Here is a 144179-nt window from a genome sequence, read left to right as displayed (position 1 = left end):
TCTTAAGATTGCCATAAACACTCTACAGTGTATACCTCTAAATTCTAGGGAAGATCTGGAATGCTGTAGGTGCTTTCATTCATAGATGGTGGTCATGTAAAACGGTACAGGCACTTTTGGAAGGCTGCTTGTCAATTTCTTACTGAACTAAGCATACCCAAGTACAGCACATATTTCAAAAAATTATGCTCCTTGGTATTTACCCAAAACAGTTGAAAAGTTACACCCCCATAAAACCTGCACTCAGATATTTATAGTAGTTTTAGTCATCATTGCCAAAACTTGGATACAAACAAGATGCCTTTCAGTGAATGAATAAACTTGTTCATCCACACAACGGAATATTATCCAGAACTAAAAAGAAATGCATTGTTAAGCTTGGAAAGACATGGAGAAAGATTAGATGTATATTACTAAGTGAGAGAAGCCAATCTGAAAATACTACATACTGGATGATGCATGTCCAATTGTATGGAAAAGGCAAAGCTCCAGACTCAGTAAAAGGATCAGTGGGTTGCCAGGGTTTACTGGAAAGGGACGAGTGAATAGCCAGAGCACAGAGGATTTTTAGAGCCGTGAAACTTCTCAGTAGATATTAAAATGGTGGGTAAAGATTACCATGCATTTGTCTAAATTTACTAAATGCTAACTCCAAAGTAGACCACTAATGGAAATCATGGTCTTTGGATACAGATATATCAATGGAATTCCATTAAGTTTGACACCAACAACAACAACACAACAAAACTATTTTTGGTTGGGAATGGAAGAGCATATGTATCTGTGGGGGGAGGGGTGGCAGAGGATTAATGGATAAAACTGCTCTAAGAAATAATCTACTAAAAATAATAAAATTTCTAGGCATGGTGGCACATGCCTGCAATCTCAACCCTCGGAAGGCTAAGGCAGGAGGATCTGATACCAGTCCCAGGCTCTGTAGAATTGTTCCAGAGTAGCCTGAACGATCTACCAAGATCTTGTCTCAAAAAATAGTAATAATTACATTAAATTTTAATATAATGATAATATCAGCCATAATAAATACTAAAATGAAACCCTGGGAAGTAGTTGATGGTCACATTAGTTACAAATACATGACACAACTAGATGCTATTTGAAAATGACATGCTTTATTTTTTAATTCGTTTTTGGCAACACTGGGGTTGGAACTCAGGTCCTGGCACATGTTAAGCACTACTACAGAGCCACTTTTCTAGCCCCTTTTTACCCTGCTCATTTTTTTGTGATAGGTTCTGACTTCCTGCCTTGGCACCTACCTGCGTTTCTATCCTTTGATATTAGGTTTTGTATCATAGCTAGATGACAGGTGCATGTTACCACACTCAGCTTCTTCTGTTGAGACCAACTCTTGCAGAAATTTTTTCCTCCTGATGTTATCCGCACATATAGCCAGGATGACAGGTTTGTACAACTGAACCCTATTGAGAAAGAGCTTCACAAACTTTTCTGTCCATGTGGCCTTGAATTATGAACTTCCCATTTCCATACTCCCAAGTAGTTGGGGTTATATTGTATTTAAAATGCATCTCTTACAAACAAGGCCATACTAAAGCTAGTACAACTATGTTTATCGTAGCATTATTCACCATAGCTAAGATATGGAACCAACTCTGATACCCCCTCCATAGATGAATGGATCAAAAAAATGTGGTATACATACACAATGGAGTTCTATGCTTCCATCAGATAGAATGACACTGCCCCATTTGTAAGGAAATGGAAAGACTTAGAAAAAAAAACATATTAAATGAAGTCAGCCAGATCCAAAGAAACATAGGTCTCATGTTTTCCTTATTTACAATAATTAGTATATGTTTAGGATAATCTTAGCAGATGAGCAGAATAACTCAATAGCTATGCACATATGACCATATAAGATGATGCTAAGCAAAATGAACTCCAAGACATGGACACAAGAGGGTTTTGTTTGTTTGTTTGTTTTTAACGTACTATGTGATTTCTTGTTTCATCTGTATGTTTTTCCCCCTATGGTATATCCCCTGTTGTTCCTACATTTGATTTTGGTACCTTGGTATTGTATATATATTTATTTGAATTAGGGAAGAGAAGGGGAATAACAGAATGGTGAGACAAAAGACAAGGGGGGAAACCAATGCAACAGCGATATACACAGGACAACATGTTGGAAATGGTCTGTACAACTTGGGGGTTGGTGGCGGGAGGGAAAGTAGGAGAAAATGAGGGAAAGGGTAACAAGTTTGACAAGAAATGTACTTATTAACTTACTTCTGTAACTGTAATCCTTCTGTACATCACCTTGACAATAAAAAAATGAATAAATAAAATAAAATGCATCTCCTGCTGGGCACTGCAGAAACAATTAAAAAAATAAAAGGGTCAAAAATAAGCATACCATTGGTGGTCTGTAGGGGAATGAGTGGGGGCATCTGCATCCGTCTCTGCGTGTGTACAGCGGTGTGTTCATTAGCCTGATGTTCAGGTGCTGTGATGAGGCATCACCAGTGGTGGCTTATACAATAGAAATGTATATTTTGTGTTACAATTCTGGACACCAGAAGCTCAAAAATAGAGAGTCAACAAGGGAATTGATGGAGAATCCATCCTATGCCTTGCTCCTCGCTTCAAATAAAATAGCTTTTTGTACAAAAATGACAGTACCTATCATCATTTCAATAATCACCTCAGTTCAGAAAATGTTAAAGTCTTTAGGGACAAAATACTTAATTTCTCATGTGAAAATGCCTTAGACTAAATTATTGATACCTGAACATCCAAATATACTCGTAAGTCTGCTTGACTTACAAAATCCAGTCCCAAGATCACACTGTTTTAAGCCAGGAAAAGATAAGCTTTTGCTTAGGAGCCTCTAACATCATTAAAGAAGAGAATACCACCAAACCAATGGGTTATGATATTCAGATGAAGATATAGATGTTCATCAGGAAAAATAATTCTAACTAATTTTTTAAGTATCAAAATAGATTCCCACTTTGGAAGGCAAGTTGGCTTTTTGCTCTAGAGAGGGAAAGTTCAAGAAGCAAAGTTGAGATGTGATAAAACATTAAAAATCTAAAGTAAAGGATGGTTAGCTCAGTTTTCAGAAATAAAATAAAAATTTTGGAAGAAACATAGGAATTCAAGCATATCCTGTCCCAATAACTTGTCTATTCTGGAGCTAGGATCTATAAGTCAACTGGTGATTCCCAAGATTTGGGGTTGTCTATTCTCTGAAAAAAAGAGTAAAACAAAATATAGATTTGCTGGGATTAGTAAGCTTCATGACAAAGCAAATATCATGTATTGATCAAGGTACAGAATAACAGAAAGGAAGAACTACTTAAAAGTCAGGAAGATGGCTTAGTGCAGGAAACGCTTGATACAAACACATTATTACTTGTTCTATCGAATACTTTTGTGTGATGCCAAATGGCAATCCTATGCTCTTTCCTTGCCATAGAGCATCCAGGAAGAGTGAAAAGAAAAATCCTACAACTCTAGATAATATAAGCTAAAATCTGTGAGAGTAAATGGGAATGTTTGGAATTAGAAAAATCCTTGCCTACCAAAGCAATTATAGGGTGATTAAGAACCAGGTAGACAAGTAGACTGGAAATGGCCCACCTTCTCTGTATTTCCTATTAATTGCTAGGAGAAGATGAGCTATAGGCCCTCTTGTGGTAGGGTGAAAAGAGAAGAATACAATGTCAGGAGTTTGAAGTTGGCATTGAGACTTGTAGATATTCTTTTGGCAAAATTGTTATTCTGTATTAATAACAGAAACAACGCTAAGTAAATAATGACCTCTACAAACATTCTAAAGCATAATTAATTCAGAATTTTCATTGAACAATATATTCAATTACCCGGCAAATCATTATCAACTGCCAATTGCATGCTAGTGGTGTTATCACTTTTTCCTTCTCCTCTTCCACAATAAAATACAATTGTAGCTCATTGTGAACGTGTTTTAGAGCAAATTGACTTTCTAGAATCTGTTTCCTTCTCTGACTAATATTAGTGGTTCTCGTTTTTTCAAAAGTCTTCAGTTGAATTTTTAATTCAGCAAATAACTCAACAGAAGAAATAGGATGGTTTTTGAATATACTATATTTCTAAAATAGCTATATGGATAATGATTAAATAATACTGACTACAGATAATGTAGTAAGAGTAATAATTATGTTGAAATGGCATTCCTCTTCACTTGGTAACTGGAAATATTCATGGCTAACTATGATTGCAAACATGATTTAAGGATATAAAGAACTTGTAATCAATTATATTCTATAGTTTGAAAACAAAACTGAAATTTTTGGTTAATGCTCTCCTTTGACTGAATATCCAATTTTTTACCAAAAATTCTGCTATTTAGTTGAGTAACTTGAAACTCTATTGCTCCTCACATTCAAAAAAATTAAAAAGTAATTATGAAGATAATGCTTACTGAATGCTTCTCATAGATAAATATAGTGCTCAACACTCTTTGTCACTTAATTTACCCAACAACTCTACAAAGCAAACTGTCTGAATTTCAAAAGAAAAAAAAGTATTCCAGTATGTCCAAGATTTTGCTCAAGTTTCACATAGCTAGTCACGGAGAACTGAGACTGAAATTTGTATCCATGTCCTTTCTAGCAAAATTCACTTCTCAAAATGAAGTAGTACTTTTGTTTCTTCCAAAATTCCTCCTCCTCACTTCCTAGATAATTCCTAATAATTCCTCTATTCATTCTATTTTCAAAACTGAAAACTTAGTCATCTGCTAGTCGTTTGTCTGCTCCATTGGTCCCGAAATCCTGTCATGGCTACCATCTTCCGAGTTCTCTCACCTCATCTACCTTGGCTGCCTCATGGTGAACACCATAGTTGAGGCTATCAGCTGGTAACTGGTATTCTTGCCATGACTCTCTTCTACGGCCTTCAGTCTCCTTTCTGGTTCTGAAAGCCATCTTTCTGGGACATGACTTTAGTTAATTCTTCTTGAGTTTCCTTGGTATACCAGGATTATAGTAATGGAGCTCCACTCTCATTTTCAACCTCATCTGCCCCCAAAGGTTTCTCCCTGTTCTTCAGTTTATTCAGTGATGATATTGCTTTTAGCTAGAAAACTCTTCTTCCATTTATTCTCCCAGAATCTTTGATCTTCTCCTTTGGCCTTTCTCAGCCAATTCTCCCTAAGCAGAATGTAATATTTCATAATCTGTATCTGATACTTTATGTATCTTTTATAGTACTTAACCAATGACACTATAATTCATTGACTACATATTTTAATGCTATATCTTACAGTTACTGGACACTGCATAATATAGAGCTGTAGATACTCTAATTTATTCTATTTTTGGCAGAAATGCCCATAAAACCACAAAATACCTGTATAACAAATTAGCAAGTTTTCTGTTAGAGTACTTATTAGTGGAAAAGCTAAAAGAACAAAAAATTGTGCATGGTTACTGAAGCATTCTAATTAGATATGCTAAATGGTTGTAAATAAATATTTCCGTATACATGTCTTCAAAAACCTGTCCAGAAAGAATCCAAATCTATGAATTTGAAAAGACTACAAAGTTATGATTAGTAAGGAGATAGGACATTAGGTCTTTCAAGAATTTTTTGCTAGTAATTATACAACTGTAAAATTTAAAACAAATTTCTTTTCGATTAACCCTTTGTCATGACCCTTTGTATGGAAAATGTTAATGAGTTTAGCTTATGCACTTTTGTAATAAATCACAGCTTCCAGAAGTTATCAGTAGCAATTCTGCTTTATAAAAAGCATTAAATCCTATCTTAAAACAGTACATATATCTTAAATAAAGTACATAAAACACTCCATAAATGTAAGACAAATAAAAGTATTAGGGAGAATCCATTAAAATGACATTTTATTCAGAAGCAAATGACACAAAAAATTTTAAAATGCATTTGGACTTTTGTTTAAAATTAAAATGAATAACTAGTGCCCCATCACAACAACATTCAGAAGGTTTATTAGTTTTAATAAACCTCTTGAAGGCTTACAACTATTTTTTTTTAATGGATAGAATTTCTTGTTCTTAAGTAAGTATATTAGAAATGTTGCAGAACAGGAACACTTGAACATTCATTTCAAATAGGAAATTGTTCCCAAATATTAGTTTAAGTCAGAACACCTGTCTAGATTCTCTTTAATTCTTGAGTATCTTCTCCCTTTCTCCCTGATCTCCCCGGCCAAATGCTGTTTCTCTCAAGACCCAGGAGAAGCATCCTCTCCTCTTAGTCGCTCTCCCTAAATCTCAACCCACAACATAGCAGCAGAATTAATTGCTCCCCAGGCTGCAGTCTTGTTGCACTTTATGTTGCTGCTTATGACTATTGCTATTTATTTGTGTATCCTCTATCTCTGATGCGACTGAGAACTCCATGTAGGCAAGCACAAGTCTTATACATGCATTTTTTTATCATAAAGGAATGGTAAATATTTGAAGTGATGCATGTTCTATTAAGGAAAGTGAAGTAAGTACTAAGACATCGCTGAACATCGGATTCTGCATGACACATGCTTTTGGTTGAGGTAGTGTCCTTTCCCGAGACAGAAGGTAAGAACCAGAAAGACCTAAGGAACCAGATAACCTGTCAGATCCCTAGAACAAAGTCTTTGGGATTTTTTTTTTTTTTTGGAGGGTGGATGTCCTGGAAGCTTTGGAAAATGCAACTTAAAAATATGTGGTCTGTTTAACAGAAAATTTAATGTATGATTTTTTTAGTGCCATGGTGTTATAGAGTTTCCAGGATCCCTGTGTACCTGTGCAGTGTCTGTGAGGGTGAAGACCCTGTGGAGGTCAGAGCAGCTGTAGGAGGATCTATCTGTCAGTCTCCTAAGCTATGGAAATACCAAGTATGAAGGCGACTTTCAGGAGCTGGTGTAATCTTCCAGAGACTGCAAATCCTCAAGCAGCAGCAGCACTTCAGTCTTTGGGAACTGAGCAAGTGCTGCCAGATGCTAAAAGCATTTTGGGACTACAAGCCAGAGAAAAGTAGATGTAGAGCTATTTCATGGAATGAGCCAGAAGCAGGAGACTGAGAGCCACACTTCCTTGCTCTGATCATGTAAATGGAGGTGCCTTGGAATCAAGTTTCAAGACGTGAATGAAACATCTCCTCTCCCTGTCCCTCTTGAGGCTCTTCTTGAAGAGACTTTGCAGGGAGCAAGTACAAAGAATCCAAGCCAATGTTTTGATACTCCAGCAGAGTTCTTGTTAATCTTATGAAAAAAAACGAAATAGGGGCTGCACTAGTCAAAGGGTTCCAGAGAAAGAAAATCAAATCAGAAGGAGCTTCATATATATGAAGCAGTTCATGCCGTTATAGAAGCTGAGACATGCCAAGATATGTGATTGCCATACTAGAGATCTATCCAGAGACACAATGGTATAGTTCTAATCTGAGACCAAGTCCAAAGGCAGAAGATTGATGTCCTGGCTCAAAGAGTCACATGGAGAGATTAAATTCTCCCTCATTCAGTCTTTTTGTTCTATTTAGGTTTTGAATAGATAGGATGTTCGTTGGGAACATCCATTGAATGGTCGATGTTGAGCTTACAAATTCAAATTTTAATCTCATCCACAAAGACCTTTATAGATACACCCCAAGTAGTGTTTAAACACATGGCTTGGCAACACATAAAATTAACTATCAAGTAGAAAATGACCAAGGAAAAATGTTAAAGAAACCCATTCATATCCCAGAGCCCAACACACACACATACACACACACACACACACACACACACACACACACACACACACACACACACACACACACACACCCTTCACATATTATTGCTAATTATCAAAACCATTAAACAATCAAGAAGACTTATTGATACTATATCATTCCTCTTTACCACGAGTGAACTAAGACATCCACTCCCCAAACTGAGATATTTCTTGGATCATTTTCCAAAAACATAAGCTGTCCATTAAGGCTATGATGTAGTATCTGTCTTTCTGATTATCCTTTTTGCAAAAACAGTTATTTTCATTTTATTTGTTAAGTTTACTTCTAGAACTATGATGATAGTTCAGAGAGTTGCTCCATTTTTTCTTGTCACTAGTGGTCCAATTTTGCAAAAATGTATTTTACTTTAAACCATTTCACATTAGGTTAAGAAAACTAGTAGATCTAAGAAAAAACTGTTGCTCTCATTTAAAATGAAGTTAAAGGTGTGTCTGTTAGAGGATCTAATGTTCAGTTAAGAATGTATATATCAAGCTAAGCATTGCATCACACACCTGCAATCCCAGCACTGGAGAGAAGAGGCAAAAGGACTGTGAGTCTGAGGACGGCCTGGGAAAGATCCTATCTCAAAAGAGAAACAACAAAAACAGTGTGTCTGTAAGTGATTTATAGTGTTTGATAACACTCATATTTATCAGTGAGTTCCAGGCACGAGGATTTGACTAACTGCTAGTTATACGTGTAATGAGGGGCACTAACTTTGCCAGCAGAAAGAATTTCAAGCCATGAAAGCCTAAACAATGTCATATCTGATTTTAGCTGTTCTTCATGTGTGAGTTTTGTTTTTTGTACCCAACTTTCCCATTTTCTGCTGATACTCACCATAAGTTTCTCCATGATTACACATTAACCTTATAAAGGGAGAAAACTTAGACCCTAAAACGCTACCTAATATTTGGGCATTGAATTTAAAAGGTGTTCTTGATAATCAATGAATTAAGTATACCTTAATTGAAAATTATTTGAAAGTTACATTTGCGTGATAAATCCGTCTTAAAACAAGATTCTGACCCCTCAGTGAACAAATGCCAATGGAATGGAATAGAAAGGGACATAGATATTGTAATTCACGTTACCACAGGCTTCCTTGATAACCTCTGCCCAGTACAACTTTAATGCCATTCATACAACTGCCACAAGGAATTTTATAGCAGCGCAGTAGGGGATGGGCTTTAATTTTAAATAATGACCTGTGGAAAAATCATCAGAGTCCCTTTATTGGGTCTGGAAGCATGGAGGAGGGATTTCCTATCTAATAATAAAATTTTATTCTTCTGAACTTTCCTCATATGTTTTTTTCCTAGATATTTAATTGTTTATTGGAAACTTCTCTCCTTTGCAGGTGGGTATAACTGTCTAGGGAGAAAGTTTGAATATGTACCATAGGTTACAGGAGACCCTGGCATAATCTCTGGCATGCACTTTTTAACTAAGCTCCTTTGGTTATCTTTCCCCTATCCTGATTTCCCTCTTCCCAACCAGTTCTAGTCCTTCTTTTCCTTCTCAGCTGCCATATTTTCCTTTCCCGGGTAATGTTCACTTTGTCTTGCTTTGTTATGCCAACTATTGAGGAAATCCTTTCTTTGCCAAGTTTTCTTTTTCAACCCTGCCCTCTTCCTAGGTGTCCTTTTCCACATTCCACACAGATGGGAATTGGTTCTTGAATTCTACCTCTATCAGAGCTCTTGACACAAAATCTCAAGAGCTACTTTGCAGATGAGAGTCTCTCTTTACCAAATGATGAGGTACAGTGAAGAAAGAGAGGCTAAAATGGGAAGGAATACAAAAGCAAAACGATGAATTAATGGCAAGTTTATTTGATACTGGCTGTTTGTCTCAGGGCAGGAGAGCCAGGAATAGGTCACAACATCCAGAAATCACTTTGACAGTGGAACATCTGTCATGACTGAGGCCAGGCCCTGTCTGTGCCTGGCGCCAGGGCTATGGCACCAATTTATATCTCTTTAAAGCCCCTGGCTCCTGATCTAAGCACTGATGTAAGCGTGTGCTGTGTCAACCACAATTAATACCCAACTTCACCTCTGATCCCAGGAACAGGAGTATTGACTGAAAACAAAGGTTTTCTCCTCAAGAAAAACAGATTTAAAATAACTATACTTAAAGAATATGATCTATAAAGCCCTATTGTATTATCTATAAACCCCATTTTTGTTGGAGACAAAAAATCGGTTTATATGAATTGAATGATTTTTCAACCTGATGACAATAATTTGTGACGAAACTTAAATCTTCCCAGGAGCGCCTATATTTATTGTTAAAACGAAAAATCTCAGAAGAGTAGAAAATAATTCGGAGCTGTGTTGCTATGGATTGTGAAGGTTTTGATTAATGAACCACTGCTACTGAGTGTGGTTTTGGATTTCTTAATCTGAAGAGAATTTTGGAACATAAAGCAGTAACTAAGAAAAAAACTGAGATTGCAAAGCAGGCATTGTAGCAGTGGCAGAATTCCAGCGTGACAGTGGATAACAGCACTGTGACTAATGACAAAGTCAGATTGTTTTTCCATCAAAATTCCCTTTCATGAAACCTGTCAATGAAGTAAACACCATGCTATTGCAAATCAATTAGTAATCTTCTATATCTTGGTAACATTTAGCCCTTTAGTATATCAAATATAGTATTATATGAAATTAGATTTAACAGGATACATTTAAAGGATTTTTAAATACTAATTTACAGATAGAAAATTAGAAATTAGATGTAACAGGGTATGTTTAGAAGAAAGTTTTAGCATTAATTTACAGAATATAAAAATACCATTCTCTTTACATTTATAAAACAGATAATAATGTACGTAAAGCACTTCAAAGATAAAATAAGGTATGACTAACTTGAGAGTCCTCAAGTTTTCTAGACTTTGAAGTTTTGTTTTAATATCAAAATAAAACAAATTATTCAACTCTCCATCTTTCAGAATAAGAGCCATCCATGTGCCTTTGTATATTCCTCTTTTTTTTTTTTTTTGCCAGTCGTGGGCCTGAACTTTAGGCCTGGGCTCTGTTCCTCAGCTCTTCAGCTCAAGGCTAGCGCTCTACCACTTGAGCCACAGCACCACTTCTGGCTTTTTCTGCTTATGTGGTGCTGAGGAATCGAACCCAGGGCCTCATGCATGCAAGGCAAGTGCTCTACCACTGAGCCACTTTCCCAGCCCCCATTCCCTTTTCTTAATTAATTGGGAATCCCGGAAAACACTCTCATCATTCACTGGTCAATGTGGGTGTCATTAGTCATATCCTGCTCTTTCCATCGTTACTGGCCAAGCCATGGGATTCAAGAACTGATGGCATCACTTGAAAGCAATCTGTAGCTCCTATTAGCCTTAGAAGAGGAAACATCCATACCCACATCATGAATGTAATGCAGTTGCGGCCAGAGAACTGTCATATTATTCCCCTGGGCAAAGTATAACTCAGGCCTCAATGATGCACGATACCTAATAGGAAACTTTTTGTGCATGTGCTAGTTCTAAGGCTTGAAATTAGGACCCTGACCTCTTTTTGCTCATGTTACACTGCTCTACCACTTGAAACACAACTCTACTTCTGGCTTTTATTTTAGTAGTTTATTGGCAATAAGAGGCTCTAGGACTTGTCTTTTGCCCCAGCTGGCTTCAAACTGACCCTAAGATCTCAGCTTCCAGAATAGCTAAGATTACAAATATGAGACATTAGTGCCTGACTTCTAATTGAAAACTTAAGCACATAGATATCCTTTGGTATCCAGGACCCTTTTATTTCAAGACCCCTCCTAAGGATTCCAACATTCCGAGAAGCCAAGTCTTCTGTATAAAATGATTATGTTTGTATATAACTCGTGTATGTCTTCGCATATTCTTTATATTTATATTGCTATATTGCTTTGGGACAAATTACATGATAAAGTCTGTACATGTTCAGTACACACATATTCATTTTTCAAAATGTTTTTGCCCTATGATTGGTTGAGTAGGTAGCTGCAGAGCCCTGAATGCCACAGAGGGCCAGTTGTAAATAGAGAAATCACAACATAGAAAAAATTTAAGGTCAGAATTTATGATTACTTTTTAAGGTCATTGCCATGCACTATTGGGAAAATTTCCCTCTTCATCCTTCCTCTTTTCCTCTGAACCCAAGAGCTGTGCCCTAGACCTCCAGAAACCCCAGTAACCCACCATTTAGAAGATGCAGAGTCAGGGAGTCTATCTCTCTCTCTCTCTCTCTTTCTCTCTCTCACTCTTCAAACTTTTTCCCTTAGACTTTCTGTTTATTTTAACTTTTCATAAGCAATGATTCTTTTTTTTTTTTTTTTTTTTTGGTCATGGTCTTGAAGTCTGGGCCTGGGCGCTGTCCCTCAGCTCTTCAACTCAAGGATAGCACTCTACCATTTGAGCCACAGCGTCACTTCTGATTTTCTGGTTTATTGGAGATAAGAGTTTCAGCCCGGGCTGGCTTTGAACTGCAATCCTCAGATCTCAGCCTCCTGAGTAGCTAGAATTGCAGGCATGAGACACTGGCACCTGGCTAACAACGATTCTTTTAAAATAGTTTTCCCCAATAAAAGAAGAGCTTCCAGTCCACTCAAAATTGAATTTTGCTGTTTCCCATCTCTCTCCAAATTCACAACGTGTTGGCACTATTTGAAATGCTGTCCTAATGCTTATATGGTTAAGTCAGCACCCACTATGGAAAAGTAAATGATGCTCTTCGATAATACACATATTAATTTTTGGAAATGGTACAAAAAAAGAAAAGGGGCTGTGGATGTAGTTCAGTGGAAAAGCATGGGTCTAGCGTGTACAAGGTCTTATGCTTAGTCCCCCAAACTGCACCATATAAGGGGAAAAAAAGGCATGAGGGCCAGATTCAGGAAGGGGTAGGGAGGAGGGCAACCATCGTGAGACTGGAAATAGTTGAAAGGCTGGGGAGAAAAAAAAACTGAAAATAGAGTAAAGAAGAGTGCAATACCTTGCAAAGTAAAACTAGAATTTTTATATCTAATATGCCATTAGGAAATTTCAGGGTAGTGGGTATATGTGTGTCTATGTGTATGTGTGTGTGTGTGTCCGTTTTCAATGTGGTTATGATACACCAGGCTAAACTTAGTTCAACAGAGTAATATATAGCAATGAGATCACATTTGCATGTCTGTAATAATTTTAAGCAAATGTAATTATCATAGTACTATTGTAGTAGTCTTGTATAATATATTTATGCTATTGTCAAATTATTCACTTCTTAAAGTGAAAAGTTTATATGTTTGTTCTTCTCACTAGAATGGAATTTCTGTGAATGTAATATAAACTATAATCTGAGAGACAGAGGAGAGAAACTGACAGGGAGAAGGGAGAGGAAAAAAGAGGAGATGCAGGGAGAAGGGAAAGAAAGAAGGAAGGAGGGAGGGAGGAAAGTGAAAAAGGAGGAAAGAAGGAAGGAAAGAGAAAGCAAAGCAAGGGAAGGAAAGAGAAGAAAATAGAGAAAGAGCAAAAAAGAAAGAAGAGAAGGTAGATGGGAGGGAGGGTGGAAAGGAGAGAGAAAGGGAAGGGGGAGGGAGAGAAGGAAGAAAGGAAGAGAGAGATAAAGGAAGAGGGAAGGAGAAGAGGAAGAAATAAGAGAAAGAAAAGAGAAAGGTAAAAAGAAAGAAATATTCTTATTCTTACTCTTTTTTTTTTTTTTTTGTCAGTTGCGGGCTTGAATCAGGGTATGGGCGCTGTCCCTCAGCTCTTCATCTCAAGGCAAGCACTCTACCACTTGAGCCACAGTGCCACTTCTGGTTTTCTGAGTGGTTTATTGAAGATAAGAGTCTCATGGATTTTCCTGCCCGGAATTGGCTTTGAACCACGATCCTCAGATCTCAACCTCCTGAGTAGCTAGGATTACAGGCGTGAGCCACCAGCACTCGGCAAGAAAGAAATATTCTTAAGAATTTCTCTACAGTGAAATATGAAAGCAGTGCATATTTTCTTTCTCTTTTCTAGGTTATAAGCAGAACAAAGACCTGAAGAGAGAAATGCCATCCTGGTATTCAAATGTTTTGTTTGCTTTAGTTTCCTCACATTAGGGTGCAACTGACAGGCAATTTCACTGAGTTAACCCTTGATCACTGTGTCGTTGAAGACAAAAGATTCAGTCCAGAGTGCCAAACCAAAGCAAAGCAAATCTATATGTGTGCTTCCTAATTATTCAGTTACTAAACTTGGAAACACTGCAGGTAACAGTACCACAGTCACACTGGGCAACTTTTGCCCTCAATAAGCTTCATGTGAAGGAAAAGAACTTTGTAAGTCCCCCTCCTCTCTCTTGTCTACTCTACCCCTATCTCCTGCCCCAGTCATTCCGACACTTCACACATAAACTTACAGTTTTTCAAGAGATAAGAGAAATTTCCATTTTTTTTCCCCACACTGGCTAGGATTCCCTATGACCAACACCCTATGACCTTTAGCAGCAGGAATTCCCTTCAGGCAGAAGCACCTGCGGGTTTCAGAAAGTCAGTTGAAAAAAGTTTGAGACTTGGCTGACATTCAATAAACAGACTTTCCTCAAGGGCTTCCTTTTACTTGATTGAACTAGGCACAAATGTAAACACAATTCCAAGATTTATTTGGTGGGAAGTTTTTTCTTCTTCATGGTGATATGTCACATTTACAAACAAACAAAAAAAAATCACAGAATTCTAGAACTGAAGGGAAATGACTAAGAGAAAACAAGCAATTTGTTCTAACCATATAAACGGTGTCAGACCTAACACTAGGTTCCCCAGATTCACAAGCGAGTAATCGATCATATTTGCCAATGATAGTCAAAAGTTGCTGTGTATGTGAAAAATCACTAACAGTGCTTTTATTATAAAAAAATATTTTTTTAAATAAAAGCTTGTAAGTCTCACTCTCCCAGAATCCTGCTTGTTGGGTCAAGAGTAGAATCAGGGCTTCCCCCAGAGATTCTGATGCATTTGGACCATACTCAGTGATTCAAATGCAAACACAGACACAAACTGGTTGTGGAAGAAGACCACATTTTGTTCATGGCATTTATATACATTTTATTTTATCCTTGCTTAGATTCTCATGCTTTTCCTTTCACCAACAGGCTTAAGATTAAGTCTAACCTGTTATTGGGTAGAAATCATTTTTAAAATACTGAGGGTACTATAAATTGTATATAGTATTTTGTTTGCTGGAGTCGGGGGTAAGTTGTAGAAATGATGGTCACTTGTGAGAGATATTTTTTTTAAAGAATTTTGCTCAAATTATGCCTGAACCTATCCAGATTGAAAACTTCAAAAAGTGCAAATGACAACTTAAAATGTAAAGTTCTTTTTATCTTTCCCCTAATCTCACTCCTATCCTTTGAGTTACTTATTACTAACTGTTGGGCATAAACCCTTTAGACTTTTCTATACATTTATATATGTAGGTGTGTGTGTATGCCTTTTGCCTTTTTTGCTTTGGAAAAACAGTCTCTACTCGTAAAAGGATTGAATTGTTTTTCATCATGCAGGTAACAGAGAGTGCTGTCACCAGCACAAAAATAATCTAATTTAAATTAGGAACAACTCAGGAAGTGTGACTGCTACTGCTAATTACAGCTTCTCTTCCTGACCTTTATATGTATGAAGACTTCCTGGAACTCACTCACCTGCTCAAATCCATTTTGGTCAATAAGTGGTGTTGATCACTCATCTAAATAGTATCTGTGAGGATGCTAAAGGAAGAAGAAAGCTGACACTCACATCCTGAAAACTTGTGAATACTATTATAGAGTCTGCACTGGAACACAAGGTGCTAAATTAACTCACATACTATTATAAAATCCTCACTGGGACACAAGGTGCTAAATTAAATCACCTCATTGAAAGCTCTGGATGACTGAGAACCTGTTTCCTTCAGAAGGACTGGATGGGTGGGCCTGAGACTACAACAGGAGATGCTGTTATGCCTTCATATAAAATGCACAGCATTTGTCATGACTTCCCAACGCTGCAGTGCAGCTGTCTCCTTCAGCACCCTAGTGAAATATTCCCAGGAAGGTCACCTGAGACTTGCTGAACCTCATCTTCTTTGACCTTGGCAACACTTGTGAGTTGTTCATTTCGGTCTTCTGCAAACTTCTGAACCAGGCACTTGTGACTACACCTAGAATCATAGATATTCATGGGGTATGAGGAAAGCTAGCCCAGTCAGGAAAGTACACGAGGCTGTTAGCTTCAATTAACCACCAAAAAGCTGGAAGTGGAGCTGTGGCTCAAATAGTCAAGTCCTAGCCTTGAGCAAAAGAGCTCAAGGACAGCGCCCAGGCTCTGAGTAAAACAAAACTTCTGGTACTGGTGAAACCGATCTTTTTTTTTTAACCAATTTCTCTTTAATATTCCCATCCTATAAGCTAGGATGCTTTGGCTTGCTCTACTTCTCCTCTGGCTGATGGGGCTGATAAAATCCATACCTGCCTTTCCAGGCCTATTTTACATCGACCCCCCAAGGCCCACCTTTTGTTTAGTTACCAGCGACTCAAACATGGCAGGTCAAAGAGCAAGCAGGCATCTCTCGACCCACCTCTTCACTGGATCTTTCCCATGTCAGTTAAAGATAAAGCCATGTGTCCATTTTCTGCATTAAAAAACTACATTAACATTTGTCACTTCTCCTTTATCTTATTCTCATGTCAGCCCATCATCAAATCCTGACTCTCCTTTGAAAATATTCAGCAGCTCTGTTAGCTTCTCTGTGTCCATTGCCCTCACCCCACTTCTCCTGGACCTTGCAGCAAGCATCCCTCTGTGAAATCTCTTTCCACCTCAAGTCACAAACATTATGTACCAAGCTAATTTTCCTGAAGCACATATCATGTTACCTCTGGCTTAATAACCTTAAGCAATTTTCTATAGCCTTTAGGATAAACATTTTTAAATCCCTAAGGTGTTTTCCAATTCTGCCCAACCTCCATTTCTAACTTCATTTCTTTTTTTATTTACATTTTTAAAGGATTATCTTAAGGTAGTTGTACAAAGGAATTGCCATTTAACAAAGCACTTTATGAATACCATGCATGGTGATCAGTGTCACCCCTTCAGCATTGTCACCCCTCTTCTACCCACCCCTCCCCTTGTTCTTCTTAATTTTGTAGTATATACAATGGATTCTTCACTGCATACCCCACCCCCCTTCCCTTCTTCATATTTTCTAACTTCATTTCTTTACACAAATAAGCAGTTCGTGCAAGATTCTGAGATCATCCTAAACTATGCTTATGCAGTAACTCCAAAACACAGGGCATCCGCCTTCTCCTCCCTACAGCCTCTGCAGGGACCGGCACACCTTCATATCTGTTCCCGCTATGCACCTAGCCCCACATCAAGACTCTCATTCCGGTGCTCATCCACATTCTCCTTCAGTCAGCCTGAAAGCATGCACCAATCCATTGCAGTACCCACAACATAAGCATTGCTAAATCCTGACCTTCCTAGTAGACCTACTAAGCTGAGAACTCTGAGCCACTCTCCAACATATAGTATACAAAAGATTCTCGACATTTGTTGTTAATTAAATAAGCACATAGTTCAAACAATAGCCCACCATAGAAATGATGTTTATCTCTTTTTTTATTTATTAAGCTAACCACTACAAAGTCACAAATTCAAACCTTAGGAAAAAATTGTAGAACTTATATCGAACTCTGGGACCTGCTGTATATTGGGTATGGATGTTAAGAATATATCTGCAAAAAGAATGGACAAAATCCTTGCCATTCAAGAAACAGATACAGATATGCAGGTAGCAGTAAGGATTCAGGGTAAATAAAGCAGAAATATGAGTAAGAAGCATGTAGTTGGGGAAGTAGTTTCTAAGTAGAGCAATCCAAGGTACTTTAGGGAGCCACAGCTTTAGTTTCTAACTAGGACCATGGGGCATCTTTCTACAAAATCCAGGGAGAGTAATCTGTGTGGTTATACTCAGGATACAAGGGACGGCTCACACACGCTCATGAGGATGGATTCTTTTTTTAAATGTTTTTACTGTAAAAATACTGTACAGAGGGATTACAGTTACATGAGCAAGGTAATGAGTCCATTTCCTATGAAGCATTGTTGCCTCCTCCTTTGTTTTTCTCCTACCATCCCTTCCCTCCCACCTCAACTTCTACATTCCCTCCTTCCCTAATCCCTCCACCCCCACCTAAATTTTAAAGTTCATTTTTCAACATAGTGTCTTGTACATCTCATTGTTACAATGGATCAACCTGTATCCCTATTTAAGCATTTTGTTTTTTCCCTTCCCCTCCCCAAATTATAGAAGTATATATACAAGATGCAGTGCACTGATATCAAATAGAATGAAAACCAGTTATACCTTGGGGGAGGAACATACAAAGAAACAAAAAAAAGTCACGTAGTACATGATAAATACTTTAGAAACAATAGCAAGAAAGAAAAAAACACATCTCCCTAACTAGGGGTTCATTTTACTTAACATCATCTTATCTGGTCATATGTACATAGCTTTTGACCTTTTCTGCTTGTTACAGATGTCTAGTTATTTCTAATAAGAGATTGTTAAAAATTTCAATGACTTATTTTTTTAATTGTGAAAATACCATACAGAGGGATTACAATTACATGGGCAAGATATTGAGTACATTTCTTATCAAGCATTGTTGCCTCCTCCTTTGTTTCCCCTTCCCATCCCTTCCCATTCCCCCCACCACCCCCCACCCCCGCACCCTCCCCCTGGCCAAAGTTGTAAACTTCGTTTTTCAGCATAAAATCTTGCTCATCTCATTGTTGCAATGGGTCCACCTGTATCCCTATTTAAAGGATTTGTTTTGTCCCTTCCCCTCCCCAAATTATACTAACAACAAATACAGTGAAAACAGGGGTTATACCATGGGGGAGGGACATACAAAGCAACAAAGAAGTCATTTTATAAATATGTTAGAAACAATCACAAGAAAGAAAAAACATTTGAATCCTTATCTTGGGGTTCATTTCACTTAGCCTCAATTTATCTGACCGTTTCTGCTTGTCTCAGACATATACTAGTTATTGCAAATAAGGGAAACCATGGGACCTATGTTTCTTTGGGCCTGGCTTACTTCACTTAATATTATTTTTTTCAAGTCTTTCCAATAAATAAGTGGGCTAAAGACTTAAAGAGAAACTTCTCTAAAGAGGAATAGACACATGAAGAAATGCTCAACCTCCCTAGCCATAAAAGAAATGCAAATCAAAACAACATTGAGATACCACCTCACCCCAGTTAGAATGGCTATAATCAAGAACTCTAATAACAACAGATGCTGGAGGGGATGTGGACAGAAGGGAACCATACTGCATTGTTTGTGAGAGTGTAAACTTGTTCAACCACTTTGGAAAGCAGTATGGAGGTTCCTCAAAAGACTCCACATAGAGCTCCCCTATGACCCAGCAATCCCACTTTTGGGCATTTACCCAAATGATAACAAACAAGACCAAACTAAAGCAACCAGCAAGATTATGTTTATTGCAGCATTATTTACCATAGCTAAGATCTGGAACCAACCCAGATGCCCCTCAGTAGATGAATGAATCAAGAAAATGTGGTATATATACACAATGGAATTCTATGCCTCCATCAGAAAGAATGACATTACCCCATTTGTTAGGAAATTTCAATGACTTTTGAGCCTGTTGATCTCCCTTTTGTAGCTTGAAGTTGGAGATGGATGGAGAAATTACATCATGAAAACTAGTGTCTGCTACAAATCAGGCCTTTCTCTTTTCTCATCCTGACCCTCAGCCTCCGGAGCTTCTGACCAAAGGAAGTCAATTGTTAAGCATCTATCAGCAAATCACTGACTGACACAACTTGAGGAACTTGTATGCTAAGTCTTTCTCCAATTTCTGCAGACTTATCTGTCTACTCTTGACTTATCTGGAAGCTTCCCTTTTATACTTAATTTTCCTGCAGCTGTCCATGTATTAGCATGGACATGCATTCTGCCAAAAGCTGTATGGGCAGGTGTGTCACACATCTCTCTGATCTAGGGTATGATTTGGTCTCAGTATAAATACACCTGAGTCAACAATTTGGTTGTACAGTTACTAGTGAGTCAACCGCCCTGCTCTATTTTTAATAAATATCTTCTCTTCTCTGGCATCTCTAATATAGACAACACTCCATCTGCTTAATAAAGCTTTTTCTGGCAATGTAGTTAATGCTTTCAAGGGGGAAATTTATTTAGAGAGAGAGTATGTGTGTATGTGTAGGGGGGCTTGCTAAGATCAATATATGTGTACGCATATTTGATAAACTAGTCAGTGACCTAGAAGTCTTTTGATAAGAAATGGTAATAACCCTCCTAGAAGACAATTAGATCTCAGAGTAAAGATAAGCAGGCATGGAGGATTTTCTTGGTATTAAACCTAACTTACTGTAAAAGAAAGGTGTTCCTACAACAAATCAAAGAAAGGTTGGACAAATGAGATTGCATGAAGTTGCAGAGCTTCTGCATGGCAAAGGACATAGCTAGCAAGATCAATAGAAAGCCCACAGATTGGGAGATCTTCACTAGCCATACAATGGACAAGGGTCTCATATCTCAAATATACCAGGAACTCAAAAAATTAAATCCCCCAACAACAAATCCTCAAAGAAACAACTGCCCAATAAATAAGTGGGCTAATGACTTAAAGAGAAACTTCTCTGAAGAAGAAAGAAGGATGGCCAATAGACACATGAAGAAACGCTCAACCTCCCTAGTCATAAAAGAAATGCAAATCAAAACAACATTGAGCTATCACCTCACTCCAGTTAGAATGGCAAAAATCAAGAACTCTAACGACAACAGATGCTGGAGGGGATGTGGACAGAAGGGAACCTTACTTCATTGTTGGTGGGAGTGTAAACTTGTTCAACCACTTTGGAAAGCAGTATGGAGGTTCCTCAAAAGACTCCACATAGAGCTCCCCTATGACCCAGCAGTCCCACTTTTGGGCATTTACCCAAATGTTTACAAACAAGACCACACTAAAGTTACCAGCACGGCTATGTTTATTGCAGCATTATTTACCATAGCTAAGATCTGGAACCAACCCAGATGCCCCTCAGTAGATGAATGGATCAAGAAAATGTGGTATATATACACAATGGAATTCTATTTACCTCCATCAGAAAGAATGACATTGCCCCATTTGTTAGGAAATGGAAAGACTTGGAAAAAATTATATTAAGTGAAGTAAGCCAAGCCCAAAGAAACATAGGTCCCATGATTTCTCTTATTTGCAATATCTAGTATATGTATGAGTCAAGCAGAAATGGTCAGATAAGGTGATGTTAGGAAAATGACCCCTAAGATATGTATTTTAAATGTTTTTCTTTTTTTCATGCATTTGTTTCTAACGCAATTATAAGATTATTTCTTTGTTGCTTTGTATGTCCCTCCCCCACAGTACAACCCCTGCTTTCACTGTATTTGATGTTGGTATAATTTGTGGAGGGGAAGGGGAAAAACAAGTCGTTTAAATAAGGATACAGGTGGACCTGTTGCAACAATGAGAAGTACAAGTTGTCATGTCAAAAACGAACTTTACAACTTGGGGGGGGGGGGGAGGATTGGGTGGAGAGAAGGGAGGATGGGAAGGGATGGGAAGAGTAAACAAAGGAGGAGGCTACAATGCTTGATAAGAAATGTACTCATTATCTTGCCCATGTAATTGTAACCCCTCTGTACAGTATTTTCACAATAAAAAAAAAAAAGAAAGGTGTTCCTGAAGTCAGTTCAAACCAGTTAAAGGGAGAGGAATAAGAATGTCTTTGCCCATCCACTTCGTAGATGTATTATGTCCTTTTAAAACTTCTGAAAAAAAGAAATATGTAATTTCTGTTTCTGTGATTTCGTCCCAGGTTTCATGCCAATTTCACCAACTTAGCTCCATTTGAGGGTATCGTGCCTCACAAACACGCTGGTGCCTATCCTATATTGTGTTCATCTAACCACCCAATTCCATGTTTCCACATCCCCAATCTCAGGTGGGGAATGAAAAAGCAACAAAAATCAGAAAATCTGAGATAGTTTTGTATGTAAGAGAATTTACGGGTCACATGTCAGAGTTGTAATAGAAGAACTTGTTACAGTCTGAACGCTTATCTCTCATAATTCCACTCTTAAAAAGTTAATCGCCAACATGATGGTATTAGTAAGCAAAACTTTTGTGAGGTGATATGATGCTTGGCATGAGTTCCCTTATAAAAAGAGGTCCGAGAAAGCTTCTGTGCATTTTCCACTGAGTGAGGATGCAGCATCCTCTGGGGGGTGGGGGGGGGGGGGGTAGACCCATCATTGAAATAGAAAGTATGTCCTTATCATATCCTGGTCCCACCAGCATCTTGATCTTGGCTTCCAGAATTATGAGAAATAAATTCCAGACTATGGCTGTTTTTGTTTTTGTTTTGTTATTGTTTTAAATAGCATCCCAAATGGACTAAGACAGAAATAAAAATTTATAAAACTATTTTATCCATTATTAAAGTAGGACCAAATAGGACTTCCTTTTTCATGTTTGCACTCTCCCCATCCCTTTTCCTTTCTGTCTCTCTCTCTCTTTTCCTCTCCCTCTTTCTCTCTTTCACACACACGCACACACACATACACTTCTGGAAAGGTGAAATCTAAAAGAGTAAAATGCCTCCTCCTCTCCAGCAGATTACCATAGATCTTGGTATTGAGGCAGCAGGAGGCAATTGAGCTTAGGAGAATGCAGTGTCCAGAAAGAGACCAACTTACCAGGCAATACAGGCAATATGGTAGTCACCAGAAGAATTCATGCCATTTCATGACTTATTGTAAAGCGGAAGAAGCACACAACAACAGCAGTTGTGTCCGGCACATGCCACAATATCCAACAGACCTGCAGGACCTGTAGAGCAATCCTGGAGCTAAGGCAGGGAAGAAAAGTTGCCTGTCCTCAAGACCCAGTGAAGAAAGCTGGTGTACAGGCACATGTGTGAAGGTTTCCAAGGACTCTGACAAGAGTAAGTTGCATTGCTCATATGTCCCTTATCATTAGAAAGTGAGGGGAGAGGCTAAAATGTCACATACAAGTGAAAAATGTACTAGTTAACATTTGATCAATATTTTTAACTTCTCAGAGTGAGCAGAATTCGAAACCTGATTTAAGTAAATAGCTATGATTAGCACTGCTTATTCATTTTATAATTCCCTTGTTAATTTTCATGTTGCCTTTCTAGTATGTCTCAAAATTGCTGCATATGCTATTACGCTTAATTGTTACCTGCTGCATAAATTTTGAAGACATGTCAAAAATAAGAGGTAAGATATTCTGTTTATAAAATTTTGCAGATGTAAGTAGATGGAGTAAAAAAATAAAAATAAGAAGGTGTTTGCAAATATAATTAAGAAAAAATTCAAAAGTCACCTACTATCCAGATTAGAATAACAAAGTTGCAGTAGAATAAATACTTCATGTATAATAGTAAGAATGAGAGAATCGAGAAGCTATCCAGTTTTTCATTCGAGGATCTGTTCTGGAGATGGGTGATATCTATACACTATTAAAAGACTTAATGCATGATTTTATTTTAATATAATCATAATTTTCAGTGGCTTTCATCAACCACAGAAACCCATATGAAAACCAATGGATTCCTTTATGTTCAGGTATTTTGTGCTTGTTAGTTTAGTATGTTGGCTTGACTTAAACATAGGTGCCCAGATTAATCAGATGAGAGGTTAAAAGGGAATTTCATTTGTATATTAAGATTTGTGGTTGTGACCAAGCAAAAGACAGAGATAAGCTCATAGTCTTTTGCTACTCAAAAGAAATAGTGATAATAGATGGATTAAGACTTTAAAACCAGGAATATGGGTTCCTTCTTGTATTTCCAGTTATGCAGAAGATGGATATGAAAGGATTACATACCAAGGACAGCCTGAACACAAAAGTTAGCAAGACCCTATCTCAAAAACAAGTCAGATATAATGGCCATGCCTTAGTCCCAACTACACAAATCACATAAATAGGAAAGTCAAGACCCAAGGCCAACTCTGGGCAAACAGAACAGCAAACAAAACACAACAAAACCATCATACTCTATCTGTAAAATACCTATAGCAGAGAGAGCTAAATAGGGCTCCAGTAATAGATCACCTGCCTAGCAAGTACAGTTCAAGAGTTCTAACCCAGTACTGCTACAAAAATGTAAAAACAAAAACAGAACAACTAAAAATAAAAATAAAACTTTCATTAGAAAAAGAAAACTAAATCTAATGTTCCATGAAGGGAAGTTAAACTAAACAACAAAATACAAAATAAATCACAACTTTAAAAATGACAAATTAATTAAGACCAAAACCTTCCCTTTGACACAAAATTAAAAGTCAAACTTTTAAAATACAGGAAAAAGAAAACAATGAAAATAGCCATAAAAAACTAGAAATTGAATACATAAATCTGAAAATAAAGATGAAAATATCCCTAGCCGTGAAGTGGATGAAACTGGAGAACATTGTATTAAATGAAATAATCCATCTACAGAAACACAGATGCTACCTTGCCTCTCACATAGAGAAGCTGAAACATTCTGCGTATAGAGTGGTGATGTGTACAGACTAGGAAAGAGGATGAAGCCAGCAAAAATATAAAAATATTAAAGTTAAAAAAGACAGGGTCTTTTTTTGTATCCCAAAGGTTAAATGAAATAGGAAATCTATTACGTTAAATAAAATGGGAAGTCTATTAGTTTTAGAACATCAGTTTTCCTGAAATTTCTACCTGTATTTGTGGTCCTCTTGTGTCCCTGTAAGTCTTGTATGTTTAGGAGCTTTTTATCAAGTACAGTCTAAGTATATTCAAAGCAAGCCTCACTGTCCTAGGAAAAGCAACAGTGTGATTTAAGATTAGAAGTTTAAAAAAAATAGGATATCAATCTGAAGTCTAAATACTGTTTTGCTTGCACTTAAACTCAAAAAGCTGAAGGCTGTAGTGATGGGACCAGAATTAACGGCCATGCAGAACTGTAGGACCTACCATTTATCTGTACCTCACTCTTTCTGTACTGGCAATGTTACTGTCATTGTTACTGTATTTAATCATAAGCTGGTAGGAGAGACCTCAGCAACAAACATCTCCATCTCAACGTATTTTGATAACTCCTGCGAGTATTTGTGTCACATGTTGATTTGTGTTGGTGTATCGATTGAGAGTGAACAGCTTAAACCATTTATGAGCTATGTGTCCCTGAATAAACTTCATCGTCAGAGCCACTGTCCCTTCATCAATAACAGCTAACAAAATACTATCTTCAAATCCTATCGAGCATTGTCACCTCCTCCTTTGTTTTTCCCCTCCCATCTCTTCCCTCCCACCTCCACAACTACTCCCTCCCTCCCCCAGCCAAAGTTGTAAAGTTCATTTCCAACATAGTGTCTTGTACATCTCATTGTTACAATGGGTCAACCTGTATCCCTATTTAAGCATTTTGTCTTTTCCCTTCCCCTCCCCGAATTAGAGAAGTGTATATACAAGATGCAGGGCACCCACATCAAATACAGTGAAAACAAGGATAGGAAATGTACTCATTACCTTGTTCAGGTAACTGTAACCCCTCTGTACAGTATTTTTACAATAAAAAAGTACAAAAAATACTATCTTCATATAGGTTTTGTGGCAGTGACTAAAGGAGAAAATTTGCAGAATGCATAGCAGAGTAGATAATGCATAGACAGAGCTCAGTAAAAGTTAGTAACTATCAGCAGTTATTACCATGTGACTCAAACATTGCATTCTCCTCAGAGACTAGAGACCACAATTATCTCAGGGACAGCATCATGTTTGACTGTGTAGATGCCTAATGAATACAATGAGCTGAACTGAAATAGACTGAGATAAAATGTGTCAATATTTTGTAGTCAGCGCTTTATACTTGTTACTATTAAAAAGATTTTAAAAACTGACAAGAACATGTTCAAATATTAAACTAGGGGAAAAGAAACATATTAAATATCTATATTAAATATAATATAAATTTAATATAAATATATTAAATATATATTAAAGAATCAAAATAGTTTGGGCTGGATTCTTTACAGGTTATTTTAAAGCAATACTTTCTGGTTAAAAAAATAAATACGTTCAAAAAAGTTTAATATTCCAATTTAGAGGTTAAAATATTTCTTCCTTAGTGATTTAGAGTTTGTGAGTTTAATTTGTAATCTTAATTTGTAATTTAATTTGTAATTTTAATTTCTAAAGAAGTGGCAAAAATTGTACTAATCTTTAGTTTTCAAGTGCCTGAAGCGCATTCAACTTTGCACAAGTTGTGTTTTCTCTGTTCTTGTCCACATGTATAAAAAAATCTTTTTTCATTTAAAAATCTGAAATCATAAGCCAAAGGTACTAACACATCATAAACTGAATCAGAAAACCTATTTTGATGGCTTTTTTCTTGGTCTCAGTGGTTTTCTCTAATAATGAATTGCTAGGAAGTTATTCCAGGCCCTGTGGGCAGCAAGAATATGGTATCTTGGGAGAGAATTTGGGAATTCATATTTTAGTCTATTTCCTCTGCTTTAAATTTAATCATCTCTGGGAAATATCACCAAATTTCTCTAGAACTCAGCCTGCTTTTCTGGAAAATGAAGATCATGATGTATATGTGGCTTTCCTTCTTACAGTATGGTTATGCTTTGAAAATGGAGAAAATTCAAAATATATTGCTACATGTTATCTGGTGTGGTATATATTTTCCCATTAAAAAATAAACGTTGAGTAAGTGAATACTCCCAAAAGATCTTGCATGAATTTAATAATCCAGTCCTGGGCTGGAAATGTGGCTTAGTGGTAGAGTGTTTGCCTAGCATGCTTGAAGCCCTGGATTTTGATTCCTCAATACCACATAAAAAGAACAAACTGAAAGTAGCACTGTGGCTCAATTGGTAGAGTGCTGGCCTTTGACAAAAGAAGCTCAAGGACAGTGCCCAGGCCCTGAGTTCAAGCTGCAGAACTGGCAATAAATAAATAAATAATCCAGTCCTAATTCCTACTGAGTTCTATTGGCTAGTAAAGATTAGATGATATTTTTAGAAGATTTTAAACTAGCATATATTATTGTACAAGGAAGTTTTGTGACATTTCCATATGTAAATACAAGGTACTCAAACTCACTCTTTCCTTCACTTTCCTTATCCCTTTCTCCCTTAAAACAATTACCAGAAATTTCATTCTTTTGTTTTTATACATGCATGCGAAAGTATAGTGACAATATTCACCCTCACTCAACTTCTCTTTTGGTCTACCCTACTCACTCGGGTACCATACCCCAAATAAAGCCTATTTTAATTTCATATCATCTATATATTATCTATATATTTCTCATTTTTGGTGTATATTAATTGTACAATGTGCTTTCATCACGGTATTTCACTTGCTCATAGATTATAATTTGGTTAGATTTGTCTCCTCTCTCACTCTCTTTTTTCCTCTCTCCTCATTCCTTACTCAAACTAGAGACTTGGAATACATTATGGTTTAATCTTTAAAATGCTGCTACAAGTTTGTCATTGTTGACTCCATAAGAAAGAAAAAAATCATTAAGAGCATGAGTCCTGTATGGTTTGCCCCTGTGTTCAGGGGAAAGTAGAAGGGACCAAGGAAGCATTATTATTTCCATTTTAGAGACACTGAGATTGAGTGGCCCCAAACCACACAGACAGCTAGTGATTGATGCAGGCAGGTTCTGACACTACTGTGAGAGCTCCACTTAACCTAGGAAACTGCAGCACACAGAGCCTAAAGAAACTCCTCTACCACTTCCCAGGCAGACAGTGAAGATACCAGGATTTAAATCCAGGTGGGTCATCTACAAACTGACATTCCTTTTTACTAGTGCCTAGAGTAAAAAGATCTTTGCTAGATAAGCGAACTGCACCTCCACCATTTAATAAGCAGTTGTGACATAAATCATTTATGTTTTATAACTTCCTTGTTCATTTCCTTCTCCCACCCCAGCTGGGAAGGCTTTTCTGTGTTCTATCTGATTCAATAGGTCTTCAAAAGTCAAACCTGTCCTATTTTGATTCCAGAGAGAAAGGTGTGGGTAACGGTTCTTTTTTTTTTTTTTTTTTGGATCTCTCCATATATCGCTGAGTTCAAGGATTATTTCCCTTAACAATGCCAGTTCTTTGATGCATTAAATTTAGGAGGGTAGCTTCAGTACAAAGAGAAACTGACAAAAAAAACTTTTTGTAGTAAAGTTCAAATAGAAAAACTTTGTACTGCTGCAAATAATCAAGATTTTAGCCAGCCCTCTTTGTCCACAGTATCCTAGGGGGCAGACTATTCTTTAGTGAACCTGCTCCCTGGGAATTCTTCCTTCTTCAAATACTTTCTGTAGGTGTCCTGTCACTGTTCTCAGATCTTATTTCTGCTCAATGCAAACTTTTTCATTTCTCTTTTTCTGGATAGCACCATTGGAGACCAGATGAAGGCAGCTTCTCACCTGGCACTGAGAGGTGATCAAGATACACCGACAAACACAAAGGTTATAGCTATAGGAAGGTCGGGTAACCCAATGACAGGGATTAAGAAAAAAATCAGTACAGATAATCTTCAGCTTCCAGTGTTTACCTCCCAAAAAACCTCAGGGCTAGCCTAAGTAGATCCTTTGCTCTATAAAAGAACTGTGTTCCGCTTTTGGAGCCCTCCATTGTCAGGAAATCAGTCTTTTGAATCACAGTCTTTTAAGGACATTTTCCATGTCTAGAGTACTGCTTTGAAAGATGTCTAATTATCCTGCAGTCCTAGTAGCTACCCAGCATGCTCTAGGATTTGACATTACTTTTTTTTTAACCTTTAAGCCCAGATAAGAAATGCTTAATAAATGTACTCATTACCTTGCCCATGTAATTGTAACCCCTCTGTACGGTATTTTCACAATAAAAAAAATAAAATATAAAATAAAAAAAATTTAAAGAAAAAAAAAGAAAACCCCATGATGTAAATACTACAGTATCAGAAATATTTCACTGGCTTCTTAGCCTACAAATGTTTCTCTTGAACAATAAGGAATTATTAAAGAATATCGGAAAACATCATCATGAGAACTGTGAACTTTTTTAGAATCACCAAAACACAGGTTGAATGTCAAATTGACCACTATCTAGTTTGGGGACTTTGGGGGTGGGGCTGTACTTTGACTATGTTGAGACATAATTTCCTCATCTGTAGACCAGGGTAATTGTACCCACCTCACAGGTGGACTTGATCATCCTAAATCACTTTCCCCAAATAATGACCACACTAAGCATGAATGGCTTATTCCAAACAAGAACAACAACAACAAATAACAGCAGAAGTGTTGTGAAGTACTATTGTGTTGAGCACAATTTAATTTGAAGCAATACATGTACTGCTTAGTAAGTGCTCCATGCGTGATTATAAACTGCCCTCAAACTCTTGCAGTATACACAACTCTTAGGTTCTCTACAGCAGATTCTGTAGCCATCAGATCTGATGGAAAGCAAGTCACAGGTCAAGTTTGGCCACCTATAAAGATATGAAAAAAATATTCTGATTTCAAACTGTAACATGCATTTGTAAAGTACCTGTGAAAACAGCTCTCACACATGTATTCATGTTTGATGGGACTGGGGTTTGAACTCAGGACCGTATCCTTATGAGGCAGGTGCTCTACCACATAAGTCACTTCAACAGCACCCCCCTTTTGCCTGGGTAACAGACACAAATGACCGTGCACAGCTAATTCTAGGTTGTTGTTGAGATGAAGTTTCACTGACTTTTTGCTTAGTCTGCCCTTGAACCACTTTTCATGAATAGCTAAGATTATGAGAGTGAGCCACTGTGCCTGGTGGCTCCACATACTTAAAATTTTAATATACATTTAATTCACAATAATTTTGCCCAAACTTCCACTTCAAAGAAAAATAGTACTTTTTCAAAAGTATATACTGGTAGAAAAAAATGAGCTAATTAAATCATGACAAATTTGTAACAATACATTAACATGTGAATATAAATCAGACTATACAAAATATATTCTTTAAAGTTTGATGAAGTCTCAAACCTTGGTACAATTAAATATGTCTCTCAATGCTATTTGCTCAAGACAAACCCCTATTCCTGGAATCAATAGCTGAATGAGAAATCAGGCTATTTTTATTCCCTATCATCTTTTCCATAAAAACTTTAGACCTCCTTGAAATTTTATACCTTTCTCATGTTTATGTCTGTAAAATAATTTAACCCATATATTCTGACAAGTTGAGTTTTACCAGTGAGAGCTCTCGTCTTTCATTAATAATGATGGCTAAGAGGCTGCCATTTTTACTTAAAGTATGATATTTATGAATAAGAAAAATATTCTTTTTTCTGAGACATTTTCAACATTCTTGGGTAAGATAGATCTGTTTAAAAAAAAAAGTGCTTCTGTTATTATGTTCCTGAGGATGAGACTTCATTTCAAGACTACAATTCCTGCACAGAATGTTCACATAACATGTGAACATAAATAGTTTGCACATAAATAGTGCAAACGCAATACTACCATACTGTGTATTTTGCAGGAAATGAAAGATATCATAGCAAGAATTAACTCAATTTAAGCATTCATTTCTTATCATGACAAATAAGCTATAGGTGTATGAAATTGAGAATTATGCCTATAGTCATCTCTTCTCATCCTTAATCTCAGCTTGACTGTAGTTCTCAGGATAAAAAAATCTGTTATCTTAACAGAGTGACAACCTCAGATGGAATCAGGATAATGAGAATTAATGTGGGAAAGGTGCATGTGGCCAGTGATGACATTGTCTGGGGCTTCTTCACAGACAGTCAAAGTTTGAATCTTGTCATCCCCAAAGCCATCTCTTCCCTCAAGGCTTCTGGTTTAAAGCTGGTCAAGATCCCCATAACCTCTAAAGATGGGGTCACTGCAAATAGTAAGTTTCTAGCTGAGAGAAAATACAGACAATGAGGTACATTGTTAACAAATGTCTTTTATCCAAGCTTGATAAGTGGTCTGATGACGTTGGAGAGAGACATGAAAAAAATCTGCTATTTGTCTGAACAAGCTGCACATCTACTTAAAAGAAAGGAAAAGAAAAGTAACTACATGACTACCATTTCAGACCGTGGAAGGAACCCACATTAGAAAAGCATATCTCTCTTCTAGATGCCTTAATATCAGATCTATTCCTTCTTCCTCACTATCACCAACTTGCAAAGAAGAAGGAAGTTGCAACTAGGAGATAACTTCTCTATTATTCTATGTACTTTTGTTAGGAGAGATCACTTAGGGGAGTTGCATTACATCTTGTACATTTCTCTCTACCCCTACACTCTTCACTAGCTTTGTCATTTCAAGTGTCGCAGAACAAACTTGTCAGGTAGGCAATAAGCCATACTCTAGAAACTTCTCATTGAAATGATTCATTAGAGGTCACACATATTCAAAAATAGAATATAAAAAAAGAACATTGCCACAGTTGAAGTCACAAATCTCTTTTAAAACCAAATCACTGAAATAGAATATCACTGCCAAAAACACTGCCCTAAATTAATTTATTTCATATGCATACAATCTATGAGATATATGTGAAAACTAATGTAAAATTATTCAACATTGTGCAATAACATAATAGGGTTTTATATACCTATGGAGAATAAAGATGTGTAAAATATGTAAAGTTCTGGTATTACAAGGTATGAGCATGTAGAGCATATGTATCCAAATCTCTCTTGTATTTAGAGAACATAAAATATAGAGAAGTATATTCCCATAATTTATAGAGAAGTATAGTCTCATAATATACATTTCATTGAGAAAAATAAATTTCATGTTTTTCTTTCCTAGAAATTATTCTCCAAAAAAATCACCATCATCTCATTAAAAATATATCACTGATAAAATCGTTACAAACATGGTTGTACATGCTGGTAATTCAAGCACTCAAAAAGGTAAGGCAGGAGAATTTTTTGAGGTCAGCCTTGACTAAAAAACAAGCGATCCTGACACCTCCTTAAATAAATAGAGCAACAAATAAAAAAAAAAAAAACAAGCAAATAATAGTGGCTGAAGACCCAGAAGGCTAACTTGGGCAATACAAACAGACTCTGACTTCTCTCAAAAAATAGTGTTTACTTCTTTTACTTTCGAGGTTAGAATACTTACTCTATGACTGGATTCCTTGGAAATACTGCTTCTGGATGAATTAAAACTTGTTACATGAGTCAGTTCTGGAGCTACAGATTCTCCCTTTCATTGTGTCATACGTTAGCTCATATAGGGTCTTATTGCTTTAGCTTCAAATTAGCTGTATAATTAAATTTTGCTAAATTCTGCTTCAGTTTAATAAAAATAAACCTTATTTCTTTTATTAAAAATAATGAAAAATTAAAAAAAATTATATTAAACCCATAGTCGTAAAGAATGATACAAATTCAGCAGCAAAATCTACTAGATATTATGTTGGAAATGAACCATATAACTTGGGGAGGGAAAGAGAGAAGCTGGGAAGGGAAACACTGGGAGAGAATGAGGAGGGATGGGTGACACTTTTCAAAAGGAAATGTACTCATTACCTGATTTATGTAACTGTAACCCCTCTACATCACCTTTGCAATAAAAGTTTTAAAAATCTTAAAAAAGAGAGAATGATACAAAAAATAGTTTACTGATCAAGTTCTACGTGCATTTTTCTCTCAAAAGTAGCCCCATGAAATGCTTGTGACCCATTTTATTCTTTTACTTAGAAGTTTCTGAGCAGCACCCCTTTCTCCCTCACTGAGTGGAGGCTCATGTATTACAAATTAATTTCCCCATTAACAGTAAACCTAATTGAAGCTGTAAGGGACGAGCAACTATTCTGCTTCAAAGAGGAAGTGATATTTGAACTAGGCATTCAGTAATGAAAAGGAGATTTCAGGCAGAAAACAGAAGGAAAAGCTACTCCAGGCCCAAAGAACAATGTGAACACTGGAACAAAGATCTCAGAGGAAATGTGGAGATGTCCAATATAGCTACTTAAAAGGAGGTGGATCATACAATACACGAGCTTCAGGAGCTATAAATATTGCAGCCAAATTGTGAAGAACCTTAGAATTTATTTTCTTTGTGAAGATACTTTACCTCAAGAACAATGACAAGTCACCAAAGAGATTTTAGTAGGGAAAGCAGTTACATAAGGAGTGAATCTTTTTTTTTTTATTTAGAATTTCATTTTATTTAAATGTGTTCTTCATGCTACAATGCAACCCTTTAAAATCAATCAAATACATAACATTAAAATACTTTCTCAAAATGTACGAATTTAAATGACAACCCACAACCACAGCTTCTAAACTTCTACAAGGCAGCTTCAATATTCAGAACACCTTATCATAACTGCAATGAAATCCTGTCTCAATGCAAATTTAAGAAAAGAAAACTGAATATTATCAGAATACCAAAATTTATTCAGATATTATTATTTAATATGTCTACTTCTTAACTTGTTCCCAAGCACTGGGAAGGTTTGTTTCTCTGATACCTGGGTTAAAACTCAGGGCTACCTGATTACTTGGCTGGTACTCTACCACTTGATCTATGCCTCCATCTTGGCTTTTTGCTGATTATTTTGGAGATGAGTCTCAAACACTTCCCTGTCCAGACTGGCTTTGAACCTCATTTTTCTAGAACTCAGACTCCTGAGTATCTAGGATTACAGGCATGAGCAACCAGGCAAGATTAGTTTAAAAATAAATTATAGCATCTAAGCCAGGAGTAGGTGGCTCATGTCTGTAATCCTAATTACTCAGGAGGTTGAGATCTGAGGATCATGGTTTGAAGCCAGCCCAGAGCCAGCCCTGGCAGAAAAGTCCCCATGAGACTCTTGTCTCCAATTAACCACTCAAAATCAAAGTAGCATTGTGGCTCAAGTGGTAGAGGGCCAGCCTTGAGCAAAAAAAATGCTTAGGGACAGAGTCCAGGCCCTGAGTTCAAACCAAAAAAATATATATATATTAGCAGGTAGGCCCTGCTCTAAGTCTCTTATTCTCCTTTTCCCCTTCCCTAGTCATCCAAAGTCAGGAAGAGAGGGTTTCCTTTGGTCTATTTTTATATGACAAAACTAGTCTCAGTTTGGGTAGCCTCTTTGTAAAGAAGGATAATGAAACTAATATGTGTGTGTGTGTGTGTGTGTGTGTGTGTGTGTGTGTGTGTGTGTGTGTAAAAGAAGATAGATACAAAGTTGGGATGAATATGAGATATTTTTTTCTTTTTTTTTTGTTGGTCATGGGGTTTGAACTCTGGGCCTGAGCGCTGTCCCTCAGCTCTTCAGCTCAAGGCTAGCGCTCTACCACTTGAGCTACAATGCCACTTCTGGATTTCTGGTGGTTTATTGGAAATAAGAGTTTCATGGACTTTCCTGCCTGGGCTGGCTTTGAACCATGATTCTCAGATCTCAGTCTCCTGAGTGGCTAGGAATAAGGCATGAGCCACCGGTGCCTACCTGAGCTATTGCTTTTACACACGAGAGACTTGCACATTTTATTCACTAAACGAAACTTGTCTTTAACTTGTCTTCTAACAGCAATGCCTTAGAAGGCAATTAAGAAAATTCTCTTCTATAGGTTCTCTTTATTTCTAACTCTCTGTCTGTCTCTGTCTCTGTCTGTCTGTCTCTCATTATCCTATAGCAGTTATATAGGGATTGGGAATGTCATTGCTCCAGGTCAATGCTGTGCTCTAGTCAATTTCATTCCCTCCATCACACTCCTTGTACCCTTCCCTCTAAGAAATAGTATCCCCGACAAGTTTCCTTATTCCAGGTTCCTAGCTGTGAATAGTCTCCAATAAATTAACTTTTAAGAAAGTACCAAGAATCAACTAGCATAGTGAATATGCAAGTCTGCCTAATCACAAGAACACTTTCTACATGTGACATGTTGAACTCTCTGAATGTTGAGATGGAAGCCTACTACTTCTGGATAGTATCCTCAGGCTTCCTGTCCATCTGGAGCATAACCCATCCTTTTCTTTTTGGTCGTGGGTCTTGAACTCTGGGCCTGGGCACTGTCCCTCAACTCTTTAGCTCAAGGCAAGTGCTCTACTACTTGAGCCTCAGTGCCACTTCCGGTTTTCTCCTGGTGGTTTATTGGAGATAAGAGTCTCACAGACTTTCTTTGCCTGGGCTGGCTTTGAACCGCCATCCTCAGATCTCAGCCTCCTGAGTAGCTGGGATTACCACCAACGCTCGCTTTAACACAGCCTTATATTAACTTTCAGACTTCGTTTAGTTTATTTTGAAACAGGATCTCTTACATAGTCCAGGCTGGCCTGGAATTTGGGATTCTACTGCCTCTGTTTCCCAAGAGCAAGGATTTATAGGCATGTATTATCATTAACTTTTAAGTAGTTCACTGGTTCTCTTCTGCTCACAGACTGAATACTGGCTTTTGGCTTCTCTCAAAAGTCAGACTGAAACATCTGTTCTTTCAAGAGGACGTGACTCACGAGAAAGTATGCCTGCTTACCAAGTTCAAGGCCCCGGGTTCAAAGCCTCGTACTGCTACACACACAAAAAAGGGCTGTTCTTTCCAACTAATTTCTGATCTCCTGGAGCTTACCTACAATCATTGATTTGCATGCAAGGTTTTTATAACCCCTTTGATATCTTCTTTATGTACATTTGACTTAACTTTAAGTAATCCAATTACACACCTGATTGCTATGAAACAGTGAGTTGCAGTGGCGTTTGTGTATGTCCCTGGAACTCATGTGTGAGCATTGGTCCTCACAGTAGTAGCGTTGGGAAGTGGGACTTTGCAGAGGTGATTGGGCCCTGACAGCTCAGCCCTCATGAATACATTCTTTCTCTTATGGACTAGTTGGTTATCATGGGAGCAGCTCTGTTATGTAAGCTCCCAGTGCTCCCTGTGGTGTAGCCATGTGATGCCCTCCACCATCTGATGAAGCAGCATGAGGTTCTCTACCGATTCCAAGAAGATGCCAGTGCAATGTTCTTATACTTCCCAGGCTCTAGGATAATGAGTTAAATAGACCTTGACTCTATCAACTACCCAGTCTCAAGAACTTTGTTAGAGCAACAGAAAATGAATTAAGAGTTACAGGCAAGAAAATAAATGACAACATTATTGTAGCTAGAGACACAGAGTGGTAATGAGAAGACAAAGATGACTGACGGGAAAAAGAAGAGAAGGAAGAAGAGTGTGTCAGATGAATACAGCAGATGAATGACAAACAATAAAGTGTATGTTAGATAGATTCAGTATCTGCTTTCTTTAAATCCTTCCCAACTCATCAGGCTATTCCTTCTAATTTACTTCATAAAATTAGTATAGTCTATGGTTCCCAGGCTTCAGTAGCATTCATAACCAACACTACCTATTGTCTACTTACTGTTGCACATTATATAGAATATAAATTGACAGAAAAGTTTTTGTTGTTGTAGGAAGGACAGAAAAGTTCATTTAGCTTCATAGGAATAAATTCTGAAGATTTTTGTAAAGCAGAGTGACTATAGTTAATGATTATCTTAAATATTTTCATCTTCTCTCCAAATAATGGATGTTTGAGGCTACATATGTCAGAGTTAATAATTTCACACTGTATATACACATCAACATATCATACTCTACATGACAAACATATACAATTTTTATTTTTGAAATATATTTTAATAATACTGGAGGAAATTACCCCCCCGTCCAAATACTTGACTCTTACCAAAGACATTTGCTATGCTAAAGCTATCACATCTTATTCATACACTAATTCTTCATACAGCTAATTCTTATATGGGTAATCAATAGACAACAGTGTTTTAAGCATCTGCCCACTTAAAATACTATTCATCAGCATTTTTAAATTAGGCCTTTTTTTGAAAAAAGTATATACTCACTTGACAAATGATTGAGTTAATCTGTGCATCTCTTTATAATTACGGATGTCACATTGCCAAAATTTTGAGATCATTTCTCACAGCCTGGAGTAGAATTTGAAATAGAACCAATTGTCCTCAAAATTGTTTCACTTCCTATTAGACTAAATAACTAAATCTTAGGAGTATTAGCCCTGAAACTATCTGGAAGAATCTGGCAAAGCAACATGATAGCCAAGGGTGTCTCTGTCTGTGAGGAGTAGGATTACCAGAGAAGAACCACTTAGTTTAATAATTTTCCAAAAGGTCGCATTGGCTGCTGTTTTCAACCTTTATTCTATTCCTGTTCAAAATGGTGCTACAGAATCTGTTGAAAATAAAATACGTTATTTAATGCTTTCAATTTTCTCTTTCTTAAATATTTGATTTTTCTAACTATGTAGGAGTCCATGGATAGTCACATGGATGAATAGTGATGTATTGAGCACATCATTCTTACTGCTACTCTTTGAGAATTTGTTTACTGTCCAGGGTAGTAAATGCAAAAATAGCATGCTACCCTCCGGGGTATTCTTGAGTTAATCTGTAGATATGTTGTTACCAGGTAATGCCAGGACAAAGAAGAATTAGGACTTTATATGGAGTTAACGTTGCTAAACAATTGATCTTCAATTGTCCAGATGATCCTGGATTACCAATCAGGTCGCATACAAACACCAAAATCCTTAGGAGTGTAAAAGGGAGGTGGAAGATGAGAGTGGTTTGACTGAAGGACCTTGAGCCTTTGAAAACAAGACCACTGTAAGCCCAGCAAGGCTGACAGCCTCTAGAAGCTGGGGAATGCAAGGAAATGAATTCTCCCTCAGAAAGAATGCAGTCTTGCTAACAGCTGATGTTAGCCCAGTGAGAGCCATTTTGGACTTTTGACCTCCAACTCAAAGATACATTTGTCTTGTTTGACACACTTAATATGTGCTAAGCGTTTACAGCAGCAATAGGAAACAATCACAGTGAGCCTCAACGTTTGCTTAGTTTTTTTTTTTTTAATTTCTGGTATGGCTGAAGGTTTATCATGTATTTTTTAAACCAAGACAAACAACTAATTAAGGGCGTCCTACTCTTAAGAAAATAACATTCTTAAATTTGTATATCATACTTGCTGATACACAAAATAAAGATTAGTTAACACTTTGATTAAAAATAATACAATGCATTTTAATATTGTTATAGGAATAAATATTGAAGCATTTTGGAAAATCAGGAATGCTTTAGTTTGGATTTTTTTTTTTAACGGAAATTCAACCAGCCTGCTGCTATCTAAGGATGGTAGTTGGTCAAACTAACTTTTCGAAGGTTGAGTTGTATACCTTAAAATAGGACATACACACATACATACATGCATATATAGTAAATTGTACACATATATGTGTACATACACACATACTATATACAGTACATATTGTATGTAATACATAGTATGGTATACATATCATATGTATATATAATGTATATACATGTATATAGTGTTCATCACACACTTATCTTTATATATACATACATATGTATGTGTATATAATATATATGATTTATCCACTAGATCCAAGGAAACGATCGATCCACAGAAAGATTTAATGAGATAATTTATGTAAAGGTCTTTGCCCTGGGGCTGTGTCCAGAATACATAAGAGCTTTATATACTGGTGTTAGCTGCTATTAATGTTAGCACCTTCAGATGATTAAAGCTGCTCTTGCTGTGTTGACAAACCTGCACGTTTAATAGTCAATCGGGTTTTATTTTCTTTCAATTTAAGTTTGTAAAGCCACAACAGTCATAAAGCATTCTGTGAACAGCATCTCTCTTAATAATACTTAAACCTGGCCAATGATTCCTTAAATAGTATAAAGATTCCTCTTTCACGAAACAATCGTTCAAAGAGAATAACCTAGCCGTGTAGATTCGATTAAACTTTTCTCTCTCTCTCTCCCTCTCTCTCTCTCTCTCCATCTCTCTCTAAAGCAGGGCGGGGTGAAATCTCTGCTCAGTCAGAGCCCAGCGCACTCCTCGCCCGCACCACCTAATCATCAGACACCCGCTCTGGCTTCTCCTGTCTCCAGGCGGTGCCAGGTGAGCCCCGGCGGAGCGCGGAACACCGAGCGAGCGCAGAGGCCGACCAGGGACGCCCCGCGCGCCCAGCCCGCTGCGGGGAGCGCCGGCTGCAGGTTGCTAAGCTTCGCCCAAGGCGCCCCTGGCGGCCCCGCTTCGCCGGCCCTTCGTTCGTGCGCGCCCGAGGCCCCCTCCGGCAAGGGGGGAAAGGGGTGCAACACCCAAGGCCTTAAACCTTCCAACTTCTTGCGGGGGAGGGGGGGTAATTCACCGCCCGTCGTCTCCCGCCTCGCCCCGTCCGCAGCGCGGCTGCCGGGGCTCCGGAAGGGAAGGAGGCGTGTCCGGAGCGGGCGGGAGGGCGCGGTATAAAAGCGCCGGCGGCGCGGCGGCGGCCCCAGCTTCACTCGCTGCCTCGCGCCGGGACCCGGGAGCGCCGCGGAGAGCCGCACGGGGGCCGTGGACAGGGCGCTGCGCTCGGGGCTACCCAATGCTCGGACTATCCGCCGCCGCCGCCGCCGCCGCTCGTGCAATATGCTGGAGCTCCAGAACAGCTAAACGGAGTCGCCACACCGCTGCCTGGGCTGGATCGCAGGGCTGCCTTTCCTTATGAAGAAGACACAAGTGAGTGAGGGCACGCCCGGGGGCCGGGGGTGGAGGGTGGAGGGTGGGGTGTGGGAGAAGGTCGGAGTCGTTCCAAGAAAATTCGCGCCCCGAGCTGCGGAGAAACCGGCACGTCCTGGAACGGGCGTCCGGGACCTGCGGGGGCTGCGCCCGCCCGGGTGAGCCCCCCAGGGCGCGGGGTCGGGAGTCGTGGGGGGCAGGCGTGGTGTAGAGTCCAGCCCGGCCGGCAGAGCTTAGGGGGAGAAGGGAGCGGGAATGATGGTAGGGAGCCGGTGGTGGACAAGTTTGGAACCGCGGTCCTACTCAAGTTTTGGAGCTGTCAGTTGGAAACGGCTTTTCCGATCAGGTAGATCCCCAGGGTCGGCTCTTTGGCAGGGAGTTCTTAAGTTATCGTGGCAGAGTGTGTGTGTGTTGGGGGGGGGTAACCCCACCAGGTCTTTGCACGGGAGACATCTTCTCGTGGATTCCAGGCGATGAAGAAGCACTCCACCCTCGCTGGCTCGGGAGAGCTAGATCGATTTTGTGCGGTCCCCAGGTGGGTGGGCGCGGGACGTGGTTGCGGGCGCGCGGTTGGGATGCGGCTGCTGGAGCCCAGACAAACCCCGAGCTCCCCGAGGATGCGTGCGCTCGGCGGCGCGGCGCGGGGGGTAAACTCCCCGACCCGGGAAACTTGGCTTCCCAGCGGTGTGTGGCTAGTTTGCAGCTCTGGGTGGGCCTTCTCCAGAGCTCTAGATGGAGTGATACCTCCTCGATCGTGCATTCACCCCCGTCTTCCATTACAAAGGAGGGGGGCAGGGGAGAAGGAGTTACATTAAAAAAGTGCACCTGGAGTGATCTTGAGATGCTTCCCAGTGCCACCAAATTGTGCCCCATCTATAAAGTACCGTGGGTAAAACACTCCCCGAGGGGAGTACAATTCGATTCTTTTCTTCCTGGAAACAAGAAGCTGGGTCCTGCTTGAGGAAGGGCCGCCCGTCCGGGTTAACCCCTTTGCACCTCTGGCGATGGCTGGGTCGTCTCACTTCTTCCTTTTAGAATTGGAATTGTTCTGTGTTATCTGCCCCGGGTTGGGAAGGCTGCCCTCGCCGTCCCAGACGTTCCACCGGAGATTGCAATCGCCAGTGGAAAGGAAGTGGGGAGGGAGGAAAACGGAGGGTTTGTACAGATCGTCGGTTTAGAACCAAGGCATCCTGGTGTCTTGAAAAAAAAAAAAAGCTTTGCAGAATGACCCTGCAGTGGCTGATAAAGAAATGATTCGGCATGGAGATATGCACATTAAGAAAGAACTAAGAAAAGTAAAAGCCTTTCCACCCGGGTGGGGAAGGGATATTGCCTGGATTAAAGCTGATTCTCTAAAGTCCTCTCCCAGAGTCCCTAAGAGCAGAAGTGTCCTGGAGGACCTGTCTCCACTCTTTAGAAGCAGGTTGGTTTATTAGGTGAGGCACTGGATGGACACCACACCCAGACTCACCGCAGTTTCCACGCAAATATGAAAGATTCTTGCAACAAAGAAAAGTTGCATTGTGCTAGCTTGATGTGTACATGCTTTCTGCTTTGTAGAATGATAAACAAGGGCGGGGAAGGTATTCCTTTGTATAGTAACATCCGTTGGAATGAGTAGTGGTGGTGAGATCTGGGTGGAGGAGCCCTAGGTTCAGGAAGAGAGCACAATTCCTCGTTTAAACTAGAGAACTGGAGACAGCTCAGGTTAAGGTCCAGCACACCAAAGCAGAGCAATGACTAACGAGTCACTCAGAGGGTCAATGGGATTGATGATCATTACACCCTCTGTGCAAAATAAATGTGAGCTTCTGTAATCTGCTTTCTCTCTTTGATTAAATGGCCATGTAAATAGGATTACATGGAATAGTTCCTTTGAAAACTAGAAAGAGGTCAGTCTAGCCTGAAACACTGTGGCTGTGGCATTAGTGACTCAATGCTGCCGACCAGAGACATTTGAAGCAAGGGAAGTATTTTAGAAATGTGACCTGTGCAGACCAAGTTAAAGTGCAGGCCCTTTGAGACAGCTTGCTGATGTTAAAGGGGCTGAGGGCAGGCTCTTGTTGAATGAAGGCATTCATAGCTCAGGATCTAATGACCTTCAAGGTTTCTTTTAAGGGTATTGCCAGCGATTCCACATTCCTGTCACTGCAAAAGGAGGGCCCTGGAAATAGCACCAAATCAATAAATTAATCCATGGTAATGAATGAAGGGATTAGATTCTCTTTCTAAACCAAAAGTTGCCGAGACATTTTTCTGTGCAACTCTGGATGGATGGAGAGTAGTATAAGGACGTTGGACATGAAGAAATAGAATTTAGTGGCCTTAAAAAAATTAAATCTAATGTTGTCTATGCCAAGAAGGAATACCGACTGGTGTTCAATAGCTTAAATAGTCCCCTATAAAGATAACACTAATCTCAGAGAGCCACTGTAAGCCAACTGGTCCAATACTCTTATTACATGCATAAGAAGAAAATGTAATAATATTTTAAAGAACTTTGAGTATCACAGCTCACCAAAAATTTGGGAACATAGGCATTCTGGTCTTTCAGTCAAGCTAAATAAGTGTGAAATTTCCATCAGCAGCCACTTGGGGCTTGATGAATGATTGTTTCATTTACTTAGTACATGTGATAGATGTCAGAATTTGGAAAACATGTACCAGGCAATAATCATGAAGACCAATTGTGACTGCATATTTTGTTGTAAGTCTGTAGAAACAAAAGTATTTTGCATTTTTTTTTTTTTTAGATTTCACTCTGCATATTGTGTGATTTTACTATTTCTAAGGAACTGTGGGTTTGGCTTAAAAAAGTATCTCTTCCATTGTACAGCCATTTATTTAAAAATACATAATACTTTGATGTCATAAATAACAATTGGGGCATCATGTTTTAGCCAGCTTCAATACTCAAGGCCACAGTTATTAATTAGTTTCTCTCTAGGTTTCATGATCCTGGTCAGTTTCTGAAAGGCTCATCTTTCAGATAGGAAAGATTCATCTTATGAATGTAGAAAAAACCATTTTGTGTACACTGATGCTTTCAAGGAAAAAGCAAATAGAATTTTTTGCTTTCACTATTCCAAAGAAAATATCTCTTTCTTTTTTTTCATCTAAGAAATTGGTCACATTGGCAACAATCTAAGTAAGTGTGCTTTATAGAAAAAATTAACATATTTATGAAAAGAACATTTTAAAGTCTTGTCCTTACGATCACTCACTTTGAAATGTGTGTCTTGAATCAATCATCCTAATTTATGTAGCTTTTAATTGATAGATTCTGCCAAGGCTTTAAAATTCAAGTGCTAAGTCAATTACATTTAACATAAAACAAGGAAAATAACCATATGGAAATCTGAACGTCCATGCCAAACCAATTAAATTGCTAAATTTTATTTATGTTTAATGGCTGATTGGTAGATAGCAGGGTGTGAATCACGTTTATTCTTTAATTATAGGTAGGTGATTGAAATCTTACCACCACTTTAAATAGCATGAAAGACAGCCTCTTCTCAAAAACCTTGTGTTTCACTCTTGGTGACTTCTTGCATTTTCCTTTCCTTTTTGGGAAAGTACCTGAAGCATGGCTGGAGGAAGGATTCTAAGCTCCAATCTCTAAAGACTTCCCTTCCAATTCCAGTTTTACCACTTGTGAGACAAATGACCTTAGGCAAATGGTTCCACTTCTAGAGATTTCTGTTTTGTAATCTGTATGATGTTTATAAAGTAGTTGTCAAGATTCTTCTCAGATAGTAGTAGTGAGGACTAAAGGATATTTGATGTAACTCTGGCCCAGCACAATGGCTTCCTTTTGATACAGTCTGAGTTTATTTGCTCCTGAGAAGAGAATTATCTATCCATTTACTTTTGTAAGGCAGAGAAAAGCTGAGCTATTTCAAGTAAATGATGTTCCATGAGCAAAGCAAGAGCCCAAGTATTTTTGAAATCTAGATCCATCCTTTCCCATTGTAGGCTGATACCTAATTATTAATTGTCAGAGTACATGTCGAACTAGAAATGTGCAGGAACACAAGGTGATATTGTAGGCACAGATAATGTGAAGGTAACTTTGAAAAAGTGAAAATGAACAAGACAATCGGAATAGGAAACAGAAACAGAAAGTGGACATCTTCTCTGCCTTAGCCTCCTGTGTCAACACTCTCTTTCTAAGTTCTTTATGGATGCGAGTGAGGGTTTGTTTTATTTTAGACCAAAGGCATTTGGTCAGCTTCTTCTCCCCCATGTCCTTACCCTTGCTTTTCTGAGGGAGGCCATGCATTCATTTCTGCGAGGTGTCTTGTCTCTACCAGGCAACATGCAGTGACATTTTATTTTTTCATTATCCAAGTGTAAGGCTATTTTTCCTCCTCTTCTAAATTACCTTAATGTTCCCTTTTGTAAATCAGAGTAAGGCATTTGGATATAAATCTCTGAGCAGTGATCTTTTAGCTTTTCTAGTGCGTGAGTTGTGAGCAGCTACAGGAATTCTAGTCTTGGTCTTAGTCACCTGTGTAGTCAGAACAATTTATAAAACAAATTGAGAGGACACCAAGATGCTTTTATAATATATATTGCTTTCAGGGTTGTTTTGTATGGACTTTGTTTCATGGAAACCATTGACTAGAGACTTCTGATTTATAGATGCAGCAAGGTGTGTGAGCCTTTTCTCTTAATTTGGAGCATACTAAATACTGTTTACAGGGGCCCTGAATTTGCAAGGATTATCATTATCCTATCCCTACCTATTTCTGTCTGTCCAAAAAAGAACATAGATTTTCTTATAATTAGGCCTCTTGCTTCTTCTTCTTCTTTTTTTTAATCACAATGTGTGTCATTTGAAGGAAATCTATTCTTGATGCAGCTCTCTTTGCGTCCTTCAGTTATATCTTACTGTTTTTTTAGGCTGCCACATTGACCTGGGTATTCAGAGACTTGACTTCTTTCATTAACCTGGATGCTGACTTGTGTGACTTTGGGAAATCCTTTGGACCTCCTTGAATCTGTTGCTCAGTTGAGAAATGAGAAAAGTAGGACTAGGTGATTTCTAAATGCCTGTCCCAACATTTTCTCTTTCTAAAATGCCGAGAGGCCAGGTGAATGAACATTGAACCATTCTTTAGGGTTTTTTTTTTTTTTTCCGAGAGAGAGGGTCTTATCATGGAACCTAGACTTCTTCTGAACTCAAAATCTTGTGCTTCTGCTTCAGCCTCCCAAAGCTGGATTTATAGATGTGAACCTGCATGCCCTAAGCTTCTTTTAGTTTTGAGATTTATATGGCAGTTGCTTTAGTATGAATGTATATTTTCACCATTGTTTTATGATTCTAACTAGCCAATGGGGAGAAACTAAGATGATTTAAATTTAGACTGCTCCACTTTTAGCTACTTTATATGCTGCTTGTAAATGGTATTTACAGCTGGGTGTCAGTGGCTCATGCCTATAATCCTAGTTACTCAGGAGGCTGAGATCTGAGGATCATGGTTCAAAGCCAGCCCTGGCAGGAAAGTCCATGAGACTCTTATCTCCAGTTAGCCACCATAGAACTGGATATAGTGCTGTGGATCAAAGTAGAAGAGTGCTAGCCTTGGGTTCAAGCCCTACAACTGACAAAAGAGAAAAAAAGAAAAAGAATATTTATAGGCAGATGCCAGTGGCTCATACCTGTAAGCCTAGCTACTCAGAAAAGTCCTTGAGACTCTTATTTCCAATTAGCCACCAGAACGCTGGAAGTGGCACTGTGGCTCAAAGTGATAGAGTACTAGGCTTGAGCAAAAGAGCTCAGGGACAAAGACCAGGCATTTCAAGCTCCACAACACTTCCCCCCTTCCCCCATAGAGGAAGATTGGTACTTAAATTGGCAGAAGCTCATTTTGCTCTCCTAATCTAAGTTCTGGTAGTGAGGACCAGTCCTAAGACAAAGTAGATAGCCTCAGGGGATGAGTTTACACAAGGTAAGGCTTCTTTGCCTTTTCTGCCCCTGAAGTCTGCAACACCTTTGTTCATGGGATTTCAATGAAGAGGGAGAAAATGAGAAATCTGAAGTTGTTGTACAAACCATCAGTAAGAATTGGATGAAAGACCCCTGGACTTGATGCTATATCCTGATAGGTGTGTGACCTTGAGCTGGTCACTGAGTCTTAGTTGTTGAGTTACACTCAAGTCCTAGTCCTGAGGACAGTGAAGATGAGAGGCTGCAGTTGGGGTCAGCAGGTGGAAAAAGAAAGGAGTAGTGTTTGTGCTTCACACCTTGTCAAATCTCTGCTTGCCTTGGCTTTTGCCAGGCTCTAGGACCGTTCCTTAGAAGAACTCTTGCCCACCGCCCATCCTCAGCTGAGAGTGAAGCAAACTTGGAAGCCAGGCAGCAGCTTTTCTTTGTGTGTCAGAGGCCATACAATCTTTTTCTCTGTTGACGTGACAATATCCCAAGACCAGCTGGACCTTCCCTTAGCCTAGAAACCACAGATTCCGCCACAAGTTGAGCTGGGGAAACCACAATAATGTTCATTTCAAAGTGCTTGCCAAATATTGCTCACTGCTCATTAAAACAAAGTTTAGAATTGAAACTATTCCAGCCCACTACTCGTTCACGCCTACTCTCCCCCTCCCCACCTTGCCACCCCATGGCAGTTAACTAGCATTTGGTTACCTGGATGCAGGAATTCTGTTCTGTGCACTGTAGTTAGCTTCAGCCTGAAGGCTCTTTACAGCTGTGGATTAGAGCATAGTTGTGTCTGGGAAAGGGGTGAAGTGGCTTTTTCTATGTCCCAGCACATCGACAGTAGCTGAAATATCCCCAGTTGCCTTACAAGGTCTTTGCTCTCTAAGGTGACCATGCAAAAGGGTATGAAAAGATGTCAGTAGAGCCTTCAGTCTCCGCATTGTCTGGACAAAGCTAGTTTGGGCCACCTCTGTCAAAAGGGCAAGCTCCCTGCATGATTGTGTGCCGTGCAAACCTGGGAGACTGAACACAGCCTGCCTGGGGGCTTTGTGTTTTGCCTTGTAGTTACATTTCTGTGTTGCCATTCCAGCCACAGAAATTCATCTTTAGAACAAAAGCCTTGTGGCTGCTTATAACTCAATCCTCTTTTTATACCTTGAGGTAAAATCCCTGAAGCAAATGACCTTCCCATTTCAGTGTCATTATTGAACTCCAGGGCTCAATCACATCTCATTATTGGCTGTTTTCCCTTAAATGTGCCTTTGTGTGTTCTTCTAGTAGCGTGTCTCTGTGTCACCACTGAATAGTGGCTGACTTTTTGTGAAGAAACCTTTAAGGGCTCCCCTGTGCTAAATGAGTTTTCTGCTGTATACTGGGGGATCCCTTTCTTCATGCTCCCCTAAACAACTGCCTCCTGAAAACGCACCAGTTCCTTGATTTCTAAGATCACTACAGAGAGCATCACTTGTTATAATGATCTTGCCACTCTCCATGTGGGTATCCTGACTATTAAAATTTATATTCACTGCAGAATGCTAGCTGGAAGAGCCCAGGGAAGGAAGATAGCAAGTTCTCATCTTAACTAGTTTCTAATGTGAACTAAAAAAAAAACCTAAGGCCTGTAAAACAAACCTGAGCAATCATGCCTAGAATCATTAATTATGCTTCAGTGTAAACGGACAATTTAACAGTTCCAAACTAGAAAATACATTAGGGATTTCCTTTTTTTTAAATTTATTTTTTATTTTTATTTTTGCCAGTCCTGGGTCTTGAACCCAAAGCCTGGGCACTGTCTCTGAACTTCTTTTGCTCAAGGCTAGTACTCTATCACTAGAGCCACAGAACCACTTCTGGCTTTTTTTCTGTAAAATTTATTGGCGATAAGAGTCTCAAAGACTTTCTTGCCTGGGCTGGGTTTGAACCATGATCCTTCAGATCTCAGCCTCTTGAGTAACTAGGATCACAGGAGTGAGCCACAGCTTCCTGCAGGGAGTTCCATTTTTGATTATCAACTACAGTCTTTGTGATTCCTTGGTCTGGATATCTGGTGGTTTTAGAGAGCTGCACCTTCCCAGAGATCCTTACTGTTCTGTCAGGCAGGCAATTGACCCCAACACTTATATCCTTCTGTTCTTCTTTACAAAGATAAGTTAGCACAGGACAGGGAATGGCCGATGCTTTTGGCTTCTCCTCCAGATGGTTTGCACTGGAGATGGAAATGCAGGGCTGACAAAGAGGTTAGAAACATTCATGATTAATGAAGACAGGTGATTACTATATTACTGTATATTTTAAATATTTGGATGAAATGAACTATGTAAAGATACAGCAAATTATAAAATAGGATTTATATAGCACATTGCTTTTGTAACAAATCATATTTTTTTGTTTTGCTTGTGTGTGTGTGTGTGTGTGTGTGTGTGTATGTGTGTGTGTGTGTGTGTGTGTATTTTAAACTGTATTTGGGTTTTGAACTCAGGACCTTGCACTTGCTAGACAGGTGCCTTGTCACTTGAACTATGCCTTTTAGCCCAAATCATAGTTGTTGTTGTTGTTTTTAAAGAAGTCACTTTCCTTCCCAGAAAAGTGATTAAAATTGGTCGTTTGTGTTTATAATGTGTCAAAGCCAGAGTAATCTATGTCTTAACATTGCTTAGAAAGTAATGGATCTGGGCACTGGTGGCTCATGTCCATAGTCCTAGCTACACAGGAGGCTAAGATCTGATGATCATGGTCTGCAATGAGCCTGGGAAGGAAAGTGCATGAGATACTTCTCTCCAAGAAAGCTGGAAGTATAGGTGTGGATCAAGTGGTAGAGAACTTGCATGAAAAAGCTAAAGGACAGCGCCCACACCGAGTTCAAGCCCAGGATTGGTATGGGTACACACGTGCATGCGTGAGCACATACACACCTATACATGCACACACAATTCTTTCCTTTTTCTCCTTTTTTTTCGGGGGGGGGGGGGGAAGGGAAGTGCTGGGAATTGAACCTAAAGCGTTGCACATATTAGTCAAATGTGCTACCATTGAACTGTCTTCTCAGCTTTGGATTTCTTCTTTTCCATTCAAATCTTGGGTTTTAAAAGAAAATTATGTTAGGGCATTGAGCTAGGTTGATTTATTTATTTTCACATTTTACTTGAAATTTTTAAAATTAGCAAAATTTAAAAAATTTTTAGCAATTTTAAAATTAGCAAAAGCTTCTAATAACAACACACTTTTAAATCTAATGTTTATAATATGAGGGCTAATTCTAAGTCCTTAGTGTTTACATAGTTATTTAAATTTTAAACATTAAACCCTAAGACTTAAATTTAGAGCTCATTTGACCACTTAATGTTTGTACTTCTGTATAAATGTCACATATCAATGATTCAACTTGAAGGGATGAAATTTACTGTGATGCATGTCAAATGTTTGACATTTAAATTTTGTAGCTGTTTTAGTTTCCACCATTGTATTATAAAATCAAACTAAAATTAGTCCAAAATAGCATTTAGTAGAGAGCAGCTCCAGGATGTTTAATTTATTTATTAAACTATTCTTTGGAGAGGTAGTATTTTTTAATTCCATCTCACAGATGAGAAAACTAAGATAAAATCTTTCTTCTGACAAGTCTAGATAATTATGGCCAAGATTGTCACCCAAAGAGCTGGTACAGCAGTGTTTTAGTGTGGCTTGTTCAGTATTCAGAAATACACACTGTGTTTACAAAGAACACTAAATTAAAAAAAAAAAAACTAATGCAATTGACATGGTAAAAAGAGTTGCCAGAAATAGGACTTGGAAAACAAAAGTTTCATGATTTCAGTTGCCTAGCAGAGCAGATACCCAGAAAATACACATGGGATATTGTGAAATTAACACATGCTTGATTCAGTAATGAGCTATGGATTTATTTTTTTATAGGCTTTTCTTCTTTTAAACAGCAGAATTTAACAACTGCCCTAGTCTATTTCATATGCAAATGTATTCCATTGAAGATTGCAAAAGCTACTTCGCTTGCCATCTACAGGATTAATTTTCAGTAAATACATAACTCATTTATTACTCAGTAGAACTACAGGCCATATGAGTCAAGAGAAAATGTTGTACAGTGTTACAGATGAAATATTGTATTGGCTTTAACTCTTCCTGGCTGTACATGCAGTACATTTTCCTTTTTGAATTTCTCTCTTCAGATCTTTAAAATGGGCAGAGGAGTGAGTTTCTATTGGTAGGCACTGGTTTAATGGCTACAAGGGATAGACTGTCAAATGTCACAGCCAATGACAATTAATAGATAATCATTTTTTTTTTGCTAGAATAACAGACCACAGAACACTAACTGTAAAAAATGTAAATTCAGTGTTAGTCATTCCTGACTTTAATTCTAAGGCTTGCCTGCATAGATTAATAAAAGTAATCCTCACAGTTTAACTGCCTTATTTTATGTTAACTACCTTCTTTAACACAATTCTAGTAAATCAAAATAGGTTTTCTCCAATTTTATCTTCATCTTTCTGCACTTTCAAGGAAAAAGATCACTTATGCAAAATAGGCCAGAGACAAGCTTTTTAAGAAGTGAAAGAGTAGCTTGTTGAATAAGGAAATCATAAAATCAGCTTAATTTTATATTGCTTATTTACTATTACTGTGTTAGCTGATTACTAATCAAGAATGGAACACTGTATCACAGACCATATGAGTTTATCTCACCTGATTCTAGCAAAAATATTGTGAATTTCATATTGTCATGACAAGCTTTTATTCCTGTTATCATTTTTTTTTAACTAATAAGGAAACTAAAGTTCGGAGAGATTAAGAAAACTTGCCTAAGAATGAAAAAAAAAAAAAAGAATTCAAGAAAGTGGAAGAGCTTAGATTTAAAGCTAAGCCTATTAGTTACTGCAATATGATACCCCCATATTTAGACAAATGCATATAAATACAACCCAGGCTGTATTCAGGGTCTTGAAAGTCTTCCAGACACCTATATGTGAAAGGCTTTACCCCTAGTTTGTAGCACTCTTGCAAATTAGAGGGAGGTTAGTCATTGGGAATATGTCCTTATAAGGAATGTTGGGGCTCAGCCCCTCTTTTTCCTTTCTCATTTTGCTTCCTAACCGTCATGAGATAAATGGAATTGTTTTGCCACATGCTGCTACCTCAGTGTACAGCACTGGGTCACCCCAGGTCCAAAGCAATGGGACCAAGCAACTATGAATTGCACCCTCTGACACTGTGAGACAAAGCCTTCTTCTTTATAAATAGGTTGGCTCAGGCATTTTGTCACAGTGATGGGAAGTTCACTTATTAAACATGTAAAACAGAAGTTCCTTCCTCCCCCTCCTCCTCCTTGCTGTTTACTTTGCAGATGAAGTCTAGTTTTCTGCTTGGCCAATCCTAAAATTACAGTCTTTGAGACCTCAGGTTCTTGAGTAGCCAAGATCATAGGTATGAACCACTAGTATCCAGCTAGAAAACTAATAATAATGTCCTTGTAATTATATCTAGGTTTTAAATTGACAAGCCATTTATGTATTGTCTTCATTTTGTAGTTCCTTATCAAACCAACTGCTTTCATAGTGAAAAATTATTTTGCATATCAGTGTTATATATATTTTTTTGTTTTTTAGCAAATGACTGTTGGAACATCTTTACCACCACCAGCATTCTGAAACTTTCTCATTAGCAGTGCAGGGTGATGCAAGGTGGACAGAGGCTCAGATAACCAGGCTGCAGGGAGATGATCTGCTTTGATTAGCTAAGCATGCAAAAACATCTGCCTGTCAATTTTCCATCTGCCAGATAGGGTGAACAATTGTACACAATTGTAAATTTCTCAAATATGGTTAAGAAAGTGAAATTACTCCACCCCTCCGCCACACACACATGCTCAGCCCAGCATGACACAAAGAAAGTACTAAGCCAATGTCTAAAGCTGTACTAACATGAAACAAATTGCAGTGGTATGCTTACCAGTAACGATGATTCCTGTCTTAAAGATAGTGAGTTGAATTATAAACTCTCCATTGCAAGACTGAAAGGGGGAGTTATACTTTTTCCAAATAATTCTGTCAAATTCTATTCTATTAAATTCACATTAGTCCTGAATACTTTAACATTTTACTTTAACAAAAGTTGGTGGAAGTATTCATAATTATAATCTTAAGAGAGTTTGCCTGAGGCACAGTTACTTTCTGTCATGTGCCCAAGGTCAAAGAGGTGATCAGTGGTGGGGCTGGCTCATGAACAAGGAGTTTGGGTCTTGAGTCCCCATTCTGCTATGCCTGGAACTGGGAAAGGACAGAATATGGATTCTTTCTACTTTGCTTCAGTGAGTGATCCTGTAGTTCTACCTGGCAATTGAATTTCTTTTTTCTTTTCTTTCCTCCTCTTCTCTTTTCTTTTCTTTTTTTTCCCCTCCCCCTTCTCTCTTTAGCGTCCAAAGAATTCCAGCCAATTTTGGAGGAGGAATGGGAAGAGCATGACTTTTGTGTCATAAGAGTACCTAGATTTAACCTCTGGCTCTTGACTCTAGCAAGCGATGGGATCTTAGGCAATGTATTTAACTTTACTTAACCTTTCCTTAACCTCCATCCATGTTTTCTGCTATACTGTTAGCCACCAAATTATGTTGTGCAAAGGGCTTGACTTACTGGCTGCATATAGACTAGAAAGGAACATTGGGTCTTTGGGTTAGGCTGAAGAATCCCAGCTCTGTTCTTCATCAAGTCTGTGGTCTGTGATTTATTTATTTATTTTTAGGCCTCACTATCCCAATCTGTATAAGAGGCAGTAAGGAAGTAACTCATAGTTGGGAGAAAATGAGATTACACGAGTTAACTTAAGAAAATTGATAATTGTCTGTAATGCTCAATAAATACTATTTGTCATCTTTAGTGAGTGGATTGTGTTGGCAAATGGATCAACATAACTTAGTCTGCTCTGAGTGAGTTTATTCCATTCGTAGGATAAGCAACAATCATATAAAACCTGTTGTCCCTGAGAAGCAAAGCAAGATGACAGAGACATGGGAGGTGAGATGGAAAGAGGTATGGGTATTTGTAAGCAAATTGTAAGTGAAGATGTGGGTACATGGCTTGGCTACCTCAGAAGTGGTTGTGTGAGTCAGGAGAGGCAGTAATGAGTAGTACAGTGCCCTATAAACAGTACAGTTCTTATCTAGGGCCTGGGGCTATAATTTTCTAAGCCCAGAACTCAAAGTATTTGAAACTGTGATGTTTATTAGTATTTTCCAAAATGAGTCTGAAACTACTTTTGATTAATAGCTTGCTAGGTTCATAGAGCTGGAGATCGCTCTTCAACCAGTGTCCATTCTTCCACCACTCTGATTTTCTCATTTGTACTTTAGCACGTTAAATGAGTGAATGTGTGATAAGGGCTAGTACTCTGATAAATACCAGAAAACCTAGATTAATGTTTATCGCATGCAAATAAAATGTATTTTTCAAAATTCTAAGATGGTAGTTTTAATTTGAATATTAATTTAATAAGTGCATAGGACCAAGAATTTGTTATTCAGATTTTATTTTCTTGTCAATACTTTAAAAAAAATTATATTTAGTGCTGGAGATTGAACCTAGGGCCTCACATATGTTAAGCAAACACTGTATCATTGATATACCACCCACCACTTGTCAATGCTTCTATTTAGAATTTAAGAGCTTGATTGTCCAGGTTAACCTTCTAGTAGATTTTGTATTAGTCAAGCCAGACACCAGTTACTTTTATCAGCATATAATACTTCAGGTAAACAAGCATTTCATTCTTTGACAATGCATTAAACTGTTATGTACCTTTGATGGAGTACCAACTTGTTCAAAGCACTTGTGAAAGAGAGAAAACAGCTCCTGTTTTCTAGCCTTTTATAATCTAAAAATAGTTTCTAAAAGCTTATTGAATTTTTTTTTACTATAGATACCTTAATGATTAATATAACAAATTGAGAATACGTGAAGTAGCTTTGGGTTCAGTAATACAGAGGGTTCTAACAAATTTCAACAAAGTTGAAGCAGATGTGAAATCTTTTAGATATGGAAGGGGGTGTGGGTGCTGGGGTGTGTGTGGAGAGGACGTATGTCCATTCTTGCAAGGCCCGAAGGAGGAGAACTAGACAGAAACATTGTAAATACTTGTAACATTTGCAGTAAGCTTGTAAATGGCTTAGGAGCAGACATAGATTTAAAAGTGGCCTTAGGTTTACACCTTTCCTTGAAGAGTCATAATTGTCCTACCATTTCTGTAAGAAGGCAGAAAAATCACATCAAGAATTTGCTGAAAGCACAGCAGACTCGTGCCTATCGGGAGATCCAGATCCTTGTACCTGGTATTGCAGTGTGGTTTTGTCCCTGTGAAGATGCCATTTGCATTAGCCAGAACAACGGTGGCTCCTGTAGTTTTAAAGTTTATCTAGAATTGGTAAGGGGAGTCTGACCATGTCACCACTCTGGCTCAAGTCCTTTACTAATTTTGCCTTGCATTCAGGATGGAGTCCAAGCCCTCACCACACCATATAAGGTCCTCCATGGACTGGTTACTGTTTATCTCCACCACTCCTTGAAAAGTCAGCTTTGTTTTCATATCATCTAACTATACCCAGAGACATAGCACACTGCACTCAGTCTTCATTCACCTGGCTCAGATAGTTCTTTTTCCAGGAAGCCCTCTGTGAGGCCCTCCCTAACTTTTCTTTTGCTAGTTCTGGGGCTTGAACTCAGGGCCTGGGCACTGTCCTGAACTGCTCTTTGCTCAAGGTTAGCACTCTACTACTTGAGCCACAGTGCCACTTCTGGCTTTTTCTGTTTATGTGGTACTGAGGAATCGAACTCAGGGCTTCATGTATGTTAGGCAAGCACTCTACCACTAAGCCACATTTCCCAGCTCCCCTCCCTGACAGTTTTTGCATCCCTTCCTCCACATTTTCCCATCTTCACTTCTACTGTGTTTATTGACCTTACTCTGACCTCCTATAGCAATAAAAAGAGAAAATCACATCTCCTATCATTATGTTGAAATAATCCCCTGTGTATCTAGCTGGTGACACAGTGCCAAAATCATGGTAAAGATGATCTGAACTAAACAATGATGGTAATAATCATAGCAGGTGTCCCTTTGAGGGGAAAACACCTAGCTAATCAGCACTTCAAGCATGAATCTGTGCATTTAATAGTTTTATGCCTGCCAGTCTCAGTTGACAGATGGTTACACTAAAAAGGGTGAGTTGGAAGGTTGGAAGCAATTTAGAATATCACCACTCTGCATTGATGTCAATAAAAGACCCCTGTAATTGTGTGTATTATTGTTTCCTGCAGAGACACATACACAAGGTATAAACAAAATTCTCTTTAAACAGAAAAAGAACTGTAGCCACTATAGCAGAACAGAGTAGAAATGAAGAATTAAAAAAAAAAAAACAAAGGAAGAGAGTGAAGTAGTTGTGTGTCATTCTTTAGGAAAATAACACAATAGTTTGAATGGTTAGTACCTGCTGGAGCTTGTAATTCCAATCATATGGAGTGTTTTTGGAGCCAGAAAGCATTTTAGGACAACAAACAATGCTCATTTTGTGAAAGAGATATTGAACTGTGAGCTAAGTGCATTAAATACTTTTCCTCCTCATCTGTTAAAGTGATGTGTGATTCTTCCTTTTCATAGAAGAACAATTTGGAGCTCAGAGAGGCTGAGCGGGTTGCTCAGCATGCTACAGTTGTCTTCAAACCTGATCTGTTCTGAGTCTCTCCCTTGGTTTTAGTAGACTTGCCATCTCCTTTTCTTGCCTAGATAAAATGTCTTGATATATAAGAATTAATATAATTAATTAATATTATTAATATAATAATTACCCTAAATATAGCAAATTCATTCTTCCTAGCTCATCCACATTCAAGGTGTTTCCTCTAAATTCTTTTTTTCCTACTGGTTTGTACTGGTTAATAGGTAGACGGTGCAAAAGGCACTGATGTATGCAATCTGTCTACAAAATGTTCAAATACAGAACTATGACAGTGGAACCAGTTTTGGATTTTTCTATTTGTGTGAAATTTATGAGTTGATGACAGATGTGGTAAGAATTATGTTCAATGTTTAAGATGAAATTACTTAAGGCTAGAGGAGGAAAATTGGAGTAGGACTAAACGTTAAGTGAGCTTTTCAAGTTTCACGTGTTCTTAGAAGACAGCTTTTTAATGAGTCAGGATAATACAATTACTATTGGATAATACACTATTCTCAAGGAACACTGCAGAGATATTTCTGTACATTCAAAGGTCATTTTGGGGAAAATCTGATGCCACATTTTCAAACTTCTACAACTTTAAAATGCAACTTGGTAGCATGGGAGCAGGGCCTATCTTTCCTTTGATGTCACTTACTTAAGGCTCTTCACAGTTGAGAACTAAAAACCAATCAAGCTTTTTCAAGTTTTATAAAATTGTGCCACAAGGAGGAAAGTCTAACTCTTGCCTCAATGTGTCTTAAAAATTTCCACAAAGGACACCCAGTGAGGAAATAGCATGCCACCAAAAAATTGAGCAATGATATAGCTATGCAAAGCAATGTGTGCCGATCTGGCAGTTCAAATGTACAGCAGCTGAGGCATATCTTTTTAATTTCATTTAGCTGGATGCGCTACTCACAAAGCTCTCTCTCCATTTCCTGAGGAAGCAGATTCCCATCCTCTGCCATATGGTGAAAGAATCTCTTTGCTTTTCAAACAGTCATCTGTTTACATTTCTTCCTCCATCCTCTTTTGATTTCTCAGTGCAACAGCTGCTTTAAAAAGAAACCCAAAGGATTATCTGTGATAGTTACCCACTTACTATCTTTCCTGCCTCAAAGAAAAGGTTCCTTTCTTTTGTCCCTCACCCCCGCTGAATTATTTAGTGTAGGGATTTAAGATCTTGGACTACATTTCCTATATTCTTTTGTATTTTAAACTTGGAAGATTAACTGGTGAACTTATCAAACCCTTCAAAAAAGATGAATTTCAGAACAGAAAACAAGTTACATTTACTCAGAAACTTTACAACTACTTTACTACTACTCCTACTCCTACTACTAACAGTGTGCAGTGCTAATGCGCTTGATACACTGTAAAACAGTTAAACACTATCTCTACTTCTTAACTTCTGTTATTCATCTCTCTTGCTTTCATGAATAGAATCTCCTTTAGAATCAGATTAAAGAGAATGCTGAGCCATATCCATAGATCTCATGATGGAAAATCAGAATAAAAAAAAAAAAACCTAGTCATTTAGTCATCCTTATTAGCAGTGAACTTGGAGTAATGCACACTGCTTTCTGGGGTGAGGTGAGATGTCTTTGAGTCAGCTCATGAATGCTACTGGCATTCTACTTTTTTTTTTTTTTTTGGCCAGTCGTGGGGCCTGAACTCTGGGCCTGGGCACTGTCCCTCAGGTCTTCAGCTCAAAGCTAGTGCTCTACCAGTTGAGCCACAGTGCCACTTCTGATTTTTTCTGCTCATGTGGTGCTGAGGAATCGAATCCAGGGCCTCATGCACTCTACCACTGAGCTACCTTCCTAGCCCCCACCTCCTACTTTGTGTTTTATAAACATATTAGAGGAGAAGAGAGCATCAACACTGTTCTGTTACATTAAAGAAAGGGTATCTGGTTTTATACTTAGTTAAAGTGGATATGTAGGGATGTCCTATAAAGTCAAGCAAAGCTTTGAGAAAAGATAAGATTAGCATTTAAAAGCTTAACCTGTGTCATCACTCCTGGGATGTGTCTGTTCCTAAGTGAAATCTTATTCCCGGTGTGAATTTCCAGGGCAGAATTACCATGAACAATGTTTTAAACAAATGTCTACTTTATAAATATTTATTGGTCACAGCTCTTTGGGGTGATAGGAAGAAATTTATAGTTGCAGGGAGTTTTAGAGTTCTGAGATTTTCACTTTTCTATAGGTCAGTGTCTACATTCCAGGCCCATCTGCCTTTGGATTTTTGTTTTGTTTTGGGTGTTTTTTAATATGCTTCTAATGATCCAATAAAAGTAACTCCACTTTATTATATGTATCTAGGTCTTCAGAATGGAAGCCAGGAAAATGGACTTCCATGCTTCTGCATCATCTTCCAGGAGGGGCATGTTTTAGTGGTTGCTTATTCATAAAAATCATTTGGAAGCAGGCACTAGTGACTCACATCTCTAATCCCTATAATCCTAGGTATTCTGGAGATTGAGATCTAGGAATCGTGGTTAAAAGCCAGATGAAGTAGAAAAGTCTGTTAGACACTTATCTCCAGTTAACCAGCAAAAAGTGGGCAATGGTAGTGAGCAAAACAATTACAGTGTCTCTCTTCTTTGCGGAGTTTATACTCTTGGTTTTAGATCTTAATTTTCCATATACATGTAGAGATGTAGCATGTAGAGATGTAGAGAAATATTAAAGGCAGAAAGAAAATTAATAAATTAGGAAAAAAACATTTAGCTAATTGATTAATTATTCCTTAGTATTTAGTAGATTATAGAGAAAGAAATTTGATAGTGATTTATATCTAACTGATTAAAAAAAAAACTATGCCTTCAGGAGGTTACACTCCAATGCAGAAGCTAGGTAAGCAAAACTGGCTGGAGATATTGTAGCTCCATTATGCAAATGTGGACATCATCTGTTGAGGATTGAATTGTACATTATCCAGACTTCATATCTGTCATATTTTATTCTCAATAGAAATGATTCACATATTGCCACCACCGTAGTCTGTACTGTATGGAAGAGATTTGATGATAGAAGAATTTTTATAAGGAACTTAGTAATTGCATTAGTTACTTTTCTGTCACTGTGACAAAATGCCTAATCAAACAATTTAAGCATGATGTACTTTGACTCAAGCTTCCTATGGTCACTTGGCTCTGAGACTTTGGGGTGTTAGTACATTATGGTAAGCGACACAACAAAAGAAAGCTGCTCATCTCATGATAGCCAAGAAGAAAGAGTAAAAGAGAGAGGGAGGCAGAGATCAAGAGTGTCAGAGATACAGAGAGAAACAGGGAGAGACAGGGTTGAACAACAAGGGATCTGGAACAAGAGGTTAGTGACAAGATATATCCATCAAAGGCATGCTTTCACTAACCTACTTCTTCCATTGGGTTCCCCTGACTGGTAGCTGATAATCCATGAATTAATCAATGGGTCACTCCATTGGTAAAGTTATAGCCTCCATGACTGTGCTTCTGAACACTGCTACAGGATGAAGTCTTCAGCATATGAGCATTTTTTGGAGATGTTTCATCTCTAGTCACAATGGAATCAATGAGCAAGGCATGTAAATAGAGGTAAAAATAACAGTAGTGAATAATCATTTTAGAATCCTCTTTCTGATGCTATTCCTGTTCTTATCAAGAGTTACAGGTGACGAATCAACTACTTAGGTCATCAAGATAAGTTCTGAGAATGAAAATTGCTTTGAAGGTAATAAAACAGTGATGTGCTAGCATATGAGAGGCTCCTTGCCTGAGAAGGTATTGTAGAGGCTATGGCCAAATTGCATTCTGAACAACGAGAAGGACTTGCCATCAACAGCAAGAACAAAGGACTTGACGCAGAAGTATTTTTCAGCCATTTGAGGAATACAAAGGAGGCCAGTGTGTCTAGAACATGGTAGGGAGAAAAGACTCGGTAAGACATGGGCATAGAAGTAGAATTATATGTGCTATACAAGACTGGCTCAAAAGCCCATTATCAGGAAAATAATGGAAAAGTGTTGGAATATTTCAATGCCTTTTATATGGTGAATTATATCGCTAGTATTATAACATAGTATTGTGACTCACAATAGTATCTGATAGATAGATAGATAGATAGATAGATGTTTTCAAGCATGCAAAGCAAAAGTGCTATTCACAGCGTTTTTATCATCAGTCCTCTAGGGAGAATGCTAGAGTTTGGTAGAAGCTGTAGTGGTCCAAGATATGATGAAGAAAAGTGAAGGTTTTGTTTTTTGTTTGTTGTTTTTGTTTTTCCTTTTTTCCTGGTGGAAAATATAACTAAGTGAGGAGGGAAGCAGGGGAATGGAAGGAATCAAAGAATGAAACTCAGATTTGGGGCTTGAAGCTTCATCCTTCAAGTTGGGAATGATGTTACTGGGAATGCTTGTTCAACATAGGTTGAAAAGGATCACAGTGGTAATATTTTCAAGACCATTTTAAGGTAATTAATATAAGCGCCTTAATATGTAATTCTGTTTAATCCTCAATAAGCATGTTAAGTATGTTCTTTTCTTATGGCCCTGTTGCAGAGGAGGGAACTGAGACAAAGACAGATTAAATAACTTTCTGAAGGACACAAAACTAGCATGTAGCAAAATGGAGATGAAAGTTTGGACAGACTCATTGTAAAGCAGGTATCCCTACCCCATACTTTTCTGCAAAAGAAGAAATAAGAGTAAACATATTGTTTTCCAAAGCTATCTTGGATATATTTCTGAAGCTGAAGTTGACTTTTGAAACTCTGCTATTTAGGTTAACATTCAGCCATTGCCCAAACAAACAGCCTTACTTTTACACCAGGTAAAGAGGAGCCAGCTTCCACTGGGAGGGCTGATCTAAATCCAAGCCCTGGAGCAATTTCACAACCACTTTTTTATCATCTTCCTGTGTTGATCCTAATCTAAGAGGTGCAGACCATAAACACTGTGTCTTTCACTGTCGGTACAGCTTTTAGAATCAACATTTAAGGGATTTAATGCTACTACTAAAATAATAACTAGCATTAACAGTCATGTAATGATCTCTGTATCTGGCAGTCCACTCTTAGGTGCTTTATCTAATTTGGCAGTCCACTTGCAGAGTTTATCTAATCTTTACAACAATTTAAAGATGTGAGATAATACTGGTGAAAACTAGATCCCACCACCGCCTAGGGATGCATCTAGTGTGGGACACAAGCAGGATTTGAATCCAGGTCTTAGCTTGCTGATGTTCTATTTCAAACATGATTGGATTAAGGGAACAAATCCCGGGCATGTCTGTGTACCTGAAACCGAAGTATATTGTTACCAGAGAAACATGTCTTGGGCATGCCAAATCCAGTCAATGCTGTGCTTCCTTGGTAGTCTTGCATTAAAACTCTTATAACTGCTAATTAAGAATTGCTTTGCTTTTTAAGCTGAAGGGGTGGCTAAAGTTGTAGAGTCCCTGACTAGCAAGCATGAGGCCTTTCTCATTTGACAATATGAATTATGAGCCACAAACAGAACATCGCTAAGAAAAATTTACCCCAAACCTTTGTGAGAAATAAATGCTTACTCTTTTTTCTTTTCGTTTTGCATAGGGTTTAGTTCCAGACAGTGCAATCCACAGCAGCTGTTTTTAAACAGAAAGGAGTAAAACAAAGCAAATCAGACGATTTATAAAATCAGTGGAAAGGGCTGGGAGTCTGGGCTCTAGGCTGAGATGCAGAATATTCCCAGTACTCAGAACTCAGTGAAGTCCACTACTGTCTGTAAAGTGGTGGCAGCCAGTGCTTCCAAGTGGCTACAAAGTCCTCTTGCACTGTTGCTACACAAACCAGCAAAATGCATGGCTGCATTCAGCCTCTCTTCTCAAGTATTTCCTTCCCATATGAAACCTTACAGAGTTGAGTCTAATGAGCCCCCAACAAACTTCAAGTGTGTCTGTGAAGTGGATTTTGTCCTCCCAGTTGGCCACCAGTATAGGATATGCTAGGAAGAAGGTACAGTGGGACTTCAAAGAGCCAATGCACAGTATCCTTGACATTTGCTAGATATAATTTCTTTCCTTTTTCTTTCTTTCTTTTTTTTTTTTTCTTTTTTGGTCAGGTTGCTCTAAGACAGATGCATCTAATAGGTAACACTGAGTGAATGACCTTGTATACCTTTTTAGACTTTTTTTTCCCTCCTAACCCCATAGCACCCCTGGGCTACTGACAGTGGATTCACATTGGAGGACATGTTTTAAAAAAATGCTCCATTCAGAGATGAACCCCCAAGAAATGGGAACCTCTTTGCTCAGGAATGGGCATCTTATCTCAGAGACCCGCCCCCCACCTCCCACCAAGTGATTGTACTTTTCTCTAAATATAAGAGAGATGACTCTCCATGCTTTACTTGGGGCACCTACTGTGAAGGGAAGAGGGACACTTCCACTTTATTCAGTTCAGCGAAAGGCAGTTGGTGTGTCAGCACACATTGCATAATCTGGAAAGCTAGTTCTGTGACCTTTGCAGATCAGACTTGTCATCTGATGTGATGGAGAAAATGATCAAGACAATGAATGTTCTTTGAGCTCATGGCTTTAACCCCATCCTTTCTGATTTTTTTTTTTTAGAAGCAATGAAGGCAAAGCTATAAAGACTTAGTCATGCAAAACCCAGGTGGGATTTTTTCTTTTAGTTAGAGATTGCTTGTGCTCCTTCTTGAGATTACTGGGTTTTTTTTTTTTTGGTTGCTATTTTTTTTTTTTTTTAAATTAAAAGGACTCATGAACCCAAACTAGTCAGACTATGAATGGTTAATCTGATAATACATTGAATATCTAATTGCATCATTGGGAGAGAAACACAAGCTCTAAGAAGTTCAGGCTTCATATATGACACTTGGCATCTGATGACTCTAGGAGCCTACACTCATTTTTCAGCACTGAACGATCTGGAGTTTAAAAAACAAAACAAGAAAACAACACTACAGATTTTGAAGGATTCAAGCTCTCAATTTGAATGAGATCATACTTTCAGAAACAAGTCACATATTTGGGAGAATTTAAATTACAATTTATGTTTCTGTACTTTTTTATTTTTGGACAGCTATAAACCTCAGAGTTTTGTATGTCAGAATGGATCAATTTTAGGAAAAACCAATTAGCATATGAATGAATGAACAATGCCATTCAAAAAGAACCAAACTGGAATGCCCAATTTGTCTATGTAGATTTCGGAACTGAAGTTATTTTTATTCTGTTTTCATACTACAGCCAATATTGGGGGGACTTTTCCTTTTATTTCTTTGAAAATATAAACAGCAAAAAGAGTCAACAACAGATCATAATTAAACTAGCACCCATCAGTATTCTAGAACAGTTTGAGGGTATATTATCATCTTCCTAAAATTAGTTATAATTAATCATTTACTTCTCACTAAAATAAAGTAGATTTTGTGTGGGGCAACTTTTTCCACCTCTGCTGTGGTGTAACTCATAAAGATCAATATTTACATGTCATTAAAACCTATGTTTCAGACTTGCTATTAATGAAATAATGGATTACTGTGTGCTGCAGGTACAATTTTTGTCCTATTTTTATGTCTCTATAAAAGTAACAGCAAGGGGCTGGGAAGGTGGCTCAGTGGTAGAGCGCTTGCCTTGCATTTCTGAGGCCCTGGGTTCGATTCCTCAGCACCACGTAAGTAAAAAGAAAAAGGTCAGAAGTGGCACTGTGGCTCAAGTGGTAGAGCACTAGCCTTGAGCTGAAGAGCTGAGGGACAGCGCCCAGGCCCAGAGTTCAAGCCCCACGACCGGACCTCAAAAAAAAAAAATTAACAGCAAAACTTGAGCATTTTGGGCCCAGCTTCTAGTCTGAGTCTAGTCTATAAATCCCTCCCAGAGACTTTCACACAAAGCCTCTGAGCTCACCTGGCTCTCATTAACTGGAGGTGCATTGTCCTATGTGCCTAAGCCTCATGCATGATAGACAAGAACTCTACCACCGACATATTCCCAGCCCATGTCTGAGCCTTCTAAGAAAGCAATGTCGAGTTGTCCCTTTAGCCCCTTTTCAGAGCTGCCTTTTCTCTTCTACCAAGATGGAAGTGAACTTGTGTGCTTGCGGAGGTTACTCTATCTCTTTGTCCTACTGTACGAAGCTGCTGTCATATGCCTCTTCAGGTCCCTCATATTCATTCACCTGTGACCACCTCTCCACTGTGGTCTGGTTTCATGTCTAACACTCCCGGAAACTGCCCTCCTCCAGGTCCACACCAAGATTTTCCCCATGACTTCCATTTTAGCATCTCTCAAGTGCTTGTGTTGTTCACCAAACTTAACCTTAGATGTCTTTGTTTTCTGTTGATTGTAATATTCTACCATCAACTACTTTGCTTCTCTGTCTGTCATTTCCTGTGCAGCTGGATTATCCCAAGATGTACTGCTTCTGTTCTATAAGGTCTTTGATGATAAGACCCAATCTCTAGAAGTCATTTATGCAGGGCCCAGTAAACCGAATCCTTTTGGAGCCAATCACCTAAAATGCAATTCAAAAGTCCTTTGTCACTCCCTGTCTACATTGTCCTACTCACTCTCTTGGTCAACAAAGCCATTTCTGTCCATTCTACTTTCTACTGCCCTAGTTGAGGCCTTTTGTTTGCCAAGTTCTAGCTAATATGGGTTATCTCCTAACTGGCTTCCTACCAATTCAATCACCCATTCTGATGACTCATCATTTCTTAAAAATAAATCACAACTTGAGATTTCTCTTCTTAAAGCCCTTCAACAGCCCCTACTTCCTTTAAGATCAAAATAAATGAGCAACATTAGGAGGGCATACCATGTTTAACATCCTTGATGCTGCTTATTCTTTGAGACACATTTTGCAAGGATGTTATGACATCCTTCTGGCCCTTTTTGACCTGACTACTTCCTACATACCTCCGAAGCAGCTTTTCTCAAAACCTATCTTTGACCATGTCCCTCAAAAATAGTTGTGGATACAATGAATACCTTCTTTAATTGGAAATTAAAGAAGACAGTTAAGATATACCTCCAAATTCTCTCTCAGATAGGGTAGGTAGAATTCTACCCTACTCTGTTCTCTGCTAGCTTTAGCTTTCTCAGGAAGTCCCCCATATCTTCTCTGTCTTTATCTTCTCTGCTTATCTAGTAGTTGATTTATGTGGGCTGAAAAATTGATTTTGTGGGTGTTATTAAAAGTCTGAAAGCTCCTAGTTTTATTTTATTTTATTAGCTAGAACACATTATCGCTTTAAAGTCTGGCTTGCTTTCTTCCCTCTAGCTATGTAAAACAACAACAACAGCAATAACAACTGAGCTACAGTTTAGTAGTTTGCTTTATCTGTAGTTGACTTATGTGCACTTGTTTACTTCAGCCTACAAATGACTTAATATTATAGTTTTGATTAGAAACTGACTCAAAGGCACTAATAGCCTTCAACAGCCTACACATTTTAACATAACATTGAGTAGCTCACCAAATGTCAGTGAAGTCAGTTTTATTATCTTAAACTGTTACAAGGTCTTATTTTAAACCTAACTCAACGATTTTCTTGTAGAGTGTTCATAAAGAAGTTGCTTCATTTCTCTGAATTTGTACTCACCTACAGATCAGGGTAATATCTATTTTGGTTGATTGAGATGTTGTATGAAATCGTATCTGCCATCCTGCATGAGACCTTTAAGGCTCAATACAAATTGAGTTGCTTACCCTTTAAGTAACAAAGATGATTACAGGGTGATTTATTTTTCAAGCGACCTCCAAGTCTTCATATTGCATTCATGCCATTTATTTGTCTGTCTTTCATAGAGAGCAATTCCTTTCTGGAAGGTTCAGTTTTCATGTAAGAGTTTATTCTCCATACTATTTTAGTCATCATCTGTACTGTAAAATATATTTTATTTTAACATCGTGACCAAAAGATGGAAATGGAAGAGTTTAAGCACACCTATCTCAAGATTTTAGCATGCCAGTCTGGACTTCAAGAGGGTTTTCCACACAGCTATGGTATTAATGGCTACTGTTTTCTGATGTTAGTAAAGTTCTAAAAACAAACAAATCTGCTAAATGTTTCCTTTTGTCCCTTCGAGGGACAGAAATGAGAGAAGAAATCAGTTTAGGAAGGTTGGTTTGGTATTTTCTTTGTAACGTTTAATGATCAATTTCACTCCTGTAATCCTCCTCAGAGGCAGATCTGAGGATTGCAGTTCAAATCCAGGGGGGCAGAGAAATCCCTGAGAATCTTATTTGCACTTATCAAAATGCTGGAAATGGGGGCTGTGGCTCAAAGTGATAGCCTTGAGCACAGAGCTCAGGGACAGCAAATAGTCCCTGAGTTCAAGCCACAAGACTAGCACCAAGTTCAAAAATAAAGGTGAAAAATGTCATACAGAAGTAAATGGTGAGGTAGTGGTAGAGTACTTACCCAGAATTCTGGTCAAGGCTTTGGGTTCAGTCCTTAACCATAGAGTCATGGGAGAGGGACACAGAGAGAAAGACAGAGAAAGAGACAGAGAGAGAGAGAGAGAGAGAGACAGACAGACAGACAGAGACCAAGAGACAGAGAGAGACAGAGACAGAGAAATCTAAAAAGTTACCAAATTAGAATCCTGTTGCTGGTTTACTTTAAGAATATTTGTGATGCTGTGGCTCATGCCTGTAATCCTAGCTACTCAGGAGGCTGAGATCTGAGGATAGCAGTTTGATGCTAGCTGGTCAGGAAAGCCTGTGAGACTCTTATTTCTAATTAATCACAGAAAAAGCTGTAAGTGCCACTGTGGCTTAAGTGGTAGAGTTCTAGCCTTGAGCAAAAAGGAGCTCAGGGACAGTGCTCTGGCCCAGAGTTAGAGCCCCAGGGCCAGAAAAAAAAAAAAGAATATTTGTGAAGAATAGGCTTCACAAAACCTCCAAAGACCTGAACTCAGGACTAATCGCACTACCTGTGTTTTGCTTCCTTACTTTTTTAGGTGGCTAAGCCAGTTGGCATTCTTTCAAAGTGCATTTGGGCTGCAGGAGAGCTGCCCGCTTCCATAGCGGGTATGCAAGATTAAAGAGAGTACTAATGTTGATGTTGGCAGCAGCTGCTGTTTTGTTCAGGGCAGTTCTAGTATCGTTTTCTTAGGTCTGTGCACAGAGAGAAAGAACTTCACTACCTCTGGCTTTGTGAAGTCTGTAGCGTGGGCCCTGCTATAGTATATTTTAAAACTACATTTTATGTATGTAGAAGAGATTATTCATTTTTGTTTTGGTTTCCATTTCTTTTCCAAGGTGAAAACATTATGGGATGTTCTGCTCTTTTGAACAGCCTGGTGCTCAGCTGACATTTATGGGTTAAATGCATAATCATTTCTATTGCGGCAAAGGAGTCTGTAGTGTGATCTGTGTTAGCAGGCTTCGGCATTCAAAAGTAAACAGAGTGGATTAGGAGGCTTTGCAGCTCCTGTTCCTGGCCTGTGGCTTGTTACTCTAAGGAAGGTGCTGTATCTAGCAGGAATCAGTGGTCAGCTCCATATTCTACTAGAGTTTACTAAGGTTTGTTCTCAAACCAAATGAAACTTTGCTTTCAGGGGCTCTATTTGCATCTTCTTGTAAGTCTTCCCCTTGGAAGTATTTTTCTAGTTCCCTCTGTTACTGTTCAAGCTCTAAAGGACCTGCTAGCTGTCATTCTCAGTGGAGTGTGATTTAGTCACTGTTACTTCTCTGTAGCAGGACAATTTCTAGCACATTGTTTAATCCCAGCAGTCATGTAGATTTCTCTTTACTGTTTTCTCCACATCTTGCACATCCTTTAAAATCAACTTTCAGCAATGAAAGTTACTGGAAGTTTTGGGTTTTGTCAGGAGTATGCATGGGATCTTTTTGATCCATACTAATACATTTTTTTAAACAAAAGAGGATTTCTATAAATAAGATTAGTTTAATGTGTCAATGCAATGAAAGGTTATCTTGAAATGAGAGGCTATCACACCATGAGCGTGACCTAGAGAGAATAGTTGTATGATTCTAAAACAAAGTAGCCAAAGAAAAATGTCATACAGATGCAGAAAATGTTGCAGAAAAAAGTCAGCAAGATGATTGCCCAAATTGGAAAGATACAATTTAGAGCAGGAGTCACAAAGAAGGGACATTTTGCTTCAACACCCTATCTCCCTTGGGGCGTGTGCATGCCTCGTCTGTATGCACACCCACACAGCAAGGCACCTGTATGCCCTTGATGGAGTTTGCTGAACTTGGAAAAAGGAAGAGAAAGAAAACAGAGATAAATACTTTGTTATTATGTTAGTACAACGCACTCAATTGGAAGTCCATTGTCTGTTAACTACAGCTACCGTTAACACAGCTGAAAACTAAGAAATGAATTAACAAAGGCATCCCAACCCCAAATCACTATCACAAAACCATGTATAAAAGTCACACTCATTCCATATGTACTTCAAAAGTATGCTGTATGTGATAAGATGCTCTCTATCAATTTAAAAATAAAGGTCAAACTCGTTCTTCATAGCTGATTTACTTTATCAAAATCCTCTCTTAGACTTTTATGCAAACATTTCTAACATTCTTGCCTGCATGGTTTTCCAGACAGTTTCTAGCTGATTAACCAGCCAGACCAATGGCTGTAATTGCACCTGTGGTACAAGTAGGTTTTCATTTGATTATCAGCCCTAGTTCAAGAGATGAGTGAGATCAAAACTTTGCTACTCTGGTTTCATGGGCTGGTAAATGGATATGCAGGGGGTGAACTGACTTGCTAGAGGTCACACAGTGAGGTGCTCCATAGTTTTTTGGATCCATATTCTGTCCATGGTTTCTAAAAGCATATTTCCTCCCTGGTCCTTGGAAACCTTTGTTAAAACAGAATCTTACTCAGAGGCACAAACAAACAGCACAGAACAAAAGCTGAGGGTTTTTTTTGTTGTTGTTGTTTTGTTTTTTTGTGTTTTGCTTCAAAGAGGGATTGGGGCCTGGAATTCTGGCGGAGGCGTCTTACTTTCTTTAACCAAAATAGCTTCATCATCACCATACTATACCTCACACTTACTAATTCATTCACAAAATGTGTTCTCTGAGAGCTGTAAAATATTTCCAGAAATTCAATGACAATATAATCTTAAGTGTTTTGGAAATCATGAATCTAAAATGGGGTTGACTGGGCCAAATCAAAAAATAAGTGGAGCAGTACTCTTTTCCAAAGAACTCTATAAACCACATGCATTCCTTGATTTCCTGATCCATTCCCTGCCCTTTCCATACCATCTCTGGTGAGCTGAGCCCTTCTTATGTCATTATCTCTCTAACCTTCCCTCCATCGTTGTATCTCTCTGATCAAAGCTGGGAAAAGATTCTTGTTTTTATAAGGATCCAACTTCTAAGACTGAGCCCATGGATCCAGGATGGTTTCCTCATCTCTTGGTCTTTAAATTCACCAATCTGCAAAGTCCATTTTGCTCTCTTCGGCAATATATTCACAAGCTTTGAGACTAAGGTGTTGACATCTTTGTGTGCATTGTAGTACTCCCATAATGATTGGAGTATGTGTTACACTCACCATCAAACAACCTATTGGAAGCTAGAAATAGGTATGCTGACAATAAAGATATGTTGTAAGTAATGACCCAACAGACTGGGAGAGAACAGAGGTAAAAAGCAAAGAAAATCTAAAATAAAAATTTTAAAAACAGTCATTGAAACAAGTCCAGTAATTAGGAATGACTATATTTGGGGGAGATAGTCACAGTGGTATAACTAATGTCTTCCTCTTGTTTAATGAATTTGATTCATCAAAGGAAACAAATTTAGGAGTCCTACTCACTGCTTACCAAATCAAGAAGAGTGTAACTATATATTAGAAAGTTTTCTCTATAGAAGAGTTAATGCTGAACTTTTTCTGTAAAAGAAGTGAGTTCTTCATTTCTGCCCTTTCCTGAGAATACTGATGAAGGTTTTACTACTCTCATGCAGAATCCTGTGTTTCTAATTTACCAGCTTCTCTGTCCTATTATTTAGCTTTGCTGGAATGAATTACTGAATTTTACAAAGGGAAAATATGCCTTTGCTATCAGAGTATATACAATATTATGTTAAAACATGAATTCACTTATAATGGCTTTAAAATAAAATCCTTCAAGAAATACAGATTTTTCTCACTGATATTTGAGTAAAGGTTTAATTTTAGACTTTACCAAGTAGATTACTAAAAAAATAAGCAAAATTACATCCTTGCAGACATGTGAATTTCACTGACAGCAAAAGATAGAGGCTTTCCAAGTGCGATCATTTTGCAATTGTTCTAGCAATCTGTGTTGATATATTTTAAGAAACTATCAAAGGCCATATACTAAAAATTATGATCACCTGAATAATGTAGAATATTCAGCTGTGCATGGAATATGGAACAAACATACCCCCATATGCTTGGTATTTGCAAAATTATTAAAGTTCTAGAGATATGCCATTAAAGCCCTCACAAATGATCTGACAGATTTCTGGGAATGTTGGGACAGTATGGGGAAGTTTAAAGGACAGGATTATAATTAGCAGCTTGAGTTTATATCCTGATACCACATACTCTGAAGTCTCCAAATACTTGTGTACCTCACTGTCTTATGTCTTCATTTTTACAAATTAGGATATGTGAAAGAAATACATTCTGCTTGTTATTAGATTTCCAAGATGCTTGACACATGGTAAGTGTTCAAAAAATTAGCTTTGTTCACTGCAGTGTTCAGGAAATTTCCCTGAACAAAATCCTGTGTCTGCACTATGTTCCACTATCGTGCTTTCTAATATTGATCATCTGTCTGCATGCCTGTTTAAAAGCAGGCTCTCTGCTTTGAGAACTGAATCTCACCTCTGCTTCTGGTCTACTCAAGGATGTTGCTCCAGCAGTTTCCTTCTCTTCTGACCTCTATCACTAGTTATTCTTCTGACTGGATCATTCTAAAACAAACAGAGATCCTAGTATTTCTACTATCTCAAATAAAACTCTCATTGTTTGCGTCATTGGTTTTGGTTAATTTTCCCCCCACATATGTTCCCTTCCCCAGTAAATGCAGACTTATTAATATCACCAGTGACCTCCTTGTTGCAAAATCCAGTGGTGAAGTCACAGGCATCATCTTAATGGACATAGTTCATTCTGATCTCTCTATTAGGTGGCTGCTTTGCTTTTTGTGGTAGTGTATCATTACTTAGGCTTGCCTAGAGATCATCCTGTCTCAGCTACTTGAGTTACCGGGATTATAGACAACAGTCAGCACCTGCTGGCCATAATTTGTATTTGATTTTCTGGTTTGAATTCAGGGTCATGTCCTCACTACACAAATGTTCCATTTGAGCTGGGTCCCCAGCTCTGTTTCCTCCATTTCTCCGAGAGAGTCTTTAACTTTTTTTTTTTTGCCCAGGGTCTGTCTTGGACTGTAGTTTTCTTATCTCTGCCTCTTGAATAGATGAGATTAATGCTGCCCTGTGCCACTACCTACAGCTTGTTTTTGAGATGAGGACTTGTTAAACATTGTTGCCTGGACTAGCCAACTAACTGCTCAGTCATTTATTCCTCCTTCTCCTCTCCCCACCCTTGGACTTAGAGTCACTATCTTGGGTAATTTCCCTATTTTTTTTTGTTTCAAATTCTATGTACGCTATGTATATATTGAAAGCTTCATATTTGTATCTCCAGCCCATGCACTTTCCAAAATTCAGCTTCAAATGCCCTAATCTGGCATCAGTCACAAGGATATGACAAAAACATTTCAAAACTTGCCTACTGACAACTTAACTCCTAGGCTCAATCCTTAGAGTTGTCTATCAACTCTTTCTTGCAAATCACTCTTTCTGGCCCATGCAGATGTCCAGAACCTAACCAATTATGACCAGAATTCACATCTATAATCTTTTTTCTGAACTAGTATCTCTTTCTTTTTCTACCTGTTGTTACCTTACAGTGTGTTTTTACTACAGTAATTAGAGTGGTTTTATTTTATTTGTTTTGAAGTATCTTTATAGTCCTTCTCTGTTTAAAATCCTACCATGAATCCTGTTTGATTCATAATGAGCATCATAAAGTAATCTGTGGACTACAGGACCTCCCTGATCCGGCCTCTCCATCATCTGACTTCATCTTCTGCTTACTGATTTATTCTTGCTATTCTTTTTTGTTTTTTCAAGAAGTCTGAGGTGAACAATTACTGTAGATGTTCAGTGATTTAGCAGTGTTACAACGGTGTCTCCAATTCTCTTGGTATTTCTACATAGACACAAATGACTGGCTGCTCCAGAGTCCCGCTTCTTGTGTGAAGTTTCCTTACATAGACTTTAGGGCCACTGAACATAGACTTTTGGCACCAGCTTTTCTTTCTGCCTGCAGCATCCCCTTGTGTCTTTGTGGCTCACCTTCTTAGCTACATCTAATCTTTGATGAAATATTGCCTTCTCAATGAGTCAGCTCCCAGTGATCTTATTAAAAATATCCAGCTGTTCTTCGTAGTCCTGGGTAAAGACAAGCTCTGAGGCCTCGTCTTTCAACTCAGAGATTCTTGTGGATGTGATCTCTCCTGTAATCTTCCTTACTTCAAAAAAATATCAGTAAATATGTACAGCATAACTATACTTCAACCAAGAGAATCCAGCTGAAATTAGTAGGTGGCAGAGCAAGTACAAAAAGGCAGTGTGGAGGCTGGTAGTGGTCCTGGCAGTAGCTGCTCTGGAATATGAATGGGAGTTTATCACATGCCCTTGAAGAACTAAGAACTACTTAAGTAGCCTTGCTAGGAAGGGATGGTCCTGCCTATTTGTCATCGGTCCTTGCCACACACATTGGGATTACACATTGCAAATGTGTAGCAATTTGCAGACATTATAGATAGTCTGGAAGCTAGGAGACCTCTGTTCTACCACACTTGTTTATTTTTTTTACGTGTTTATTTTTGCCTATCCTGAGCCTTTTTTTGTAAAACTCAGAGTTCAAACCAACCTTGGAGATAGTCTAGGCTCAGACCTTGGAGGAAATACAGCTAATATCATAATAAAATGTGACAATTCTTGTTTCCTTAATGTATATAAAAGTTATGTTTAAACTATCTTATAGTCCATGCTGTGTGCAATGGCATTATGTCTAAGTTAGAAAAGTATCCACCTTAATTTAAAATACTTCATTTCTAGAAGTTACTAGCAATCATCAGAGATGGAAAATCGACACTGATGGATGCAGCGCTGCCACTATCCTTCATAAAGACTGTCATAGCTGGCATCAAGCAAAGCACCATGAAATCTGGCTGTAGTGTGCTTGCTGCTGAGTATTTGTTTTGGTGTCTTATGAGTGTGAGGGTCAGTGTGAATCTAAATCACTGCTGCTCACAGATGAGGCAGGCATTATAATCCCAGTCCCCTTACGTGAATCTCATGTTACTTTTTCCATAGCCCTGAACACCTTGTGACATACTATGTAGCCTAGTTTTGTGTTTGTTTATGGTTTATCTTTCTTCATGAGAAAACAAGCCTCATGAGGGTAGGAATTTTGTCTTTTTATCCACTATGTAGCCTAACAGCTAGAGCATTGAATGGCACATAATATGTGGTATGTTTGTGAAATGAACAAATCCCTTCATAATTCTAGATACAATGATGATAATAATGTAATATCAATAATAACTAATAATGGTTAATATTAATAACTAATAATGGTTAATATTAAGATTGACCAGTTATAGGGATCTTCAAGTCATAGCAGAAAAGAAAGCTATTGAGAAATGTTTCAAGCAATGACAATATTAACCCACAATTTAACAAATTATATTTGCACATGTGAAGAAAGACTATTATTAGGGAAATTCGTATGTTTGAATTGCCCAGAAAGAGGGTTTTACCCAATGAATTAATCTGTACAAAATCATGGTTTATACGAAATTGTATAATGAGGACTGAGATTCTCAGGATTCTGAGTGTAACCTTATAAATTAAGCATGAATAATGCTAAAATAGACCACATGGGTAAAAGAATAAGAGGTTATAATCCACGAGATCCACAGAGGTAGCGTTGTAATGTTAGAGAACTTTAGCAAGCAATAAACAACATGTGGTCCAATGTGATACTCAGTGTGTATATTGTAATTGAAAATAATAATTTAGGTCCATTTAACATATGACAAGCTACATAAACAAAAATTATTCTACCTGTTGTGCATCTGGGTTTTCGTATAGTTATAAAATGCTGCTGCTGAATGCTAGCTCATGAAAAGAAACCTTATGTATTTAAAAACCTCATTTCCATGATTTTGCTTATGCTGTATTTTTTTTCCTGGAATTTCCATTCCTTATCATTGCTTAAAAATTCTTTCTTGTCCTCTTCTATCTAGCCAGAGTTACATTTTACCTTCAGGCTTTGCTTGGAGCTGTAATCCTGCCATGGTTTTTCCCTCTTAAGTTTAATTGATTAATTGCTCTCTACTCTGTGCTCTTAAAACACTTATCACAGGGTATAGCTGTTATTTATTTACCTGTCTGTGAGTTTCAAGGGCGTCTTTATCATTTTTGTTTTCCTCATGCCTAGCTCAGTCCCTGACTCATGATACATGTTCAATAAATAGCTATTGTATTTGACCATCAAAATGTATTTTTACCTTGGCCACAACTTTATCTGGCAAATAATCACTGAAGACTCTTCTTTTGTGCATGTTATACAGATACTGAAATTTTTAAAATGAGATACCCAGGTTCTTAAACTTTTATAAAATAGTCTAATAAGGAAAAAAATTTAATTGTGCATAAAATAACTATAATACATGGTAGAAATTCTTTTCATGGAGGGAAAAGTGTGTGTGTGTGTGTGTGTGTGTGCATGTGTGTGTATGTGGGTTTCAAAAATACCTCCCTATTGGCTAGGGAAATATTTTTCCCTATTAAAAGACTAAAAATGCACATAATAATTATTTTACTGTCTCAGAAATTAGGTTATTAAATTCTGTCTTAGATCTAAAAATATATCCCCCTCTCTCACTTTAGTTGGGTGTGCTATTGTAGATTGGATTAAAGCACCTCTGGGGGTGGGGGTTATGCCACTACTTGCCAAAGAGTCTGCATTTAAAGTAGAATGAGGTTTCTTTTAGTGCCTTAAGGTAGGAATCTTATGCATTCCCTAGTTTTTAGAAAGCACTCTAAGTGATAATTCTTTCACATGTTGCTACAAGTTCACTCCTAATTGCCATTAGGAAATTGGCTCTAGAAAGCTTTCGACAGAAGTTAACAGTAATATCATTGAAAGAATAATTCAAACAAGATTTTAACTGTGTTATTTTAATTTAATTTTATTAATTTGATGAGAATAATTTGAATGCTTAGCATTTAATTAAATTTAGCTTAAAAAATAAGTATCGTATATTGGTCATTTCTACCTAGGTCCTAAGATGTGAACTGTTTGCATGATTACAGATTTTAAGCAGATGGGCACCAAGAAATTTCTCTGTTTTTATTTAGACTTGGATTATCACTTGCATTTATCTTCAACTGCTCCTATTTAATCCTCTTGTCAAAACTAAAGAGATCTGCGGGAATCCTGTGACTGATAATGTAAAAGACATCACAAAGCTGGTAAGTAAGAGCTGCTTCTCAGTAGTTGTCACTGCTAGTCAAAGTTTAGCTTTTTCTTGTCCTAGGAAAAGAATTAATCATGTACTTATCCTGAAGGAGTTCCAGAGAGCAAACATGCATTTAAGGTCATGGAGGATGGGTTGGTAAAGTCAGCCTGTTGAATTCCACTGCAGTGGCTGATTCATCCAGTGATGGAGCCTGGACGAGATGGCTGGAGGCTTGCTCCCCAGTATCTCTTGAGTGGGATCCTCCTGTGTCTGTCCTCTCCCCAGACCTTCCTACTCTTCTCACCAGCCTGACAGCAGGAGACCTGAGATGGCAGGCTCTCCTTTGGCTCAGCATAAAGACTTTCACTAGTGGGGTGGGAGATTGCTCCATCAGTGAATGTACTTGGAGAAATGTATTTCCTAACTGTGATACCCACTCACCTCCATGTTTGTCACATCTGAATTCTGCTCTCAGCAAAAGCCATTTTACCCTGGCTCCTGGTGGCCACTGCCAGCATCCTGCTAGCTTCTCTGTCTGCTTCTTTGAAGATTCAAATCATAGAGAACATAAAACATCTGGAATGCATCCATCCCAACTTTCACAGTCCAAGGATGATGTAACATACTAGGGTATATGATTGGAAGACAAACCTGGTTTGAGGAAAATTTTGTAAGGTTCACAGTAGCCAGTTAAGTGATCCTCAGTTATTTAAATATTGGCTAGTTTTATAGGTGATGGCAGAATAGGGAAGAAATGAGACTTGTTATATTCTGCATAAGTTTAGAGGCCAAAATATGTCTTGGCTTTAATTTAATTTCAGTTCTTATTCTGGCTTTTTATATTCATTTTGAATAGACTCATAACAATGTCAGGTTAATACAAACTCTAAAGTCTTATTAAAATGAGTCACTGGGAAGTTAAGGCTCTCCTGGACACATATATATAAAATCTTGGGAGTGCCGAGCACTGGTGGCTCACGCCTGTAATCCTAGCTACTCAGGAGGCTGAGATCTGAGGATTGCGGTTCAAAGCCAGCCCGGGCAGGAGAGACTGTGAGACTCCTATCTCCAATAAACCACCAGAAAACCGGAAGTGGTGCTGTAGCTCAAGTGGTAGAGCGCTCGCCTTGAGCTGAAGAGCTGAGGGACAGCGCCCAGGCCCAGAGTTCAAGCCCCACGGCCGACCAAAAAAAAAAAAAACCTTGGGAGTTAGAAATGGGCTGGGGGAAGTGTGCTGGTCCTAGAGAATGGATTTCAAATAGATGGGCATTGAAACGTGGATGGAAACTGATAATATATCATACTACAGGCTATCTATATTGTATCCATATTGTATATGGCATTTAAGAGAAATTCATTGTAGGTGTTATTCTTTCCAGAGTGTTGAAGTAATACGACTTAATAAATACCATTTCCTGTGAAATGTTAAACCAATATTTTCAAGTGGCATAATTATTATAAGCACCTTCCAAAATTTTCTGTTCTTGTCTTTAACCATCTGCTTGTAATCAGCCTGTTACCGAACAGCTAATACAGTAAGAATGAAACATTAATAAAAATTTAAAAATAAAGTATACCCAGAAGGAATATTTATTAATATTGACAGTAGGATATAGTTCTTCCTACTAAGGGCACTAATCTGAGAGAAAGAGGTTTTTCTCCTTCCAACGATTGTCTCAAGAATTTCTCTATGTGAAATTAATATGCTTTCTTTGGATAAAATTTTTAAAATAAGAAACTTGAAAAAAAGTGAAGTTAATAAATGGTAGGGCCACAAAAATCACTTATAATTGAATAAAAACTTGCATAGCTTGTATTTTGTAGAGGAAGAAATAGAAAATTATGAAACAATCTCTGAGCTTAGAATGTTCATTATCTAGTCTTAGAGAAAAGCCTCCTAAATACAAATATATATCACAACAACATGATAACACATAAACAGATGGCATTTAAAAGATTCCATCATATAACATTGGCATCCAATCCGTGCTGTTATACATATGGATTAAAATAATGGAGTTTTTAAATCTGGGATATCGCAGTTAAAAACCCAGCTCTTTGACCTTGGCTAAGAAAGTATCCTTCTAAATTTCAGTTTTTACTCCACAATTTTGTCATGTAGATAAATAAGAAAAAGTACCTATTAACTTTTTTTTTAACCAGTTACTATCTTATAATCTCTTTGGGCCTGTTCCTTTATTGGTTACAGTAGATTAATAGTATTTAATTTTATAGAGTCATTGTAAATATGAAATGGAACCTGGACTATACTGTCTTCCACATTTTGGCCACATTTATCCTGTTAGTAGCCCTGATGACAGGATACTGGAGATGGAAATTAGAGACAACCTAAATAAAGTCTTTTGAAGATACATAAAGACAAGAGTGGTAAGACCCAGCTCCTACTCCATTACAGTTCTGTGTCTTGAGGGGTAGTGGTTTCAAACTGGCTTCTGGAATCCAGCAAAAGCCCTTTGGCTTTTGTTTATATATCTGAGTTTCCAAATGAGTCTTGGCTTTGGATTTAAGCTTGAGAAGGAATGCTTGAAAGCTATTGCTTTACCAGGCTTGGTTGGAGATCATCTAAGCTTATTTAAGGTACAGTTGTGAGGGCTCCACTGTGAAAAATACCAAACCTCAGTTTGTAGAGATGAGCTGTAGGAACCTCAGTGCTTAAGACTAAAATCACACAAGACAGTAATTTGCTTTGAAGTTCTAGAACCTCTTAGGCCATATGCTTATAGTGGTTTTTATCTTTGTTGTTCATGTTTGAAATGAAGCTAACTATTAACTCTTCTAACTATTCTAACTCATTAACTTTACTAATTCAAACACCACACACATCTGTTGGATTTATGGGAGGGAGCCTCAACATCTCGCTAAAGAATGGTAGGTCAAAGCTTCTTGACAGAAGCCAGGGTCACTTGGTTGTTTGAACACCAGCTGTATTATTTCCTGACTGACTGACCTCAGACAGATTACTGAGCCTTTTGGGGGATTCAGTTTCCTGGTTTTTGAAAGGAGGAACATGGATATGATCAATAGTTCTTTACCCAGGACTTGTAAACTTCAAACACTTGCCCATGACACGCTGAATTGTGCCTAAAGTCCATTGTGTCCATTTCTGAGGAGAGAATGCATAGCTTTCACCATTTCTCAGTGAAGTCTCTGACCTTACATAAGAGAAGAATTATTTAGAGAGCTTTGAAGTCCTTCCCAGCTTTAAAGTATTTTTATTTCATAATATTTCGTCAGGTCTCGCCTCTTGGAATCAACCAGTAATGCCACCATTTAAATCGATTATATAGAAAAGAGGATTTTACCTGGCAGACATAACCTTGCTATATTTTATCTGAAATGGAGAAAGTGAGCTGATAATTCGTTTTGCTTTGTGCTCACAGTCATTTCTCCAGCTGAGATCATCCCTGTGCTTTCATAGGTACCAGTTCTGCCCCTGTGTTAGGTAGCAATTTGCACTGTGTGCCCAAATCTTGACTTTGTGCCTTGATGAGATTCCCATGACACTGAATCACATGATTTATGGCTTTACATTTTTTTTAAAAATATTCTTCTTGGACATTTTGTACTGCTCTTGTGGTCCCCATGGTTTTTATTTGAAATCCTTCTGGCATGTTTACTTAGCATAATAGTTCATCTATTTGCAGAACATTTTGCTTTGTCTCTAAAAAATGTTGCAAGACTTGTTTTAAATGGCAAACCCAGCTCTACCTAGGGAAAGAGTCAAGTATCTGAGAAGAGGATGAATCAAATTTAAAATTATCCATGGATAGTGAGGATATAGCTATTAATACTTGTCAAGTATTTATGTGAGAAGGAATCAAATATTGGAGAAGTTCAACTTAGTTTTCCTCAGTAGTTCTTCCTTTCATTTATGATAGGGTTTTCTTTCATTGCAGCAATTTAATTAAATGTGACTTCCTTGTTTTTTGTTTTGTTTTGTTTTGTTTTTGTGGGTCATGGGCCTGAACTCTGGGCCTGGGCGCTGTTCCTTAGCTCTTCAACTCAAGACTAGCCTCTACCACTTGAGCCACAGAGCCACTTCCAGCTTTTTCTGGTTATGTGGTACTGAGGAATCGAACCCAGGGCTTCATGTGTTAAAGGCAAGCACTCTACCACTGAGCTACCTTCCCAGCCCTCTTCCTTGGTTTTGAAAAAAATTATCCTTAGCTGTTACATCCTTCTCAAAACATTTTTTTAATTGTAATTGATTGCTGTCCCTTCCTCATCTAGTGAAAGTGAAATGACTTCCTTTCCAACGTCATCACGAAGAGGTTGAAGGTTTTCCTAGTCTGTAGTAGATCCTTATCCTAAATTGGTTATAGCAATGCATGACCCTTGGGATGGTCATAATCAGAAGTGATAACTATATCATCAGATAACAGATGTGAACACTTTCAATGGACAATTTTGATAAATCCTGATTTCATTCCTCTTCACGTAGTGTTTTCCAGTTTGAATTACCACTGATTTAAAGTGAAGGTCTGCAGCCTCTAAACCTCCTTTTTCTGGATGAATTACCCATGCCCACCTTCTCTTTAAAAGAAGTCCCACAAAGGTTGTTTGACCTTGAAGAGCAATTGTTTGATAAATGAATATTTTTAAAATAATTCTTTTTCAATAGTTTATAATAGCCTTTTAATTTTTCCCCTTTGTAGTTGGTTGACATTCTTTAATTTAAATTTTGAAATGAAGCATTTAAATAAAGGACAGAGCTTTATTAAAAGTAAAATTTCAGTTAAAAAATAAAATGAAAGCTGTCCAGGTATCTTGAACATTACCAAAAATGTCTTACTTAACAAACAGTGTTCTTGTTTCACAGAATAAACCAATTAGGTGTCGTATCTTATGCTCCCTGGCTTTTAAATCCATGGCTATGGTATGAGTACCTGGGCACCATGTGGAACACATTGAGGGATTGTTTGAACCCATAACTCTGTCTTTGGAACAGAAGAAATAGGTTCATAATACTGAGTGTCTTCTCAACAACCAGAGATGAAAACTTCAGTTATAGTTTATACTTACCAGAGTAGTCAATTGAATTTCATTTCTTGAGTAGCAGTTACCTTACTTTGTCTTATCTTGGGAAGCTTTCACATTATAGAAGCTCAGTTGGTGCTACTTACTTGAAAACATCATCATAAGATGTAAATTATATGTCTGAGTCTGTTTCCTGTTGCTAATGTCAAAATACCCCAAACTCGGGGCTGGGAAGGTGGCTCAGTGGTAGAGGGCTTGCCTTACATGCATGAGGTCCTGGGTTCGATTCCTCAGCACCACATAAGCAAAAAGAAAAAAGCTGGAACTAGCCCTGAGCTGAAGAGCTGAGGGACAGCGCCCAGGCCCAGAGTTCAGGCCCCACAACTGGACTCCCAAAAAATAAATACCCCAAACTAAGTTACAAAGAGATATATTTTGTAACTGTAAACCCTCTGTACAGCATCTTTACAATAAAATAAAATTTTTAATGCTTTTTGAGATTTAGGGAGTTCAGTGACATTTTGTTCGTGGGATCCAAAAGTTCCTAGAGAGGAAGTTAAGTGTTCTGACTTTGAGTTCTTTTCCTTCTCCTTCCTCCCTGCCCCTCCCACCCCAGCCCCAATACCTGCAGGGTATGGTTTGCAGTCAGTGCCAGTTTGGTCCACCAAGATTTTTTTTCTTGGCTTGAGTTTCCAGCATTTCTGAACACTGTTCTCTATGCAGTGTTTTCCCCCCAGTGTTACTGAGTATGGCCAGTCCTCAAAATATCCAAAGAAGAGAGCAAACCCACAAACAGCCTGGCATTAATGCCTTGTTTTACAGTGTCATTCTATAATCTTCTATAATTCTAATGTCCTTGAACTTCAGTAAAATTTCCCATCAATTAAACTGAAGTCCCCCACCCCCGAAACTTACCTTAGTAAAACAGATTTGTTAACAAAACGTGTACCATTAGTTACATGGGTATTTAAATGTACCAGTAAGATAACACTCTAGAATCTACACTAGTTCCTGATTTTCAACAGATTCCATTTTCCAACCCTCTTTCTCTCTCTGTTCTTTCTTCCGCTCAATGTAGTCTTCCAGATCAGTCAGTGTAAATTTGCTGTCATGGATAACTATGCTGTTACATACCTGTTCTCAGGAAACAGCTAAGCCAGAGTGAATCTTTTATAATTATCCAGTTTATTCCCCTTAATTTACAGGCATGGTCCAGAGAGATAACATGATATACCTAAGTCCACAGTAGGGTTTAGTGGTGAAACTGTTCCTTCCATTTTTTCCTTCCACTGTCTGCACCGCCATAGCACTCAGCCTTCATGACATGGCTTTCCTGACATTCTTACAACTTACCTGTTTGGTCTCTCTGATACAACATGAGCTGTCAATTGCTTTTTCCTATGATTCTTCTCTCTTTAGAAAGCTTCACTTTGATGCATTTAATAATCATAGAAATTCAGATCCATTCATACCAGGCCCTAACACTTAGTATTTCCCATGAATTATTGAGTCCTTATCAAACCAGCTCTAATTTCCATTTTCCACAAGTAGAAGTTAAAGTTAACTTGCCTAAGAACTGAGTTAGCAGGTGGCGAGGTTAGGACCCAATCTATGCAATTTATCTCCAGAATCTGTGTTGTTGGCCTCCGCATCAAATCCGTACCTCTAAGGGATGTTTATATTCCAGGCCCACAGTCTCCCTACTCATAAAACTTCCATAACAACCCATATACACCAATGACACTGGAGGTATTGCAAGATTATTTGTGCTTTCTGAATGCATTCAGTAGTCCTATAAGTGCTTAGAAGGTCATAAAATAATTATTGAAGTGGTTATAACTACATATAATTTCACTCTCTAAGTTCTCTCCAAAATGTAATTGGAAAGGAAGCTATTAAGAGAGAGACCGTTTGGAGTTAACAGGGCAAAACACCAGCACAGAGCCAGAGTTTGCTTCCTACCTCTTGTAGTTATCTGAATGCTTATGATACTGCAGATGCCAGTGAACCTTTCTGAGCCTCCCTTCTGTCCTCATTTATGAGAGATTAATAAGCTATATCCCATGAGGGTTCTAAATGTTAAAGTAGTTTTCAAAAATAGTATTATTTTTCAGTCCCACTAGAAATTTAGTAAGTCAGCTTAATGTAGAAATATATCCCTCTAATAAAGTGTGGCAATTTCAGTATTCTGTTCAGATATTCTTGTAAAGTTTGGTTTCTTTGAACCAATGTCGTGTGTGTGTGTGTGTGTGTGTGTGTGTGTGTGTGTGTGTGTGTGTGTGTGTGTGTGTGTGTGTGTGTGTGTGTGTGTGTATCTCAATTTAGGACCTGTATATAAATATATAAATATATGTTGACATATTTATATATGTCAATATATATTGAGAATTGCTTAGGCTTATTACTAACTTAAATATTTGATAATTTTGGACATACTAACTCTTTTGTCATGATCTAGAACGAGGAAGGAAAACCTAGGTAAGTTATGTCAGCTCAAGTCTGAGATGAATGTGAGGTGATACCACTTAGGAGGATGGCAGGAGTATAGAGGGACACCATTACTATCTCAGCTCACCTCTGACTATTAATGCCTTTTCCTGATGTCTTTTCTGACCAAGTTTCTGTCATGCTCTAAAAGCTATTGGCAAGACCAAGAAGCAACGTGTGGCTTCTGTTATGGAAGGCTTATGGAGATGATTTAGGCCTGCAAGCATGCCATGACCTCAGCTTTCTTTAGGGAAGTTGAAGTTTTTAAGAGACTGGATGAAGAGATTTTAGGCGTTGAAATCACAGGTCTGTATAGTTCACAATAAAGAACATAAATTGAATATTTGCAACATGTTGGTGCATTCACTTCACTATTAACTAATTGTTTGACATAGGGAACTGTATCTTCATCTTACAAAGGAGGGAAACCCAGATGCAGAGTTTAGATTGGTTCCAAACTCCTTGGCTCTATATCCACTGCTTATTCACTTATTCCAGACTAACTGAAGTCAGGCATTTCTTAATGTTTTAAAAGAAACTGGCAAACATTTGAGGTATCTCAAGTGTCCAGCATAAGGTAAGTGGGTTAAGGTACATTGCAAAACTTAACGGTACCCATCTTACAAATAGTAGCATCTTACAAGTAGCTATATTCTTTTGAGGGTCCAGTAACTTAGGATAAACATAGAACAGTTCTCCAGTTATCAATGAAAATCACTGCCTTGCTAACCAAGATTCAATCTAGTCTGAGAGCTTACATTTCTTTGAGATTCCCTGTTAATGCCAACATGTTATTTTCAAGTCTGTATTTTAAGATCATTGACAAGAAAGGCGTACATTATTACTAACTCTATGCAGAAACAAGTTGGAGAATAGTCTTGGAAGGGAATTCCATGACTACAGATGGATGTTGAAATTCATACCATGTTTCAAAACTTGATAGATTGTACTTATCCAGCCGCAACTGAATTTAGAATTCTAAAATTTTGTATCATTACTTACTTTATTTGTTGGAGGGTGCCTTTGATGACAGAAAAAGAGAATAAGTAAAATGATTAATTAATGTATATGAATGTTCTCAAAGAATTTATTTATTTTTGGTCCCTGTAGGTTGCAAATCTTCCAAAAGACTATATGATAACCCTCAACTATGTCACCGGGATGGAGGTTTTGGTATGTTAACTACATTTTTAACTTGCATTTTAGTAGTTCACAGAAGAGATGGAACTAGTCATTATTTACCCTACAACTTTCTTAGTTGTAAATATTTGAAGGAGATATACCTTTGTGATTTGATTCAAAGTCATTTTGTTTCAGGTTTTGTTTGTTCTGTTTTGCTTTGTTTTGTTTCCTGCTTGAGATACTGCTTAACTTTATCAATGAGCATTTGCCAAAATGAAATAAGATTCCCAAAAGTAATAAGATCATTATCTTTAGACTTAACCAAACAGTTCTCTTCTTTTTTTTTTTGTCTTCCGTCATCTCTCAAGTAATTTTTTTCCTTATCCAGGAAGATTTTTTAAAAATAATTATTGTTCTTTTAAGTGTGTGGTTATGGTTTCAAATATTGCTCATACTGAAACCAAGAAATTTAAATTTTTTCATTACATAGTGTCAGAGTCCATAGATTCAGAAATATTTTACACGAAAAGAGTAATGTATGGGGGCTGGGAAGGTGGCTCAGTGGTAGAGTGCTTGCCTTGCATGCATTGGTCCAGGGTTTGACTCCTCAGCACCACATAAGCAGAAAAAGCCAGAAGTAGTGCTGTGGCTCCAGTGGTAGAGTGCTAGCCATGAGCTGAAGAGCTGAGGTCAGCCCCCAGGCCCAGAGTTCAGGCCCCACAACTGACCAAAAAAAAAAAAAGAGAGAGAGAGAGAGAGTAATGTATGTGTGTACTTATCATGGGGCTTATCAAACCTGGTCATTGTACAATAGTTGCCCCCAAACCAAAGTTTTTATGTATTTTCCTTCCCTGACACCCCACTTTGTTTCTTAGTTGTTATAGTTATCGTGAGCCAGAAGTTTTATATTTCATGTTTTCAGATGCTGGGCTGTGGACAGAACCCCTTAGAGTGTGTATGGCAGACAGGTGCACTGTAGCTCTAAATGATCTTATAGTTGTACTGCAAAGCTTGCCCTTGTATGTAAGATATCCAATTTTCATATTTAAAATGTAATATTAATGTTATGATACTGTGGCTACCCACTGTGCAAGTTGCCTATGTTTTGCATCATACATTTTGTTTTAGATTGATCCATTTTAAATATTGTATTCTTTAGAGTAAATTAAAAACCATGGAACTTTTCATCTCTGCAACTCTCAAGGTTGATATTATCTTCAGAGTACTTAATACTGATCATCTTTGTACAGATGGTTTTAGATTTTGAGTAATGTTTTGCAGATCTACCAATCACATCACTGTGCTCTGTATAATACCTTTCAAAAATTAGAAAAAGCCTAACAGGCTTTTATTTCAGTGCTGTTTCAAGAGACTGACCAGGGTATATTTCATTTAATTAGTAAGCATTTTAGCATGAACTACCTGAGATGTATCTTCATGTTGCAGTGGTCATCTTAAAGCCTAGGTCCATGTCTGTCCTATTGGGGTAGGGGGACTTATCTGGAAACAGAAGTGTAAATTTATAACAGCAGTGATGAAAATTAAAGGAGTGATTAAATTTGATACTCAGTCAGCAAGTGTTTGGTTAAGAGAAACAGAAGAGCCAACACTCAGCTGGAATACATTCAGAAATACATGCACACACATCATTTATTCAATGCCCTAATAAACTTTTAAATTTTCATGATAACTAGGGGAAAGGGAAATTATATGGCCTTTTTTTAATAGGACTTTTCCATTTGCAAAATTATTTCATGTATTTTCCCTCCCCTCGAATTGGGTGAATTAGGAATAGCCTGTGAATTAGGTAAATTAGCTATTTTTAATTCTTATTTTACAAGGGTCACATGGAGATTTACAGTACATCAAAATTTTGCCCAAGGTTTATATAAGTAGAAAGTGACAGTCTTCAAAAGAAACTCCTAGGCCATCTGATTCTTTTGTGTGTGTGTGTGTGTGTGTGTGTTCTTTAATATCTTTTATTTTATTTATTTATTTATTTTTATTGTGAAAATACTGTACAGAGGGGTTACAATTACATGGGCAAGATAATGAGTACATTTCTTATCAAGCATTGTAGCCTCCTCTTTGTTTCCCCTTCCCATCCCTTCCCATCCTCCCCCTCCCCCGCCCCCCCCACCCCCCCACCCAGTCCTCCCCGCGGGGGCCCCCCCATCCCCCACACCAAAGTTGTAAAGTTCATTTTCGACATAACGACTTGTACATCTCATTGTCGCAATGGGTCCACCTGTATCCCTATTTAAACGATTTGTTTTTTCCCTTCCCCTCCACAAATTATACCATCATCAAATACAGTGAAAACAGGGGTTATACTGTGGGGGAGGGGCATACAAAGCAACAAAGAAATAATCTTATAAATGTGTTAGAAACAATTGCATGAAAGAAAAAAACATTTGAATACATATCTTAGGGTTCATTTCCCTAACATCACCTTATCTGACCTTTTCTGCTTGACTCGGATATATACTAGATATTGCAAATAAGGGAAACCATGGGACCTGTGTTTTGGGCCTGGCTTACTTCATTTAATATAATTTTTTCCAATCTTTCCAGTTCCTAACAAATGGGGCAATGTCATTCTTTCTGATGGAGGCATAGAATTCCATTGTGTATATATATCACATTTTCTTGATCCATTCATCTACTGAGGGGCATCTGGGTTGGTTCCATATCTTAGCTATAGTAAATAATGCTGCAATAAACATAGTCGTGCTGGTAACTTTAGTGTGGTCTTGTTTGTAAACATTTGGGTAAATGCCCAAAAGTGGGATTGCTGGGTCATAGGGGAGCTCTATGTGGAGTCTTTTGATGAACCTCCATACTGCTTTCCAAAGTGGTTGAACAAGTTTACACTCCCACCAACAATGCAGTAAGGTTCCCTTCTGTCTACATCCCCTCCAGCATCTGTTGTTATTTGAGTTCTTGATTTTAGCCATTCTAACTGGGGTGAGGTGGTATCTCAATGTTGTTTTGATTTGCATTTCTTTTATGGCTAGGGAGGTTGAGCATTTCTTCATATGTCTGTTGGCCATTCTTATTTCCTCTTCAGAGAAGTTTCTCTTTAAGTCTTTAGCCCACTTGTTTATTGGGCAGTTGTTTCTTTGAACATTTGTTGTTGAGGGATTTAATTTTTTGAGTTCAAGGTATATTTTAGATATGAGACCCTTGTCCGTTGTATGGCGAGTGAAGATCTTCTCCCCATCTGTGGGCTTTCTATTGATCTTGCTAGCTATGTCCTTTGCCATGCAGAAGCTGTGCAATCCCATTTGTCCAACCTTTCTTTGATTTGTTGTGTTTCTAGGTGGCCATCTGATTCTTAATGCTAGGGAAAGTAGGGATCTAGATAATTACAATGCAGAGAAAATGTAGGAACAATTAAGACTGGGTCCTGTTCACACTATAGCTTTGAGGCTGGTGATTGTGGAGCTTGCTCAAAGCAGTCCTGCTGCTCCTTGCAAAACAAGTGTTAAACTAAAATTAACCAAGTGGGTTATTTTGTGCTGGTATAATCATAGATGGTGTGCTAAGTCATAAATTTCGGTACAGGCTGGTGATAGCAAGTGCCGATCTTGTAAACACAGAGCTGACTTATTGCCACATACTTTGTACATGTTTCTGTAATTGAGAGAAGTCTGCTATTATTTGATCTTGGCATTCCATCCTGGAACTACTGGAGAAACATTGTTCTTGGCCATCACTGTTGGCAAGGAAAACAAGCCTTTGCCTAGGGCTTCAGGCAGAAACTGGGGTCTCACTTTTGTTTCACCTTCATTTAAAAAAAAAAACTTAGTTACTGCCAAGACTGGTGGAATTGCCCAGAAGAGAGGACTGTGATTATTTGTCAGTGGTCAGAGTCACAGCTGCTTTATCTTTTGTCTTTAAACAATAGAAGGTGGAGTGGGAATGGGTGCCAGATAGATTCCCTGGGGCCAAAGCAATAAAATTCTGCCTTAGGCATGGGTAAAAGAAAGCTCTGAAATAGGATACAGTTTGTTTTTCACTTTTGTTTTCAAGATGGGCTATGTACAGCTAAGGGCATTCTTAGAAAATGACCTGTAGATTTTCTGTCTCTCACACATGCAACAAATAGTAGGTTGTGATCAACAGCTTAGTGTTTAAACCCAAAGATAATCACCAATTCTATTTTTAAAATCTTCTGGACTATAATATTGCCAAACAGTTAGGGTCGCCTTGAACTGCCTAACGGTGAAAACACTTGAACATTTCTGGTCCTTTTTAATTTACCCAGTCATGTTATTGTGGAAAGAACAGAAATACAGTTGCTGAACTGCACTGAGAATGAGTCTACTTTCCTTCTAAAGTCCCTAACATTGTATAAATGATGAGCTGCTTGTCTGAGCAAAAAATGTTTCATCCGCTTCTCATTAAAAACAATTACATGTATACAGTTTTCTGTGACTTTTAATTTGAAAATAAATATATAAATTTAAATAATGAATAAGTAAACGTACAAAAAATATACCATATACTTTTTAATTACCCTTCCTGTTCTCTGTATTGCACTGTTTCTTCAGCATGAACAATTTCATTTCTGGTTTGTCTCTATTTTCTTTTGTCTGACTCCTCTGCTTTTGGACCATTCTCATCTTCCTTGCTATTCCAGGACTGATGATTTCACATTTTGACTTTTATTGAGTGGATAGAGTAGTTTAATAATAATAATGCATTTGTCCTTTTTACTGTCCCTGCTTCACTCACATTGAATGACCTCTCCTTGCGCTTCAGAAGTAGGAAAAACAGATCCTGCAACAAGGCCTCCAGGACTCTCATGGTCTGGTACATTTCTAAATCCTTTCCTAGTACCTCATCCTCACATGTTTTCTGTAGCTACCCTCTCTTCTCTTCTTCCTCTCTCTTGTATGATTTTCTCTGTATCTGTACTTCACTGTTGATCTGTCTCAGTTTCTTCCTTTCTCTGACTCTTTCTCTATCTGTCCTTTGAATGGAACACATTTGTAATGTGAGGGGTTTTCACTATTTTATTTTGATGTATTCATACAGTGTATTATGAACAAATAGTAGGTTCCATATATGTGCATGTAATATACAATGTATAATGCTTTTGTGTAATACATAATTTCACATGTACAAGTACATCCCCCACACACATCATATTCCATATTTCCTCAACCATTTATGTGTTTTTGGATACTTCAGATGATTTCATAGTTTGGCTACTGGGAATAGTTCTGCAATAAATTAAGGTATGCAGGTGTCCTAAATATTGATTTACATTCTTTCAGTGTATGCCTAACAATAGTATTGCAGGTCATAAGGTAGGTGTAATTTTAGTTTTTTAAGGACATTCCATATTGATTTCCATAGTGATTGCTCTGTTTGTATCCCTACCAACAGTGGATGACCCTCACTCCCTTCCTGAATAGCATTTGTAGTTGTTTTCTTGATAATAGCCATTCTGACCGGAGTGAGGTGAAATCTTAAGTATAGTTTGGATTTACACTTCATTTAAGGCTCAGGATGTTGAACAACTATGTCTATGTCTTGCAGAGATTTTCCTATGTTTCCTGGAATTCTGATTGGTCCATGAATCTAGATGACTTTTTAAGGTGTCGATCTCCATTCATTAAGGAATCCTTTCCTCTGCTCATTGATGAAACCGAATCTTTCTAGTAGAAGCTCTGTGTAGTCACTCCTGAGAGCCTAATTTGTGGAAGTAGTAAGCTTATCATCTGCCTCTAATCTGTAAACCTCATAAGGCCGGGAATTACATTTTTTTTGGTCTCATATCCTCAGTGTCTAATGGAGAGTAAACAATAAGTCTTTACTGATACTAGGTGTGCTGTTGCTTATCTATAACTCCAGAACTATGGAGATTCAGGAAAGAAGATCTTAGCTCCTTTACAACTTTGGCAGGGGAGGGGGAGGCTGGGGGGGTGGAGGGGGGAGATGGGAAGGGATGGGAAGGGGAAACAAAGGAGGGGGCAACAATGCTTGATAAGAAATGTACTCATTACCTTGCCCATGTAATTGCAACCCCTCTGTATGGTATTTTCACAATAAAAAAAAAAGAGAAGAAATATATATGTGTGTGTGTGTGTGTGTGTGTGACACACCATATACAGACAGATAGACACACACACACACACACACACACACACATTTGTATGTGTGCTGGGGAAAGTTCCCTGCTGTGTAATCACTTGTTAGTTCTTGGAGATTCTCATTTGAACTGAACGTAAGTTGACAAGGTTACCATGATGAGATGAGTACTTGTAGCTGATCACATGACATCTGTGCCTGGATATTATTATCGTTACCGTCTTTTCCTGATCTGTGCATTTGCTGAAAAAAAATCTTCAATAAAATTGCACAATTTTGAGAAATCAAACTTTTGTTACTCTTGCTTTTTTAAATTAAATTACGCTTATGTAGTTGTACAATGAGGTTTCCATTTAATGTGTCAGTTGTGAGTAGAAAGCAGCTTGAGTCATTTCTGTATTTAAGAACCATCTCTGTTTACTGAAAGCCATATTCCTGACCCTGCTGCTACGGATTCTCCATAGTCTTGCTAACCCCAACCAGGTCATTGACTAGCCTTTCCCAAACACGAACTTGCCACCCAGCCAGATGCATCACTACCTCCTGAAATTCTCATGTTATTTTCAATGCTAGTGCTATGCTGAGTACTACTTCCCCTTGCCAGAGATATCTTTTCTTCTCCAGCCACTTACTTCAATTCTACTCATAGAATCATGGCATGCTTGGAAGCTGAACATATAGCGATCATCTCTGAGGTCTGTTTAAGATTCCTTCTTTTTCATAAGACTATTTTCTACTCTTCGACGCTGTGCTCTCTGTCTCATACGGCTAGAGGAAGTGGACAGGAAAAATAATCGGTGCTGAACTTTCTCAATGGTGCTGAGGACACAGTGGTCAGTAACACTGGCACCATGCTGCTGTGGGAACCTTACTTTTCCATTTGTTATCCCATAATTTCTATAGAACTTGTCCAGAAATTATTGTTATAAATAGAAGAACAACACTGCTTACACAGGAATTTAATATTGTATATGTTATGTATTGGTCCCAAACTATTGTACAAAATAGGTAAGATTTAAAAAAAGCCTAAGGTATGGCATGCATGTCTATTATTATTATTATTATTTTATTGTTAATTGAGACACGGTCTTGCTGTGTAACCCAAGATGTCCTCAAGGTTATGATCCTTCTGCATACCTTCTGAGTGCAGGGATACAGATATGCATCATTATATCCAGCTATTATTAGTGTTTTGTTGCTTTCTTTTTTTTTAATATTAACTATTAAAAGAACAGGATGGAATCTTTCACGCTTTTGTGTTTTTTTTTAACCATCCCTTAGACAATCCAAAGTATATAGTAGTGAACGAGTGAACATTTAACTATATTGGTAAGGATGCCAGATTTCAAGTATTGAAAGAGCCCATCTTATTAAACACTTAAGATTCTTGTTGACAATAATGCAGTCAAGCTTAAGGAAAGAAGGAGGGAAGGGAGGAAGGGAAAGAAGGAAGGAAGTAGAAAGAGGAAGAAAAGGAGAGAAAGAAAGAAAGTCCCTTATTCAAGGATGCTAAAGAATAGCATAGGGCAGAGATGCAGCCAGGCTTCATGGGAGAACTGGAACCAGGTCTAGAATACTACCATGTTTACAATCTGACCCCAGCTCTGAATCTTTGAAGACTCTCCTTCTTTTTGTATAGATTGTTTTTGTTTCAGTCATTTGGTGGGATATACCTGCCAGCATGGGGGACTTACATATTATAGTTTTAGCCCTGCTCAGAAACAAATCACAGTTCCTATTCCCACTGTCAGTTTGGGGTGAAGGACTTTCTTACTGGCCCATCTAGATCAAATGCTCACTCTAATCTAGTCATTGGTGCCTACAAGAAATTTGACTATATAAACAGTCAAATTTAATATGAATCCCGAGAGTCCACTCTTACAATACAGGGTACTTACTATGAACAGAACTCAGCCAGGTAGACAACTCTACTTATCTACTTGTCTACTTCTACCTCTTGTATAGTTGGAAAGTATTTCATTAAAGTAATAATAGCATCGACAAAAGAAAAAAATAACAGCATGAAATAGATGAAGTATGACATTAAGCGCTATTTTAAATAGCTCTTTTGCATACTCAAACAACAGTACTGGGACCCATCATAATAAAATAAATGATTATACTGAGACATTATTCAGCATCTTGTCCATAATCATCTGTCAGAAATGTAGTACAAAACACTTGGAATATTTAATTGTTGCATAGCCACATTAAAAACAAAAATCTTAGCTGGGTGTCAGTGTCTTAAACCTCTAATCCTAGCTACTCAGGAGGCTAAGACATGAGGATTGTAGTTCAAAGCCAGCCTGGGCAAGAAAGTCCATGAATCTCTTATCTTCAATGTAGTACCAAAAGAGCCATAAGTGGATTGGTGGCTCATGTGGCAGGACAGTAGGCTTGAGTAAAAAAACAAAACAAAACAAAACAAAAAAACCTCAGGGACAATGCTTAAGGCCTGAGTTCAAGCTCCAGGACTGGAACAAAAAAAAAGCAAAAGCAAAAAAAAAAAAAAAACTTCAAAGGAACAGGTACAATTAGTGTAACAATGAATTTTATTTAGTGTAAGAAATCCAAAATACAGTGGCTGGGAAGTTGGCTCAGTGGTAGAGCGCTCGCCTTGCATGCTTAAGGTCCTGGGTTCGATTCCTCAGCACCACATAAGCAGAAAAAAAAAAGCCAGAAGTGGTGCTGTGGCTCAAGTGGTAGAGTGCTAGCCTTGAGTTGAAGAGCTGAGGGACAGCGCCCAGGCCCAGAGTTCAGGCCCCATGACCGGACCCAAAAAAAAAAAAAAAGAAATCCAAAATACAATAATTTCACCTTCAAATTAATATATTTATTAACAATATTTTACATGTCTTAATATTATTCAAAATTCACAGTGCATTTTACCCCTTCAATGCCTCTCAGTGTAGACACTAAAGTTTATCAGAAATATTTAGTCTAAGGGAACTGAGGAGATGAGTGGAGATGCAATAGATGGAAGATTGGAGGAAGATGATGGAGAGGGTAGCATTGATCAAGATGCAGTGTACACATGAACAAACATGTTATCTAGAAACCTCTTTGTGTAGCTATTTGAAGATAATTTAAAAAGAAAATATACTATAGAAAAATTCAGCTCCATACACCTGAGTTTCCCCACATACAGTCACCAAATCAAGTATTGATTGCTTGAGGCTAGCACTTTACCACTTGAGCCACAGTGCCACTTTTGGCTTTTTCTGAGTAGTTTATTGGGGATAAGAGTCTCATGGACTTCCCTTCCCCAGGCTGGCTTCAAACCACAATCCTCAGATCTTAGCCTCCTGAATAGTTAGGAGTACAGGCATGAGCCACTGGTGCTGGGCTTGATTTTTAAATGAAATGAAACTGTATTAAAGTTGGACTATCCCCTCCATCACACTAGGCCTATTTTGAGCCATGATTAGTACCAAATAGGAGGTGATTCCCATATTGGCAAATGTATTAGATAGGCAGCTTTATTGGATGAAGTGGAGAAACTTAAGTCCAAAATTGCCTAAGTGACTTGCCTGAAATCACAATGTGAGTTGACAGAGTTGGAACTGGAAGTAGGTCTCCAGTCCATCAATCATTACTAGCCTCTCCTCTTCCTGGTGTTCCTTACTAGCTCTCTTGGGTTTGTCTCTGGAGCCATTTATAGCTCTGCCCTGGGAAATAACATGTATTTATAGTGCTTGGATTGATTACCATCTTAATTAGATTGAGGGTTCTACACGACTTTAATTCAAATGAGAAAATGCAAAGTTGGAGGACAAAAGTGAACACTGAAGCTCCAAATGAACTGTTGAGGGAGAAGACTAAAATAATTTATTACAAAATCTAGTTCTTCCCAACAAGAAAAGTCTATGCCAGAATGTGAGCACAAAATGCTGTGCAAAATGCTTTTATAGGAAGTTTTAGACTTCCCTGAGCATGGAATTAGATTGTTATTGATAATTAGATTAGATTAGAGGCTGAGTAACTGCTCCTTATGAATATCATTCAAAGTTTACAAGCTAGGGCTTTTCTCCTTCAGAATCTCTGGTTGGAATCTCTCTTTTAGAGCCTTCCAAAGAGATCTTTCACCAGTTGATGCCAACTTTAGCGCCAATAAAAAAAAATAATAAAACACAGGTTATCTCTGTAACAGCTACCAAGGATGCTTTGTCAACTTTCAACTTTTACTTCCATAAATCTGTGGCTTTGCCTAGAGACTCTTTCAACTCATAAACCAGTACAGTACCTTGAAAGAGAGAGGCCGGGAGTGGACAGGAGAAAGCAAGCCCCTAAGACTTGTTTTTTTCTTTGTTTTTGTTTTTGTTATTTTTTACTACAGTTTGTTCAGCTAGGTTTCCAATGCAATATATATATATATATATATAAGCTTTATGAAATTGATGTTTGGTGTTAGAATATACATGGCTATTTTCATTGTTGCCCTTTAGAAAATTAAAAATAGCTTTAAAATTATATTTGTTTTTTGTAGTGTGTTTTATTTATAGAAATAAAGGATGTACATATGACTATATAAGCTGATGCTAAGGGACATGAACCTCAAGATAGGGACACAAGAGATTTTATCTTTCTTGCTGTTCTTTTTAATGTACTTGTACTATCTGATTTTTTTTTTCTTTTCATGTTCTTCCCCCATGGTATAACGCCTATTGTCACTGTATTTGATTCTAGTGTCCTGCATCTTGTATATACATTTTCCTAATTTGGGAAGGGGAAGGGAAATAACAAAATGCTGAAATAAGGATACAGGATGACCCATTGTAACAATGAGATATACAAGACACTATGTTTAAAACAAACGTTACAACTTTGGGGGGAGGGTGGAGGGAGGGGTTGGGGATGTGGGAAGGAAAGAGATGGTAGGAAAAAAAACAAAGGAGGGTAACAATGCTGGATAGGAAATTGACTCATCATCTTGCTTATGTAACTGTAATGCCTCTGTACAGTATCTTTACTATATATATATATATATATATATATATATACACACATATATATATGTATATATAGAGACAGAGAGAGAGAGAGAGAGAGAGAGAGAGAGAAATCAAGGATTTAGTGCTGATGATACTTTAAAATCCCAATAAAATCATCAGTGGTAGTGGTTTGCTGGCAGGGTAGTGTCACCATCAGTTAGTATTGTAGAATAATGCATACTATAAATGTATAGAAAGATAACTCCATGTTACTTCAGGGCTGCTCTAATAAACCCATAAAATATAAGATAGAAGATAACAAGTAAGTAACTACATGGCATAGAGAAATGGAAAAATTCAGACAAGATTTTCTACTGAAAGAAGACTTCTTTTGGTAACTATACATATATATGAATAAAATCAAGTTATATGTAATTTAGAAATTTGAAGGCTTATTCTTTATATCATTTCTTTAACATTTCGTGTGACTATTTAATGATCCCTACCATTCTTCTAGCAAAAGAGAGAACATTATATCATGTTCTTCTAATAAATGTGAGTTAATATTTATTTTAAACATTTCAGTTTGAAATGGTTTCTGAAGGATAAGAAACAGCGATAATGCCATTTGTGAGGGCAAAAGAAAAATCTTACTTGTGAGTGTGACATTGAATCAGTTATTTCATAATCATAATCTTGGGAGAGCTGAAAAACAGCGAGACCTCCTATCACCTCTGGAATGAAATAGTTCATTGTGTTTTGTTCTCTTTGCAAATCACTATCTTCAATTTAAAAAATAATCCAAACCTGTTTGACGTTCTAGTCAAAAATGGTTTCAGAGCAGGTAGGTCAGTACAAGCTGACATTTAATATAATTTGTTTACTTTGGTTTTGCTTTTAACACAACCAAGAAAAATAAGCTACTTACTATCTATCTGCTTAAACAATTTTAATGAACAGATGGAAATTTGAATTGAAGGTATATGTTTTTTATTCTTCCCCCCAAGACAATTATGGCACAGCAAGAATGTATTTTGAATAAAATATGTAGGGTAAGGGCTTTAGAAATATAGTTTTTCAGGAGTCTGAGAAAAAACTATGTCAGCTATGAACAAACTGTCCATATGTTTAAAAGCATAGATGCTAGTATGAGATTGATTATATGATTTCTATGGTTTAATTTGGAGAGAGCACAGGATTAGAGTTGAAAGTTCTGCTAGAACTTAACAAAAAAACTAAACATTGTTCAGGCTGTTGGTTTAAGTATGTGAAATTGTGGATAGTTGATTTTTATAGCTAAACAGGAAATAGAACGTAAACTGATGGAAACAAGGACCAGCTGAAAATAGAGAAAAACAGAAGTGACAGCAAGTACTCCAGAATTCCCCATTTTGAAAGTAAGAAACAAAATCTTTTCTGCTTACCCACAAGACTAAATAAATAAGTGACTAGAATTAACTAATCAGTGGATAGATGGAACCAATTTATTTTAAAGCAACAACCACCAAAACAAAAAGAATGTACTAATTCGAAACAAAGTGATATGATTTGGGTTCTTAACAGAAGATCTGAGAACACAGGCAAGAAAATTTGAATTGTGGAGCAAAGAATAAGAGATTACTACATGAAATCAAATTGCCAGAAAATGTTGCACACTCACAACTGAATGATCTAATTGATGAAGGCAATTCTACCATGTAGATACTGCTCACATAGTATTAACAGTTTATTCTATGTTTCAAGACTTCTCAACTCTTGCTCATAGGGCTGACTACCTAGAAGAAATTAGTACTGCCTAATAGGAGAGAAACATGTAGAACAATTCAGTACCCAAGGAAAGATGACAGTTTTGAAAGCAAGTTGTTAACGATACAAGTATAAACTTGTAGATGTTTGAGATGAGTGGTTATTTAACAAAAGAAAGAATTCATTCTCAACATTCTTTGGAAACACATAGTCTTTGAGAACTCAGTTATGATTACTTGAAATGGCTAATTAACTTCATTCCCATCTGGAGGTTTGTTTATCTGCCTTCCCTGAAGCCAGGGCCAACAATCTTAAAAGTTTTCATGGTATTTACTGCTTCTAGGAATTGGACTTACATATTTTTAGGTAAGCCAGTTTCCTTTTTGACTGTATTAATTAAAACTGTTTTGTTAAGTGAATATAAAGTAGACCTAAGTACAATTTGGAATAAATAAATGATGACTTCTCACAGAGATATTGTGCTGGTAAATAGAGAAATGAGGTTTGTTGGTTCATTGATTTTATGTGGCATCAGTTATGAAGTATTCCTTCTGATTATAGAGAATGCTGATTTTGAGATTCAACCAAAGCCTGGTGGCCCTGGCTCAAACCTCTATTTCTAGCTATCCAGGAGGCTGCTGTCTGATAGTTGCCATTTGAAGCCAGCCTGGGCAGGAAATTAAGCAAAAAAAAAAAAAAAAGCCAAAGTATAGTTGTTGCTCAAGTGGTACAGAGCTAGTCGTGAGCAAATGAGTTAAGGGACACGCGCAGGCCCTAAGTTAATGTTATAGTGCCAGCACACATAAATAGAGAAAAGAAGGAAGAAAGGAAAGAAGGAAGGAAGAAAGGAAGGAAGGAAGGTATGGTGGGTGAGAGGAAGGAAGGAAGGAAGGAAGGAAGGAAGGAGGGGAAGGAGGGAGGGAAATAAAGAAAGAAACAAGGAAGGAAGCAGAGAAAAGAGAAGAGAAGAGAAGAAATGCAAGCAAGCAGACAGGCAAGGGGAGGGGAAGGGAAGTCAGGGAAGGGGAAGGAAGAAGATGGGAGGGAAAAGACAACCAGGAAAAATACTAGCCCCAAGAAACAAATTACGTTTTTTTCTCATTAGTAGATTTATAGTGTGCAAGATTTTATGCAAAAAATACTTAATTCTTATTATTACATTTTGAATTTTGTAATAAAAATCTTGTAGAAATGTCCCTTGTCTTGTAACTATACCTTGACTTAGTTTTGGTTCTGTATTGGTTTACTTTCATTCCATGGAAGAGCAAAGCCTGTGATATCCACTGTTTACTCTGACCTTCATGCATTTGTCCATTTGAAACTGGATCGTAGATCTGAGTTGAGCAAAGCATAAGAATCAGCCTGTTGTTCTCTAAAGAAATCCATTGCTCTGCAGTCAATGACTAAAGTATTGGTGGCTTTGAGGAGCACTATATGTTTATCCCACTTATTAAAACAGATGCTTTTTCTTCTCTCAATTTCTTCTAGCCAAGCCATTGCTGGTTACGCGAGATGGTAATACAATTGTCAGTCAGCTTAACAAATCTTCTGGACAAGTTTTCCAATATTTCTGAAGGCTTGAGTAATTATTCTATTATAGACAAACTTGGGAAAATAGTGGATGATCTTGTGGAATGCATGGAAGAAAACCCAGCTAAGGTAAACATGCTCATGGGCATAGGTTTTTTTTTTTTTTTAATTCTCTAAAGCATATTAATTGATCATAAATATCTAATTTTGCATTGTTTCCAACTGTAAAATCAAAATTTAAAAGCATTTGAAGATATGCCCAGAAAACAAATGTTTGTAATTATATTGCAATACTAAGTAATGCACTTTCAGATTTAAATATTGTAATTAATGTAAAAATAAAGTTTCTTTACACTGCAATACAAAAAACATTTCTGCCTTTATTTTATATGTGAATGAAGTCCATACAACCTTACCCTTAAATTAGAATGTTTTTAGACAAAAAGTTCTTTATAGTGAACTCTTATACTTGTTATCTATAATATAATCTTCTCATAGGTGAAACAAGGAAGGGCCTCATAAGTCATTTTGAAATTGGTCATTACCAATGTCAGAATATATATGACATTATTTTGTCTTCTAAGCATATCGAATAGGCAGTTTATCCTATAATCTGAGATATTAAGTGTTAAGGTATTGGCTTGGATTCTAGGTCTATTGCAAATTATCTTTGTTTACCTAACCTCTCTGTGCCTTATACTAAAATAGGGAGAGAAGCAGAACCCGTCTGCTAAGGACTGACATGAGTGGATTTGTGAAGAGTGATTTGACAATATGTCTGACAAAATAAACATTGTTTACTGTACTGCTTCTATAATAGACTAGAGCTTGTGAGACTTGCTCTAATACAGAGCTAAAGTGGCCCAAGTTTTGCCTTCTAACTACTAGAAAACTAAACCCAAAAGTGTGCCTTTTTTAAATTGAAAGTTCTAAACCTAAACTGTCACCTTAGTACCTGAATTCTACCTGCTTCAGTTTCCACCTACTCTTTAAGATCCACCATCAGCCCCAACTGTGCTGGTCAGACTTGGAATTCCTTCCATATTAATAATCTAATTACTAATACTTTCCATTTCTGGTTTTTTTTTTTTACGCTTTCTAATTTCTGATGTCAGGATCCACCTTAAAATTAATGACAAGTTCACGTTACCAATCTCTGTTATCTCATACTACTTTCACAAATGGTATGCTGGGGCACTAGTAGAGATCACAAAAAGGTAGGATGTGTTTCATAAGTAGTCACAAAGGAAATAACACATGCATTGAGGTTTTAAAAATGAGCTAAGTAATACTGGGCAGAGCAAGTAACACTGTTCATTTTCTAATCATAATCTAATCTAATGGCACTTTGGCTAGAACCCAGGAGACTGCAAATGGTATTCCTCAGTTGTTTGAGAGAGTGAGTCAATGTATATAAAGCATGTAGACTACTACATAGTAACTTACATGTAGGTGTTTATTATTATCTCTTATTCTTTATAGCCATTCATTGATCAGTCCCTAAAATACAACATGATTTAATTTTATGAATTGTCTATAAATCAATCATACTATTCTTACTCTTTTGTGACTACTTTCTTTCACTTAGCATTGTTTATAAGGTGTACCAACTTTATATATAGCTATAATTAATGTTTACCACGGATAGAACATTCAGTTGATCCAGTATACCACTATTTATTAGGATAGTCTTCTGTTGAGGAAAAGGAAGAAGACTTTACTGCTAAGAAAATTCTTCTATATCTTACAATGTGCATTAGAAAATTTTTCACTAGAGTATTTGCTAAGAATGGGATTTCTAGATTGTAGGATGGACATGTCTGACTTTTCTCTATAATAGCCAATGTAACATGCAATACTAAATAAGAGTCCCCTTTGGTCCATATCCTTACCAATATTTACTATCATCAGATATTTCAAATTTTGGATTTGTGAGTATGTGTTATGGAGGTATCTTTTTAAAATAAGTGCAGATACATGAATGAGCATCTCTTTAAACAGTTGAATGGACATCTCTTGGAAAAAAAATCTTCCCAGTTTGTTGAGTTCCAAACCAACCCAAGAAGACTTGTCCTGCCTTACCAATTCGAATTATGCACACAAAGTCAACTGTCTAAAAGTTGAAATACTTGAGTCTTTGGTGAATGTCATTGTAGTCCAATATCTTGATTTCAAATTATAGTTGAAAAATACAATTTTTTTTCGGTTTTTCTTTTTATCCCTAGGGTGTAAAAGAATCATCTAGGAGGCCAGAACCCAGACTCTTTACTCCAGAAGAATTCTTTAGGATTTTTAATAGATCCATTGATGCCTTTAAGGACTTTATGGTGGCATCTGAAACTAGTGACTGTGCAGTTTCTTCAACACTGAGTCCTGAGAGAGGTAAAGCATCTAAGCATATCCAACTTAAATGCAGATATCAAGCTTGAACTTTATACCTGTAAGAGTGCATGTATGAATCAAATATATGTGTAGTTCTAGAAAGAAACATTTCTTTCTAAGTGAAAAAGCAAATATTGGTGGCACAAAAGGAAGTATATCGTAGACTGCTTGTGCACAATTCAGTACAATGCTCAATCACTTTTAGAAACAATGTGTGAAGAAACAATTTGAGATGATTGGTCCTCTTATCTGCTGTTTGCTAGTCATGAAAGTTCTATTATTCTTCCTTAATGTTCCCTTCTCACAGCTTTTCCTTAAGGATGTAGAGCTGGTTCTCTCCTTTCTTTCCCACCACTGTCCTAAAATCTTCATTGCTTTCACTTTGTGTAAATACAAATTACCATCTTGTTGTATTCATACTGATTAGCATACGTATGCAATAAGTCTTTGTTCTACCAGGCGACTGTGGTGAATTTCTTCAAAGAAAAAAATAGAGGACCAGGACACAGTATGAAATAAATAGGATGTAAACAATTCTGACTTGGGAAGTGCATCTGGCACCCAGATATACTCTTCACCTTTTGGGGACTCTGTGATTCATATAAGTCACCAAATAACACTGACACATTATTGCTTTCTATTTAGATTCCAGAGTCAGTGTCACAAAACCATTTATGTTACCCCCTGTTGCAGCCAGCTCCCTTAGGAATGACAGCAGTAGCAGTAATAGTAAGTACATGTACCTGATAAATGCATGCATGGCTCCAATTAGCCACTATAGGAGTATTGCATGGGCTTCAAAGGAAATTTATAAATTAATACTATTAATACTGTTCTATTCCTTTTATTTCACTTGCACTTCATGAGAAGTAAAGATCTGGTTTGTAGAATGGGGTTTCTCTGGAGTCTGAGATAATGCTAAGATGGTAGCTATATCTATATACATGGCATGGGATTAATTTTAGAAGTATGATTTAGACATCTATCATTATAGATTTAAAATATATTTTGTGGAGAATGTATCTGGCCAAAATGTAGGATTTTTTTTGTATGTGTGCATATGTTGGTCTTGGGCTTGAACTCAGGACTTGAGTGCTGCCTCTGAACTTTTCTGTGCAAGGCTAGTGCTCTGCTCTTTGAGCTCCATTTCCAACTTTTTGGTATATAATTGGAAATAAGGGCCAAGCCTTTCCTGACTGGGCTGGCTTCGAACTGTGTCCTCAGATTTCAGCCTTCTTAATACCTAGCATTACAGGTGTAAGCTTCCAGATGAAGATGTAAATTTTGAAGTATAAGAGTTGTCTGTGTAGAATTGCAAGGACATTTTCAGTTTTGTCTGCATGTCAGTATTTACCATCTATGTATTTGAAATGTGATGATTTTGTTGTTTGATCTTAAAGGTATATGTTGAAAGGGAATACATTTATTTTCCTGAAATTTTTGTCCTCTTTGGCCAAGTACCCACGTCCCTAGAAGACTAAGTCCTCTTTTCTAATTCATGAAAATTCATTACAAAGGTTACTGAATATATTGTGCCCTCTAGCCTCATGGAAGCTGCAGAAAGAAAATAGCTCTGGTGATCTTAGCTAAGAAAGGTCATCTGTATTATTATTAATGGGGCAGGCCTACCATGTGTTTAGGGACATAGAAGACCTCTCTGAAAATTAAAAAGGAAAAACAATGTATTACAAATTCACAATGGCTTGTCTTATATGCATAGTTTCTTCAAAACACTCTAAAAGGGTTTATTTTTATTTTTATTTTAGGAATTTTATGTTTAAAACTTGACCTGAACTGCGTATTTATAGTCTTTATTATTCTAAAAATAAATATTTATATGTTCCAGTGCAAGAGAGCATAGGATACTACCCAGAACTTTCTGAGTATAGTCTATAACATTCATTATTCATAGGACAGAATCTTCTAAAATCCAGAATTGCAAATTATATACATACTACAAGGGACTAAGGTCCTGTTTCTGTCTGGCAATTTGGGATCTTTCTTAGTAACTGGGAATATTATTACTCATTTCGAGGAAGCAGCTTTTAACTTCTTAAAATCTATTTACATTTCCCTGACTTTAATCTTTGTTGTTTCTTTTCTTCTACTTTGACTTGGGTTTACTCAATTTGTTCTTGCTTCTTTTCTTAAACTCAAGATCCTCCAACCTCTTTGATTCATGGATGATATAGAAGAACACAGTCTGTAATCTTTTGAAATCTTTTTAACATCTCTGCATTATTTTGTAGTGGCTTAGGAAGTAAAGTATGCATCTTAGAATTGTGGATTACAGTTTTTAAAAGATATATATATATGTATATGTGTGTGTGTGTGTGTGTGTGTGTGTGTGTGTGTGTGTGTGTGTGCATGTATATGTCTTCAAAGTTATAAACTCCATAAATACAATCTTAAAATTGTTGCTCTAAACATTAATATCTTTTAAAGAAAAGAAGAAAAAATGTGGCCGGGCACCGGTGGCTCACGCCTGTAATCCTAGCTACTCGGGAGGCTGAGATCTGAGAATCTCGGTTCAAAGCCAACCCCGGGCAGGAAAGACCATGAGACTCTTATCTCCAATAAAACACTCAGAAAACAGGAAGTGGTTACTGTGGCTCAAGTGGTAGAGCGCTAGCCTTGAGCTGAAGAGCTGAGGGACAGTGCCCAGGCCCAGAGTTCAAGCCCCACAACCCACAAAAAAAAAAGAGAGAAAAAAATGTTGCCTTTTATATTTGCACACATATTATTTCTTTTCATTCCATTTTATAAGTTCAAGTTTCTATCTGATGTTAATTCTTTCATGAGGGAAAACTTCATTTAGAACTTCTTATAGTACAGAGCTAGCAACAAATTCTTTATTCAATTAGTAAAGATCTATGTATTTTATTGCATTACATATATATTTTTTCAAATATTTGCTCTGCATTCTCTTGTTTATCTCCTTTTGAAATACAAAGCACACAAAAGACATAAGTCACAAACCTCTGCTCTCGCATTCCATTTTTTGCTCCTTCCTCTCCTATTCCCCTCCCTCTCTCCCCTTCCCACCCTTGAGGTCTTTTCTTTTCCGTCCTTCCCCTCCCTGTCTTCATATCCCTTCCCCTTTTTAAAGTTGATTTCTTCTCCCCAGCCTCCATCTTTTAAAAAATCAACCTTCTCTCCCCTCCCATTTCTTTGCCTTCTTTTCTTTCCCTTTTATTTCAGCATTGGAAACCAAAGGCCTTGAGCCTACTAGGCAGATGCTTTACCACTGAGCTACACTGCCCACCCTTCACATTCTCTCTGTTGTTCTTAGTGGATAATTTCTACTCTTCCGTTTTCCAGTTCATTGACCTTGTTCTTTATCACCTCTAATGTTGCTGTTTTTCATTCAGAAATTCATATTTTATTTCTATATTTGAATTTTATTTTCTGAATTTACATCCAAAACGATCTCCATATTTCTTCCCAGAGATGTTTTCCATCTGTGTATGTGTTATAATATTTCCTGTATTGTCCCTTACACATAGAACTGTTCTAAAATTCTCATTATCTAATTTCAACAGGTAGGCCATTTTAGGCCCCTTAATTTGTTGATCACATGGGCTTTTAAAAGATTACTAATTTTTTAAAATATTGTGAATATTATTGATGCTATGTTGCTGAGCATATTCTGGATTTCATTGCATTCCTATAGAAATGATTGAGTTTTGTTCTGGTAGGAGGTTTACTTACTGGCAGACGAGCTGCACTTTTCCGCTAGTCTTGTTTCTTAACTTACTTGGGGACAGGGAGAGAGTATCCTTACTCTTGAGGCATGGAATTTTTGAGACATCTCTAGGGGGCTGAAAAAATCTCAACCATCTTGCTTATGAGAACTCTTTTGACCCCTCCCCCCATGTGTCTTCTAAGGTCAGTGCTTCCTGGGAGCTGTGTTCCTGCCAGGTTTGGGGATGATTCCTGGTGTGTGTACAAGCTTATTTGTTTAGTAGCTTAAGGAGTCTTGTCTGGGGATTTGTGGTACTTCTTTGTGCAGCTCTCTTCCCTATCCAAATAACCCGACTCTACAATCCTAGCCAAGTCATGAAACAGAAACTTCCATCTCTGGCTCCTTGTTGCAGTGAGAACATTGGGTTTCCTTCAGGTTCTGAATTCCACACATCAGTCTGAAAATGCATGTCCACAGGAGAAGTAATATTGGCCACTGTAGAAGGGGACACTGAGGGACCTTTCTCTTTGTCCTCCTTTTTCCTGCAGGAGGGCTGCTGATGAATCTTAGATTCCAGAACTTTACTGGCCTGTGGACAGTCAGAGTAGTGACAACGACAGTGAGAGTCAAGTCTCTTAACACATTATCCATCAAGGGGAGTACAAACATCAGTAGCCAATTTATTCATTTATAAATTTTGATATTAAATTACTAAAATAATAGAGACTGCTTATAACTCCAAATCTGTTTTTTTCAAAGAAAGCATCTTTATGGATGTTTGGGAGATCTCAGACTGGCCCATTTAATCATATATATATATATATATATATATATATATATATATATATATATATATATACATATACACATAGATATTAAGATAGCTGTATTACAATGAAATATTATTTCAGTTATACTCAATCTTATTTTATAACTGAAGATTGTTTTTTGGATGTGTGAAAATGTTCATATTGAGTTGTAATATGAGGTGACTGGGTATGTCATGTCGCAGTAGGATGAGTGATGGGCCAGAACTGTAAATCAATCAAGAGGGAAATCTATGATTATGGAAATAATGACCATATTTCCCACAACTCCCTTTCTAAACCCTGCACTTAACTATATCTTCTTCCTTTGCTGTTCTCTCCCTTCCAACACACACACCCACTCCCATACACACACAAACATCTTATGAGTAGAATCTCTTGGGAAACATAGGCATCATAAAATTATGTAATCCATGTTTACATATGTTGGGAGCATGTACAATTCCTGGTTTTCTTTTCTTTTCTTTTCTTTTCTTTTTTTTTTTTTTTTGTTGGTCGTGGGGCCTGAACACTAGGCCTAGGCACTGTCCCTCAGCTCTTCAGCTCAAGGCTAGTGATCTATCACTTGAGCACAGTGCTACTTCTGGCTTTTTCTGCTTATGTGGTGCTGAGGAAGCGAACCCAAGGCCTCATGCATGCAAGGCAAGCACTCTACCACTGAGCTACCTTCCCAGCCCACAATTCCTGTTTTTACTACAGTAGATCAGATCTGTTTCATACTTCTTGTGGTAGATCTATGGGTTTACTTTTCCCTCTGAATGTTGATGTACACACAGTAGCTACATTCTTTTATGTTACACACTTTAGGAATGTTAGATTCGACATGGTAAGATTAGACAAAAGGAGTTTACATTCTGAGTTTATCTCTTGAGTTTAGATTCTGAACAAATAATTGTTGGAAAATAATAATTTCTCCCAAAGAAAACTGTAAATGCAACTTTCACAAAATGTCCAATATTCATCAATGTTTCTAGGAACCTGTTTGCCCTTTGTATAGAGACACGTTGAAAGCGGTCAAAATAATTTCGTGTTGGGTCTTCCAGACCTTTGCTGTTTCTTTTTCTTTTTGTTTGGTTGAGAGTTTGCATTGGGGTGTGGACTCAGGACCTCATGCTCATTTGGTCGCTTGCTTGGCTGGCACTCTACCACCTGCGTGATGCTTTCAGCTCCTAAGTTTCATGTTAGAGGACTCTTGAAGAAAATGTATTTTATTTAATTTGAGACATTCTGGTATTCATGCATGAGCGAGACAAGACCAGGGAAGAGGTATTAAAAGCCAATTCCAATTGCTCACAAAATTATATATTTAAGCCTCATTATGGTAAGATGAAACTGGTGTCTATAGCCATCTTTTAGCATGAGAAAGTGCGAAGCATTCTTATGTAAAGAGTAAGAAATTAGATCTATAGTTCACAGCACAGTTCTTAGCACTTCTTGGCATCTAGAAAGTGTATATTGAAGAGATGAAGAAACAAGCAACCGTGATTCTAAGCATGGGACACCTGAAAGTACTGTACCTGCAGTGCACACTAAACTAATACTTGCAAAAGGCCAAGTGTGCATGAATGCATACAGCCCAGATTATAGGTGCTGTCTTTAAAATTGAGTAGGCAAGGGTTCAAGATGCTCAGAATGCAAAAGTCAAAAGATATTAGAAGATAAATATATAAAAGGTAGATTTATTGGATAGCAGAAATTGTGTCCTACCACTCCAGGAATGTACCAACTCTGTGTTCTACATGCATGAATCTTAACCAAGTCCTATCTTTCTGTCTGTGAGGTTTTTTTTTTTTAAGCAATGTATTCATTTTCTGGAGATTATGTGGATTTATTGCCTTGTACAAATAATACTCAGCAGAAAAATCAGCTTTTTACAATACCTTAAACAGATGTAGGCCAGAATACATTATGGAACAGTTGGGAACAACCACAGTGTAGGAGGAAAACATCTGAGATGTCACCACTGTACTCTTCAATTGCAGGGAAGGCTGACAATTCCACTGGAGACTCTGATCTACAATGGGCAGCCATGGCCTTGCCAGCATTCTTCTCTCTTGTAATTGGCTTTGCTTTTGGAGCTTTGTACTGGAAGGTGAGTCTGACTATTCTGGTTAGTATTTTTTCTCTACTCTTGATCAACTTCACATATTTACTAGTTCATGCTATATACACATGTACACTTAATAAATTTCCACTTTCCAAGACAAGATGCAGTTGAGAAAACAATGATGCTTAACTTCTAGTCTCAACAAAATTACAATATTAGAAATGTTTCCACCATTCTTCATTATGCTACAGCAGAATTGTGCTCTAGCAATTTTTTAGCATTATGCTTTGGCGATAACCCAGAAAATGCACACCCAACATTTAATAGCACTGAGTTAAATATAAAAAGGAAGAAAATCTGCTGAAAAATCATATGATGGGCTTAAAAGCCAAATAGAGATACCATTTGTATAACTGCTACTTTGAATTTCTGTTCTTTTGTTCTCATCTTGGTGAAGCCTGTCTTAAATTTTTTTAATGTGCTAAATCATCGTGACTCAGCTTTTAGAAATCTCTTGAATTTAATTGCCATTTAAATTTGACAGTTTACTTTTTACTCTTTCACCCCCCAGCATCTTCTAAATATGGAGTTGATAACACATGTACTTTTCATAGTCTTTTATTGCAAAACTGTTTTGCATGCTGAGAAAAACTCATTGGAGTGAAATAACACTGAAGATGTAAGCTAACCTCTTAAAGATTAGAGCAGCCATTTTTACAGCATGAACCATTGTTCTTTTCACAGAAGAAACAACCAAGTCTTACAAGAGCAGCTGAAAATATACAGATTAATGAAGAGGATAATGAGATAAGGTATTTTGTTTTGCTAAATGTTCATAAGTAAGTTTGACAGTACTGTTGCTTGTATTGTGCATGTGGATTTTTTTTAATGCTTTTAAAGAGTTAGTCACATATGGTCCCAAACAGTGTATCCCAAATCTCATTTTCCTGACTTTTGACTGTCTCTTCACTCCTAGATCATTGTACCTGTCAAATACCTTCACATGCATGTCTCTGAAAGCAGATTTGCTTCCCTCTCTCTTTCTATACCATTATGAAGACGTCTGAGATATCTGATTTCTTATGTTTGGCAATAGTTATCTTCAGCCATGTCTGTATGATCTGTTTGCTGAACTACCACCACCAAATCTATTATTTAGGCTTTGTAAATTTAGTCTCTGTTATAGCCCTCTTGTAACCTTTGATCACAAAGTCACTTTCTTCTCAAAAATACTTTCTCTTCCATCAGTAATGTATTCTTTAAATTCATTCTGGTTTTCATTGCCCTCAATTTCTCCAAAGCCAAATATATTGTTTCAAGATATTTTTCAATTTACTAAAACTGGTGGGATAACTCATCCATAGTACAACACATTTGCCCTGCACTAAAAATTTCATTTAAATTTGGTTATCCTTTTCAGTGTGTTGTATCGTATCATGCCTGTCTGTATAAATTAAATGTACATATACTAAGTGCATACAAGCATTTTTAGTACATACATAAAAAGAATTTTTTAAGTACTTAGGAAGACTATGAAGGTAAACTTCAACCAATTTCACAAACTTTTGCTACTATATTTACGGAAACAAAAACCAAGCCTTTTACAATTTCCAGATCATGGTATATTTCAGAATCTCTGTCCAAAAGCAAATGAGTATTTCTCTTGTTTTTCAGTATGTTGCAAGAAAAAGACAGAGAGTTTCAAGAAGTGTAATAGCGGCTTGTATCAACACTGTTACCTTCATACATTGGTAAGTTGTTTTAGAAGTTCAGCTGAAGCTGGGTGGCTCATGCCTGTTATCCTAGCTACTCAGGAGGCTGAGATCTGAGGATCACGGTTCAAAGCCAGCCCAGGCAGGAAAGTCCGTGAGCCTGTTATCTCCAATAAACCACTAGAAAACCGGAAGTGGGCTGTGGCCAAGCGGTAGAGCGCTGATCTTGAGCTGAAGAGTGCAGGGATAGCGCCCAAACCCAGAGTTCTAGCCCCATGACCGACTAAAAGAAAAAAATAAGTCCAGCTGAAGTAGTTAGCAAAACTACATAATATCTGAGCAGGTCAAAATTAGAAACAAACTTTATTATTATGTCCTGGATCAAGTAGATGTCAGAATGTTAGCTGAAGTTGTTGCATAATTAAATGGGGCCTAGCTCACTTATCCTATTCTCAAGTTTTGAAAAACAAGCAGGGTTAGTTCTGAAGTGGATCCATCTTCAGTGAGAGCCATATAAAGAACTAACAGTTCTTCTTTTATTTGGTATGATTTTTGGAGACTGGAAAATTTATTAACTGAAGGAAATAGAAAGAATTAAGACAAAAACAAATGTTAAAACAATAAATGTGATTAAAATCAAGTTAATTTAGGTGTGGCTACCACAAGAAGTCAGTATCCTATTTGGTAGATGCTGAAAAGGAGAAAACCAAAATGTTTCTCTGCCATTTGAAGGAAAAGGAAGAAAAAGTGAGAGTATCTTAAAAGTAGGGGAGTAAAACTGTGAAGGCTACCTTCCTCGGGATGGCTCCTCGGTGAATGTGTAAACCAGTGACAGATACTTGCAGTGACTGTGTGATTTGAGAAGGACTGGTAGAGAAAGGAGAAAAAACTGGTGGTAAGCTGGGCGTTGGTGGCTCACACCTGTAACCCTAGCTACTCAGGAGGCTGAGAGCTGAAGATCGTGGTTCAAAGCCAATCTGGGCAGGAAAGTCCATGAAACTCTTATCTCCAATAAACCACCAGGAGAAAACCGGAAGTGGCACTGTGGCTCAAATGGTAGAGCCCTTGCCTTGAGCTGAAGAGCTCAGGACAGCCCCCAAGCCCAGAGTTCAAGCTGCATGACTGATTTTAAAAAAAGAAGAAAAGAAAAGAAAGTCTGGTATTCATTAGCTCCTATGTATTTACTGGCTTTGTTTTTTTAGGTCAGACCAGTTAGCAGAACCCAGAATGGCATTAACTTGATCCTTTACCGATTCATTCTCTCCCTTACTTTCACTTCTTCCTGCTTATCAATTTTGGAGCTGCTCCTTGAGCCCTGATTACACTTAACATAAAAGGGTAGGAATGTTCCTTGTCCTAACACAATTCTTTCTGTGCTATTTTTTTTTCCAAAGCTAAATACATTGTTTCAAGATACTGTTCAATTTACTAGAACTGGTGGGATAACTCACCCACTAATATCTGAAGGTCACTTACTGTCTTCAATTATTACTGATACAATCTCTTCCTTTTCCTAACAGGTCACTGTCCTCTCAGCCTTCCTTTCTGTCCCAGATTCTAAAATTATCTCCAGATTGACACTTCCCTAGGAAAGCGGGGCCATAGAGTCTTTTGCTTCTAGCTTTAGCAGCTCACTTTAGTTGTTGTTGTTGTTTAAGACAAACTTGATACATTATGATGTAATAATTCCTCCACCTGTTTCTTTACTAACTCTAGACCACTTGTGAAACATTCTCTTTTTTTGTTTCCATTCCCTTCTAACTAAGCTCAGTTTTTCTGTCCAATAAAGGCAAATGGCTAGAGCTGCCTCTAACACTTTTTACTTTTCTGGAGCAATGCTTCCCAAGCTGAAATCATTTTTATTCCTGGAAACATTTTTCTCCCACCTGAACCCCAACACAAGCCTTAACATTTCTTCTCTAGTTGCCATTTAATTCCATTAGGCATCCACAAACCACATATTAAATGGTTAATTGCATCTTAAAAACTCAAGAAATGTTCTGTTGTTGGTTTAGGGTTGCATGGCTGGGACCCTGCTTTGGCACAGTCTTCAGTCCCGTGGTTTTTAGTTGTGGTATTTGTCTAGTGATATTTGGAGAATGGATTAGGATGGGGAAACTCAGGAAACTTGTTTAGGAGGAAAAAGATGACATTTTAAAGCAACCGTAGTCAAAAAGCTTATTCAGATTTCTACTAGTTAAGTAACATGCAAATACAGGACCTGGGATTGTCTGCTTTTTACTACTGCAATGCTGATTCTTAAGAAATGTTTGTTGAGTGAGAGACTAAGAGAGTGAATAAGGCCTAAAGTAAAAGGATAGCCAAGTGGTGAGTTTTTCAGAAAGTAAAAGAATTGCTTTTAAGTCGTATCTCTGTAGACGTACATGTGTTTAGTTGGCTAAGTCTTGTCAGTGGGACAGCCAGGTGGTTTATGGTGGTATGGATAATTTACCATTAAATCAATACTACAAAAGTATGAAATATTACTCATGTACCAGATGACAACTCAAATAAGACAAACAAGAAGCCCAGAATAGTTCAGAAATGAAATCACCACACTGACTAAGGAGTTGTGGTGAGCTGGATGGTGGGATAGCTGATGGGTGACGAAGTCCACGACTAATTTTCCTTCCTAGAAAGCCTCACTCATCACTTCTGGCAAGACTCGAGGCAGCTACCACCTTCTCCAAAGTCCAGCTTCCCATTAAACTAATCTCTATTTGTGGTCCTCCAACTACATTTTATACAAACTTGGTAGGGCATTCCCATGTTTAGTTATATATGAGTATAGAAACTGTGAGTTCTAAGAGGACAGTGTTTATTCTATATTTAATTTTAGAAAGCAGGCCAACTACATCACTTACATTTTGTACCTATAAGCAATGGATATTTGTTGAATAAATGAAGAGATGATTTAATAAGATTGTCTTCAACTCACAATAAAAAGTCTTACGCAGAGAATTGCAATAGTATAAGAAAATTAATAGAGATGAAAACTCAATTTTGAGTATATGTATGAGTAAATAAGAGTTCAAATACAGAGGGAAAATAGTCTAAAAGTCCAGGGAAAGGCAGCTCATCATCACAAATCTGCAAACCACAAATTCAAATATAAGTCAAAATCAAATCATAAGTCATGATTGATTCCAATTGTAATAGAATAAAAAGTATTACTGTCTTAGAACCAGCAGAGGTTTAAAGCCCTCCAAGGGACTGGATGTGGTGAAACACACTGGTAATCCCAGCTATTTGGGAAGCTGAGACAGGAGGATTGAAATTTCAAGGCTAGTCTGAGAAACTTAGCAAGACTTTCCAATGCTGCTGCTGATGATGATAGAAATAGATGAAGAAATAGTTCAGTGGTAGGTACTTGCCTAACATGTATGAGGCCCTGGGTTCAATTCCCCCATGCTGAAAAAAGAAAATAAGACCAAACCATACAACTAACACTTCTCCAAAAAGTATATTCTTTTTTGAGATGGAAAGGTTTTGTTGTGCAAAATATAACATGGTAGAAAAATATCTTTTAAAAAAAGAATAAATGTAAAAAACAGCACCAAGACAGAAATGCATATATATATATATATATATATATATATATATATATATATATATATATATATATATATTAGATGTAATTTGGATTACAATCACTTGCTTGGTTAACAGCAAAGGGAAAAAAAAGGGAACTATTCTGATCTGTGGCATGGATTCTGTCCTATAGTAGAAGGTTCACCTACTAAAGCAAATTAAATCATGACAAATATTGGAAGAGTAGGATGGGAAATATACACAGTACTTAACTCTCCAAAGGAAATCATCTATAATTTGGAAAAAAAATAAAGAAGTGAGAAAGTATAATATTTTAAATGTAACAGGGGAAATGTGAAAAGGAATTAAGTAATGAAGAAACAAACAAAAACATTGCTTCTAAGAAAATAATGTATACCAAAGTTTTTTCAACACCAAACATGACAACATTCACCTGAAAAGTTAAAAATTCACTTTGTGATCTATCTGGTGTCAATGGCCCTTATGTGGCAGAACTCTTCAGCATTGGGTTGTATATGGCACAGCTTATAAGAAAGAAACAAAATAGGAATAAGTTACATTAAAAGCTTCATTTATGTTGGAATATTATGGGAAAATATTGCTCTTTATTCTTCCTGCAAATGTGATTCTAGCAAACTCTTGTAGGTACATTAGTGGTATGATAACTTAATGGCACTGAGTGTTGTCCTCAAATTGCTTGGCGCCTACAAAAAGAAATAAGACAGCCAGGCACCGGTGGCTCATGCCTGTAATCCTAATTCATCAGGAGGCTGAGGTCTGAGGATCGCAGTTCAAAGCCAGCTTGGGCAGGAAAGTCCGTGAGATTCTTATCTCCACTAAACCACCAGAAAACTTGAAGTGGCTCTGTGGCTCAAGTGGTTGAGTGCTTACCTTGAGCTGAAGAACTGAGGGACAGCACCCAGGCCCAGAGTTCAAGCCCTCAAAACAAAACAAAACAAAACAATGACACATGGAAAACAATTTAAAAATTAAGTTTGATTAGTGATCAAATATGTTCAGGTGGAGCTGCAAAGAACAGTTGGGCTGGAAACCACACATTTTGAATTTGAGAGTTATCGATAAATAATCTGAAGACTTACTATTTTCTTGACTTCTTCAAGCATGCTATGTCTAGAAAGTAATTCTCATGACAGTTGGGCATGTGGAAAGACAGATAAAGGAAAAATATTTTTGAAAAGCCAACTAAAATTGCCCTATGACTCTGAACTATGAGATAAATTGACTTTAGAATTAAAATAAGGACCAGCTCAACTCCAGCTTGGACATTCAGGCACATAGGACTTTGGAATGGTAGATTACCAAATGTCAGGGTCTCTGACAGTTGACCAGCTATTTCCTAAACATTTTGGAAGCTTGTGAATTTTGTTTCTGAGCTATCATTTTTTAGCAACCTCTCAATGTAAAGGACTAGAACAGGTGAGACCTGAGTTCAAACCTTGGCTTTACAACTTAACTAGCTGTAGGATCCTAGGTGAGTCAGTCATTTCACCCCCACTTTTCTCATATGCAGTCATGTGACACAGAGCTGTGTTTCAGACACCAGTGTATCACATGTGCAACAGTGGTCCCATATGACTATAATATGGCCTAGGTTTGGAACACGCTATGTCATCTAGGTTGGGTAGGTACTTGATAAAGTTTACACAACAGAACCACTGAGGGACTTATTTCTCAGAATGTATCCCTATCATTAAAGTGACACATCACTGTATAATGAGATGGTTATAAAAATCCAGGGCATCATTATAAAAATTGTCATTATTTTTTTCCTGCCAGAAAACAGTTGTCAGCGTTCAAGTTTATTTTCTTTTATATTTAAACTTGCTTTTCTACCTTTAAGTCTACCATTTCAAATTAATCATTATTCAAAAACCAAATCCTTTTCTCTCCATCATTCCCTTTTGTCTGTCTAACTGTGCTTTATTCTCCATCCTACACACACTTCCTTGGTGATTCTGGGGTTGGAAGCCTTTTCTGGGAGCTTACATTCTAAAGAGAGGAATCAGAAAATGAGCACTAAGAAAGACCATCTGAGCTGTTACCTGTTCTTAGGGAGAGCACAGAGACTGGCTGATCATCACAGCTAAGAAAGAAGAAATTACGTAGCTCATTTAGGCTAAGCAGAGTATACAATGGGAGTCTGTTTTTCCTTCAGGAATCTTAGATAAATTCAGCTAGTGAGAATAAAAAAGAAGGCAGAAAGTGAACCAACCTTAATCTCTCTCTCTCTCTTCCCCCCTCCTTCTCTCTAGGCTGGTAACAGTTCATGTTTGCTTCATAAATGAAGCAGCTTTAAGACAAATTCCTATTCTGTCTGAAATGACAGACCTCATCTTTATCTGTTCTTGCTACCCATGATGATTCAGAAATTGGAACAGAGTGTTTTACTGTGAAACTGGCCTGGAATTAATCATCTGTAAAGAAGAATTTGCGAGGAGCAGGACTCTGTTTGAAGGACCTGGGGGTCTTGTGGTCTCATTCAGAACTTGGAAGTCATGATGGGAGAGAAAACCCATTTTCCCAGTCCACGCACACACCATTTGCATGGCTCCCGAAATGTCTAAGTGCTGAAAAACAACACGTGTGCTTTACTCTTCAGTTACAGCCTGCAGCTTGTAGTTAGCCGGGTCTCTGCAAGTAGATTTCAGCCTGCATAGTGAGGGGAGGGGGGGATTACTTTTTTTTTTCCTCAAAGGGATCTAGAAAACAAGTACAAAAACAAACAAACAGACTGTAGCATCATAGAGCGGAAAGAAATAGGAACTATGATTGGAGAAATCATGTCAGCTCTGTAATTGCTGATTAAGGAGAGGGGTCTGATCTTGGCATCTTCCTGGTGTAGACCATGTACAGCCACATCCCACTAAAACAATGAACACAGCTAGCTTGTTTTGCCCAGGCAAAGGATCCAGTACTGAATTCGAAATGTGATGCTTTGATATAGGGAAGCCTCTCAGAAGAGTCGTCGCAGGATGAAGCTATGAACACTGACCAGCAGAAGAATGTGCTGTAGGGGACATTTGGCTCCTGTAGTGAAGTCGTCATTTCCCCTTGACCACTCTAGAGTATGTACATCGTGTTTGCAAACTATATTATGACACGTTTATATTCTAGAACTGTTACAGACTTCATGAAATTGGACTTGGGAGAGAATGACGAATCTATGAAGGTCCTGTTTTTAATGTCCATCATGGGAGAGAGTATAAATAAATTATGATATTTAGTGTCTAAGGTTAGGAAATGGCACCCACATGCTGTAATGGGTGTTGAAAACTGGGTTACTTGGATTTGATAAGAATGCAAAGAATCAGGAAACTTTAGTTATTTATAGTATAATCACCAGTATCTGTTTAAAGGAACCATTTATTTAAAAAAAATCAGGCACTCTGTATTAAGATTTATGAATTAAAAATAAAGAGAGCTTTATGTAGTTATGCATGTCAGTTTGCTATTTAAAATGTGTGACAGCATTTGCCATATTGAGTCAATTTGACAGGAATTTTCAAGGTGGGCATCATACTTTTAAATTAGACTCCGTAAGACCTGAAGTGAATTCCCCGTACCATTTTTTATAGTTGAGAGAATGCATAGCCAGTCAAAGAATAACTTTTCTTCACATCTCACATTGATGAAAGTTCTTTTAACATATCATGAACAAACATATAAAAGAATCTAAAGGTTTTCATTCTGACTTCATCCCGAGACAACATCATTAACCATGCGCTGTAACCATAAGACAATTTTCAGTGTATTTATTCAAGTATGGCATGAAAACTGTTACCTTTCTGTTGGTTTAAAAAATCCAAGAAGTTCTAGTATACTTGGATGTTAGCTTATATTCAAAGCTAATCCAAGTACGACTCCAGTATGTGGCCTTTGCTCTTTTTTATACCAAAGAGAGCAGGTGATTTCTATGGTCTTTTTCTTCTCTAAAGTGCTGTGTTTCCTCAGGCACTCAGCATTTTCTCTAAAATGCAAGTGCAGAGGGAGGCTTTATCAACTTGTTCATGCTCTCAGACACACCATGATTCATCATAAAATTAGTAGATCATTTTAATTGCTGGAAGGACCTATCTCAGTATGTGGCAATGGTTTTATGGAGGGAAAATAGGCATAGGTTAACATAAGTAATATGTGTAAGTATGTAGAGATTATGAATATTAATACTTCTCAGACTGATGCTTTGATTTATTTATGCAGTGGTTTCAGTTTGCTAGGGCCTATGAGAATGCTATTTACTGAACTTGAAAGTACAGTAAATATACTTTTGTTCTCAAAGTTGTGCTTTAACACTCAACGACCTTGTCTTAATTGTGCCAAGTAACAAAATTGAACAGGTTATATAACATTTGACACAGTAGGAGAGAGAGAGATGTGTCTTGCCTAATACATGTGTTAGCTCATTGGGAATTTAGATACTAAGTTTCAATAAAGCATTTGAACAATGAAAACAAAAACAAAAAGGCTGAACATTTCTTTGGATGCTAGCTGCTTGGACAGTATCTATGTCATACCCATTTCCAGACTGAAAAATATATATGTGCTTATTTTAATTACTTGTATGTTTAGAATATCTTTTTACATAAATTATGAGATGATAAACCATGAAATAACCTTTTAAATTGATGCCAGATTTCTGATAGTTCTCTTTTGTAATGTTTCAAACTTGCCTTTTAATTAAAATGAACTCAGAAGTATGCAGATTCTAAATTATACTGAAAACTGTACCTTTGGTAGAAACAAGTCCTATCACAAAACTAGCTCTGGGATTCATAATGAGGACTGCCCAGTCATACTGAAGTAGTTCTGAAGTTTTTATAATCTAATGGGCCTATCACACTGCCACTTTTAATGAGTCAGATACAATTTGATTTTGTTTTCAGTAACATAATGGCACAAGTAACCTATACTCTTAAAATGAAAATGATTGTAGACATGAAAAATATTAATATAAAAAGTATATAGCCATAATACAGTACTTGCTTTTGGTAGGAACCAAACACATTTCTATGGAGCATTAGCATACTTTTGAGACACCCTGTTGAGTAATACGTGAGCAGAAAGTCCATTCTGAAACTGTGGATATTTCCCAAAGTGTTTTGATTTCAAGATTTAATCTTGATACAAATCATTTAGCCATACTTAATTTGCTTTCAGAAGTATATTCTTTCAAAAGGCAATTTAGCTTAGTGGAATAGATGCTGAGCAAGACTACTAAAAGAACCTAGAAGAACCTATTCTGCCAACATCTAATATGGTAAATGACACCCCTCCCCCAATCCCACTTTGTATCTCAATTTTATATTGTGTGTAGCATCTCAGGGGGTCACTCCTTAGAGATGAGCCCTTGTTGCTCTGTGACTGACAAAATAGATAAAATAGAGCAGAAATTGCCCCATACAAAGCTTCCAACTCTGATCTCTGAATAAACAACTTGACCATAAATAAATCCTTGCTGTTTTGTTTCTAATGTAAAAATAGAGTCCATTAGTAAAAGTGAAATTCAGTCTCAAGTACAGTGAATCGGATAACCATTTACACAAGAGATGGCTTTTCCCTCTGTTTAAGTAAATGTTTGGGATCATTTCTGAAGAATAAAACTAATAGTGCATTTTAGTCAGGAACCAATGTCATAAGCTGTGCATGACATTTGGAAAGGCACCAGTGGGTACTTAAATGTTCTAATTTTAATGAATGCTAAGAGCAGAAGATATGAGATACCAAGTTTCCTACTGCCAAAGGATATTTTATGACTAATTTATGAAAGGATAATTCATAAATTACAGATAAAATTGGAAAGGGGGACAAGAATTTAAAAGAAGCTAACTTATCTTTGAACAGATTAGTCTTATTGAAATTATTATCACTTTTTGAAACTGGTTTTAACATCCATCCATCAGAGTAAAATTTATTTATGGTGTTTGCTTATAAAATTCATGGTGTTAGTGTTTTCTGTTAACTAGTCTTGAGATGCCTCTGTAAAGGTAAATCATGGTACTTTCGTGTCATAATAAGATGTTCTAGAACTGATCCAATGTTTCCCAAGCATTGTTAATGTGTAACTGCCATTTCCAACCGCATTCTTATAATATTTCTGAAAATAAAATTACGATAATAGTCGTTTAAAACTATGAACCATAGTATTTTAATTTACTTGATTTCCAAGCTGTAAGACTTCTTCAATATAATTTTCCAATCAAAGTAGTCTATTCTCCTATATGGTAAGGATTAATGTGTGATTGTAGGGTCCGCTTGCCACTGTTAAATAATGGACTTGAAAAGTATTTGGCATTTAGATGGATGCGCAGATTTACTGCTAGTTCAGTCATAGATTGCAGTTTGCATATTGTAATGTAAATGTATGTCAACACTATTCTAAATAGTTTTATTATGACTGAAGTTTAATTAAATAAAAAGGTTGTAAAATGTGATGTGTATGTGTATATACTGTATGTGTACTTTTTAAAATAGGTATATGTCCTGACCCTTTTTATACAGGTTTGAATTTGAAATTACATTATATATACATATGCTTTATTGTTCTAAATAAAGAATTTTATGCACTCTCCTAAATTTGCCCTGTCATTTGATCTCTTAAGGTTATCACACATGTTCCCAGCATTGATGAACATTTATTAAGAGAAAACTAAGTTTACTTTATTATTTTTTAAATTTAACTATGAAAATTTCTATATTTTAATTTACATTAATTCTAAGAAATCTCTATGAATTGAGTTATGTACACATTTAAATGACTAAATATATATATATTCACTTATATATAGTCATTCATACACACATATACACATTGACATCCAGTTTTTATAACAGCATGCAGTTGTTATATGGCAAAAATAAAAATTTAATTTTATTATGGTAACTTTTGTCAATAGTCTACTTTTGTTGACATATGGAAGCAAAATTATCCTTACATCATCAAAGGTTCATTTAAGTAGAATAAATATATATATTTATTGTGAAAATAGACAGATTTAGTCATGGAAGATAAAGGAGAAACAACACATTCTCTATTAAAAAAAAAACTGCTAAGGGACATGGCTCAAGTGGTAGAGCACCTGCCCAGTTACTGGAAGTAACTACGTTCCAGTTGATATGCTTAAGACACACAAGAAGAAGAAATAGAAGAATAGAAGAAACTCAGAGGCATTATTTCAGGATAAAAATTATAAGGATACGACAATTTTTTTTCTCTTTTTTCATTTTATTTTTATTTATTTATTTATTTTTATTATTTTTTTATTGTGAACATACTGTACAGAGGGGTTACAATTACATGGGCACGATCATGAGTACATTTCTTATCAAGCATTGCAGCCTCCTCCTTTGTTTACCCTTCACATCCCTTCCCAGCCTCCTCCCACCCACCCCCCCCCCGCCCAATCTTCCCACCCCCCACCAAAGTTGTAAAGTTAGGATATGACAAATTTTTTATGGTTCAAAGCAATAAATTTTAATATTTCCCAGCTTATTCCATCAAATAGAAAAGGTGCATCCTTAGCATGTTTTTTATCTATAGATATGCAGAGTCACAGATACAAGAGTAGGCCTTCCTCAATAAGATATACTGGATACAGATAACACTCTCAGGGCCCACAGCAATGCTTGCTTTTGGAAAAGGAATAGCAAGAAGAACCTCATTATGGCTCTTGTGGTTTCAGAAGTAAATAACCATCCTCCATAGCCCCATCTGATACTCGATTCTTAGGATCACATCTCCCAGCTCCACAGCACCATGGTTATTTACCCACCATTTTGTTTTGGAACAGTTTGCTGATCCTGTCTCTGTCATCTGCCTTACTTTAAATGGGTTCAGACTTTCACCAATAGATACCTAGCTGATTCCAACAGCCGCCTATCTGACCACAGCCCTTCAGTCAGTTTTCAATGAGTTCATCACATTTCAGTGGAGCAATCTGGTAGTACTCTTCTCTTGGTAAAACCCTTAAATCATGTCTACGTTATTTTTAGGATGGAACCCAAGCTCTACAGCATGACTTGCAAGACTCTTTCATCCAGCTCATTGTTTTGCCTTTGTAGATTGCTAAATGTACTCTCAGTTACACCATGAACGTGAGAGTTGTGCCTTTATATGCATCAAATTTAGTGGAGTTACACTTTGACTCAGGCATCGCCGCTTATCTCATTGGCTGAGGAAAGTAATTCCTTAAAACTTATCAAGGACAATTTGAAATATATTCATACAAAAGTAGACAGGACAGGACGGTATAATGAATTCCCATGCAAATATAACTCACCCTTACCTACTTTACCTGCCACCTAGCTCCACTGATCCCCTCCTGTTTCATATTATTTTCGAGCAAATGCCTGAAAATATTCTGTGTAATTTATTGTAAATGCTATGCAAAGAGTCATTATACAGTGTTGTTTAGGGAATCATGGAAAGGACAAAAAGTTGATATATATGTTCAGTATAATTATAATATGTGTGTATGTGTACATGTGTGTGTACATGCAAGCATACACTGATTCTAGGGCCTAGGCACTGTCCTTGAGCCTTGTTGCTCAAGTCTAGCATGCTATGGTTGGGAGCTACCGCTCTACTTTGGGCTTTTTAGCAGTCAGTTGGATGTAAGAGCCTCATGGACTTCCCTGTACAGGCTGGCTTTGAACTGTGATCCTCAGATCTCAGCCTCCTGAGTAGCTCAGATAATGAGCGTGAGCCACTAGCACCCAGCTAAGACACATTGTTTTCTAATATTTTAAAATATTTTAAAAAATACTTTCCTAATATTTATAATCCATGGGCAATTCACTCCACCTATGGTAAATTACTTTTTTTTTGGGGGGGGGGGTGGTCGGTCATGCGGCTTGAACTCTGGGTTTGGGCACTGTCCCTGCACTCTTCAGCTCAAGGTGAGCGCTCTACCATTTGAGCCACAGCACCACTCCCGGTTTCCTAGTGGTTTATTGGAGATAAGAGTCTCACAGACTTTCCTGCCTGGGCTGGCTTTGAACCGTGATCCTCAGAACTCAGCCTCCTGAGTAGCTAGGATTACAGGCGTGAGCCACTGGCGCCCAGCAATGGCACATTTTAATAAAGTGTATACAGTCCAATTACAAGCCATCCCTAGAAGCATTGCTGCTAACTGTATCTTGCTAACCTCTAAACTCAGTATGTACAATACTACTTCCTACTTCATCTTCTCCACTTACTAGAGGAATGTGGAACACTTTGCATTGACCCAGATCCACTATATGGTAAGAACCAGGAAGTGCTATAGATGGAGATCAAGGTTGTAATATAATGTGTGTCTTGTGTCATTGCAGTCCATATTTAGCAAAAGGCTACATCTCAAGACCTTTTCTGCGTCATCTCCTCATAGTTACCAAGAGGCTGTCTTCCGAGGATATGTCAGCCTCTTTAGTCCTCTCAGTCAGTCCCATATTCCCCCCCACACTTGGCATTGAGGCTGAAAATGGGTTCTCCACCCCTCTTGAGTCATGTTTTCATCTCTAGACCCTCTCAGAACCTCCTGATACCAGATCACATAACCAGTGCCACTTTGTTTTTCCTTTCATGTGCTAACTTCTCAGTTTTTACATTAGATTTTTTTATAATTTTATTTACCACCTGGATTACTGCCATTTGGTTCCTTTATACTCCTGCCTTGATTCCTGAAAAATTTTAATATATGCATAAATGATCTTTTCAACATCCTTTGAACTTCTCTCTTCTGAGTGAACTTGCCTTCAGTCCTACTCTAGCCAAGCAGTCCGTCGTCATGCCATAGACATCAGTGCACTAACTGTAACCCATTCATCTCTCGGTTGCAGGAATTATATTTCTGACCATCACTTCTTATTGGTTTAGGGTAGTCTCTCTAGCTTTCCCAATCCCAGCTATCTTTTGACTCACTGGGTCTGTTAAGCTGTTGTTTCTACCAACTTTTACTAATGGTCATTGGGACTCTCTGCTATCTCTCTAGGCACATACTAACCATCAAAGTCCAGCATTAGAATCACCTCTTCCTTGATCCTCTCCCTTCCTAATTTTTGCATGTGTGCAACTCCACTTCTCCATGCTCCTTTATTTGCATGTAGAGTTCAATATACCATCATGCTCACTGGTCTCTGTATAGTTATTTCCTGTAAACTTCAAGTGGGGTACTATTGGTGTTCAGCAAGTATACTGTTATAGTAATCATTTGCTTTTCTATGCGCTAAACCATTTCACATTTTGGTTTCTCACACAAAATGCACACCTCATTCTCCATTCTCCTCTTGTGTGATTATCTTGACTGAAAATTGAAATAATAAAAGAGGACTTGCAATGGCTTGCAGCATTTTTTAAGGGAGAGGAGGGACTGCTAGGAATTAGACCTAATGTATGCTAAGCTCACACTCAACTACTGTGCTGCAGTGAAGCTCCTGATATTTAAAAACTGATTTTTCTGTGACACTAAAAAAACATCAGTGTCCACCCTCCCCCTTCCTCTCTTTTGCCAAGTTCCTTATACTTTCTGAGGGGGGACCTAGCAAATTGTTTGCATCGTTATGTGTTTCTGTAAATTTACAACCACATTTGTCAGTCGCCGTTCTGGTGAGGGGGTAGCCTCCAGCAACACTTGCACTGAACCCTGTGCCAGCTCTCAAGGGTGACATGACCCAAAAGTACTCGGTCAGACATGGTGTCATGATGCAAACTTGTCCTCTGGACCTGGCACCTGAGAATATGCGTATTGGGGGGAGAGACAAGGTTTGAAATACGTAGAAGCCTGTTTGTGAAAAACGCTCACAATCATCAAGTTCTAGATGTGTAAAACTATAAGTGGCAATTCTGGTGTTATTGAAGTCTGGCCAAAACAGAAAATTTGCCTTGTTAGGAAAAATAGCCATTCTTTGCTATCATATGATTTGTCCTAGAATCCCACACTTATACCCAAATCCCCAGATACCCAAGTCCTTTATACAAAATGGCATGCTTCTTCTCCTGTATTTTAAATCATCTTTAGAACACTTAAAATGCAATGTTAGTGCTGTGTTTATGTATTATGAGTAAATAACAAGAAAAAAGTCTGTGTTTAGTATATTCTTTTAAATATTTTTTTGATCCAAAGTTGATTGTATTCAGGGATGTGGGACCTCTGGATGTAGAAGGCCAATGACACACAACTATAAATAATTCCATTTATCTCCACTAATGGAGCCAGGAACTGTGCATAATGTATATTACGCTTCTTAATATATCGTTTGAAAAATGCATGTGTCTTAGCTACTGTTATAGTGTAATATAGATATGCTTAATTGATCTAAAATTATTCATTTTTTTTCTCCCCTGAAGCTCTGGAAATTCCAGAATATTTTTATAGCTTTTTATAGCTTTTATCTTTTCTAGAATATTATATAATTAAAAATTTTAATATGTAACCTTTTCAAAATGTTTGGTCCCATTTAACAATATGCATTTGGCACTCATCTGTCTTTGTTCCTTGACAGCTCATTTCTTTTTATCACTAAATAATATTCCATTATATGGATATACTACAGTTTATCCAGGCACCTAATGAAGGATATCGTGGTTGGTTCCAGTTTTTAATTAATACCAAGGAAACTGTTTTAGGCATTGATGTGCAAGTTTTGGTGATGCTCAGAGGGGTTACAGTTACATAAGTCAGGTTATGAGTACATTTCTTTCTGAACAGTGTTATCCTCTCCCTCATTCTCTCCCACTTTTTTCCTCCCCACCAAGTTGTAAAGTTCTAGATAGATAGATAGATAGACAGATAGATAGATAGATAGATAGATAGATAGATAGATAGATAGATAGATAGATAGATAATGGGCTTTTCCTGCCTGGGCTGCTTGGAATTGTGGTCCTCAAATCTCAGCCTCCTCAGTAGCTAGGATTAACAGGTGTGAGACATGGGTGCTTAGCTCTCCCTAAAAACTTTTTTTAAGTTTTCCAATTTTCATTCTTTTTTAAAATACTTTTTATTGTAAAAATACTGTACAGAAGGGTTACAGTTACATGAGCAAGCATTGTTACCTCCTCCTTTGTTTTCCTCTACCATCTCTTCCCTCCCATCTCCAGGACTGCACTCTTCCCATCCCAGCCCTCCCTCCCTCCCCTCCCCCCCACTCCCGCCACCTAAATTGTAAAGTTCATTTTTCAACATAGTGTCATGTGGATCTCATTGTGTTAAGCGAAATGAACCCCAAGATAGGGACACAAGTGGTTTTTTCCTTTCTTGCTATTGTTTGTAACATATTTATCATGTACATGTGATTTATTTTTGTTTCTTTGTATGTTCCTCCCCCATGGTATAACCCTTGTTTTCACTGTATTTGATGTTGGTGCCCTGCATCTTGTATGCACACTTCTCTAATTTGGTGAGGGGAAGGGAAAAAACACAATGCTTAAATAGGGATAGAGGTTGTAAAGTTCATTTTTAACAAAGTGTTTAATGAGTATCACTTTTGAATTGGTTCACCCTTTGTCCCACTGTTTCTGTGATTTTCCCTTCCTTTCCCCAACTCAGATAAACTTATATACAGAACAAATGGTAGAGAAATCAAAAATAGTGACATCGGGGAATAAACCAAAGGGGGGGGGGGGGGTGGGGAGGAGAAAGAAAAAAGAAATAACCACAAACAGTACAATTAAAAAAAAAAAAAACACCTCTTGTTTCCATTCCTTGGAGTTCATTAAGCATCATTTTATATGGTCATATGCACATAGCTATTGAGCCACTTTGGTCCTCTCCTAAGAATATCCTTTAGGATATTCTAGTTATTACAAATGAGGGAAACAATGCAGCCTATGTTTCTTTGGGTCTGCCTTACTTTGCTTAATATAATTTTTTCCAAGTCTTTCTGTTGTATGTGTATGTACACAACATTTTCTTGAGCCATTCATCCACTGAGGACCGTCTGGGTTGATTCCATATTTAGTCGTGGTAAGTAATGCTGCAATCAACATGGTTGTGCTGGTAGCTTTAATGTGGGCATTTTTGTGGTCATTTGGGTAAATTCCCAGGAGTGGGATTGCTGGGTCATAGGGAAGCTCTATGTTAAGTCCTTTGAGGAACCTTCACACTGTTTTCCAGAGTGGTTGAACAAGTTTACATTCCCATCAACAGTGTAATAGTGTTCCTTTTTGGCCACATCCCCACCAGCATCTGTTATTATTAATTTTCATAATAACGGCTATTCTAACTGGAGTGAGATGGAATCTCAATATTGTTTTGAGGTGCATTTCTTTTATGGCTAGAGATGTTGAACATTTCTTTATGTGTTTATTGGCCATTCTTATTTGTTCTTCAGAGAGGTCTCTCTTTAAGTCTTTGGCCTACTTATTACTGGGGTGGTTGTTTCTTTGAGGATTTGTTTTCAGGGGGGTTAATTTTTTGAACTCTAAATTTTAGATATGATGCCCTTGTCTATTGCATAGCTAGTAAAGATCTTTTCCCATTCTGTAGGCTTTCTATTTATCTTTTTAGCTATATCCTTTGCCATGCAGAAACTTTTGATGCAATGCCATTTATCCAGCCTTTCTTTGATTTGTTGTATTTCTGGGTCTTTGCTTAGGAAGTTTTGACCTATGCCAAGGAGCCCTAATGCTTCCCTTATCCTTTCCTCTAATATTTTCAGGCTATCCAGTCTTATATTGAGTTCTTTGATCCATTTAGAATTGATTCTGGTTCAGGGTGATATATAAGGATCTAACTTCAGTTTTCTGCATGTGTATAATCAATTCTTCCAGCACTATTTGTTGAGGGGCTTTCTTCCATCCTGTGTTTTTGGTTCCCTTATCAAAGATTAGGTGGTCATAGGTCTGTGGGTTTACTTCTAGGTCTTCGATTCTGTTCCATTGGTCCTCAGGCCTGTTCTTTTTTTCTTTTTTCTTTCTTTTTTTCAGTTTACACATTTATTTTTTATTGTGAAAATACCATACAGAGGGGTTACAATTACATGAACAAGGTAATGAGTACATTTCTTATTCCAGTACTAAGCTGTTTTTTTTTAAACTGTGTTGAGTATCTTTTCATATGCTTATTTGCCGTCTGTACATCTTTTTTGGTGAGGCTTCCAGTCAAATCTTTTGTCTACTTTTATATTGGGTGGTTTTATTTGTCTCTGAGTTTTAAGAGTTCTCTGTATATTTCTGATACAACTTTATTGTTAGAGATATATTTTGCACATATTTTATTCTGTGAAATATCTTTTCTTTTCCTTCATAGTGTTTTCTACAGAGTAGCTGCAATCAGGCTTTTTTCCTTTTTCTTCTTGTCAAAACATGTAGAAATAGAGTATCTTGATCAATTAATTCCTTAATCTTGTCAGACAAAAAACACTCTCCACAGTACCTGCACTCAATTAGTTGAGAACTTTGAACCTGCCATATGTTTTCTTTCCTGGTTCCTGTTGTTGACAGAGCATTTTAAACACATGAAAGCTTGCATTTTAAAGAGATTTTGTGTCACAAGATACTTTGTGTTACTAAAGTCTTGCAACCTCATGGCAGACATGTTATAGGCTCCTAAAATATATTTTTAAGATAGATAATAAAAGGCCAAGAAAACCTATATGAAAATTAAAAAGTTGGCAAAATTCATACATATTAAAGTCCAGTTTAGGAAGATGTTTTGAAAGCAGAAAATACTTGTTTTAGAGATGTGTCTGACAGTCAGGTCTGTAGCTTGAGGATTGATACCACTTATCAATCGCCACTGCTATACTAGAATTATTAGATCCTCCACATGGAATCTATGTGGAAACCAATCCGATTTTCACTTCCATTACTCTAGAAATGGCTCTTCAAATTTTCAATGTAATTAATTCTGGCATCCAATTCTGAGTCTTTTTTTTTAATTGTGAAAATACTGTACAGAGAGTTACAATTACATGGGCAAGATAATGAGTACATTTCTTATCAAGCATTGTAGCCTCCTCATGCTATATATTCCTCATACATTCCCAAAGCTTGAATTCAAGCCCTCACAGTATCTTGCTCAGCTTTCCTGCTCATGGCAGGCACTGTACTATTTGAGCCTCACCTTCAGTTCAGTATTTTGTTGGTTGATTGGAGGTGGAGTCTGAAGACTTTTCTTTTTGGATTGGCCTTCTAGCTTTGATCCTCCAGGTTTCACCTTCCTGAGTAGCTAGGATTATAGGAGTGTGCCACTTAGTACCCAGATCCCATACACTTTAATTTTATCTTCCTTAGTAGTCAAAGTTCGTTAATGCCTATGTGACTTGCCTCCCTGATCTAACTTTCTTTTGGCTCCCTCTGCTCCAGCTATTCTGGCCCCTTGGAATTTTGGGTGCACTACTTTCTTAGAGCTTTTGCATTAGATGTACTCTTTGCTATGCTATTTTACCTTTAAATATCTACAGAGCTCACTTCTAACATCCAAATCTTTACTTGAATATCACCTTCTCAGTGAATCCCAACTTATATATACACTATTTAAAGTGGCAACACATTCCTTCTACCCTAGCACTTCCAGATCAATTCAGTGCATCCTGAGCATTTTTCAGCATCCTACAGAGGTTCCCAAACTATGATTTCAAGGTGCCTTAAGACACTCACTAGTTTTTGTCACACCACCTCTGGCTCCAACAGATGCATAACAATTCATTGTATTAAATAGGTCCAACTAGCCTAACCACTATTTAAACTTCAATGACTCAATAGGAAGTGGTGAAAGAAAATATATTTCATTCTTCATTACTATGATTACATACTAATAGGATATATATGCCTATTGAACTCTGAGTATATTGTCAATACTTAGAATCCTAACAAACAATTTCACTCTCATTTTCTGATGCATGTGCAGGGCTGTTCTCATCATGAGAATTGAAGTATGAAAAATGGGAAAAAATATGGTCAATGAAAAAATTAGCATTATATAATGTTGAAATTTTAAGGTATCTAAGCTAATAATTTGGCAATATCTGATACATATTGCTGGGTGTCTTGGAAATCTATCAACAAGGAAAAATTATTGCTCATAGTTCTGAAGGATAGAAAGCTCAAGATCCAGTCTGAAGTCTAGTGTCTAGTGAGAACTTGTTTCTCTTAGGTGATACTTTCTTGCTATTTCTTCCCAAGGAAAAAGGGATAACGGGGCAACAACACTTCATCTTCTTTTACCAGGGTACTCATCTCATTTGTGATAATGGGACAAAAAGACCCCCCACACCTCTTTATACTATTACAATGAAAATTAAGGTCTAGCATACAAATTTTGATGGATGTAATAATCAGACCATTGAAAATGCAAATAACCTAAAATGTCCTGGTAAATTTGTTTCATTGACTGGGTCAATGTTAAACATATTGTCCAGTTAGTTACTTAAGTACATTTTCATGAGTTTTCTGAATCATCACCTATGAATCTAAGCAACTATATAGCCTAAGTAGTCATGTATACTTTGAGTAATCATGACAGACATAGGTTTTTAGTATATAATTGTGAAATAAATGATTATTGGCCCTTTTTGATAATTTGTGGACTGTATATTTTTCCTAATTTGTCTTTCAGAAAGAAAGTAATATTTCATTGATTTATAAACATTGTTTATCTAGCAAATTAGTCCTTTATTATATGCTTAACACACATTTTTCCAGTTTATCTTTTTTATTTTGAGATTTTTCTAGAAATTTCTTGCTTTATGGTCATGTTGCCACTGTACTTCATATAAGTTTGCTGTATGTAATGATTCCTGTAGTCAACTCTTCCATTTTTCCCCTGTATATTATATAGGTGATATTTTATGTATAAACAAGGTTTGCCTGTTTCATTATTATAAAGAACAATTTATCATCTTTTCCTAATTTTATAGCTACCTTTATTATTCTTATTCTGGGTGTTATTATTAACTTATTCTCTGTCAAGGATTTATTTGGCTTCTATGCTACAGACCCAGCTTGGTCTTTATCCACATAGCCAGCCAACGGTCTCACTCTTGCCTATTAAATTATTGATCTTTCCCCACAGGTTTAAAATAACAACTTTGTCACACACGAAATCCCCATCTGTAACTTGATTTGTTTCTATAACTGTCGATTCTTGTTTTATCTATCATTTTATTTCTTCTAAAGACCACTGACTTCATTGACTCACTGTGCTCCTGAAAACTGATTTTAGTGTAGCTTCCCAAACGAATGAATCTCTAAACTGGAGGCTGAGGAGTAGAACGTATTACCCTATGAAGCCATCCTTGAAAAGTTAATTCCACAAAACAACTCAGCAAGGATTAGAAAGTCTCCAGGAGACTTCTTTTGTACCCATTCAAGTATTTATTACAGTTCCGGGCATACTGTGGGGAACAAGAGTTTCAGTGAATTAAATAATTTCTCACACTGAAAACGAGTTTCTTATAACTGAAAAGTAGCAATGGCTATGGCTTTCCACATGCAATCACCTAGCTGGTTAATTATCGTGTTAGCAAGATGGTTTTAGCACAGGGTATGATGTCATGAATCGCTACACTTTTTTCAGTGAGTACTACAAAACCTTAGAATAAGCAAGTAGAATAAGAAACAAAATATCAATAATCTCCTATTTTTAGATGCCACTTCTGGAGTATGGGCTTTGTTCATATTGATGTACTTGTACAGGATGTACCACAACCATTAAGAGCATCATTATTCTCTATCAAAAGCCTGCAATGCTTCAAATACAACTTTAGGCATCTATATGAATTCAAAGAAGTAAAATGCATAGGCAGCAAATACTTAAACTAGCTATTAGTGAGTAGCTAAATGTGAACATTGAGAATTTATATCAACTCCCAAAAGTTTACAATAATTTCAACTCTGATTTAAATTGTGTTCTCATTAAAAATTATACTTCTTTTTTCCCTTGTCACTTGGCACAAGTCTATGAAAATCAGGAAGGACATAAAAAACCAGATTATAGGCTCTTTCTGTCTTCACCTTCAGATATATGTGAAACTTGGACTCTTGGTCAACAATACAAGGACACTTTTCTTTACTCTTGGCAATGTAACAGACTTTCTTGAGGTGATGGAAAAATATTCTTTGGAAACCAAGTACAATGGTCCTTCTTAGTTAGAATAAGTTGCAAAGTAAACATGTCTTAGTATAAAGACCAAGTAAGGTCAGAGGAGAGAAACAGAAAGGAACTATGTGTAGCTTTCCTCACATTTAAATGATTATATCCCAAATATCCATTTATGTCTCTAGTTTCTAAGAATGCTTGCCTTTAATGATTTATATTGTGTCAAGAGGCTGTTTAGGACTAACCAGCTGAATTATATGTGTTACTTTGTTCTCAAAGTTGTCATTGAAATGTCTGGGCATTCATACTATTGAAAATGTAATTCTGTCAGCATAGTCAGGTAGAAGGGTTTCCAACTTCTATAGAAAATGGACAAAGCTGGGATGTTTCCTGTGCCAATTAGCAGTTTTGCTGAGCAAGAAGGAAGTGTGTCTAAAGATGTTTGAATAAGAACCCAGCAAGCTCAATGTTTGAATGAGAACAACCCAGCAAGCTTTCTCAGGCTTTTGGCACCCATACAGACCACAGTAAAGAGTTCCCAGGATGGTCATCCAGTTCCAATGAACCATAGGGATTATGTGGGAGGGAAGCAGTTGTGTGGCTTATTCCCTCCAGCACATGTCCAGGGAAGGACTTTTGCCAATGTCTGGCACCATACGGCTTATAAATATTTTCTAGCTGAACTTATGAATACAGCTTTTCAGATAGCAAACAATTAGTGGAACAGAATAAGTTCAGTGAAACCTATGAATTGTCTTAAGAGTCAATGAAATTGCAAATTGTACTAGGAAATAACATACACACTTCAAAAACATGATTTGATTTAGATTCATGGACCAAATGTATTTGGCTAAAGATATTTATGTGATGATTTTTCTAGGCTGGTGTTCAACACAGCACCTTGAGAAATGGCTGTATTTTCAGAGTTCTATTAACATTTAAATTTGTATGTAGAATAGTTGGTATCATTGTGAGTGTTACATTGCTGTATTTATTTTGTGAGAATTCTGATTTCCTTTTGTGCCTAACTTATTTTGAAATCTAAGAACAGACTTTATTCTTTATTTTTTATGTTCTTTATTTTTTATATTCCTTATTTTTCTATCTGAAAGGTTATCAGGCTTTCTTCCCGTTCTTTTTCATACTTTGCTGTTTGTATCAACTCAGTTTTCTGCTTTTATGAAATGAAGACATCTTTTCACATCATATTTAGTACATATGTCTCGACAAATTTGTGATCACTTAGTCGTTTGTCAAATCAAACACTTGCAAACCATGAGCACACTAAGATTTTAAAAGTTCATGTGTTATATTCAAAGGAGAGGTAGTATAGATGAACAACTAATAATTTTCTAGTGGGACGTATATCCTCACAACATCTGTTCTGAATCCAGTATCCAGAGGAATGTATTTCTCAAATCTATAAAATGGTGAAGGGAATATTCTAATTATACTGAACAATGAGTGCATAATAGAAAAAATGATTCATGGATAGAAGATGCTTCAAAAATAAATTATTAACATAATTCATAAGATCATGGACTTTAGAATAAAAGGAGTCTTCATTGAAATAGTGGATCTTCTAGCTAACAATTATATAACTTTAAGCAACTTACTTAACTTCTTTGAATCTGCTTTACTGTCTTTCAAATTACTAACAATTTCATTACATAAACCATGTATGTGAAATAAATCCAATCATTATATGTTAACTAAATATGGTCATTCAATGAGCAGTCTAACACAGTGAGTATTAATTAGATAGTTGCTTAAAACAAATCTAACCAATTAGCCCCATGTAGTTTCAGATTTACTTATTTATTTGTTTACTTATTTATTTATTTGTACCTTGAACTCAGGGACTCATATTCTTGCTTGGCCGTTTTGCTCAAGGTTGGTGTTCTACCACTTGACCCACACTTTCAATTCCAATTTCTTTTAATTACTATAATATAGTGCTGGTCAACACAGGAAAAGCACTCTATCATTGTGCTATACTCCCAGCCCTATATGAATAATACATCTTAATTATTTAAGTATATTTTATCATAACTTTTTTTGTTTTGTTTTAATCTAACACATTCAACCTATTGTCATTTTTCCATATTTTTTCTGTAGTGTCTATATCATAGTGTAAATAGTGTACTTTATTATAGGCATACTTTTTCCTTGATGGTCTGGATTCAGTGAATGCTATGCATCCAATAAAAGTTCAAAACATATACACAATCTTACTCTTAACCTTCCAATTACTTCCCATTGACTTAGCATGGTCAGAAAGTCCCTTTCATGTAATAACACAGGATACCCTTCAGCAAGACTCAATAATTTCTAACGTAATTTCCCTCAGCTCACTATACCTCTTCCACCATCAGCCTCCAAAGCTGCTCTCAAGGCCTACTCTCAGGTCTTGATGTTTCTAGAATGCTCCAGATGCATCTTCATCTCAGTATTTGGTGGTCCTGGGGCTTGAACTCAGTGTCTTGCTCTTCCTAGGCAAGTATACAACAACTTGAGACACATTTCAGCCTTCATCTCAGAGCATTTGATCTTTTTCTTTCTCTGGAAATGTCCTCCCCATATATAGAAATAGCCAGAGCTTCATTTTCTTCCTGTCGTATCTAAAGTGCCACATCTCCCTCTCCAATCTGCCTATATAAAAGAGTATACCTGTCTCCTCTGCCTCCTCTTTTCATGATCTTTGTAAGTTCTTTTTTCCTTGTAAGAATATCACTTTCAGGTATTACAGGTTGATTCATGGATATATTTTTTACTTGAAGCTTGTTAGCTACTAGGTAAGCACCATGAGAGCAATGACTTACAGAGCTCTTGTTTTCATCAATTGAAGTTCACTGGAGAATTTAAAGATATTTAACATTAAGTTTTTCCCAACAAAGTGCATTTTATTTATTAGCTAGGAATTACTCTTTGTAATTAAATCAATAGGAACGTTCAGCACACGTTTAAACATCTTAATGACTACCATGGCCTTGACTCTGGGTTTACTCTGCCTCTCTTAGTCTTGGGTGGGGTTTAGGGGAAGAAAGATCATTAGAGGAGACCTTATTAGATGATTACAACTCTTCATTTTCCAGGAACTGGATAAGCTGCCTAAATCAGGAAAGAGCCTAGACAACAGAAAATTCTAATGAAAAGTTTGGTATTGTATAATAAGATCTCCACCTTACCCCCAACAGGGCAGATTTGTTGACAGTATTGATTCAGAATAATTTTTTTCCCTGATCCACGTTTTTAATTTGTAATTTTTTTGGCTGTACATAGTTTTAATGAATAAGCATACTCCATAAGCAAAAAAGATCAAACTACTGCAAAGAAAAACATTTCATGTCTTTCTTTGAAAAGAGGAGACAAAGGATTTTCTGCTCCACATTTATGCAGGAGATGATCAAATATTCCTCTAAAAGTTCAAAACATGACTTCTGGCCTGGGAATGAACCTAGAGGCATATTTTAATCAACTGGTTCTAAATATCTAGAATGGTCACCTGGCACCTTTATGTAGGCTGCCTTTGTTGGCTATTTCTTAAAGCCAATTTTAAAAAATCATCTATATACTTTTTATACAAAGGTTCTAATATTAAGCTATTATTATAGCTAATATTCAACTATTCCATCTCATGAGCTAGTCTTACAGGAAGCACTGAAATTGCCAGGAGCAAGAGCAATACTAGTGTGAGCTCCATGATGTAAAATCACAGTAACTGGAGGTTTGTCAGTGATCTGGGCAGTCTTTTCCTCCACTTTAAAACTGCCAACAACCCATGCCTGGACATACTCTTCACACAGAGAAGATTTGATGGCAGAACCAACGCAAGGTGCCTGTTTTCTTGGTAAGCAAATCATCAATCTCCTTGAGGTTGCTAGAAGGACTCCAAATTGTCCCTGGCCATCTACTCCAATCATATCTACTGGCAAGATGACAGCTATCTTGCCAGTGCTTGACAAGTTATGAATGACAAAGGATATCTTATTTCTTTGCTGTTTTACAAGGTTCTGAGAAAGTCCTAGAAGGTCCAAGCCTGCAACAACTATAGCTGCATGAGAATTAAATACATGCAGAATCTATCAGCATTTCTGCTTAGTGTAGTCATATTGAACAAGGTTCTCTGATAGGCCATCTCTACCCCTTTTCTGGAGAACATCATCCTTAACTTTTTCAATCTCTCAGGATGATGCAGCCATGCATTGATGAGCAACTTGAGCTCCTAAGAGTTTAATTAACATCATCCCATTCCCAACAATGGCACTGTCAGATATTATGGTTTAATTTGTCTAACATACCACTGTGCCAACTCCTCAGGTTGACCACTGTTTGTCCCCCACTCCTGACAGACCCTCCTTCCTCAATGGCATCCTGAAAGCCTTGGATCATGAGTGGTATCATCTCTCCCCACTTCTTTCTCATGCATACTGTGGCTTGTGATGCTAAGTAATATTAACACACTACAGTCAGTAATACCCATGGTGTAGAGATCACTTAGCACAATGATACAAGATACGTACCCGCAGCATGTAGGGATCTTTCACCAATGGGTAAACCAAGGCAATACTCTGTATCAATGACAGGCCTCTGTTCCCCAAAGGGAGGATGCAGGATTAATCTTGATGCACAGGGTTGGGGCATGGTGCAGCTGGCAGGCCTGCCTTGTTGAGTTGTTCCTTTTTGGCCTTGGCACTGTGGAAACCGCACTTCCAGATCTGCCCACTAGGAGTTTCAACAGCATCTTCAGGGGGACAGTGCAGCCTCAGCCCTTGAAGCCCAAGAATCCTAAGAGCCTCTAGCCACAACATCTGGGGCAGAAACAGCTGCCCAGGAACAAGCCTGCATGGCACAACAGTCTTACCCTGCCATCACCCATGCTTTGGCATCTGCAGTTAGAGAAAGAGCAGAGAAGGGTAAACTTTTTAATTTCTAGTTTAATTAATAGGAAATATCGAATATTACTACCAATCTTGATTCCCACAGATACCCCTGTGCCTCTAGACAGTGTACTTCTTCTAAAGATTCAATTTAAGCCACCAGTTTTCAAGTGCAGACGTTCTAGAATTGTGACCATCATATTCTTTTTTTTTTTAATTGTGAAAATACCATACAGAGGGGTTACAGTTACATGGGCAAAGTAATGAGTACATTTCTTATCAAGCATTGTTGCCTCCTCCTTTGTTTCCCCTTCCTATCCCTTCCCATCTTCCCCCCCCCCCCCAAGTTGTAAAGTTCCTTTTTCCACATAACGACTTGTACATCTCATTGTTGCAATGGGTCCACCTGTATCCCTATTTAAACAATTTGTTTTTTTCCCTTCCCCTCCCCAAATTATACCAACATCAAATACAGTGAAAATGGGTTTGATAATAAAACACTTGGCACACCAATACTCCTTAGATAGTTTTTTCTGGCTTGTAGCAATATTCTGCTGCAAAGTTTTAAAAGCAATCTAAACTATTCAACTGGGTAGATAGCACAGAGTTTGAAAAAGTTTGAAAACTAATGTTTTGGAGGCAAAACAAAGCATTATAACTACAAAAAAGAACTGGACTACAACTCTCAGAACTACTGCTAGTGAGCATTTAATCAACAATTCTTTTGTGCCCAGAAGAAACGTTTCTTGAAATGTCCCAACAACTTAGAGGATAGCTACCATTGGCAACCCCATTCCATGGATGAGGTATATAGAAGTTATTTTCTTGTTTAAACACATATAAGTGACTGATAAGTAGATATATTGGGTTGCAAATATGGTCTTATTTTGCAATAGAGTTTTGGCAGGAGTGATTGTTTGAGATGAGGTTGCACAGAACTGATAGGCCTTAATGCAATGACTGCTATCTTTAAAAAAAAAGTCCATGTGAAGAAAAGAAGGCCGAATAATAGTGAAGGTCAAGACTGAACTGATGCATTTATAGACCATAACTTTCTAAACCCACCAGAAATGGATCAGAGTAATGGAGCAGATTCATTCTGAGAACCCTAGAAGAAGGAATAGACCAGGAAGGAATAGATGGGTCTCTTCAATTTCAGTGTTCTAGCTTGCCAAATGGAAAGAATGCAGTTCTTCTATTCTATGTCTCCCCAATTGTAATCATTTTTTTTGCAGCAGCTCTATGAGAGAATAGAGTTAGGAACTATTCAAATCCAAGTCAGACTGACATTAGAAACTTTCAGTCATTTTATATTACTCTGAAAATGTTTTTTTTATGTCTCTAACATAGCACTAATCATATATAATGGCAGTTTCTATAATCATAACGAAGGGTAGTGAATCTATCTTTCGAATTTAGGGTTTTTTTTTTTAAATCAAGTTACAGTTGGCAAAAATCACATATAGTAATCTCTTAGTAGCTGCCAGGGTTAGTTCTAGAAACCCTGCAGAGTCCACAACCCATAGGAGCTCCAGCCCCTTATATACAATTACATAATGTTTGCATATAAGTTAGGCATATTTTCTAGCATAGTCCCTAAAACATTTCTAGTTTAACTATAATGCTTAGTATAATATAATAATGTCTGAAATTGTATTTAGTTTTTTTTATTTCATGCCTTGTTATACATAGGATTTAGAGAAATTACTTCATAACAATAGCAAAGTAAACACAAAATATTTATACATGAAAATGGAACTCAAATAATAAAGAAGAGAAAAATAAGCCAAACAGCTCTTGTAAGATCACTTTTGTCATCTCAGGAAATCTACAGGAAATCTGTGGTGGCCACCAATGAGGTGACCTCTGATTCAATCCAATTCAAATGCTACCACCTGCAGACAGAACCAGATTCCACGGGCTGAAGACTCCATCCCTCAAGACTGTCTGACACCAGGCACAAGTCTAGTCCTTCAGAACTTCTGACCACCTGACTACAAATTGGGTTCTTAAGACTCCATTCATTTGCTAAAATGGACCACACAATTTAGGGAAACGTTTACTTACATTTGGCTAATTTATCAAAGGATACAATTAAATTGCCAGATGAAGAAATCGAGAAGGTGAAGTCTCAAAAGGTCCTGATTCAGGATCTCCTATTCCTGCGGAGTTGGAAGAGTCTAGGCTCTATGAATATGGCTCAGTCCTGTTCACTTTCCTATCAGTCTCCACATGTATAAGAACTGTTCTTGAAAGACAGTCTCTGATTTGACCTTGGACAATTCATATAAAAACATGACTGGACAAAAAGGATATGATGTAATACTAGCAGATGAAGAAGGAGGGACCTAGCAAGACATGCCTGTTCAAGTTGTTTGTGATTGAGGCTGGCTCCCTTATGATCTACCATCAGACTAAGTAGAACAGAGAATATCCTTATGACTAGGCTCCAAGTTAGAAAGGTAGGGGGAAATTAAAGTTTCTATGGTATATTTTGGAGAAGGAGTAATAAGCCAAGAACTAGCAACAAAGATGTCTGTGTCTCATAATATCATATGAATTAAGTGTAGAATAGAAAAAAAATTAATGTGAAGGTAGCAAGTCGGTTTTGGTTTTAAAATACTCATGGAGTAGATTTGGGATCTGGTAAGAGAAAGATCAGACATTTGATGAAGAATGTTGTGACAAGATTGCTAGAATAAGAAGACATACTCAGAGTAGTCTTTCGATCAAAATGTAAAGTTGCTCAAGATGACTTCAATAAATTATTTCTGTCTGGCTACCAAGATGAAGGTTTCTCTCATAATGCTACAAGAAGAAGGGAATTTCATTAGCTATGTTGTCATGAAGAATAGGCTTCTGACATTACAAGAATGTCAGTCCAGCCACCATGGAGATCAGCATGGAAGTTCCTAAAAAATTGGAACTAGTATAAAATCCAGCTATACCATTCTTTGGTATATGCCTGAAGCAACTTATCAGCAGACATCTGTACACTCATGTTTATTGCAGCACTATTCTCAGTAGGCAAGCTGTAGAGGCAGTCTAGGTGCCAATTAACAGATGAACGAATAAGGGAAATCCAGTATGCATAGACAATGGAGTTTTATTCAACTATAAAGACAGATGAAAATATATCATTTTCAGAAAAATATATGAAACTGGAGATTATCAAGCAGAATAAGCCAGATTCCAAGAGACATATATTGTACACTTGCTTTTATATGGGGAATCTGCATTTTTTAATGGCATGAAACTAGAGGGGGAACTATTTGGGAAGAAGAAAGGGACCAGTGAGAAGAAGAGAAGAGCAAAAGAAGGTACTGGCAGGAAGGTGGTACTGATAAAATAAATTATATATTTGTAGAAAGAAATGGTTCAAATCTTGGTCCCACTACCAACTAACTGTATAATCTTAGAGAAGTTTTGAGTTGTTTCTACTTACACAAACTGGAGATAATATTTTAAAAAGTCATTTTATTCCTTTGAAGATCAAAAGATTTAAGATCTGTACAATGCTTGTAAGGGGATATATTTCTCTTTAGTTCTCTCCTAATAAATTTTCATTTTCACAATAGATCCATAAACAATCCTTTGTTATTGCTAGTTCATCTTTTCTACTCCAGATCAAAACTGATGTTGATTTTACCAACTCATATGCTATTGAGATACAATTCTATCAGTAAATAGCCTCTCACATACACTAGTTTAAATATTTAGTAGTGTTCCGTGCATTATGAATCTAACATGAATATTCAATTTAAAGAACGTTTTTAAAACCTTCAATGAAGACATATTCAAAGTGTAAGCAATGTGACTCACCATTCTTCTTTTTTTTAGTTTTCCTTATTTTTTTTTTATTGTGAAAATACTGTACAGAGGGGTTACAATTACATGAGCAAGATAATGAGTACATTTCTTATCAAGCATTGTAGCCTCCTCCTTTGTTTCCCCTTCCCATCCCATCCTCCCCCCATCCCCCCACTTAGCCCTCCTCCCCCTCCCCTACCAGAGTTGTAAAGTTCGTTTTCAACATGACAACTTGTGCATCTCATTGTTGCAATGGGTCCACCTGTATCCTCCTATTTAAACAATTTGTTTTTCCCTTCCCCTCCACAAATTATACCAACATCAAATTCAGTGAAAGCAGGGGTTATACCATGGGGGAGGGACATACAAAGCAACAAAGAAATAATCTTATAAATGTGTTAGAAACAATCACATGAAAGAAAAAAAAAAAAACATTTGAATACAAATCTTAGGGTTCATTTCCCTATCATCAACTTATCTGACCTTCACCATTCTTCTTAATAGCTCAGGCTGTTGAGTGGCTTTCTGTTAGAAGATTAAATGTTGCTAATTAAACCTGGAAATCTGTCGTGATTTCTGTTTATTCCCACCATCTCATGACAATGTTTATCATTAAAATGTTTAGGGATAGGCATTGGTGACAATCACAGCCCCCAAATAAAAGCCAGTTGCTTATTTAGTGCTATTCTAAGACATGAAGAAGTTCATTCTAACCCTGGAAGAGAAGCTAGCAGCATTCAACTAATTTGTGAGTCCATATCTTTGTGAACACCTGTAAAATCTGAAAGCATATTTTACAACCTAGCTTTTACAAAACAGAGTAGTTTATGCCCTGTCGTACCAGTTAGAAAATAGGTGCTGGGGAAATAAATGAATGAATAAATAAATACATAAATGTGGGGAAAAACAGAGCAAAAGAGAGAGAACAAATTTAGAAACTAAAGGCTTACTAGTTATATAAAACCAAGCATTGTGTTATCTTTTCATTTTCAGTATAAAGATTCTTTGGCTCTTTCTTTCCTCCTAGCTGGGAGGTCATACTCACTCTAGGGAATTTCTCTCACTTCCTATCTGCCCTCTTCTTCTGAGGAACTAAAACAACTCCTTATTCTTTTTCCAGATTGTTGCACAGTCTCTGGCTCGGAGGGATAGAGATAAAAGCATACTAGATAAGAGGAGGTCTGAGGTCTCACAGTAACTCTCCTCACAATTGTGTGAACTCTCACAATGCCTAATCTTCTCTTTGGGGCCTCAGTCTTTCTTATCTGCACCAAGAGAGTGGGACTAGATGATCTTTATAGTGTTATGTTCAATAGTTTTTGCATTGGTATTCTGCTTCTGAAAGTCTTTGAAGTTGTTCTCTGATCGTGAAGACAGATGTACTGTCCTTACCAAGAATTTTTGATTGGATTTGATCTCTAATACCATGGAGAACTTTTTCTTCTCCCTAAAGGAATTTGTAATTTCATAGTGGGACTAATTTAATCGCTTTTGATTTACTCACAACAGAAGCAGATACTATGGATGTTTGTTTTATATCTGCATATATTTGAAAAATAATTGAACAGTATATTAAAAATCCTCTTTGAATCTTGTAATTGTTTAAATATGAAACACATTAAAATCATATTTGACTAATATATCTTATGTTGATTGTTTTTTTATTCTAGAAGGATCTGGTACACAAGTGAAATGTTACAGTTTTCCAAAAAGGTGCGATTTCAACTTGGGAATAATGGCTAATTAAGGCTGAAGCTCTCAATTACCTACCTGCTTATAAACCAGCTCTCTTCTTTCCTCCTAACAGAAACTCTGATGGGTTTGGCTAACATGCCAAGGATGGTTCTACAGAGTAAAGTAGGTGCCTATCCCTGTTCTGGCTGGCATTACACTAATTTTACTCCTTTCCTCCAACTTCTATATTCCAACAGTAATATCTCTTGAGCCTGTATGACCCAATTTTGACCAGGATGATGAAAAGAAGGTATGAAATTTTGGAAGAAATTTTGATTTCTTTATTAGCAAAGTATAAAATATTCTCAGTTGGAATGGCTCTTCTGTTTATGCCTAAAGAATAGACAAAAGTCCTCAATCTACTGTGAACATCTCATGATAATGATGCCCTAAAGAACAAGAGAAAGACATGCATGGTTCTAGTGCAACCATGTGTGAGCTGCCTCACAGGCTTGGAGGCTGCTGCTTGACTTTTTCCACATCAAATAGGTAAATCTCTATCAATAGATAAATTTCTGTTTTGGCCACTCTTGTTTTCACCTTGTGTTCCTTGTAGGTGGATTCTCTCCTAATCGATACAATAACCAATATTAAACTACTTGGTATTTATTTTCCTGGGCAATGGGGCTTTGCCTTGATGCTTCCCAGTCAGGAAAGGCCATATTTGGACATCCTGACATTCCTTTTCTAAATACTCTGTTTCCTTGACAGTGCCTTACAAAACGAAAACTAAAATCCCTCTGGAATTGATTTAACTTCGCTACAGTGATTGTTTATCTACTGTCTAATCTTAGTCTTACAGCTATTGATTTAGTGAGATTTCTAGAGAAATCTCCACTGTATAAGGCCCACTAAGTAAATTCTTATACAACTACAAATTGTTTTAAAATCCACTGGACTACAGAAATGGTTCATAAAATCCATCTTCCAACTACTGTTGATGTAATAGTTTTCCACTTTCAGAATATTCCATACAGATGAAAGAGGTTTATGATTTGAGTCATGCTTTACACAGATTCAGAATTTCAGAAGCATTGAACTGCTAGAGAAATGCAGGATTCATGTCTAATTACACAGGTAGAACCACATTCAATTGAGAAGCAAAAATTCTTTGAAAGCCTTATAAGGTCAAAATCAATTACAAATGACATTCTGTATCTTTACAAAACATGTGACATCAGCTCCCTTACATAAAGAATTGCTTGAACTATTTTTTATTAGAAGCTTAAAGTGTACAAGGTTAGCAGACGATGAATAATAATAAAAGATTGGCTATCATCCAGCATATGAAGCTTCAAGACTATGTGTCCTGGTGGTAATAACTATAATTACTGAAGCAAATTTTATATATTGGACACAGCTTTCCCTGTTGGATTTATACTATACAATTGGAAATTATTTTCTCAGATTCTTCAAGAAAGAGAAATTTGTTTAAATTATAATTGCAAATAATGTTGCTAAAAGCAGCTAGAACTAGAAAAAAGAAATGAGATATAATAAATAAATAAGATATATAATCTAAAATAAAATGAATACATACAATCAAAATAGTCAAGTAGCAAAAATACTTTGAGAAGAGCAAATTCAAATTATTTCTAATTTGTCCAAATGTCAAATCTTCTCTTTCTGGATATAACCATCTAACTTGGTTTTCTCTCCTCCATTTTTAACATTTAGAGATCCTTTAATCCTTACCAGTATCTCAAAACTCAACATGCTATATCATGTTCTTTTCCCTCATGAGGCTTAGAAAAGTAATTGTCTGAAATTTTTTGTTAAATTACTAATGATTGGTTAGGTCTTGGGTCATTTTAGCATATATATCATGTTTATAAAGTTCATTTTTTTCTAACAAATGCCTTCTGTGAAACCTATGAACAAATAATTTTTAAAATTTCAGTCACAAACCATGCAAATTGAAAGGACAGTTGTTTGGGGTAAATGATCCACTAGGTTAGAATTAAGAGTATGTTTTTAGAGTGCCTACTATACTGTGCAACCTGGGTGGCAGGTAGACAGCATAGTGTGAGATGTTAAGATGCTATAGTCAAAACACCTGGGCTCAGATCTCATACCACTATGCACTGCTTTGTGAACTATAGTTCTCCTGTATGTCCTTGTTAGGTTCATGAACTGCCTATTTTAAAAAGATCCAGTGAACACATAAGTTCTTGAAAATGCATAAAGAGATCCAAATAGAGCCTTGTACACCCCGAGGATAAGTTGTATGATTATCATTAAGTTAGGTAATGCCATAAAAGGGTTTAGACACAAGACTCTTGTATAGTGAGCATGCAACTGAAGCTATTAAGCTTCTCCTTTGTATGTATGTGTATGTAGTCCCATTTCCCAATTAAGAATATTTAGTGAGAAGCCAAATTTTCTCATGGTTATCATGGTTGTTGTGACTATTTATTCATGATAATTCCAAGACAGTGTATTTGGGGCAATATGCTTGTCACTGGTTATATAAGAATAATTCATATCAACTGGAAAAGAGAGGAGGAGAAAAGGGAAATTGGAGAATGACAGCAAGGATAGAGTGGAATAAGTACTAGGCAAAAAGAAAAGGACTGTAGTAAACATATCAGGACAAAGCTGCTCAGAAGAATTTGAAAGCTCAAGTGGCCTAGTGTATTTTATTTAAAACATCAAAAGATATAGATTATAGAGTATAGGAAAGATGTGTACATTTATGAGCAGAAGAAAAGCAACTCACTGAGAGGAATTACAGGTGTTTCAGGAAAAGGAAAAAAAAGCATTTATATCAGAAGTTCAGAGGAAAACATCAAGGGAGACCTTTATAAAACTATTGGAGAGATATTGAGATAAGACTGGAAGGAGCACAAATATTGGGTTCAACTTGAAAGATCTCGTCCAATGTTGACTATATTTTGGAGAGTTAAGATTAAAATTCAAATAGAAGAAAATAATCTGGAATGTCCTTTGGGGAAAGACAAACTTAGAGAAAGGTGACTGATGGACAGTTTGGGGGCTCTCAGATTTAGTCTGGGCTCAGCTGGATTTTTTTTCTTTTTTTGTCGGTCATGGGCCTTGAACTCTGGGCCTAGATGCTGTCCCACAGCTCTTCAGCTCAAGGCTAGCACTCTACTGCTTGAGCCACAGCATCACTTTTGGTTTCCTGGTAGTTAATTGGAGATTAAGAGTTTCACGGACTTTCCTGCCTGGGCTGGCTTTGAACCGCGATTCTTAGATCTCAGCCTCTTGAGGAGCTAGGATTATAGGCGTGAGCCACCAGCGCCCAGCAGTTGGATGGTTCTCGATGCATTGTTCCTGCTCTCTAAGATTCACATTTCTCAAATACAAACTCTAGACATGGAACTCTGTAGACTCTAAATCTCCTGTCAATTGCAAAATTGTAGAAGAGGTGATGATTATAAAGTACCACAAAAGCAATGTGTCTGTTCAAGCTGATGACTGCGAACTGGTAAGAAATAAAAGAGGGCCAAATATAAATATACTCTCAGCGCATTCAAAATTCCTTTATGGATTGCTTATAGGTCTTTGGTGACTTTGCATTCCTCCAGCTGCTTTTGAGTGAAACTGGAAATCCTTCATAAATTCTTGACAAGGTGCTGACCAGTGTTGTCTTTAAAGTAGATGAGCTAGCAAGTGGCTTGGAAAATGCAGAGTATGGTTTTAGAAGACTGGCTGACATACACAGAAGTAATGTCCCATTCCAGAAGGCATGTAACCTACAATGCTTGCAAACTATGAAACTTGTTGTCATCTCTTAGAAAGGGAGGAGAGATGCCCAGACTTATGAAGGATATTGCCTTCATTGGATGCAACTAGTTAGTGACAGACTCCCAGCTTGCAAATAATTATAAGCATCTAAACTACTATCCAAACATGGATAGTAGATCTCAAAAACACAGTGACACACACACACATATATGATAGTATATATATATATATATATATATATATATATGAATGTATATATATATATATGACAT

General features: G+C 37.4%; 1 protein-coding gene across 4 annotated transcripts; it reads left to right on the top strand.

Annotated features, from left to right (window-relative positions):
- Window positions 1-39172: 39172 nt before the first annotated feature.
- Kitlg (KIT ligand) lies at window positions 39173-124360 on the top strand. Of its 4 annotated transcripts, XR_006149514.1 has the most exons (11): window positions 39192-39396; window positions 74519-74632; window positions 83215-83277; window positions 97494-97664; window positions 99761-99917; window positions 100563-100646; window positions 106412-106521; window positions 107221-107288; window positions 108151-108227; window positions 114014-114225; window positions 124349-124360. XR_006149514.1 is itself a non-coding variant. In XM_042693175.1 (10 exons), exons 1-9 carry the CDS (start codon window positions 39382-39384, stop codon window positions 108188-108190), a joined length of 822 nt encoding a protein of 273 aa, XP_042549109.1. In that variant the 5' UTR covers window positions 39173-39381; the 3' UTR covers window positions 108191-108227; window positions 114014-118327. The 4 variants fall into 4 exon arrangements, 3 of the variants coding, with proteins under 3 accessions (XP_042549109.1, XP_042549110.1, XP_042549111.1); XM_042693175.1 differs by lacking the exon at window positions 124349-124360 and having other exon boundaries at window positions 39173-39396; window positions 114014-118327; XM_042693176.1 differs by lacking the exons at window positions 114014-114225; window positions 124349-124360 and adding an exon at window positions 109709-109805.
- Window positions 124361-144179: the final 19819 nt, after the last annotated feature.

The sequence above is a fragment of the Dipodomys spectabilis genome, unplaced genomic scaffold (assembly GCF_019054845.1).
Source record: "Dipodomys spectabilis isolate Male_0828 unplaced genomic scaffold, ASM1905484v1 ptg000163l, whole genome shotgun sequence".
Lineage (NCBI taxonomy): Eukaryota > Metazoa > Chordata > Mammalia > Rodentia > Heteromyidae > Dipodomys > Dipodomys spectabilis.
The sequence above is the reverse complement of the archived record's forward strand: the minus strand, read 5'-3'. Positions and strand labels throughout refer to the sequence as shown.

What these genes read in the sequence shown, in the direction of transcription:
- Kitlg (XM_042693175.1), top strand. An exon ending in TAAAAGACATCACAAAGCTG is followed by an intron (nt 74,633 to 83,214) that starts GTAAGTAAGAGC and finishes TGGTCCCTGTAG; the next exon opens with GTTGCAAATCTTCCAAAAGA. An exon ending in TGACAGCAGTAGCAGTAATA is followed by an intron (nt 100,647 to 106,411) that starts GTAAGTACATGT and finishes CTTCAATTGCAG; the next exon opens with GGAAGGCTGACAATTCCACT.